Source organism: Emydura macquarii, unplaced genomic scaffold (assembly GCF_026122565.2).
Source record: "Emydura macquarii macquarii isolate MOO-44397 ecotype Brisbane River unplaced genomic scaffold, CSIRO-AGI_Emac_v2 contig_383, whole genome shotgun sequence".
Taxonomy (NCBI): Eukaryota; Metazoa; Chordata; order Testudines; family Chelidae; genus Emydura; species Emydura macquarii.
In genome coordinates this window covers 6739729-6883907 of record NW_027130520.1, presented here as the reverse complement: position 1 = coordinate 6883907, position 144179 = coordinate 6739729, and the positions used below count along the sequence as shown (strand labels likewise).

Here is a 144179-nt window from a genome sequence, read left to right as displayed (position 1 = left end):
GCGTGAATTAGCTCTAGTCTATAAAATGCTAGTGGAGGCAAGGCACAGAGTAACTTAACCTCAAATTAGCCGTTCACGGTAAACCCTACTCTTCCCCACCATGTTACCTCCACCAGCTACATTGAGGTAACACTGCCCTCTGCCTTGGCTCCACTAAGATTTTACTAGATGGCTAACCCGAGTTAGCTATATATCGTTTTTAAAAATAAATCACACTTTTTTTGCTAATAAAGACACTAGGAAAAGCCTAGAGAAAACATTTTGCTAAAAAACCCACTAGTGTTAGCCTGGAAATTCAAAGCTAAGGCTTTAACTTGAAGACAAAACATTAGAGAGTATGGAAATTCACACTTATAGTATGTCTGCATGGCGGAATTAATCTGAAACTTTTTATGCTCCTCAGGTAACTCGCAGTACACAATTTGCCCCAACAGTATACACATGGAACCTGTTCCATTTTCAATCAGCAGCATGTGAACACATGGTAGCAATTTGCTGCAAACTGAGGACCCAGTATTTTCAAGGGGTATCCCATAGTCCTTCCTTTTACTGCTGAGCAGAGAGCTCAGAGTCCTAAGGATTGGTTTCTCTATGAATTGTGGGAAGCCAGGTGGGTTCAAATTTTTTTTTAAATCCCATTTTTCCACTGTCTCTGTCCCATACCTCCTTACTGAGTGGGCTCAGGCCATTTTGAATTGCTGTCTGCCAGCCTGGCCCCTACAATGTTCCGCAGCACCATGATGACAAACCTGAACATGCAGAGACTACATGAGCATATTACAGCAGCCAAAGCACTGGGCTTCTCCCCTTGCACCAGTGAGCAGATGATGTGGGAGCAGGAGAATAATATATGGCCGCAGTAGGAAGAGGAGGAAAAACAGTATGATGCTGAGTTGTTGGAACAAGAGGACAAGTTCCTGGCTCACCTACACAACATTCAGCACCATTTCTGGTGTCTGGAAACCAGCATGGATTGATGAGAGAGGATCGTTCTGCAGACCTGGGATGACCAGCAGTGGCAAGAGAACTGCAGGATGGGAAGAGCTATCTTTTCTGAGATCTGTACAGAACTGAACCCAGAGTTGCAGCAACAGCATACCAACATGCGGTGTCCCATACCCGTGAAGAAAGTGGCCATCCCACAGTGTCACCAGTCTGTACCCAAGCAGTCCTCACATACAGCTTCCACTTCTCAGACAATCCCAGGTTAGCCAGCCTCTCAGCAGCACATAGAGACCCTGTCCTTGACAGTGTGGCCATTGCAGGTACTGTGGGAGTATGGAAAAAATAGTTGCTTATTGTTCGTATTCCAGACTGGCCATGATAGTCATATGTAGCTATATAAAAATGCTAATCTCCCTGAGATTCTTCCCAGTCTTGGGAGAATCCCTCAGATGGTAAATGATCTACATGGAAGGAGGTAGATGCTGGGCGCATTAAGATTTCTGTATGTGCTATTTGGGGGTGAGTGGAGTGGTTGAAATCCTGTTCCCATTTTTGTTTTGCATTTCTGTTTGCGCACTAGAGTGCTTTATGGTTTGAGGGGTTAAAGGGGAATTATGGCAGGGCATGGGGTGAGCTGGATCCCCTTTAGGTTCTCAATCTTATGCTGAGGTGGGTGACTAGGAAGTACAGAATGGTCTTGTTCAAAAAGGCAAGAGGCAGACCAGCAAGATACATTATGAAGTTTTTCACCAGGATAAGCCCCCTAAACATGTGCAGGAGTGGGAGGAGCTTGCAAACTAGACCGGGGAGTGGGCACATGGCAATCATGTGCAAAACAAAACAAATGGAGCAGTTCTTCAGTTCTGCTATATCTCCCCTGCGAACATTGAGGAAGTGCAGAGAAAAACAGACAGGGCCCTGTAATGATTGCCAGTTTGAATGCATGTTGCAGGGCATTTATATCTCAGCAGGGAGCAGTATTTGTTTACACCTTTACCCAGGCATGCAATATGAATTTGTATCTCATGTACACTATGAACACAAACTCCTTCTCCGATAACCACTGCCTCTGTAATCTGTTGACTTTTGCCCAAATGAATACTTTTGTTGTTCGAATCTGCTGGACGAGGTGATGGTGGTGTGGTTTAAGACTGCAGCTGCATTCTAATGGCAGCCCCCATTTTGAGACAGCAAAATGGGAGATGTTGTTGTGTATTTTGTGTCCTGCCTAGCTTGCCTTAGCTTGTATTCTGTGTCCTGCTTAGGTTGTTGCCATAGCAACAGAGTTAGTATATTATGGGATATCTCAGCCAGTTCTGGCTGGTCTTAGAGTAGTTGAATAAAACCCTGTCTATGTGTGCTTACATATCTCTGTTTTCCTGTCTGCTGGTTTCTCTCTGAATGCAAGTAACTTCCACGTATCCAAATATAACAAAGTGGCAATGAGGAACAACGGACCTGTGCTGCTACTGCCACCAGCAAGAAACAACAGTAAAACACAAGAAAAAACCTTTTGCTGTTCTGGGTGGCTGGCTGTTTGTGCTGATGGTGGAAACCGAAACTGAAACGGACAAGTTGGGAAGGGGGACGAAGCAGAAAAAGCCAGAGCAGTACTAGTGAAAGGAAATTACTAGTAATTGTGTGTGAAGGACCCCAACACACATGAATATAAGACACTAAAAGAAAAGAAAAAGAAAAAAAGGCAGCAATGGCTACACTCAGTGGTCCCGAGACATTTGGTGAAAATGTGGAGCAATGGAGCTCATATATTGAGCGTTCTGAGTTTTTTGTTGCAAATGAAACTGCAGCTGATAAGAAGGTGGTAACTTTCTTAAGTGTTGTGGGAGCTAAAACATTTAGCTCGCTGCACAGCTTAGTGCACTCTGAGAAACCAGGCACAAAATCTTACAGTAACATTGTGAAAATCCTGGAGGCACATTTTTCCAAAAAACCACTGGTAATTGAAGAGAGATTTAAGTTTCACAAAAGGAATCAAGAAGGTGAAACAATTGCCCAATATGCAGCAGCTCTTACGAAGCTTCCTGAGCACTGTGAATATAGTGATGTGTTAGATGACACCCTGCATAATAGGTTAGTGTGGTCTGCGCAGTGAAGCAATACAGAAGTGCCTATTGACTGAGGCCAAGCTCACCTTGCAGAAGGTCATTGAAATTGCAGTTTCTATGGAACTGACAGCAAAGGAAGCACAACTAAGTGCATCAACCAGAGTGCATAAGGTGTCACATGAACCTACCAACAAGACAGTGGGAAGCTGGGAATGTTACCACTATGGAAAGCCTGGTCACCATACATTGGAATGCTGGTGTAAAGATCTAGTGTGTCGCCAATGTGGCAAAAAGGGACACCTTGAGCGTGCCTGCAAACATAAGAAAGAAGAGTCAAACAGAACAGTAGAGATGTATTAAAGGCTGTCAACCAAGTTCTGTCAATATTCCATTTCTACACCCTACTGCTCAACTGTAGGGTTGCTGTATGGTCATATGGGCGTATGTTAAATGGGCTGTATGGTGCTGTATGGTGTTGCTGAATTCCTCAAATAATGGTTTAAAGACTTCAAAGTACAGAGACTCCACCAGCAAGTGACCAATGTCCCATGCTGCAGAGGAAGGTGGAAAAACCCCCAGGTCTCTGCCAATCTGTCCTGGGTGCTATTAAATGCTAAGTACTCTGAAAAGTCAGGCCCATGGTCTCAAATTGCAGATGTTACACTGACAGATGAGGTTTTTCCCATCACTGTAGTAAATCCAACGCCTTGAGAGGCAGAATTTAGGCTGACACAAAAATTTACTGTCAACCTAGTGGTTGACATCAACCTTTAGCGGAGCTTTAAGTCAGCCTCACTTTTTCACATCTCTGAAGAACGCAGCTAGGTCAACTTCAGTTTTAAGTGTAGACCAAGCTGGAGTGTCTCTCCTGTTTCCAGTACTCCCCTGCTGGTGCCTAGGCAGTATGGAGAAGAAAGCAAGCCGACTCAGAAACAGAGGAGTGAGGAACAGGAACTGTCTAGGGGGGAATGGGACAGGGTGGGATAGAAGAAGGGGACAGAGAAAAGGAGACACTGGAGAACAGGAAGGGGGAGGTGAGTGAGGACAAACAGAAGGGTCTGTAGCACACACTTGGGCATCCTCATCTTCAAAATTTGGAGTGGAACTCAAGATTCTTGTTACATTATTTCTCTATCAGCAAATATCTCTGAAAACCACTGGCAAAAGGTGGCAGTCAGAAATGTTCTTGTCCCTGCAATTATGATAGTCTTTAATTGCATAACCACATTTTTTCCACAGGGCCCATGCCTCACACACAGGATGTATCGTACTCAGAGTAATCAGGGTTGTGTAGTAAAGAATGCTGTTGTCTGTAAGACCCTTGCCTCATTTGTTGCAGAAGTTGGAAGGTATGTAGTGAATGGGGCAGGGAACCGCAGGATGAGAAAGGACAGTCTTGTATTTAAGGCAGTGAATGCTACTATGGAAATTGGATTCTATACCTGCCTCTTCCTGAGTCCCCAGGTGATGCTGGGTAAGTCACACAAACTGAATTTTCACAGCTAGCCTCTGTATTCCTCATTTTCTGGGTGCCCAACTTGAGACACCTTGAGCAGGTTTGCACAAGTGGTGAACACATAGTTACAACTGAAGTCAGTAGGAGCCATGCTTCAAATAGAGTGCTATTAAATCCTAAGTACTCTGAAAAGTCAGGACCATGGCTTCTCATATTGGGCATCCAAAATTTTTGCTTTTGTATCTTGGTGCCTAAATTCTCCATTTCTAAAATGGGGATAACAATGCCACTTCAATTCACTAGTATGTTTAATTAATATCTTACGTTTATGAAGTGCTTATGCTACAATGAGAACCATCAAAATACTCCTTGAGGAAATTATTAATTCTGCTCTCACTACAGAGTTTGGATAGTATGTAAGAAATGGGACCACATACTGAATGATGATAAATAGTTACTAGAGCTGGTCAACCTCACAATTTTCAGTTCATAAGAATTGAAATTTGGTTTCATTCCGCATTGGAACAAAACCAAATTTGCCAAAATTTCTCAGTGAATCAAAACATTTTTTTGGAAACACGGAATCATAATGTTTCCTACATGAAGCTAAATGAATTAATTTTTGCTGGAACATTTCCGACCAGCTGTAACAGCAACACATTCAGTGAGTACAGTCCCTCCTCCGTACTAAATGAGGCAAGAGTCCTATGGAAAAAATAGCATGTGATTATCTACTAAGACTGCATCAAAGTCTAGACAAGGGTAGCTGAATTAAGGCTGCATAGGCAACTTTAAGTTTGGCATTTCCTAATTTAAGTGCTTGACTGCAACTTTAGCACTCAAGATTTTTATACATAATATGCATATGCACACACTATCCTTTCATCACTAAACCTTTAATTTAGAGTTCAAGATTAAAAATAGCAAAAAAAAATTCACTACTATAATGCAAATTGTAAACATAACTGGATTTTATTTGTTTTATAACATCTGACTATCTTGTTTCTTCCAAATGTATTTGGAAACAAGGCTGTGCTTAAGTTGTCCGCTCTGTTGTAAAATAAAACCAGAAATCTTCACTCACTCTCAAATCTGGATTAAAGCAATTTAATTGACAAATCATCAATATTAACATGCAGTAATAGGTTATCACATTTACACTGTCTGAATACCCAGTTGCCTGGATTATAATTTCTCCATTGTAAAATTCAGTGTCTCCTCCCCATATCCCGCTACAATTAGAGTTAACAATTCTTTTGGTGGGTTAAGTCTCACCCTAGCAAAATCACTCTCAACATGTGACAGTAGAGACATGTGCAACTCTATTTAGGGCTCAAGATGACAGATGTTGGTGAAAGGAAATGAAAACAAGATTTAAAATCCTGGGCTTTTACTCTTTCCCCTGAAACTATGTAAAGAAGCTGGAGGGGGGGGAGTAGGAGAGAGAGAAATCTAACAAAGATAAGAAACAAGTAGTATATCCAAGACTACTGTGAAACAAATCGTTCTTAGCCTCAATATTTTAGGTATTTGTGCTATAAGAAACATAGCAGCACATTTAAGCACAGGTTTTCTTTACAGAGACCCATTACAGCACAGTTTTTCTTTACAGATAATCTGAAATTTTATTTAATTATTTTATCAACAGAATAAAAAAAACCAAGTCTATACAATTCTAAAAATGAAAAAATCCAAACTTCCTCTTTATAAACATTGTCCATTTTAGAAGGAGAAGCGGGCTAAGCATTGCCAGGAGTACTGTCTCACAGCCTTTCTAAACTGCATCCATGGTGTTTGTATTAGTTATTTCTTCCCATAATGAATTAATTTCTTATGTCTTGAAGATCTTGATGGTGGTTTGTGATAGGCTCCTAATGAAAAAGTTAAAGAACTGAGCTGCTTTTTATCATTCAAAAATGCCTAGATGTGGTATTAAGTCTTCAGTGCCTATTTCAGAAACAGAGCAGACTGTGATAGCAGCAATTCTGTGAAACAGTCTAACTTTACTCATCCTACAATCACAAATTTGAATTTTGATCAGTTAACTCAATAGGCTAATCATACAGAACAACTGGAGCAGAAACTGATGTCTTGCCTACACTAGAAAGGGTTTGCCAGTATAACTATGCACAGTTTATTCAGGTAAAGTTATTTTGCTGGTATAGTTTATACCAACCAGTCCCAGAAAGGACTTCTTGCCACTATAACTGCATCTACAAAGGGCTTTTGCTGGCATAGATATGTCAGTAAGGGGTGTCGTTTTTTCTCCACACACTCAACCAACATAGCTATGACAGCAAAACTTTTAAGTGTTTATCATTCTGTTGTATCAAATTCAGTCTTGGTAAAGTTCAGCAGTAAAACTGAAAGCCTCACTAATAGGAAAGCCAGCCCGCCTGGAACACACATTCTTGACCAGTAAAACTGAACTTCTGGAGAATAAAGCAAAAAACCATAATCTGAGGATTAAAAACTAATCTACTTTTAACTTTTTAAAACTAACTTCTGGCACTACTAAAATGTAATCCAAAGTAAAATTCACTTTATTTTGAACAGATTTATTAGGTACCAAGATAGCTGCAAAATAGTGTAGCAAAACCAGCCAATATTTATTCTCAGCTTTTAGACTGGAAGATATTATCAATAATCTGCTAGCATTAGGACATCACATAAAACTATTATATATCTTGAGCTGTAGTCCCATGCAAAGGGAAGAGAACTCCTCCTGCAGCAGGCATTTATGAACAGGAAGAATGAGGTAGGCTTGCTGTATCCTGCAAATCTTTTAACATGAAGCAGTAGACAACCATAAATCCAAAAGACAAAATGCTCCACACTTGGGTCTAGATCCACAAAAGGATTTAGGCACTTGAAGTGGCAGTTTGGTATTTAAATTCAACATTTAGGCACCACCAAGATCCAAAAAATCCCTGTTCAGCTGCCAAGGTTTCTGCCAGTACGCATGAGTAGAGCCACTTCAGTCCAGGTACCTAGCTCAAGCCTAAGCCTCAGTGAAATCCTCAAACTGGCCATTCCCCTGCCTCTCTCACCTGTAGAACCCAGTCTGGTTGGTGCTCAGTGTAACCTAACCCTACACAAAATGGGCAGGAGATGTCACCACCCTTTTTTTTTTTTTTTTATATATATATTTAAACACTAGTAGTTACAGCATTCAGCTGAGATGTGAAAGACCCAGGTTTAATTTCCCCATGCCTAATGTAGAAAAGGGATTTACACTTTGGTCTCCCTCTTTTCAAAGATGTACCCTAACCATTGGGTTATGGGATATTCTGTGGAGGCATCAGTCTCTCTTGTTAAAGCTGTTCTGCTGTGTATGAATAACTCAATATGCATTGGAACAGGGAGGAATATGCGTTTCCCGCATCCAGGGTGAGTGCTCTAACCAGTGGGCTAAAAGTTATGAGGAGGCATTACCACCTCTTCCGGTATTTCTTGAAAAAAAACAGCTGACGCACCTAAATCCAGGAGAGGGCTCATGTCTATGAATCTAGGTGGAAAGAGGTACCTAACTCACTCTGAGGGGCAAAGCTAAGGTCCCAATCCTTTCCTCACCATTTCCTTTTGGCTAGCTTAAGCAGCTCCCTGCTCAGTTTGCTGACTTTTGTGGAACCCTTTTTTAGAGACCTCTCTCTCCATGCATTATATTAAGGAGCCTGGATGCCTAATTCAGGGTTGTGGATTTCACTGAGTAGCAAAATGCTACAACTCCGAGTGCTGCAATGCCTAAGTCACCAGATCTAGCCCTAGGTGCATAAAGTTAGACACCTAAAAAAGTGGTTTATCTTTTAGTGCTGGGAGCTGCAGGTGTCTTTAAAAAAAAGAAAAATTAGACTGCCTCTTAAAGGGCCCAATGAGAGGCACTTAAATTTGCAGAAAAATTGCCTAAGGTTGTACATGAACACATTGGGACAAAGGGTACATCTGTGCTACAGCAGCACTGCTGTGGAGCTGCAACTATGAATTCTTCCATCCACCTAGCAGAATCTACATTGGAGCTTACATCACATTAACCACATGTTTCAGGGGTGTGAATTTTACATGGACCTAAGTTTTAGGTGTAGACCAGGCCAAAGGGAAAAGCTTGGGCTGTATGCCATTCAAACCCTTAAGAAAACTGGTAAGTAACATTAAGATTTCTATTCCCCAGTTAATTTAATTGGCCCTAAATTAATTCAACTCCCAGTATTAAAATCTCCTTGCTCCCCTCAACAAAAACTTGGAGGAACTGTTGGGTTGGAGCATACTGGGTGAACCCGTGGAATCTAGGTTGTTCAACTACATTACTTGGAATTGTGAAAAATCCACTCCTCTGAGCAACAGTTAAACTGGCTTAACCCTCACTTTAGACAGCGCTAGGTGGACAGGAGAATTCTCTCATGGACCTAGCTACCGTCTTTCAGGGAGGTAGGTTACCTATGCCAATGGGAGAAGCCCTCCCCCTGGCACAGGTAGCATCTTCACAGAAGTGCTACTGAGGTGCCGCTGCCGTGTTTTAAGTGTAGACAAGCCCTGGGCCCAGCCACAGAGAGGGTTCATGCTGCTCTGAGCAGATCTCATAGTAAAGCAGCACTTTCCAATCATCAGCAGACAACGGGCTGGCCACATAGCTCTAAATCTCTTCCACTTCCACCTGCTATTGTGGTCTAGCTGCTTTTGAACGCAGTTTATTTCCCACGCTATCAACTGCAGTAGTTACCACAGGGGCTGTTAACAGACAGAAGAGCAGAGGATACGGATTAGGGGTCTCTTTGCCTGCAACGCCCAACGTCCTCGCAAGGCTTCAACCCCCGCATAGCGCCACGGGAACACACGCAGGCGGCTGCTACCCAGCGCTATGACCCACCCTGGCTCGGACCGGCCAGGATCGGCTGCGGGCCGACATCACCGGCCAGACAGCGCCTTGTAGTGCAGGCCGCCGGGGAGCAGTGGCCGACAGAGCGCCCCCACCCCTCGCTGGCCTTCAGCCCACGGGGAGGCAGCACAGCCTGTGCCCGCTCCCCAGCGGGCCCAGAGCACGCAGGCTGCGGGCACACACAGGCAGCGCGCATCTGAACCGCGGGAGGCGGCAGCTCGGCGCAGGACGCAAAGCTCAGACAGACTCAGTCCACTACGCGCGCGCGAGGCCCCCCTTCCCGCCTAGGCGGCTCAGGGAGCAGCACCCCGGCCCTTCCCCCACAAGAAACTGGCCCCCTTAGGGGGGCGCGTGCGGGAAGGCGGGAGACAGGCTGAGGCAGCGCTGGGGCGGGGGACACGAGGCACAGCTCAGCCTACCCATCCAGAGGGGAAAGACGAGACAGCTGCGCTGACAGCGCCCCGTACACGCGCTCTCTAGGGCCTTCCGCCTCACGCCACATACGGTGAGAGATGACGCGATGCGACTTGAGCACGCGCGCGCACTCCGCGGCGCTAACTCCTGTCACAGCACGTGCGGCTGCGCTGTCAGTCAGTATCTTCCCCTGACCTCCCCTGCTGCCGGGGGGGGGAGGAGAAAACGGAGGAATGAGATTCTGTAGCGCATGCGCTCTCCTCTGTCTCTAGCACGATGCACGCGCTCTTTAGATCAATAGGCTCTGCAGCCTGCATGATTTGCAGCGGCGCATGCGCTTTATCTTTCATCAGCGTCGTCACAGATCTCTGTTGGGCATGCGCTCTCTAGCTCGTGCGCTCTCTTTTCACGTGTATGGACGTCCCACGCGCCCCCCCCCCAAACCACTGTTACGTAGCGCATGCGCTCCTGTCCACTTCCCCTTCCCCCTCCCTTTCTTCTACGAGTCTTGCGTTCAATCGCTCGAGAGCTCTCTCTCTCTTTGGCGCATGCGTCCTTTCGTGACTCGCCTTGCGCTCAGGCGCTGTGCGCGTCCCCTCCTTCCCCTGTAGTGGCGCCTGCGCGCTACGTGCGGTCGGTGCGTGGCGTGCGGTGCGGTGGGGGCGGGCGGGGGCGGGGCGGGTATATATAGTGCGCGGCCGGGGCGGCGGCCTCCCCCTTGTCCCCCGGCCGCTGTCGGTGGTGTGTGCGCAGTGTGTGTGCTCCGGTCCCCGGACACACCGGCCCGGCCCCGCCGCACCATTTATTACTAAAAAAATACTTAAAAAAAAAAACAAAAAAAATCCAAAAATCCTGAAAAACCCATAAAAATCCCCCCGAAACCGGCCGGTTTGATATAAAATAACCCGGTGAAGCGAAGCCCCGGACCCGGCACAGCCGAGAGGAGACACCGAGCGAGCCTGACCCCAGCCTAGACCAGAAGCAGCCGAGACCTCAGCCAGGGCCGGCCCCGAGCGAGCCGGGCCCTCACCGCCGAGAATCCGCCTCCCGGAGCCGTTAAGTTTCGAATCCTCCAATCGCCCCCACGGAACCCCGGAGCCGCCGCGGCTTCCTCGCGTCAGTGTGACCCCCTTCCCCTGCTGGAGACGGCGGTAGGATGAACCCCAGCGCCCCCAGCTACCCCATGGCCTCCCTGTACGTGGGGGACCTGCACCCCGACGTCACCGAGGCCATGCTCTACGAGAAGTTCAGCCCAGCCGGGCCCATTCTCTCCATCCGCGTCTGCCGCGACATGATCACCCGCAGGTCTCTGGGCTACGCCTATGTCAACTTCCAGCAGCCCGCCGACGGTGAGCGCTGGGGGGGGGGGAAGCGGGCAGTGGGGCTGCCCCACACCCTGGGTCAAAGAGGGTCTGTGCTAGGGGGAGTGCGCCTTCCTCGCAACACAGCAGCCGTGTCCCTCACCAGGGCTCAGCCCGCCTACCCCACCCCCTTGGGTGGTTGCTGGCGTGTTTCCCTTGCGGAGCCCTGACGTCCCTTTCTGCCTCCGGCCTCGCCCTGCGACAGGGTAGGGGTCTTCTCTGCTCCCAGTATTTTCCCAGTTAGGGGGGAGGAGGGGGAATACATGGGCACGAGCAAAACTTGGCGCGGTGCTTGGGGAACTTTGTGCGCTGGAGCCGCTGCTGCTGCTCGGTGACATGCGGCCCGGGGGCTGTGGCTGTGTCTGCGCCTCGTGGCGTGAGGGAGGCGCTTATTCGGGAACCGAAAGCAAATGTCGAACCCATAAAACTCGAGGGAAGGGCCTCGGCGCCCAGAGCCCTCCTGCCTCCGTGAGGAGCGCTCGGTACCGCGCCGAGCTGCGGCAGGCGGAGCCCAGCGGTCCGGCCGGTTCCGCTCATAGCTAGTTTCAGCCGAGCTGGAGCGACTCTCTGATTTCCAGAACCTGTGCTCCTGAAAGGATCGGTGGTCGTCAGGAAGGGTGTGACCAGGTATTTCTCTCGAGGTTAATACACTGACTACACTGGGGAACTGGTATTAAAGCCTGTTTGAAGGAAATACCACAATCATTAACACCTTGAATATCGCCCCGGAAGGAGTTGGGCGTGTAGGCATGATGTGGTTAAGAGGTAAAAGGAGGAAGTGTCAGGCCATTGCGAAATAACCCAGTACTCAGATATGAAGTCACATAAAGTCCATGGAAATGGATGGGCATAAACAAAAATAATTAAAGCATTATGGCAGGTTTGTCGAGCAAAATGTAGGGTCTTACTTTCCAAATAATGTACTGTTCAACATCTACAGTGTGTTTGTCATTTAGCAAGCTTGCTTTTGGTACTTCATTTGTCTGCAATAAATTCCTCAATATGTACTGTTGAATTATAAAAGCTTGCATTACAGTTTTGGTGCAGCTATAACTTAGCTTAAAGCAAGACAGAAACTATTTTTATGCAGGTCACAAATGACCTGTAAACAACTTCAGGGTTAAGGTTGGCATACAAGGCCTTTTTTTGGAACTGTAGTTCAAAGACCCAGTTCTGACCAATTTTAAATTGAATGACCTGTCTGATTATGAAATGTCATAATGGCTTTGATTAAAGCACAATTTGCCATATACCTACTATTATACCAGGTATAATCATGTGATGGATGTATTTTTAGAAATGTTAAGGAGTGTGCACCACTTGATTTCCCAACTTTTCAGGCATGTGGATTAACTGGATTTTTTTTAAATTAGTTTTCCTATGTATATGCTATGGGCCAGATTCCTGAGTCTGGTTTGCTGGGATCTATAAGTATTACATTAACTGTCTATATTTACTGGATGGTAGGTATGATCTTTTCAGCCTATTTAACAATTCTCTTACACTTTAGAGAGCTTTTATTTTAGTCAACTAATAGTTCAGAATGAGAGGATTTAAATGATTTTTTTAACATAAATTTGTCTGCTTTAAATTGACAAAGGCCCTTGTGTTGTGATCCAGACCGCTTTCACAAGGAAAAAAGGGTCAGGTTGGGACTGGATCAGTCAGAACTTTGATGTGATAACTTCAAAGTATGTGTTGTAAGTGCTTTAGGAAGTTGTAGGTGATTCCATATATGCCACTCTTCCTGATTTTGTGTTGAAACATGCCCTGGTATATTAAAAGGGTCGATCCTATCACTTTTGTCACATGATTGAATAGGTAATTTCATTGTGCTTATGTCTAAATTCTATCTGCAGTTTCATTTGGATAAGATGTTTTCTTAATACAGAGTTGTTCAACACCTGCTGTGTTTCACCCAGAGACAGTTGCATTTGTGAGATGGATAAAGATCCTTCCATATAGTTATGGTGACACTTAAGTTTGTAAATTACTTTGAGATCCTTTGGAATGAAAGGCTACATACACATAACTAAGTCTTTATTCAGACCTACACCTTTTTTTTCTGAAAATCTCTCCTTCAGATACAGAGTCTCATGCTGAAGTGATAGTTATGTCCCCTCCAAGTAGTAGAGGTAGTGTTCAAAATGCATCTAAATTGTATCTAGTGAATTAAACCTTGCAATATTTTTTAAATTTGACAAGCGTTGCAAATACCTTCAAAAGCAGAATTTCCAGAAGAATTTTGCAGATAATCATATAAAGGCCTGAAAACTTAATTGAGGCTGAAATACCATCCTTCACTCCCTCCTCATAACTAGTTTCAATATGAATTTTGAATTATCTGCCTTTTCTCAATCTAGGCTTAATTCTTAGCTGCACTTTCACATATCTTTTATTTGTTTTATTAACAACTATTAATAGCTAGTTAAGAAGTTTTTGAAATTCTTGTTTCACATACAGAGTACCAATAATCCAGGAAACTCAAAGCTCTTTTGAAACACTAAGTAAATCTGATGCCATCCTTGTGAGATATGCAAGTATCTTCACTTTATAGCTGTGATTTATCTGATGTGAAAGTAAGTCAGTGTCAGTCAGGATTAGAACATAGATAATTATGAGCAAATGTCTCAAACTTCTTTCAGAAGATTTCTAAATTAAATGTTCTGCAGCATTTTGTTTAGTCTACTAATATATATATTTCTCTATATATTTAGCACTACCATTCCTGTTTTTATAGACTATATTCCATGCAGATTCTATATAAAGTGACAAAGTGCAGTCACTTCTGAAGCTGGCTCCCAACTAAAATGGGAACTAATGACTCATTCAATAGACACTTAAGCAGAATCAGCAAAGGTATAACATGGGTGAACTCAGTAGGTGTGGCCATTTTGTAATAAGTTAACTATTGAATGTATTTGTCTTACAAACTGATGTGCAGCCCTTCATGGAAAAGAAGCTAAAATATATTGAATGCAGTCATTTTTACTAGAAAAAAATGTGAAAAAAGATCAGTCACTGCTTGGGATACCTAGTTTGATGTTAAAGTGTATTCAGTCCTCATTTTATACCAAGTGGCTATAATTTTACAGGTGGAAAAGGAATTAAATTTATTCTCTATACAAAGGTGTTTTTTAAAGAATTTCAGTGAATTCAATGCTCAGGAAAGGTGCCAAATTGGCAGCCCTAGAAACTGAAGACATCATCTGTTTAACTAGATCAGGTATGTCAAGGGCAACAGCAGTTGAAATTTTCTGTGCCGGCCTTGTCTACACGAGAAGGTTGTACAAACTTTTTAATTATGGTTATTAACTCACTGTAGTTAACATGTTTGTAAAAGGGTAGTATGGACACACCCTGGAACAAATGTTTGTGAATGTGTCCTGGAACAAATGTTTGGGGAGTGTCAAGACTATCCTTTATGAACAATTATAAACAAACACAAATCCTTGAGTGCTACTAGAAACAAATAATGAACTCATTTTTGGCTCCTCTTCTAAGACTACCAACAATGATTCTAATTATCTCCAGTTGTGGTACCAGGATATAGATGCCTATCCAGTGAGAATTTTACTGAAACCTCCAGTTCATTTCACTTGGCTACCAACTGGTTTGATGGTAACAAGTTCTGGTTTTTATTAGCCTGGGATGAGACTTCATTTCTCACTACTGATAACCCAAACTGTCCATTCTCCCCAACTCTGTTCTTAATTAAATATGTGTGCACATGGCATTAGCTTATTCAGTGGGAGAACAAATTTGTATCCAGTTTAACAATTTTAATGCAGTATTTTATGCAACCTATTATATTTTCTTCAGAAACAAATACTGTTCTCATTTTATTCTCCTTCCCACTTTATAATTAATTGATATTGTTATAGGGATAATGTCTGTTTGGAATAGCGTTTAAGTGGAACTGGTTTTCCAAACTATTTTGTACCTACTTACAGTATATATCTACTTACTTTCTGCAGAGCAATAATCTTTCAACACCAGACTGATGTGAAAATCTGAAAATAAAGTAGAAGTAAGAAGGGCATGTGCAGTATCAAAAGAGGCAGTGATCAGGGTGTAAAGATTTTCTGAGAGCTGTGGCATGCACTTGTTTGGATAGAAATAAGGTGGCAATTCAAAAATGTACAGAATATTAGTAATTTAGGCAGCATTCATCTTATTAGAAATAATAATTTTTAGTAGGTTTTGAAATTGGCAGTAAATTCTACAAGTCCATTATATGTTTATCCCTTCTTCCACGTCTTAGAAAAAATGGTTAATTGACCTGATTAATATTTTTGAAAGGCTGGCTTACTAATACAATATAGTATTTTGATTTTCTAATAACATTTTTCTGTTATCACTTAAGTGATTGAAAGTTTCCTTTTGTTTTGAAAGGACAGGCTCTAACTATTTTGCTTATAATTTGTCAACTCTGTTCTTTTCATAGAAGTCATGTTATCTTTGTGGATGACTGCAGCAGTAAAGCATGCTGTGAAAAGTATTATGGTGTTTAAGGGTTCTTAGGTTAGAAACATCATTCCATAGAGATGATGTTCTTTTCTTTTGAAAGTGAACAACATTTAAGTTCTGATAAATAATTTTTACAGCTTTTTATTTATATCAGAGATTTTATTGCTGCTTACATTGCATCACTTTGCTCTGAATGCAGATGGCAATTCAACAGGCTTACACTGCCATTAGGTGAGATTTCAGGCATCTACTGGGGCTCTGCTTTAACCCCCCTCCCCTCCAGATTTCTATAAAGAGATTAGCACTGAAAGAAGCTAGTCCAGGAGACCATAATTTGTTTGCCATAATTTAGTACCATCACTATCTCTTGCTTAAATATCTTCTTACTTTTTTCATACATGCCTGTGATTTTTAGTCATGTTACTGCTAGGAATTGCCATCCCATAGGCATGGAGGATTACTTTTAAAGATATAAATGTCAGATATAATGACATCAACAATCCCAAGCTGTCTTCCAAAAGGTTAGCTATGGTCCTCTACCAAATAAGCTACTCTACAAGAGTGGTTAAAAGCTAACTTACGTTATTTCATATTATATGCAGTGTTTTAGCTGTGTTGGTCCCAAGATATGGGAGAGACAAGATGGGTAGGTAATACCTTTTGTTGGATCGACTTCTTTTGGTGTGAGAGACAAGCTCTTGAGTTTACATACAGCTCTTCTTCAGGTCTGGGAGATGTAATATGTTTGTGTAAACTCTGTAAGCTTGTCTCTCTCACCAGCAGAAGTTGGTCCAATGAAAGATATTACCTATCCACCTTCTCTCCATTATCTATATTGCTGTTTTAATACTTGATATTTTATGCATCTTGTAAATTTTCTGAATTTTTCTTGATTTTTATCTGTAGAAACTGTATATGAAAATATATGGCAAACTGTTTCTTTAAATCCATTATTTAGAAGTACAAATAGAATTTCTGTGCTAATAATTTAAATGCTTGCCACATGTGCTGTTCGCTGTGTTCCCTTTTGTCTTTGAATATTTGCAAAGAATATAAACTCAGTTAAACGAATATCCTAGTCTTGCTTTTTCATCCTCATCCCTCCTGGATCCTTCTTCCACGCATAACACCATCATAGTAAACATGTTACTGTATTCAGGAACTAGACTTCGGTCAGGTTTACACAAGAAACATTTACTAGCATAGTAATGTTGATTAGAGGTACAATTTTTTTTTTTGCAGTTTCTTTATACCAGTAAAAGCCTGATGTAGGTAGATATAGTTGTATTGCCAAAAAAGTGCTTTTGTTTTTGTAACATATTTTACTCGGAACTGGTATCAGTTATATTGGCAAAAGCACTTTTTTGCTGGTACTGTATAAGTTATATCTGCACTAGGAGGGTTTGTTTGTGTAGGTATGCCTGCAGACCTTTTCTAGGGTAGAAAAGGTTGCCACTGATTGATACATTGTGATCCTTGCTGTTCCATACTGTATCCTGAGCACAGGGTCTCTATAGTGCTCACAGCTCTTGTTAGCCCAGGAATAGAGAAAATCCTACCACTTGGAAATCCAATCTTTATATTTTTCTTTTTGGTAAAATGGATTTTATTGTTTCTAATGTTCATTTAATATCCATACTTAATTTTTTGTTCAAAGATTTGTTATTCTAGTGATTGAGATTGGAGTATGAAGGTCATTATCAAAACATTTCTAGTCGCTAAAATTTTACCAAACATTAATTAACTTCAAGTAGAGTTAGCGTGTGGATAAAGATAAATGGTTTAATATTTCTCACTAACATTAGTGTCTCTTCCAGCTGAACGAGCTTTGGATACTATGAACTTTGATGTCATTAAAGGCAAGCCAGTGCGCATCATGTGGTCTCAGCGTGATCCATCTCTACGCAAAAGTGGTGTTGGAAACATCTTCATCAAGAACTTGGACAAATCTATTGATAATAAAGCTTTGTATGATACATTTTCTGCTTTTGGAAACATCCTCTCTTGTAAGGTGAGTAGAAAGTAACAAATGTGTACAGTGATTTAATAGTAGAAGCTACAAACCTATATTGGAGCTGTTTGACAAGTTGACATTTTTTTATTTTATAGGTGGTATGTGATGAAAATGGGTCAAAGGGCTATGGATTTGTACATTTTGAGACACAGGAAGCAGCAGAAAGAGCTATTGAAAAAATGAACGGTATGCTGCTTAATGACCGCAAAGTGTAAGTACATAAATACATATACTCTGGGGCTGTCAACAGATTGAAATTCAGCCTGATGTAGATTACTTCCTGAAGTTTATCTAGGAAAAGCAGATTTTTCTAAATATGTTGCTAATTTTAAAATGATTAAAAATGTAGTGCAGTATACTGTGATACTATTGATTACATATGCTGACAGTAAGAGGAATATGAAAAAAATTGACATCTTAAAATCTTGGAAGCTCAATTTGTGTGGTAAAACGTTGCAGCTAAGGTGTTTACAGTTGAATGTAGTAGAATTGGAAACTAAGGACTGTTACTTTTGATCAGATTAGAATAAGACTGACTCCATCAAGTATTCAGAACAATATTACTTATTTCCCACTGCAGGTATTATCCAAAACTGTGACATCAAAGCTCTTATTTGACCTCTGGATTCCTCTTTCCTAGTCTAGTGTAGGTTTGAAAGTGTTACACAAATGATTCTTAGGACATAGTATTAATGCCTCTTCTAAACCACTGTACTTCTAAAACTTAGCCTATGCAACACAAGCATGGCTATGTAACAGTCTTTTGGAGGGCAGGCTAAGGTCTGGTCTACACTGCAGAGTTTTGTTGACAAAACAGTGGAGATATACACACTGAAATGCTCCTCCCACTGATGCAAGTCCCCTGCTATGCTGACATCATAAAACCACCTGAATGAGAGGTGTAAGGCTTATGTCAGTGTAGTTAGGGCGATGCAGGGTCAGTGTAGACACTGTTCCTTACATCTGCTATTGGCTGCCATTCTTGTCAATTTCAGGGCTCCACTGGAGCTGTGAGATTGACAAGAAAAGGGGCAGCTAAAGGCCAACTGCTGAGCTGTGAAATTGACAAGGCTGCCCTGCTGTGGAGGGGGGGGAAGAGGGGAAAGAAGCCTGGGGCAGCTGGATCCCCCACACTGGCCCTCTTATGTCAGTGAAAGTGCTCCTGGTGAGGACGCACACCACTAACCCAAGGAAGGGGTACTGTGGACATCAGCCACCACAGTAATTAACTTATCTTTATAGTGTAGACAAGGCCTAAGAGTGGTAGAGGCTTGGGAAAATGTGCATAATAGAAAATCAACATTTTTTTTTTTCCTGTTATAGTCATTTATACATAGATGGGGAAGTGAAGCAGCAGCCAGGGAGAGTTCATGTCTTAGAGATCAGAGGTGCTGCTCTGTGAAAGATTACTATGGGTGGCTCTTCCAAGTAGTTTTATACCGTGATTTTAGCTGAATTGAGGTACTTAATAGGTGGTAGTGGTTTTTAACTATAGCTTCTGTTATATACACTTTTTTTAACTAGCCCAGTAGTTCCAGGAGGTTAATCACTAGTTTAAAAAACTGTAATTTAATTAACTTTATACTGATTAGTGCATCATAAAAGTTACATTTCCTTCAGGCTTTTATTTTAAGAAGAACCTTTTAAAATGGATTAACAATTTTTCCTGACTATCGAAATCTTCAGAGTACCTGGCAGCACCATCATTGAAGTCCCAATGTAGCTGTAAACCAGGTTAAAGCAATGTTGAGTAATTTTAGACCATATCGACTGGGACGTAGGTTTGCAAGCTGGGTAATTTTAAAATAGAATTGGAGAGACAAGAAGTCTGGTACAGAAATTGAATCGTTCATGTAGAAGCATTTGTGATTGTTCTAAAGTGGTTCTGTGGGCCAGCGAAGGCTGTGCTGAAAGCATATTCTTTCCCTGGTGATAGGAACTGACCTCAGCTTTTGGCATTGGCCAACTGAAAAGCAAGCCAGGTCCGTACCTCCTTACTAGTAAGGATGAATGCTACGATATGAGACTTCTGTGGATAAGAGGAAAGTTGGGGTTTTAGTGAGATGCCCTTGCCTAAAAGTCAGATGGGCTATGGAAACAATATTTGAAGACTACAAAAAGTTATTTCAGTGTTCCAAAAACCACTATGTAAGAGTTCCCTCACTGTCTGATTACTGATGTTGAAAAGTAAATTTTACTCTAATGAAAATTAGTCGTATCATGACTTTGACAAGATTGCTATCACAATTACTATGATAAAAGGGATTTAAATGTTTAAATAATAAAGAGAAGTGTTTCTTTTGTAAAGTTGTATCTTAAGTATTTTTTCTGTTGAATTTCATGCCTATCATTGACATCTTCAATACTATGTTTAAGAAATAACCCATGGTTGAATTTTGTCTGCCTGTGTACTGGTGTAGGTGATCTAAGAAAAACCTTATAACTGGATAGATTCATTTTAACCCAATAGTCACCTTGGTTTCCTGTAACTAGATTTGTTGGAAGGTTTAAATCCCGTAAAGAACGAGAAGCAGAACTCGGAGCTAGAGCAAAGGAGTTCACCAATGTTTATATCAAGAATTTTGGAGAAGACATGGATGATGAAAGACTTAAGGAACTCTTTGGCAAGTTTGGTAATGTCTTAATTTTCCACATTGTTTATATAAAAACTAATAGACAAACTTCAGTTAACACCTTTTAACATGAGGATTCAGGCCATTGTGTAGAGACAATTAAAATGCATGTAGTTAGTTGTCAGTTCAGTGTTCAGATCCAGAGAAGTGGTAAATTAATATCCACTAAAGAATTTCCATTATCCAGAGATAGCGCACATGAGAACCTGGCCATCAGAAATGTCCTTATCCAATTAAAAAACAGGAGGACGTTATATTTGAATAATACATATAAATAGTTTTAGGATCTTGGAGTTACAAATGAAATGAGGAAGTGAGCCTTTTAGATTTGATATGGCCATGGAACAGTGAACCTTTGAAAGACATTTGTAAATGATTGAAGTATTTGTTACATCTCCATTGCCAGGTAGAGTATACCTGTGCAGTCTTCCCTCTGTTGAGGGTCTTCCGCTGTTCCACACAATTGTTTCCTTGGTTTCTGAATTAAGGATGGAAATATAGAAAACTAAGCTACCAGCAATATCAGTGGCAAGATGTTAAGTTTAATCTTGCACCGCAATTTTGTTTAGAGCCTAAAATCTTTATTGGTGCTGTCATTCATGACCTAATTATTCATACTGTATGACATCATTATTGAAGCTAGGGATGTTAAAACTTTTGTAAGTGGTTTTTTCAAACATGTGAATACACCTGGCAAGGCATCGTCTACTTACTGACTTGGGTTAATATAGGCCATTTAGCAAATTATATGGAGGAAAGAGTCTAGTATACAAAATACTGAATTCCATTTCTGATTCATACGGCTCATTATGTACTGTGTTAACACCAGAGGTTACATGATGTAACTTGCTAATGTTTGTTTCAAGAAGTATTTCATAATTCATATATGCACTTGGTAACTAATGACCTTTTAGTTAGTATATGATGCCAGCTGTGTCATTTGGGAAAGGTGGAGTGAAGTGTACATTCCAGGCTCTGGAGGTCAGGTTGTTATAATGGGCATAGATTCTTCTGCTCATTCCCTCAAGCAGATCTTTTTTTGCCCCATCCCCTCAAACCTGTCTTTTGTAAGGTTTATAAAATGGCCAAATTTGGCTGTATTTTCATGGGGTAGGCAAAAGACACATCCTTGACAGAAAGGCCACTCCTGTGCCAAATTTAAGTCCTGCTTCAAAGCATGGGGGCACTAAAGCTTTTAAAAGAAAAAGTTCATCAAAATTTTTAATATGGGCAAAACAATGTATTTACCCCTAATCTTGTTTTCTGGAAAATTCTAGCTGAAAAAGTCCAGCCATTTTCCAGAAAAGTTGAGCCTGAGGCAAACAAAAAGCATGGAATCTTTCAGCCCAAATTGTTAGTTTGCCAAAGTTACAAGCAAATGAAAGCAGGGTCTTATAATGAGATGTAATAGGCAAACTTAATAGGTGGGACTACCAGCCCTGTCTATGTGTTTATACAATGGAAATAAAACATATTGAAATTTGTGATAAAATTCCAGGATTGTCAAGTTAAGATAAACTCATCAAGGAATGCCCCCTTTGTTTATGTAGAATTTTGCTGTCAACTTCAGTGAAGCACCCCAGGTGCCTGATGTTATTCTCCTAAATAGAAGTGACTTTTATTTCTCAGAGGTGCTGAGGTTCAGTTGACATCTGTAGGATTTGAAAGTGCTCAGTACTTGAGAAAATTAGGCTATTTTCATTTAAATACCAAAATGTAGAGTTAGGAGCCGAACTTGGGGCAACTAACAAAAGTTTTGGCCAAGAGTTCTTATAGAAAGTCAGCAAACTTGGGGCATCCTTCAGGGAAGGAATCTGCTGTACATTTAACAGCTGGAAAATTTCTGGACAATAGGCATTCTGTATAGCATAAGTGATATCACATGCCTTAGTTGGACACAGACTAATATAAATTAGATTGTAAACTCCTTGTTACAGGGACTGTCCAGCACCTAGCAAACCTGTGAGCATTGTAAACTGCTTAAAATTTTATAAAGTTTGTGTTGGAAAATGGATTTGTATGGAAAACCCACATCTTCAAGTAGTATGTAAGATCTCGTAGCATCATATGGTATTGAATAGAACAGATCAGTAGTTCTCTAGTTTTCTTAGGATTTAACTTCTTGCAGGTAATACTGAGATTTAACCACCAAACAGAAGGGGATATAGAATGTACATATAACACAAATATTGCATACTTTTTTCAGGGCCTGCCTTAAGTGTGAAAGTTATGACCGATGAGAGTGGAAAATCCAAAGGTTTTGGCTTTGTTAGCTTTGAAAGACATGAAGATGCCCAGAAAGTAAGTTTATACGTTTTTTTCTTTTAAATGCATCATTTTGGAATGCTAGTAATTTTGAGTCTTGAATACAAACTTCCTTTTTGCATCCTGTGGATTCTTCCAAATTTTTAAAGAATGTGAGGAAACAGGAGAGAAATCTGCTATTTTAATTGACTGATATACTGTTTTTTATTTGGGTTCATGTTTAGCAAACTTCTGCATTGGATGTTTTTAGAACATCATTTAAGTTTGCTGTTTCCCCCAGAAATATTCCTGGCCTAGAAATGATACAGTGGCCTTAAATAATTTAACATTTATATTGTAATAGTGTCTAGAGATCTCAGTGGGGTTTGGGCCTCGTGCTAGGCACTGTGGAAACTGTAAGTAACCCCTGCTCCAAAGAGTTTATAATCTGAATAACAGGATACAACAAGTGGCTATGACAAGTAGACAGGGAGAGTGCATTGTTTTTTTAAAATTACCAAGACTGGCAACTTTACACAGCAAAATTGCTTCCTGTATGTATTCAGCCATATCAGCTTGCTTTAATAACAGAATAAGGTTTGCGCTCTGTTTCTTCTTTTTGCATTGTAGAGCCAACACAGCTATAACAAGCAACATGAGGACTCTATTCCATCTTGTATACATGAACCATTCTTTAAACAATAATTGCTCTCACCTTTGTAAAACACATTGAAAGAATAGGGCATAATTTGGCCTATATAATATTTATTACTGTTGATTTGTAAAACAGAAAGAATGCTGCTTTGAGTGCAGGCTGACTTTGCAGGGCTGGAAGGTAGAAAGAGCATCTTAGTTTGTAAACTGAATACACGTGTATGGAAATCTAACAAGCATGGAACCATGTGATGCAACTTCTATTGGGAAAAGTAATTTTGTAACACTGGACATGAAATTGGGTATTAGTGTCTGTAACATGGTAGTATGCTATACAATTTTAAGTCTTTGGCACTGATAGTTTTGATGCATCAATTTACTGGCATTGGATACCATACGTCAGGGAAACAAATTAAGCATAAAATAAAAAATCAGAACAATGAATGGAGTTATCGTTTTCAAAAGTTTGTTTCCTCGGTTGTCACCAGCACAAGTGTGCATGCAACAGATTAGAATAAATCCCACCTCATAAATATATAAGTAACATTTAGGTTTGCACATTTTTAGTCTGAATGTACTTCAGATATCTGGTGTTCTATATATGTATTAAATTATTATGGGAAATGGTTTACCTAACTATATGTAATGCATTTGCACAATGGTAGACAAACTTCCAGTATATTAGGTAAATACACATTAAAAATAGCTTTCACTAATGGAGATACACAATTCATTAAACCAGTTTCTGTATTTTTAAATTAATAGACATAGACCAATGCTAAAGCTTTCACACTGAAGGGGATATACTGTAAATTGTAGATCTTTTTTTTTTTAAAGTGTTAAGTATTACCTAGGGCTAGAGTGCCCTTTCTAATTTTTGTGGTTATACATTCAAATTGTCCTATTTTTAAAATGTGTGAAAGACTCAGGACAAAAAAAAGGGAAATTGAGTATATGGATGGTGCTGTCAAATGCACAAAGTGAACAAAATTTGGGGAAAGTTTTTCTTAAATGTTTACATTACATTAATTTTCTGTGTTTAACAATTGTAAGTAAAATTCATATGTATGATTTTTGAATTTGTTCCTTTAATCCTCTTCTCTTTGCTTATGACTCAGGGTATGCCTATACTAGAAATTCTATAGTGGCACAGATGCGCTGCTCTAATTAGACACCTGACCCAACTCTCCAAGAGGTGGTGGCTAGGTTGACTGAAGAATTCTTCCATCAACCTAGTGATATCTACACCGGTGTGTAGATTGGCTTAACCATAACACACAGGGTGTGGAATTTTTCACAGCCTTGGGCAATGTAGTTAGGTCAACCCAACTTTAGTGTAGACCAGTGCTAAGTTAAACAGGGCTACTTCTATCCACTTCTGATTTTTCTTTAGTTCATATGCTGGACAGAAAATGCACTTAGTTATACATATCTTCTTATACTTTTAAATGCAATTTGATTCAAGAAGTTCTGGAAATGGCTTTATTTCAATTAACTATATTTTACATCTTTTTCTTGGGGTAGTAGGTGGGGAAAACATTTAGTTTTTATTGTTGGAAGCTTTCTATAATTTGTAATCTTAAACTGTATTAGCCAGTGGCTGAAAAAACATGTTGGGTTTAATATACTGTGAGCATTGGTAATCCTTTGTTTATTTATGAAGGCTGTGGATGAGATGAATGGAAAGGAGCTTAATGGAAAGCAAATTTATGTGGGCCGGGCTCAGAAAAAAGTGGAAAGACAAACTGAGCTCAAGCGCAAATTCGAACAAATGAAGCAGGACAGGATCACCAGATACCAGGTTACACTTCTAAATTGAATGAACAAGTTTATTTTATGATTAATCTTTTTAAATTAAGCAACTGTTTTTTCTAAAAGAGGTAGTTTTATTTTTTTAGGGTGTAAACCTTTATGTGAAAAATCTTGATGATGGGATTGATGATGAGCGTCTAAGAAAAGAATTCTCCCCATTTGGTACAATCACTAGTGCAAAGGTAAAGTTAGCATTTTAGACTTAATTTTTGCTTTGCAATATCCTGTGTGAAAGAAGGAAGGGGGGATGGTTTGTCACTGAAGAATTGACGGTGGCATTCAACTTTTTCTGAACGCTTTTCAACTGGCAATAGTAAGATGTGGAGATATGGCATAACCACCTATAAATCCAACCGTCATTAAATTTGACTGCTGGTTCTTACTAAAAACTTAATTCATACAGTTTTTAAAAGTGTATTCATGTTGTATTTTTGGATGCAAGTAATATGTAATAGCAGTTTTTAAAGTGCATGCATTATAGACTGGTCTGTGAAAAATGAGAGAAGTGAACACATGCAGTCGTTCATAAACATGAATGTGATGCACAAGAAGGCGATAGCTTTAATAGTAATAAGGTACTGCAGTCAATCACCCATAGAAAAAAGTACAGAAATCTGTATCTGGAATGGATGGATGCAGATAGTACTACCAAAAAATTGACATTTTTTCAATACAGTGGTTCATTCATACTGTTCCTCACTAATAGGCCTAAAGTGACTAGTGTTTCTAGAGGATCCAATAAGCCAGCTGTGAAAGAAAACCAATAAAAATAATCCTGTGCCATTTGCAGTCTTGGCACAGGAGCTGGCGGGTACATTGTATGCAGTACAACTGATCAAAAGGGCATTTTAATTATGTATTCCTCAGTTCAAAGCTGGAGCAGATGATTTGACTCTTAGAAAACTATAGGTTAGATTAAAATTTTGAGATGCTGCCTGTTTGCAGACAACTGGGTTGGATTCTTTTTCCCAGTAGAAGACAGCATTGACAGTTGGGTATATTATGTCTCAAAACTAAGCAGTGTACTTTATATACCTTCCACTTGCAGAAAGTGTAAACCATGATTCAGAAACCTGGAATTCAAGTCGTATCTGTACCAAATTGTGCATCCTGCTCCAGACTGATTTTAAAAGCTGTACCTTATTTTTATTGGCAGGTCATGATGGAAGGTGGCCGCAGCAAAGGGTTTGGGTTTGTATGCTTTTCTTCACCAGAAGAAGCAACCAAAGCTGTCACAGAAATGAATGGTAGAATTGTGGCCACTAAACCATTATATGTAGCTCTAGCCCAACGCAAAGAAGAGCGCCAGGCTCACCTCACCAACCAGTATATGCAGAGAATGGCAAGTGTGAGAGCAGTGCCTAATCCTGTAATCAACCCCTACCAACCAGCACCTCCTTCAGGTTACTTCATGGCAGCTATCCCACCGGTATGTGTAGAAATAAGTAATTTCATATTTTGCACCATGGATAGAATTGGTTTAGATTCAGCAGCAAATAGACGTATTCAAACATCTGTAATGTTAGTATGTTAAATTCATAAAAATGGGTTTTGGTGTTAAGTACTAAAGAGCCTGTGACAATGTCTAAATTTCTGGAAGGAGCAATAAATTAAATTCTGTAAATCAGGATTTTTCTCAGATACTTGAATTCGGAAAGTTTATAGAAGAAATTACTTAGAAATGCATGGTTTATGGATGGAGCAGATACAGCAAGATTAGAAAACAGCTGTCATTTTTATTTTCTTGACAGACTCAGAACCGTGCTGCATATTATCCAACTAGCCAACTTGCTCAACTCAGACCAAGTCCTCGCTGGACTGCTCAGGGTGCCAGACCTCATCGTAAGTAGTCTCCTTAACTTTCTAAATACATGGGCATTCAAGGAACACTTAGGTCTAGTAAAGGTTAACTATGTGGCACTAAAATAAAAATGTTTAATGGTCATTACATGTAATTGGTAGAAAGGTAATATGCCAATTTTGGCTCATGTTGCAGATGTTTGCCAGGAGACTTAATTTAAGGTTCTTAACTTCATAAATATAACTCATGAGAGAGATTTTTATAGTCCTGGGGCCGGTTTTGTTCAACATCTTCATTAATGATCTGGAGGATGGGGTAGATTGCACCCTCAGCAAGTTTGCGTATGACACTAAGCTGGGGGGAGTGGTAGATACCCTGGAAGGTAGGAATAGGATACAGAGTGACCTAAACAAACTGGAGGATTGGGCCAAAAGTAATCTAATGAGGTTCAACAAAGAAAAGTGCAGAGTCCTCCACTTAGGAAGGAAGAATCCCATGCACAGCTATAGACTGGGGACCGACGAGCTAGGCAGCAGCTCTGCAGAAAAGGACCTGGGGGTAACAGTGGATAAAAAGCTGGATATGAGTCAGCAGTGTGCCCTGGTTGTCAAGAAGGCTAATAGCATATTGGGCTGCATTAGGAGGGGCATTGCCAGCAGGTCACAGGAAGTGATTATTCCCCTCTATTCGGCATTGGTGAGGCCGCATTTAGAATATTGTGTCCAGTTTTGGGCACCCCCCACTACAAGAAGGATGTGGACAAGTTGGAGAGAGTACAGCGGAGGGCAACAAAAATGATTAGGGGGCTGGAGCACAGGACTTAATGAGGAGAGGCTGAGGGAACTGGGCTTGTTTAGTCTGCAAAAGAGAAGAATGAGGGGGGATTTGATAGCGGCCTTTAACTACCTGAAAGGGGGTTCCAGAGAGGATGGGGCTAGGCTGTTCTCATTGGTGGCAGATGACAGAACAAGGAGCAACGGTCTCAAGCTGCAGGGCGGGAGGTCTAGGTTGGACATTAGGAAAATGTTTTTCACTAGGAGGGTGGTGAAGCACTGGAATGGGTTACCTAGAGAGGTGGTGGAATCTCCATCTTTAGAGGTTTTTAAGCTGAGGCTTGACAAAGCCCTGGCTGGGATGATATAGCTGAGGTTAGTCCTGCTTTGAGCAGGGGGTTGGACTAGATGACCTCCTGAGGTCCCTTCCAACTCTAATATTCTATGATTCTATGAAACTTACCTACGTTTTATTTAGCAGTTGTCACAAATCATCATTGGGTTGAATTCCAGCCCCCCAAAAACTAGACTTCTGACTTCTCTTTCTACCCTTATCTGTAATATTAGTTATAATGTCATGCAAGGATGGCAAAGGGGGAAAAAAATATTACTGTCCTTTGTCACCATTCAGTATTGTTACATGATGCAACTTCAACACTCTTTGTTTTAAATGCAGCATTCCAGAACATGCCAGGCGCTATCCGCCCAGCGGCTCCCAGACCACCATTTAGTACCATGAGACCAGCTTCTTCACAGGTTCCAAGAGTCATGTCAACACAACGTGTTGGTAAGTTTCAGGTTTTTAAAATTGCTTGTTCCTACATAAGGCTGCACCAAAATCCACCTTCATTTAGATATAAATTCATTTATGGCCACGCTTCAGAGATTCTGCTAAAGCTGAATAATTTTTCAAATAGCTTTGTGAAACTGAATAGTGCAGAAGGAGGCACCACTTTGTTTCCTAATGTACTTGCCCCTGGCTGACTTGGAAGTTTCTTCTCACCACCTAATGACCAGCTAACATGTTGGCCCAACATGTATTAGGGAGATTGGAGAGGTTCCCCCTCCCCATAGCAGCAGCCATTTCTCTTTTGCTTATTGCTATATAACTATTTCACACTTTCTGCTATTTCCCTCCCATGTTAGATTGCTGTCCTCCTACTCCCTCACTATGATTTCTCTACCATCTACCCCTCAGCAATATCAAACCCTCTTCCTGTTTAGCAGTGTGCCCTGTCAAGACTGCACATTTCAGGCTGACCTAGTGTCTCTAGGGGAGGCTGCTTGTTAATTCTTCTCCCTCTTAACCTGTATTTTCCAATGTTTTTGAGAAAATGTTCATTGTATAGACCAACTTAACCCAGTAGATTAATAGTATCCATTAGGAGTTCTCAGCTTTTTCATACTGTGGGCCACATCTTAATGACACTGTATGGATGGCCTCACACTCCCTTTGTAATTGTTCCATTCTTGTGGTAACTATAGCAGTGGATTACGTGGAAGAATAATATTGAGAAAGCATTTATTTTTAGTTTTTAATGCATTGTTGCAGATGGGAACAAGGAGTGCCAGTATCACATGTACAGTAACTGTCTGCATATCAGCAGCAGGTTCTGGGGACCACAGTGGTATAAAGAAAAGAACATTCAGAATATATTAGACTGTTATATATTAGTAACAAATCTAATCATTTAAAGTAATTTTTAGAATAATTTAATTGGCAAAATGTTTTAAGTGAAAATGAGAATCACCTTTAATCATAATTGGGGTAGAATGAAATTCAAGTACACATTTTTAATCAAAAAGAGATGTTCTCTCCATGGTGCTTTTTTAATAGTGTTTAAAGAAAAGCAGGTAATTAGCAAAATAGTGAGGAACAGACACATGCTTTTGGTTTTGATCCACAGGTTGACCATTGGTGTTTTTATTTACTAATATTGCTGTAACCAAATATAATACAATACTAAAATTAGATATTCAGTACAGTCCTAATACTGCGTCCATTGATCAACTTGTACAAAATGTAAGCTTTAAGAAAGCTGAGTTAACATATAAATCATATTAACTTTTCCAGCTAATACATCAACACAGACAATGGGTCCTCGTCCTGCAGCAGCTGCTGCTGCGGCCACTCCTGTACGCACAGTTCCACAGTACAAGTATGCTGCAGGTGTTCGTAATCCTCAACAACATCTTAACACACAGCCACAGGTTGCTATGCAGCAGGTACGTATTCTTGGTTTTTGTAGCCAAGTGATGACTTCGTAGTGTAAACCTTTTTTTGCCTATTCTGTATCATAACTATAAAAGGTCTGCCTTCATCATTGGAGTCATTACAGCCACATAAATTGATGTTAAGGCTTTATTTTCACAAATCTAAAATATATTGGGAACAAAACTTTTCTATTGTCCTATTGCTTTTTTTTTTTTTTTTTTTTTTTTTTTGTTGTTAATTTTCTCACTTATGTGGTTGAGATTTTTTTTTGTACTTAAAAGTTTCTCCCCCCTTGTGCCAAAATTCACTTATCCAATTGTGGCCCCACGTTGCAAGCCTGGAGTTCAAAATAAATTTCAAGCATATTTGAGGACATGACCCTGTTCCACTTGTTTTGTATTACCCAAGTGCCTGATACATTCTGGGTTTGAGCTTTGCTTAATGTATAAATTAAGCTCACAAGGGATTGAGTCAACACTAGTGTGCTTTGTAGTATCACTCATCTTTTACCAGCCTTTTGATGAAAATGACTCAGCCATATTTTTTTCTAATAGTTATGACAAATATGCAGGCATAATTATGTTATGTTGTGGGGGTATAAAATGTTTGAATGCTCCAGAATTTAACTTTAAAGTACATTGTTTTATTAACTTGCAGCCAGCTGTCCATGTGCAAGGCCAGGAACCTTTGACTGCTTCCATGTTGGCTTCTGCCCCTCCACAAGAACAAAAGCAGATGTTAGGTATGTATATTTGATCCCACAACTAGTCAATTGTGAGATTAAATAGCTTTTTAAAATGTATGCTTCTAGTCAGTTGTAAAGGAGTATTTTGAATGTTACTTTTGCAGGATATATGGTTGAGTTCTTAAGATGAAAGTACTTGCCCCTTTTCACATTGTAGAGTTTGACATCTGACTATACCACTGCTAAGTATCTTTCAGCAGATGTAGAAGGGAGGCTTTACTATGTCATTTAACATGAATGACATACCAGACCACTTTAGGTTAGGATTAGGTAGTTGGTATTATTTCTGTTCCAGTACAGTATTTGTTTAATTTATCAATGTTTTGTTTACCTAATGCAAAAGCAAGAGTATGGTGAGAGCATGGGATGCGTAGCAGTGAGGTTGATAGTGCTGTAATTTAGGCGTTTAATGGACACTTTTTCGTCAACAGTTAACCTCTGAACCTTTGACATTGCCTTGCATAGACTCAATTGTTTACTTTAAAGACTCTAATTTTGTGTCTGAAATTCTAGTTCTGTACAGTCATATTTAGGAATTTTTATTTTTAGCATGCAAATGTGTAGATATTAATATTTATACTTTTAATAATTTTGAAGAATTTAGATACAAGTCCACAGATTGCTTAATAGATTTTAGTGCCTATGTTTAGCATTGTTACAGGCTAAATTAATTTTTAATTATATTGATCTCGTTAGCCATCTGTAGCATTTTAATGTTTTTCTAGGTGAACGGCTGTTTCCTCTTATTCAAGCCATGCACCCTACTCTGGCTGGTAAAATCACTGGTATGTTGTTGGAGATTGACAACTCTGAACTCCTTCATATGCTTGAGTCTCCTGAGTCTCTTCGTTCGAAGGTAGGTAGACTTAGCATCTAAGTCCTCCTTTTGATGTTACATGTGTATTCTGTGTGTAATTTAGCTACTATACTATCTTAAATTTACTGAAATTATAAAGTAAAACATTGTTTTTGACTGTTAACAATTATCTTATCCTATTAGGTTGATGAAGCTGTAGCTGTACTACAAGCCCACCAAGCTAAAGAGGCTGCGCAGAAAGCAGTTAACAATCCCACTGGGGTTCCAAGTGTTTAATATGTAAGTTTTCCTACAGAATTCATCCTTAATTTTTTCTCAACTGATCACGTTAATCTACTGTAATTTTATTGTGTGTATATTTAGTCAGGAATGTTGTAATATGACCTGCAGTGGCTAAAGGTGCTGTACTCCTAGAAATAAGTTTATAATTATAAGTCTATAAACCATTGTTAAATAGACTGTAATTAGAAAGATCTGGCAACAATTATTTGGAAAGAAGGGAATAAATTAAAGCTACATTTTAAAATAAAGTTTACCTATTGCTGGAGTTATTTAGATGCAGGACTTTACTAAAGTTTGTCCCTAACCTGATACCCTCTGTAAATAAACATGTGAGACTACTTGGAAAGGGCCTTTTTGTTCCTCAAACAAGAGGTATTTGCAGCTTTGTGAAGGTTACAATTCTGTCATAAATTACTCATATACTTTAGAAGTACTTCATAAACTTTCAGAATGAAAATAAAAAATTAATACCTAAATATAAAGGAAGCTGCAAGATTCTAATGTAAAGCCTTGAATAAAAGGAAACAAAGGGAAGCGGATCAGAATTGGAATTGTAAAAAGAAAACCCATGATTAGTGAGACGAAAAGATGCTGTCCATAATTGAAATATAATGTCCTCAGAAATGCAGTTCATTGAAGAATACATCATAAATTAGAACTTTAGAGGATAATTCAAACAATGTACATTAAGTAACAGATCATTTAGATTAGGATAGAAAGTCTTCAATGCTTTCTGATAATCAAGCTCTCAGTCAAGACCCTGATGGAAATATTTTAGAATTGGGACTGGTTTTAGCCGTTTTGAGTGGCCTGAGAAAGTCACAACCTCTGACAAATATAAATTGCCATCCATATCATTATTCAAAAATGGCAGCTTGAGAATTTTGGAGAGGTTTGATGAATATGTTCTTTAGGCTACACAAACTTGATTGGTTTTACATAATATGTGTGAGGTTTACCTGTAGGCGCTCTTCTCTTCACGCCTTTTCTGCAGTAGATATGGAGCTCAGCTATTTATGCTATAGTTTGTGTATAATTGCCAACAACTTAAAATAAAAATTGCCAGGAACAGCTGTCCAACTAGCTCTGTATATGAAATTCATTCTACACGGTTTTCCTTTACATTCTAGTTCATTTAATTTTTATACCACAGTTAAAAAGCATTAGCTGCTTAATTGGTCCTCTCCATGAGGTTGATGTATTTTGTCTCCATTTTACAGATGAGAAAAACTGAGGCAGAAATGTTAAATGTTAATGGGGAAGTGATGAGAGAAAGTTTAAAGCATTTGGTTTCATCATGATCTATTATTTTACAGGAGCAAGTACAAGAGCCGTATGCTAGTTTTAGTAAATTTTATCTAAACATGCAGTTGTATCCATCATTAGTTTGCCCCTGGATGAACTGGGGAAAATGTGCACACACTACTTGAAAAGAAGATGCGCTTTCAATTCTGATTTTGGCCCAATCTCCGTATGCAACACCCAAGAGAAAGGATAATTTGGTGCCATTTTTCAGGAAATTTACTAATTTAAATTAGATCTTCTTGGGGCTCTACTTGGGAAACCTGATCCTGCATCTCCACTATTAAAGGAGAATCGGATTTGATGTCCAGCAAATTACCATAATTAAACATTAATATGACTTGCGAAGATCCTTCACTATTAATGTCACAGCACTACTTACCACCATATGTGCAGATCTCTGCCTTCCCCAATCTTTTGCCCATATTGTGGTGATACTGCTTTTATGGCTCAATGACACATTACTACTTGGCATTGGAAAGAGTTATTAAATTAGATGTTCTCTATTGCTGTAATTAAGTGTCTGATAATAGTTCTCCCAGAATAAGGCAGTTTAGTCTCATGCTTAGAGTAGGGAGGACTTGGAATCAAACTATATTTATTTATATTACCATAACCCATAGACCAGGACCCATTGTGCTAGGCACTGTACAAAAATGAGTTCTAGGCTCCGCTCTCACTGACTAGCTATGATCTTTGGAAAAGGCACAACTTCTCTGTACTGTTTCCACATCTGTACATGAAGTTGTAATGTTTGTGAAAGTCTTTCAGATTCATTATATAGAAGATACGATGGAAGTGGAGAATATTAATGGAATTTATAGAAAGTATCCAAAAAAACTGCAAGATACTAATTTTTTTCACATCAAATCTAATAAAATTGTTCTTGTTTACAGAAAGATCCGGGACTGCAAACTAGAACTTCGCTTCACTGAAGAAAAAAAATTTAAACATGGAAAAACTATTAAATATTGAGAAAAAACATTGCAAAATATAAAATAAATAAAAAAAGGAAAGGAAACTTTGAAGTTTATGTACAGAGCAAATGCCAGGGCTAGCAAAACTAATGCTAGTCCTAGATTACCTATTGATTTAAAACAAAAAAAAAATAGTAAAATAAAAAATACAAATTAATGTTTTATAAACCCGGGGGAAAAGAATTTTCAGCACAGTACAGAAATTTAAAGCATTCCTTTCTTTAATTTTGTAATTCTTTACTGTGGAAAAGCTCAGAATATCACCACTGTTTTAGTTAACAGTGAGAATTGATAGCTGAGCAAAGAAACGTAATTTGGATTATAAAATTCTTGCTTTAATAAAAATTCCTTAAACACGGTTTTATTTTTAATACTCTTTCCTTTTTCTTGTCACGTTGGTATGCCTCAAACTACATGGTGGCATTCTAGAGTCTGAGTTGGAATCCCATTCACTATAATACCTTTATGCAGTTTCCAGATCAGATTAACCTACATTTAGCCACCTGTTGCTAATATTATAAACTCAAGTACTAAAACAAGTGAACTGAACCCAGCTAGATCCACCCCTTTTGGTTTTCAGTTCTTATTAGCATGCATTAGCATGTGTCTTCATCAACATATTTAACTATTCATAAATAAGATTTTGAATTGCTCATATTCTAGGGTGGTCTACAGGAAGTAATTTAATATATAGAACTCTTGAAATTGGGTCTCATTCCTTTGTTTATCAAGCCATTAGGTAGGGAGCACAGCAAAGGGCAATGTGGAAGGAAACATTCCATTTTGTGGAAGGAAACATGATCTTTATGCATTCTTTTCACTGGCTGTAAGAAAATTGATTTATTCTGAAGGAGTTTCATCCACCATAGCTGAAGCAAGCATTTGAACGTTGACCAGTCTAAAGAATGGAGATTCTCAAAAGTGTACCCCCAGGGATGTGGAAGAATTAATGGGGATTCTATAATTGACACCTGCAACTTTCTTCTGCCATTTGCCAATGAAGGATGTTTCAAGTCTACATTTTTAGTTTAAGAATAATCTGATAGAGGGGAAAAAATGGCAAAATTGCCAGTGGCAAGGCGGTATTAGCATTTGGATTGAATGCATATCAACTACAGGACATTGGTTTTTTAAGAAAGTACAAACCCATTTACTCACTTTTAAGTTGTTCATAACTTGTAGCTAATTCTCCTTTGAACCAAAATATTTATATAATGCTAAATGATCTTGAACACAAAAGTAAATTGTTAATTCTGAAGCTTGTTCTCAGTGTCTTTGGATAAAGCAACCTTTGATTCAAGTTCAGCTGCCTAACTTTTTTGTTTTTACCAAAGTGAACAAATCCTTTTTGTCAAAGGGCAACTTTTGGACTATTACAGCTAACTTTTCTGTAACTCACACTTTAATTAATATCGTAAAGTAATGCAGATTTTTTTTATGCATTTGATTCAGTCAGAGAGCCTGACAATTTAAGAATCTGAAGTCATCTGAGCCTAATCATTGTCCCTGATTACTGAATAATTTATTCACCTATATGTATTTCTAGAGTAGTTTACAACAGTGGCACATTATTAATGCTTTAAATGCAGGAGCAATAGAAATCCACAATGAAATAACAGAATAATTTGCTCATAACTTCCCATTCATAGGAAGTGATTTTAGCAATTTTTTTTGTCAGATGTGCAGGAGTGGTGTTTTTGGCAGGTAGATGGTGGATGTCTTGAACTCCTACTTCCCCTTTCAGAAACTCCTTAGTAGCAACTAGCAATCCCACTGCCCCAAACTGAAATTCTAAAACAGTTATCTGTTACAGTGGATGCTGAGACAAATTAAAAAACAAGTCCTGTCCATAATCTGTATGTGACCATTAATGGCCTACAACAGTCTAAATCTGTTTCTCCATGTAAAGATGGCTTCTTGATTCCTTCTCACTGTTTGTTTATAGGATGCCCTAAAACTAGGCATTTCACAGTACTTATTCCCTCTATTTGGTCTCTAAAATGAGTTTCTCCTTGATATAAAATTGAGGCCTAGGGCGAATAATGTGCAATGACAAAAAAATCAGCTTGCAAGTATTTCCTGAGGGTAGAATAGGAACTTCTGTTCATCTTTCCTTATAAGACGAGAGATGTTGAATGAAATTGAAAGGTGGCAAACTGCCTAGGGACAGATTATCCCATAACTGCCTACTACAGCATTTCTTGCACGTTCCAGTGAAGAACACTAAGGTCCTGCTGAATAAGGACTTGTGGGCTACGTCTATACTATAAACTTTAAGAGGGTGTTCTGTTCACCTGCTCATCTACATGTACTTATTGAGCTAACGAGAGTACAAATAATATAGCTATAGTAGCACAAGTAGTGATAGTGAAGGCACAGCTCACCTGGGCTGGGTACGTACGCCCTGAATTTACAAAAAAAAACTTTTTTGTTATAAAGTGAGCAATAGAGAAGTTAATTACTATAAATATATTTTACAATCCCTTAAAAATAGTGTGCTAGATGTGCTCTTTCAGCCTGATTTTTTAAATTCATTCTATCCTAAAATATGGCAAGTCTGCTATTCTGAAATAATTTAAAGTTCTGTTAAGGTCTTCTAAAACCTCCACATTAAAGAGAACTACCGTAATACATGCCAGACCCCTCATACCCCCAATCCAATTGAACACAAGAAATATATAGTCTTCTACAAAACCACGGGAATACGAGTCTCTGATTTATTCACAAACTATATAACACACTGACCAATGGGCCCCAAAGATTAGCAGTGCCTGGCTGGCCTGGCCCTCTTATCTCTTCACATTCTCCCCTGAAAATAACCAAACTTGGGCTATGACAAACTGGAAGTTAATTCGAGAACTCAGCCCTCTCCTGAGCTTGCAGCACCCAGATGTCCAATTTGGCATGACAGAAAGGAAATCTCTATTAAACTTCTCCCTTTTCTAGTTACAAAATTGATACATCTGAGGTGGTCTTACATTTTGAGTGGCAGCAGTGTTCTGGCCTTGTCTACACTACCACTTATGCTAGCAAAACTTTTGTCACTCGGGTATGGAAAACACACACCCCTGAGCGACATAACTTTTGCCTGCATAAGCACTTGTATAGCGGCATTCTGCTGACAGGAGAGTGCTTATGCAGGCAAAATTTATGTTGCTGTGGGGGGAGTGTTTTTCACACCCCTGACTGACACAAGTTTTGCCAGCATAAGTGCTAGTATAGACACAGCCTTACTGTTGAAGAGAACATAAGACCTGGAATAGCAGTTTTGTCACAGATTTCATTGAACGCAGAACTAGGCTGGACCCATTCTTAAAACAGTCCCTCTGAAGTCAAGGCTGAATAATGCTTTGTGGGATTGGGCCCTAAATTGAATGCAATCAGTATAGGTCAAACAATGTACATAAGGCAAACATGATTATGTGAGAGGCTGATGGTCAAACGTTGTCTGGTCCAGTAATAAATTACATGCAGTTAATATTTGGTGGATTTATCATTGAAAGGTCTTGTAGAAGAAATGTGCGGGCCTTTAGACCCCATTCTGTCCTATCTTAAAACCCTTTTTCTGTTTGAGATTCAAGATTAAGACAAAACAAAAGGATTTCTTTATAGCCTTTGCTATTTAGCAGGCCCTCTAGTCCCTCTTAATGCTTGGTTAACAAGCTCCTAGGTGCTATGGTAAAGCAAATAATGAAAATTAAGTACAGTATGTCAATTATAAAGTCAAGACAAGATTCTTTGACTTTATCAAAATACATTTTGGTAATTTTTCACAAATTCAGCTGAAATCAATGTTTCCATTAAACTGATTTTAAATCAAGATTTTTTTTTTGAATGGAAAATTTGACCAGCTCTACCTGAGAACTACAGGCCAACATGTACTGCTATCCCTGAGAAGATTATATAGTTTATTAGTGAGAATGACATATCCTGGGCTGTGTCATTGCTTCCAGTGTTTCCCACTGATTGCAGAAAGTAGTGGAAAACTCTAGGGCTCCTATCCTTATACTTATGGCACAATGATGCCAAATTCTGTGGTGGTAACCCCTGAATTCCTAAACCCCTGAACATTGGTTTTAACCTGCCACCATGAAATCTTTGTTCCTAGCCCCCCAAACCACACACACTGAGGTTCAGTCAAAGGCACTAATTGATATAAACTTTGTTGATTTTTCTACCATTGTTGTCAAGGATGGGGTTTTTTGTCATACTCTTCAGCGACCACAGATCCACTTTGCATCTCAGCTCCCATGATGTTGTCCAGGAGACCCAACTCAAAACTGCTTTCTCCCAACATCCCAGGAAAGAGAGAAGCTTGGAGCCAGCTTCTATAGTATATCTCCCCAGCTTTTCAGGTTTTGGCTGCTGCACTGTTCTCTAGAAAAACTAGTTGGCCAGACAACACTTCTGCTTCCTCTGGCTGGAAGTCAGACTCCACTTCTTGTTCCCCTGATGCCTGGCTCCAAAGAACAGTGCAAGGAGCATATGCTCTAATTAACTCCCCCTGAGGGGAGGTGAAGAGTGGGAAAGCAGCAGAGCAAAAGGCAGCTGCTGACAGGTGCCGACAGCACAGGATGAGAGAGAAAACAAAACGTTGACTGCAGCAAAATGGTAAATATTGTGGCAGGGATTCTGAATTCCATGGCACCGTGGGAAAATTTCAAGTTCTTCAAGTGTTTGCTCATGTCCATTCTTAAATTAGGTGTATGTGGCCTCATTCACCAATGCTGGAAACTTTCCCCCAGCGGTATCTGTAGGGCCAGCTCTGGTGACCCCTGCAGTGGTGCGCACTTGCGCTGATATATAGGCACCACCGGCCCCCCTCCCTCTCAGTTCCTTCTTACCACCTGTGACAGTGCTGGAACACTCCCTTGCTTCACAAGATCTTTCACTCAACCTATGTGTACATAGTTCTAGGTTTTTTCCTGTTAAATAAGCTTTTAGTGTTAAAGTAGATTTTAGTCAGTGTTTCAAGCCCTGAACTTTGTTTAAAAAGCCAATGCCAATCAGCAACCTGCACCAGAGCTGTTTCAAGTGCTTAGGAGAGGCCCACGTGGAAAAAGTGCAGAAGTTGTAAGGAATTCTGGCCTCTTGCCAAAAAGGACTGAGATATTTGGCTGAAGGCTATCGTGATGGAGTCAATGCCTAGAGTGGCATCGAAACCCAGCCAGTTGGACTCAGGCCTGAGCTCATCAACCTTGGTGCAGAGCACCCCGCTGGCACTGACGACATCTCAGCACCAACCAACATTCCTGGTGCCAAAAAGGAACTGAAAAAGGCGCAAGTGGAACGGGAGCATTCGCCAGTGCCAAAGAGGGACAAGAGCATGGCAGGAGACCAAGCAAGACCCGAGGCAGGCATCTGGTTCCAGAAAACTCCTGGAGAGTCAACCAACCACGTTCCAAGCCCTAACCCAGACCCACGGCCGACTCCTGGGAGTGGCAAAGGGCCACACCATCTGGCAGTCCCCACAACATCGGAGGCCTTCCAAGCCAGGAGGGCTCTCTTGGCTTTACTGGTGCTGCAGACACACTGAGAAGACAGACCCCTGTACCGGGACCAGATGTCATTGTTGTCATCCGCGGCGCCCTCAAGGGGGAAGCCGGAGTTGGACCCCCCCACAGCACTCCCTGACGCTGAGGCACCATTCCCTGGACCTTGAGTGCTCTCCAGACCCCCAGTACTGGCATGAAGAACAGCACCGTGAGCAATTGTTCTTGAGCCGCTGGTCTCCAGTTTCCCTGCACCAGGCTATGAAGGAAAGACACCGATCCCCGAAATGCTGTCAGTCCCCCGAGACCCGGCACCAACCTTCAGAGTACTGGCATAGATCCATGGCTTCATAGCCTCAGTCTCTGAGCCCATACAGGAAACTGAAGGCAAATTTGGCAGCCAGAATCCACAGTCTGAGGTCTCAATGAGAAGGGCATCTTGGCTCTAGTCCTCCGGCTTCTTGTTGGAGGTCCAGCAATCCATCCAGGGACCTCCCTTTCGATGGGACAGCCCTGTCTGCAGGCCAGACAGACCTCTGCATGGGCTGAAGGACTCCAGGGCCACATTGCACTCCTTGGGGCTGTATACTCTGTCGCCCACCAGGCAGCACTTCAAATCCCAACAGCTTCATAGATCCTGGAGCCAGCCTAAGGGAGACCCCTATAGAAAAAGACCCCGAGTATAAGAAGCGCCAGGGCCAATTTCCAGCTGCAGCCCGCCACTTGGGTTTGAGCCATTTCCAGCCAGGGGGAAAGCATTCCTTTTGAAGGTGCACCTGAGAATAGCCTACCAGCCATTTCCCAAGATCCAGACCACCTGTTGTTTTCTCACCGTCTTTCCCCCTTCCTCCCGGTGTGGACTACAATAACATCAGACCGCTAGGTCCTCAGTACAATAGCTCAGATATACCCTTCAGTTCACCTCGCTTCCACCTTCTCACACACCCTCCCCGTCCCTCTTCAGGGACCCCTCTCAAGAGCAACTTCTCGCCCAGGAGGTGCAAGCCCCCTTATGAATGGGAGCCGTGGAAATGGTTCCTCTGTAATGGAGGGGGACAGGTTTTTATTCCCAGTACTTTCTAATACAAAGGCAAAGGGAGACTTGAGGCTTATACTGGACCTGCGAGGCCAGAACAAGTAGCTCAAAAGAATAAAATTTTGGATGGTCTCCCTAGCCTCTATCATCCCCTCTCTGGATCCAGGCAACTGGTACCCTGCCCTCGATTTAAAGGATGTCTGCTTCTATATTTCCATCTTCCAGGGCCAAAGAAGATCCTGCGTTTCACAATCGGCAAACAACACTACCAGTTTACAGTACTTCCCTTTGGCCTGTCAACTGCACCCTGCATGTTCACCAAATGCATAGCAGTGGTTGTGGCTTACCTCAGATGGCGGGGTATACAGGTTTACTCTTACCTGGATGATTGGCTCATCAGGGGTCGATCAAGGATGCAGGTCCACCACAGCAGCGAGATTGTCCAGCTCACTTGCGAGGCGCTGGGCCTGTTGATAAACAGACAAAAGTCAACACTCGTCCCAGTCCAAAGGATAGAGTTCATAGGTACAGTTCTAGAATCCACGTGGGCAAGAGCGCTATTGCCAGAAGACAGGTTCCGGGCCCTGTCAGTGCTTATAGTCCAAATGTCAGCCCTACCCACTCCCTACAGTCAGAGTGTGCCTCTGGCTTCTGGGACACATGGAAGCCTGTATTTACGTGGTCCAACACACCAGGCTATGCCTCAGACTTCTGCAGATGTGGTTGGCGACAGTGTACTCACGATCCAGGCACCACCCAGACACAGTCCTTACAATCCCTCTACCGATACTCACTTCCCTTTCGTGGTGGACAATACCACATCATGTGCTCAGAAGAGTGCCTTTCGCAACCCTGTGGCCAATGCAGTCGTTTGTGTCAGATGCTTCAGATCTAGGGTGGGAGGCTCACCTGGGCACCATCCAGACCTGGGACATCTGGTCCGAGGATGAGCAGGCATCAATGTCCAGGAGCTCAGAACAATTTGATTGGCTTGCGAGGTGTTTTTACCCTGGCTATCCGGCAGGGTGGTACAGGTGTCAACAGACAACAGGGCCTCAATATACTATATAAACAGGTTGGGGCGGGGGGGGCAGATCCCCAGGCCCTTTGTCAAGAGGCCATACATCTATGGAACTTCTGCATAGCCCATGACATTCTCCTCGAGGCCGTAAACCTCCCAGGGGTCAGGAATACCTTAGCGGATCATCTCAGCAGGTCGTTTTTCTCTCCACAAGTGGTCCCTGCACAAGGAGGTGACCAAAGCAATCTTCTGGAGGTAGGGTACTCCCTGAGTAGACCTGTTTGCCAACAGGTGAAACAGGAAGTGTGAGCAATTCTGCTCCCTATAAGGTCTGGATGATGGCTCCTTGACCAACACCTTCCTGTTGCCATGGTTGGACAGTCTCACGTACGCCTTCCCACCGATACTACTAATCCACAAAGTCTTTGTAAAATTCAAGAAGGACAAGGCACTGGTCATTCTAATAGCACCAAAAAGGCCTTGCTAGCACTGGTTTGGGATGCTGCTCGATCTATCAGTAGCCCGCTCATGGGCACTTCTGTTGAGACTGGACCTTTTCTTTCAGGACCAGGGCTGGCTGCTTCACCCGGACCTGGCCTCTCTGCACCTGACGGCGTGGCTGCTCCATGACTAAGCTTGGAGGAACATTCCTCCATGACTAAGATTGGAGGAACTAAGCTTGGAGTCCAGCAGATCCTGCTGAGAAGCCGGAAGCCTTCCACCAGAATGGCTTACCTGGCCAATTGGAAATGCTTTACCTGCTGGGCAACCGCTCGCAGCCTCTCCCCATCTGAGGCACTCATCCAGGCCATCTTAGATTACTTACTCCATCTGAACAGGAAGGGTCTGGCCTTTCTCCTCCATCAAGGTGCACCTGGAGGCCATTTCAGCTTTTCATCATCATATACAGGGAAGAATGGTATTCTCACATGACATGACAACCAGATTCCTCAAGGGTTTACAGCATCTTTTTCCACCTATGTGGGACCCAATCCCGCAATGGGACCTCAACTTGGTCCTGTCCAGATTAACTGGACCACCTTTGGAACCTCTACACCCCCCCCCCCCCCCCCCCCCATATTCCCTTCTATACCTATCTTGGAAGGTGGCATTCCTGGTGGCCATTACATTGGCAAGGTGAGTTTTGGAAATTAAGGCCCTGACCTCCGAGTCCCTTTACATGGTCTTCCACAAGGACTAGGTTCAGCTACATCCTCATCCGGCTTTCCTGCCAAAGGTGATATCACATTTCCACGTCAATCAGATGATATTCCTTCCGGTCTTCTGTCTGAAGTCCCATAACTCTGCTGAGGAGAAGCAGAACTAAACCCTTCCACAGGTCTACTCAGCTCTTTGTCACTGTTGTTGAATAGATGAAAGGGCAGCTGGCATCACAGAGAATATCATCATGGATCACAACTTACATCCAGGCCTGCTATGAGCAGGTGGGGGTTGCTCATCTGGCTTTGCTCACGGTTCACTCAACGAGAGCACAGGCAGCTTCAGTGGCCTTCCTGACCCAGGACCTATCCAGGACATATGTAGGGTGGTAACCAGATCTTTGGTGCTCACCTTTACGGCCCACTATGCTATTACACAGCAGACTAGGGATGACGCTGGCTTTGATAGAGCTGTACTACAGTTAGCACATCTGTGAACTCCTGCCCGCCTTGATAAATACTGCTGGTAAGTCACCTAATTTGAGAATGGACATGAGCAAACACCTGAAGAAGAAAGAAGGGTTACTTAACCTTCGTAACTGTTGTTCTTCAAGATGTGTTGCTCATGTCCATTCCAGAACCCACCCTCCTTCCCCTCATATTGGAGTTCCGGCAAGAAGGAACTGAGAGGGAAGGGGACCAGCAGCAACTATACTGGCACATGTGCGTGCCACTTCAGGGGGCGCCAAAGGCAGCCCTACGGATACCACTAGGGGAAAAATTTCTGGCACCAGTGCATATGGTGTACATCCACCTAATTTGAGAATGGACATGAGCAACACATCTCAAAGAGCAACACTTACGAATGTAAGAAACCATTCTTTATCCAGCCACAGAATTGTGGAGTGTGTGGGGCTGTAACTAAGATAAATGAGGCAGGTCACTCCTCTCAGAGCTATTGGTTCTTGTTCTGTTCAGATGTAGGCAAATGGACACTGCATTGATTTACACTTGGTTCATGTACTTGATTTTTTTTCTGCAACCATAAGGGCTGCTAACTGTTTTCTAATGAAGGCTGAGAATCTGGAGCACATTTCTGCAACAAATTCCAGAGCCATGGAATCATCAAATACACAGCGGGCCATGACTAGAAGTTAATTGTCCCAAATCTGTCAAAGAGAGAGGAGCTGAATTTATTGCAGCAGTGGCCCCTTTGTCTTTTTACCAATCTTGTGGAAGCCCTGCATGGAAGGAGCTCCATAGGTTTAGGTGGTTGTAGAGCCAGGAAGAGCAGCTCTTATTGGCAAGAGTTAATGCTGATCATGCAGTATTATTCCTGTGGATTTCTAATCAGCATTGTCAAAACCCTTTTGGGGTATCGCTGTGACATTCCCTTCTGCAATCTGAATTGGTGTATAGCTATCACCCCAATCTCTCAGTCCAGTAGCCCATCTTGCACTTGCTCTGCTGTGTGAACTTCCACTCCTGGGTCAGTCCACACATAGTCTCCTGCAAGCAAGTGTCCCTCAACTCAGTGAGTGAGTGCTTCTGGCCAGCCACTCATGGGATTATGCAATAGAATGACCCCAGCGAACACCCTCAGTCCCAGATGCAGCTCTAGGAACTTCCATCTTGCAATGTTCAGTGCTGCCCACTGAATCTTGCAAGCTCATAATTTGTTCATCAATTTATCAAAGAAATTGATATGCACTAGCTCTGTCACTTTAAATGAAGTCTCTACACACGCTCAGACCACATGCACTGCTTTAGATAAAACAAACAAACACATGTATTAAGTACAGAAAGATTTTAAGTGATTATAAGTCAGAGGAATATAAATCAGATTTGATCTGGATGAAATAAAAGCAAAACACGTTCTAAACTAAGCTTAACACTTTCAGTAACCTTACAAAATCAGATAATGCTCACCACAGGCTGGCTGATCTCCTTCAGCCAGGCCCTCCCCCTGTGGACAGTCCTTCAGTTGCTTGATGTTGTTTGTAGGTGGAAGTGGAAGAGAGAGCTCCAGATTGCAAAACAACTCTTCTTTTAACATGTTCCTTTGCCCCCCTCTAGAGTCAGGTGACAGACAATGTCTGGCATGGCTTCCTCCACTTGAATCAATGAGCATCCCCTTATTGATGCTTAGACTAGTCTATTGTTCCTGGAATAACTGGGTTGTTTTATGCATGCCTTAATGAGGCGTGAACTACCTCTCTACTTTTGGAGGGTTTTGCTTAGATCTGCCTCAAACCATTAGACACATATTTGGGAATATTACATAGCTGAGCTTCATAACCATCCATATGACATTGCAACAAACATACTACTATAACAACAATGTTCAGTATGTCATGAGCATTCCAAAAACACCTTACAATGACATACTTTGCATTAAACAGTACACAGTTACACTATAAGGGTGAACATGAATGATACACAATCACACCATAAGGTGTACATTGTGACACACTGTGCCCCATCTCATAAGCCAGACATGGGTGGAGAGTCCATGGTAGGATGGCAGCATGGGTTCAGAGGAGCTCAAGGACTAATGGAGGAGGGATTTCTACAGACGTTCTCATACAGCTGTAAAATTTTCCCATGAAAGTAAGAATAGGAGTGGGTGATGATGGAGAGCCTCATTCCCCTCCTCCCCCTGACATCAGACTGCAAATCACCTCATTAAGCCTGCATGATCTGCAAAAACTCCACAAGAAGAGACTTGCAGAGTTTTCTAGGAGGTTCCTATAGTTCTCCTGTTGGTTTTCCAACTATGAAGGTGAACCCAGGTCCTTTTTAGCAGGAGCCTTTTGTGTGATGTTAATGAGGCATTTGACTGACGGAGCTAACAACAATATCCTGACGCTTTTTTCTACCTGGAAAATGAAGGGGAATGGTTCAGGCTGGAGGCTTGTGACCAGATGCACCCTTGTATTCATACCCTATATGCTAGTGTAATATTCTTTGTACAAAATATGCCTTAGGAGGTATCATTTGAAAATTAACTCACTGGTCAATAATATCATGGTGAAATGTGTGGAGCAACATTATGTGTAAAGTTATGAAATCCTTCCATATGATGTTAAAGGCACATGTTCAAACTCAGGTAGCCCCAATTAGGTAGAACTGGTCAAGCAGGTCTGTTTTAAACAAAGGTATGTGTGTTTATCTTGCATATAACCTGTAAATAGAGTCCTCAGACAGTGAGAGGGGAAAGAAAAGACAAAATCTGAATCTCAGCAAACATAGGGGGAGAAGGAACAGCATGGCATCTCTTACCCACCAGACTCCTTGCTCTCAGCCGGAAAGAACTGTGGGTAGAAGTCTCTCTCAGGAAAGTGCATTTCAAAGAGTGACAGCTATACAAGATGATAAATAACAGTCAGCATGGATTTGTCAAGAACAAACCATGTCAACCAACCTAATAGCTTTCTTTGACAGGGTAACAAGTCAGGGGGGGGGGGGGAACAGTAGACTTGGTATATCTTGACTTTAGTAAAGCTTTTGACACTCTTGCATGACCTCATAAACAAACTAGAGAAATACAACCTAGATGGAGGTACTATAAGATGGGTGCTTAACTGGTTAGAAAACTGTTCCCAGAGAGTAGTTATCAGTGGTTTATAGTCAAGCTGGAAGGGCATATCAGTGGGGACCTGCAGGGGTCTGTTGTGTTCAGTGTCTTCATCAATGATTTAGACAATGGCATAGAGAGTACACTTATAAAGTTTGCAGATGATACCAAGCTAGGAGAGGTTGCAAGTGCTTTGGAGGATGGGATTAAAATTCAAAATGATCTGGAGAAATGGTCTGAAGTAAATAGGATGAAATTCAATAAGGATAAATGCAAAGTACTCCACTTAGGAAGGAACAATCAGTTGCACACATACAAAATGGGAAATGACTGCCTAGGAAGGAGTACTGCGGAAAGGGATCAGGAGGTCATAGTAGATCAAAGCTAAATATGAGTCAACAGTGTAACATTGTTGCAAAAAAAGCAAACAACATTCTGGGATGTATTAGCAGGAGAGTTGTAAACAAGACACACAAAGTAATTCTTCAAGTGATGGTCCCTATGTGGATTCCATCGTGGGTGCAGCGCTGGAGTCGGAACTATTGAAAGCAGTGTCCATCAACCCACGTGCATGCCTCGCATTGCCCACATGGTGCGTCCGAGGTCTTGTGTCCACGCAGGTCAACGCCCTCTCAGTTTCCTCTTGCCACCACATGGCTAGAGTCAGAATATCTTCTCCTCCTCCTCAGATCTGCGTAGCAAGTAAACTTTCCCTTCTTTAGCAATTAGAATCATTAGTAATCGTTAATAATTAGTCTTAGCATAGTTTTAAAAAAAGTAATAGTTAAAAGTTTAAAGTTAGAGTTAGATAAATCTCCAAGTTTTTTCCCCATCCCATTTGTGTGGGGAAGTATGCCAAAACCAGTAGGGTTTAAGAACTGCGCCAGGTGCCCTCGGTCCTTCTCAGTAAGCAACAAGCATCAGAGCTTTTTATACTGCTTGGGGGAATCCCATATAGTTTCACGGTGCTCTATCTGCCACTTCTTCCTGTTGAGAACATGGGAGGCGAGGCAATTTAGACTTAGCTTCTTCCATAAGGAATTTTCAATGCATCCTCGTGCGCACCAGGAGGTGGCACTGGCGGACCCGCTAGAGTGCCCATCCGAATCAGTGACTCCAGTGCCACCAGCCGCACTGGTACCAGCAGAGCTATCGACACTGGCCAAAACACATAAGAAGAGACATGGCCATGGGCATTAAGAGTGGATCCCTGAGAGGGACCACCTCTAAACGCCGCGTTCCCTCCACAAGCCACGATCAGCCAAGTGAGAAATCGTGAGCGGATTCGATGGCTCCGGCACCCAAAAGGGCTAAGGAAGACAAGAAAATGAAGTACGTTGTCAGCCCGCCCACCTCTGAAGCCACTATGGACTACAGACCCTCAACAAGTCCTCTAGACCCAGTACCATGCACTCCAGACCGCCTATCATCGTTGACCCCCATGGCAGACCTCCTGCAACTTATGGAGGGCTCCACTTGTAAGGAGACTCAGGACGCCATATGGCCCCCGTCTCTGGCTGAGGAACCATTACTATTGCACCACTGACTGGTACAACCATACTTTACGGTTCCAACAGTAACACCAGCTCCACAGCCACAGCACGTCCCACAAGCTTGGCCGGCACCGCAGCCCGTGCAAGCTCCGTAACCTTCACCAGATCCGCATGCACCAATGGCACAGCCACTACTAGAACTATCAGAATCTGACTGGTCATCTGAACCAGAGCACCAACTCTCCCCAGGACACAGCCCACAAATGCCACCACAACAACAGTGGTTTAGATACCCACAGGGCCCGCATACAAGCTTCAACAGACCCCACTAGCAGGGATGGGATCCTTATTACAACCGGGTAACAACATCTCATCCCCCTTCAGTATATACTGCACCATCGGTATTCAAAGAACACATGGGCCACAGCACCGCCAGTACCACCAGGTCCATCAGGACCAATGGATCCACCATCCACCTATGGGAGCTTCATCGTTACCAGACGACGCCATCATTCCGCCATCTGCTTCTCCACTGGATGATCATGTACACTGTCAAGAGCTCCTTAAGACGCGTGGCAACAACCGTGAAACTGCCAACGGAAGATGTCAGGGAGTCACAGAGTGAATTCCTGGACATCCTTCAACAGACAGGCCACACCAGGCTAGTGTTACCAATTCACAAGGCCATTTTACAGCCTGCACAAGTACTCTGGCACACCCCAGCATTCTGTGCACCAACACTCAAATGTGCCGAATGCAGGTATCTGGTGCCAGCCAAAAACACCAATTTACTCTTCATGCACCCACCACCTAATTCACTGGTGGTCCAAGCTGCGGTGTAACGGGCCAGAAAATGACATCCGAGAACCACCCCTCCAGACTGGGCTGCAAAAAAATTAGACCTTGTCAGCTGCAAGGTATACTCCTCTGCTGGCCTTCAGTTCTGCATAGCCAGCTATCAGGCCATACTGGCAAAATATGACTTCAAGTCTTACTCTAGGCTAGCAAAATTCCAGACCTCGTTGCCAGAGAACAAACGTGAGCAGTTCCAGGCCTTATTCAATGAAGGAAAACCGGTCTCCAAAGTCTCCGTCCAGGCAGCAGTAGATGAAGCAGACACTGCAGCACAGTCCCTAGCATCAGGACTTATACTGAGATGAGACTCATGGCTACGGACCTCGAGGTTTCCAAAGGAAGTCCAAACGACCCTAGAAGATTTGCCGTTTGACAACCAAAAACTATTCAGTGACGACAGATGAGTCTCCACTCCTTGAAGGACTCCAGGGCCACATTTCGATCACTGGACCTTTATACTCCAGACCCTACAAGATTCCAACACAAGCAAGCATATCGGCCTTGATAGCAACCGAGACTCAATTATCAAACCTACCAACCCCTACCCTCCACAGCCACAGGAGCAGCAGCACCACCAACAGCGCTTACAACATCCTCACCACTTTCCAGCCACCATGCCTGCCACCTATACCCCACACCAATGTCCGAGGCAACAATTTTGACTCTCATCAACCTGACTTCAGCTCCCCCCCACATTCGATTCGGAGGCTGTCTTGTTCCCTTTTACGACAACTGGAGCAGGATTACTACTGACCAATGGGTGCTAGACATTGTACAACAAGGCTACTCATAATAATTCCACACCTTCCTGCCACAAGCCACCAAGGCAGATGCAAATCAAAGCCATCTCCTGCGCCTGGAGACTCTAGCACTGCTCCAAAAGGGGCCATAGAGCGAGTCCCCTACTGCTACAGGAACCATGGGTTCTACTCCCCGTACCGCCTCATCCCAAAGAAGCAGGAGATCTCAGACCCATTCTGGACTTACAGGTGCTCAACAAATTAATCTGCAAATTCCACTTTCAAATGGTAACAGTATCACAAATCACCCTCTTCCTTAATCATGGAGCCTGGTTTGCAGCTTTCTATATGAAAGACGCATATTTTCATGTGGATATCCACCCAGCCCACTGCAAATTCCTTCGCTTTCAAGTTGGGCAATCACACTATCAGTTCCGCGTTCTCCCCTTTGGGATAGCTACTGCACCATGGGTATTCACGAAAGTCTTTGCAGTCCTGGCAGCGTACATGCGATGATGGGGCCACTCCCTGTTTCCTTACCTGGATCCTTCCTGATGACTGATTACTAGTGGCATTGTCACGCGAATGCCTGCTAGTGATGACCTAAACCTTAAAATATCTGTTCACCGAACTCGGCATATGTATCAACAAGGACAAATCTACTCTCATTCCGACCAAAAACCTCACATTTATCAGAGCCATTCTGGATTCTCAAGTAGTATGGGTGTTTCTCCCCAGAGACCGCTACACCACCCTTACAAGCATCATTGCACGATTACAACACCATCCACGCACGCGTGTTCAGCTGTGTCTCTCTCTCCTTGGACACATGGCAGCATCTATATCGGTCACTCCGTATGCCTGATTTCACATGCGCTGCCTACAACATTGGTTACAGATAGTTTATGACCCGCAAAAGGACCACCTGGACAAATGGGTTTCCCTCCAGCCAAGAGTGCTAGCCTCTTTGGCATGGTGGCGAGACCCCTCCAAAGTTCTGGTGGGCATATCTTTCCACTAACACAAACCAGACACAATCCTCATAACAGACGCATCACTTGTGGGCCTGGGGGCTGTGGTTTCCCAGAGAGGCGAGGATTCATATCACCATTCTACAAATGAGTGGTTTGACCTGCCTGCCATGACCTCCTTCCTCTACTCCAGGGCAAACATGTTCAGCTCTTGACGGACAACATGTTGACAGTAGTCTATGTAAACAAACAAGAGGGGGCCAGATCCCTATCCCTATGCCAGGAAGCAATCTGCCTATGGAATTGGGCCTGCAACACAATATAACATTACAAACGACACACTTACCTGGGACAGACAATGTCCTTGCGGATTAACTGAGCCGCTCCTTCCATCAGTCCCACAAATGGGAACTCCATGACCCCATTCTCCTGTGTTATGTTAAATCCTTGGAAAGTACTTGTATTCAGAGAGAAATCAGCACGGAACATGGCGATGAAAAGCCTTTACTGAACTACACTAAAAACAGCCAGGACTGGCTGAGCTATCTCTGAGTAGTCTAACTCTATTGCTACGGCAACAAGCTAAGCTCTGTTGCTACGGCAACATAGGCAATAAGGCAAGACACAAAAGTTGCAACATATTCCTCCCCCCTTAATGAAAACTCCCATTTAACAAAACAATCACTGAACTAGGGAATAAGCCTCAGTTCCCAGCTAAACCTCAGGGATTATTCTGCCCCATAAATGGGTTTGCCCTAGCTAAAGATCCAGCCATTGAGGAGGCCTTGTCTGGTGTTCTTGCATCGGAAGGTGTTATTGGTGCAGGTCTAACAATGGGCTCAGGACTCGTAGCTTGAACAGGTGAGGATGTTGTATTTGCTTGAACAGGGGAGGGGGCTGTATCTGCTGCAGAGGTGGATGGAGAAGGGGAGTCAGGAATGAGTGACTCTTGACTCAATATCTCACCTGTAATGGTGAGGTCAGGCAGTTCAGTTGGAGATGTGTCCTTGGGACATATAAGACCTGGCAACAACTGAGCTACATGCTGCTGCCAAGTGAGGTCATCTGCAGTCTGGACAGTGTAGGAAACAGATCCTGTCTGGGCAATGACTGTAGCAGGAACACATTTGGCTCCAGAAGCAGAGTTCTGAACTAGGACAGGCAGTTCAGGACTAAAGGTTCGATCTTTTGCTGTGGACGTCTGATGACTTGGTTTTGCTGTTGACATTGCACAACTTGTTGTGCTTTGGCAGATTTCAGCTGATCAAAGCACAACTGTCGTCCCATTATTAGAAAGGCCGGAGACGCTTTGGTTGTAGCATGAGGTGTGTTTCTGTAGGATAGTAAGAAGGTGTCCAGAGGCTTTGGAATGGACGAATGTCCCTTTGCAGATCTTAAAGCTTCTTTCATGGTCTGCACAAACCTTTCAGCTAACACATTGGTGGATGGATGATATGGTGCTGAAGTGATGTGATGTATCCCATTTGCTTTCATAAAATTTTCAAACTTCTGAGATACGAACTGCAATTCGTTGTCGCTCACAAGTTGTTCTGGCAGACCAAAATGACTAAAGATTTCACGCAGTTTCTGGATAGTAGCTTTAGCAGTAGTGAACGGCATTAGACTTCTGGCTAGTAGACATCTACAACAACCAGGAACATGCTTCCTTCAAATGGGCTAGCAAAATCAACGTGAATTTGCTACCACAGGCTTTCAGGCCAGTCTCATGGGTGTAGGGGCGCCAACTGAGGCACGTTCCTCACACTTTGACATTAAGTACAAGCTCTTGCCTTCTCTTCAATGGCACTGTCCAGGTCAGGCCACCAAAAGTAGCTTCATGCAATTTCTTTCATGTGCACTATTCCACAGTGACCTGAATGTAGCTGTTCTAACATCTGTGATCTCAGTAGTGGTGGAATAATGACGCACATCCCCCACAACAAGCACCCAGAATGGATTGATAACTCCATCCTCCTGGACATGTAGGGAAGAAGGTTGGGCGAAACCTGGGAGTTCTGTAGAGATGTTCCATGCATCACTAGGTCCATAACTTGGGATAGTACTGGGTCAACGCGAGTTGCCTTCTTTACTTGAGTAGCAGTGATGGGTGTGTTCTCTACCTGTTCAAAGTAGAAGATTTCTTTCTGGCCAATATCTTGATGTTAAACTGGTAAAGGCAGCCTTGAGAGACCATCTGCATTGCAGTGCAGATTGGATTTCCCGATATCTGATCTCGTGTGTGCGCGCGGAAAGCAACAATGCCCATTGTTGCTTGTGACTAGCAACCAATGGTGGAATGCCTGTGTGTGGTCCAAAAATTGATGTTAGAGGTCGATGGTCAGTGAGAAGTGTGAACTTCTGTCCAAACAGGTACTGGTGAAATTTCCGAATTCCAAGAACAATTCCCACTGCTTCATGTTCGATTTGGGTTTAGTTAGTTTCTGCTTTGCTTAAGGTGCGTGAGACAAAAGCAATAGGTCTCTCCTCTCCCAAAGGCATAATATGTGACACGACCGCTCCCACTCCATAAGGGGAGGTATTGCAGGCCAACTGCAGAGGTAAGGATGGATCAAAATGCATCAGAACCTCTGAATTTAGCAATGCACGTTTAGCCTCGTTAAATGCAGCATCACAGGCTTCAGTCCATTCCAGACCTTATTCTAGCCAAGAGGTTCATGTAGTGGTTTTAGTAGTGTTGCTAACTGTGGAATAAACTTTCCATAATAGTTCAATAGCCCTAAAAAAAAAAAAAGCAAAGTTGGCTTAAGTTTTGAGGAGGTGGAGCTTCCACAATAGCCTTGACTTTTGCAGGAGCCTTACAAAGGCCAGTAGCATCTATGATACGTCCCAAATATTCAACAGAGGGCTGGAAGAATTCACATTTGTCTTTGTGGTCTCATGGGCCATACTCTTCCAGTCTTTGTAGGGCAGCCTCTAAGTTCTCAAGGTGATCCTCCTCATTCTTGCCAGTGACCAAGATGTCATCAAGATAGCACTGGACTCCTGGCAAGCCATTCAAGCGCTGGTTCATAGCCTTCTGGAACAAAGCTGGAGCAGACATTATTCTGAAGGGCAAGCGACAGTATCAGTACAGCCCTTTATGTGTCATGATAGTCAACAGCTCTTGGGACTTCTCATGGATGTGCATCTGTAAATACGTCTGATTCAGATCAATCTTGCTGAACTTTTGGCCACCAGCCAAGCCAGCGAAGAGGTCATCGATGCGGGGAAGAGGGTATTGCTCAACACCGGGTTAACAGTTACCTTAAAATCCCCACAAATCTGAATGGAGCCATCTTTCTTCAATACTGGAATGATTGGGGTTGCCCATTGGCTGTGGGTAACTGGTACTAGGACTTCATTTTTGACTAGGTGCTCCAGGTCCACTTCAACTTCTGGCCTGATGGCACATGGCACAGTTCTGGCTTTCAGACATTTTGGTTGGTTGTCAGGCTTAATGTTTAATTTCACAGTGATTCTCTTCAGACTTTCCAGATCCTCTCCAAAAACAGCAGCATGTTTCTTTAATACAGCTGTCAGATCTATTTCTTCTTTAGCCATCCTATGCACTTCTGCTCAGTTCAGCTGGATCTTCCTAAGCCATGACCTTCCCATTAAGACTGGGTAATTGCCTACCACCACAAACAGTGGCAATTTAGCAGTCTACCCACTGAGCACCACCTTGACAACAGTAGTGCCCAACATGGATACAGCTTCTCCAATGTACATCTTCAGAACAGTTTTTGTCGGATTAAGCAGGAGATGCTTTAGCTTCTTATACACAGTGTCTGAGACCAGTGAAACTGCTGTGCCAGTGTCCAGTTCCATGCGTACAGGTTTACTTTCCAACAGTGGGGTTACCCAGTATTCATGTGAGCCAACTGCCATGGACATGATATGGAGTGGCACTTCTTCTTCTGACTGGGTGCCACTTTGATCATCTTGAGTCTGCTCTACCGCGTGCAGATTTTCCTTTTTGGTCTGCCAGACACAGCAGGCTTCTTTTTCTCCAGTTTGCCTATTCTCTTTGACTCTTCTTTCTTTTGTTTGCAGGCATGCTCAATGTGTCCCTTTTTGCCACATTGTTGACACATTGGGTCTTTACACCAGAATTCCAATGCATGGCGACCCAGCTTTCCACAACGGTAACATTCCCGGATTCCCACTGTCTTGTGGGTAGTTTCTTGTGACACCTTATGCACTCTGGTTGATGCACTGAGCTGTTGGTCTTCCTTTGCAGTCAGCTCCAATTTCAATGGCCTTCTGCCAGGTGAGCAGGGCGTCTGTCAATAGGCACTTCTGTATTGCTTCTTTGTGCAGACAACACACTAACCTATCACGTATCACCTGTCATTTAAAACATCATTAAAATCAGAGTGCTTAGGAAGCTTCTTCAGAGCTGCTAAAAATTGTTTCACTTTCTTCTTGATTCCTTTTGTGGAACCTAAATCTCTTTGCAATTACCAGCGGTTTTGGAGAAAAATGTGCCTCCTGGTTTTCACAATGTCACTGTAAGATTTTTGTCTCTGGCTTATCAGGGTGCACTAGCTGCACAATAAAGTATAAGTTTTAGATCCAACAACACTTAAGAAAATGAGCACCTTCTTTGCATCTGTAATTTCATTTGCAATAACAAAAAGTTGAAAATGCTCAGTATATGAATTCTATTCCTCTAGTGTCTCATCAAAAGGTCCCAGGGGCCCCATAAGTGTAGCCATTGCTGCCCCTCTTTTTTTTTTTTTTTCTTTTCTTTCTTTTGTCTTTTAGTGTCTTTTATTCATGTGTGTTAGGGTCGTTCACACACAATTTCTGGTAATTTCCATTAACTAGCACTGCTTTTGTTCCTTCCCCATTCCCAGTCTGTCTGCTTCACTTTGGTCAGAACAAAGCACAGCCTATTTTAGTTTCAGTTTGAACCGTCGGTGTAAACAGGCCAACTCCCAAAACAGCAAAAAGTTTTTTTTCTTACATTGACTTTTACTTTTTTTGCTGGTGCAGCACACGTCGATCCCATCCTCCATCACCACTTTTGTTATGTTAAATCCTTGGAAAGTACTTGTATTCAGAGACAAATCAGCATGGAACACAGAGAGATGCAAACCCAGGACAAGTCTTTATTGAACTACACTAAAACCAGCCAGGACAGGCCGAGCTATCCCCTAATAGTCTAACTCTATTGCTATGGCAACAAGCTATACTCTGTTGCTATGGCATAAGGCAAGACAAAATACACAACATCCAGGATGTCTTCCCCCACATGGGACCTCTTTGCCTCGGCAATAAACAGAAAACTTCTCCTCTTCTGTTCCAGGGGGCTCCTTGGGAGGAGGGTCACAGGGAGACACCTTCCTCTGGTACACTTTTCTGCCTTTTCTGATCATCCCTCGAGTACTCAGCAAGCTGAAACAAGATCAAGCACACATACTCATAGCCCCGTCCAGGCCCAGACAACATTGGTACTCGGATCTACACCTGTCGATCCACCCTCCAATCCCTCGCCCCCTCCTTCCAAACGTGCTTACCCAACAGCACAGCCACATCCAGCACCCCAATCCAGCACTACTCCACCTCATAATTTGGTATTTGGATGGGGCTTGCAGGTAGACAATGCTTGCTCCTCCCCAGTGCAGCAGATGCTCACACATAGACACCATCCCATGACCAGGGTTTGTTATCAGGCCAAATGGCAACAGTTTACCCAATGGTCTTCAGACAATCATCACTCACTATCAACCATGAGTATTCCAACCGTACTGGACTATCTCCTCTACCTATGATGACTAGGGTTCACACATTCCTCCATAAAAGTTCACCTAGCAGCCATTAGTGCTTTCCTTCCACCTGTGGATGTCTCCTCTGTCTTTTGTCATCAAACCGTTGCTAGATTTATGAGAGGCATACTCAACTTGATTCTAACCATCAGTAACCCCATCCTGGCCAGGGACCTCAACGCTTTCAACAATTATAAGGCCACGCTTTGAACCCCTATCCTCCTGCTCCCTCACTTACCTATCTATGAAAATAATCTTTCTTGTGGCTATTACCTCAACTCGATGGGTTAGTGAACTAGCGGCCATGATGGCAGACCCGTTTTACCATCTTTCACAAGGACAAAGTCTCCCTGCAACTTCATCCCAAGTTTCTTCCTCAGCAGGTTATTCACCTTCCCATTTTCTACCCTAAACCTCACTCTTCCACCAGGGAGAGGAACCTACACTTCCTTGATGTCAGGCAGGTGCTAGCCTTCTACCTCCAACACACCCATCCCTTCAGGACTTCGCCAAAATTCTTTGTGGCAATAGCGGACCGCTGCAGGGGGCATGCTCTTTCTTCCCAATGTATCACTCACTGGATCATTCGCTTTATCGGGAATGCTACTCCCTCGCCAAGTCCAACTTCCACCTTGTGTCAAGGCGCACTCCACAAGAGCACAAGCGACTACAATGGCCTTCCTTGCCGACATTCCATGGCAGGCTATTTGCAAAGAAGCAACTTGGACTTCCATACATACGTTAACAGCTCATTACACTTTAGCTAATGCCACCTTCATCGATGTGCCAGTGGGCACTGCAGTACTATAACTCTGGCATCCATGGAGCCCTAGCCCCGCCTCCATACTGATTACCGCTAGCTACACTTCCCCTGATGGAATCCACATAGAGACCATCACTTGAAGAAGGGGCGGTTACTTACTGTAACTGATGGTTCTTCGAGATGCGTGATCCCTATCTGGATTTCAGTCCCACCCCCCGTCCCTTCTGTTTAGGTATTGATGCCTGATAGTAAGAGGAAATGGAGGGGGCACTGACCAGTGCGGACACACAAGACCTCAGATGCACCACGTGGACAAAGCAAAGCGTGCAAATGGATTGACACACTGCTTTCAACTGTTCTGGCTCCAGCATATGGTGCATATGCGCACCCATGATGGAATCCAGATAGGGACCACACATCTCAAAGAACCATCGGTTACAGTAAGTAACTACCCCTTCTGCTCGACTCCACACTGATTAGGCCTCAGCTGGAGTATTGTGTCCAGTTCTGGGCACCACATTTCAGAAAAGATGTGGGCAAACTGGAGAAAGTCCAGAGAAGAGCAACAAAAATGATTAAAGGTCTAGAAAACATGACCTATGAGAGAAGATTGAAAAAATTGGGTTTGTTTAGTCAGGAGAAGAGAAAATTGAGGGGAGACATAACAGTTTTCAAGTACATAAAAGGTTATTACAAGGAGGAGAGGGATAAATTGTTCTCATTAACCTCTGAGGATAGGACAAGAAACTATGGGCTTAAATTGCAACAAGGGCAGTTTATGTTGGACTTCCTAACTGTCAGGGTAGTTAAGCACCGGAATATATTGCCTAGGGAGATTATGGAATAGCCCTCATTGGAGATTTTTTAAGAACAGGTTAGACAAACACCTGTCAGGAATGGTCTAAATAATTCTTAGTCCTGCCATGAGTGCAGGTGACTGGACTAGAGGACCTCTTGAGGTCCCTTCCAGTCCTATGGTTCTATGAAAGTGAGGGGCAAAAACATCCCAAGTTATCTTTCCCTGTCCATCTTTCTCTTTTCACCTAATAAGACAAAATAAATCATGATTGGACCTTCAGAGCAGTTCTTGACTTGAAACTTTGTCAGCAATACTACTAAAAACCTAAGGTAAGAATCTCTTTGAACCAACTCTAGTTTAAGTTTAGAATGTGTTTTATCTTTATTTTTCTTGTAATCATTTCTGACTTTAATTCCTTGTTAATTATACTCACTTAACATCTCTCTCTTTTTGTAGTTAAACTTGTTTTATTCTTTAGTGTTGTGAACTGTGTGGGTAACTCCACTTTAGGTGGCAAGTTGTTGTATATTGTTCCCTTACAGGGACAATGGACCTAAAGTAGCTGAACTGTCTAGGCAAGGGTGGGAGATTCAGGACTGTGTGTGTGTTGCGGGTCACCCTGCAAGTAATAACCAAGGCTGGGTGAAGCCAGAATGGGGCTGGTGTTTGCTGACAGGCTGCTGGGATCACAGTTGCTGAGCCAATACTCTGGCCATACACAGACACTTCGGGTGTGACTTGCATGCTGGCAGGCCGTTTGTGAGTGCCCCAGGTGGGAACTACAGCAGCAAAGCACTGTGAGGCGTCCAAGTTTGCAGGGCTGGGGTGACACAGCTCCTCATTGGTCTGGACTGCACTCTGGAATGTCATAGGGCTTACTTCTGATGAGCCCACTGATGCTTACACCTAAACATAAAAAGTTATTTGAGAGAACCCAGGGTCGTTCTCCAGGAACAGCCTCTGATTTCAGTAAATCCACATCCCCTTTATACACTTCTTGAGGTGGAGTAGTTGGAATCTTGGCTGGGAAGGGCTGCTACAGCCTTCTTGTCAATGGAACTTGTCGAAAAGATTTATACTGGCTTCATCAGGAACAAGCTAGTTGCAGTTATTAGTTGTGAAGAGAGAATAATCTTGTGCCTAGATCCTCTGGTGACTGGCACTTCTCAGGCTTACTGTATTTGAAGACTAGCCTGAATTTTCACTTCAACAAAAGCTTTAGCTATAACTGTGAGAGAACAGGTAAAGAAGGGTGAGATGTGTGTTGTGTCTCCCCGAGAGCAAAGGTGGCTTAAAGCCATCTTTGCACTTTCCCATTTTCTCCCAAAATGGTTGGTGTCACTTAGGTAGAGCCCAAGGAGCTGCTTTTTGTTACAGCAGGACTTACACAGTTGTACACCACATAACCCAGAGCTGCCCCACAATCTCCAGTTCACTGTCTTACGGCCCCACTTCCTCCAGCCTCAGAATTGGCCCTAGATGTGCTCCCTATGCTGGTTCTTCTTCAGTGCTTGTGCTGGAAGAGTTCTCCCATGGCTGGCTAATGAGCTTTTTCAGCTTTCATACACTGTTGTAATAGGGTCTGGGGGGAAAGAGTAGGAGAATCCCTCCCAGTATCAGGGGAACACCCCTAACTGAAAGATTAATCATAGAAATGGAAGAATTTCCTATCTCATGTGAAGTACACTGAACTGCAGAGGTGGGTTTGTGAGAACTGATGGAGATAGAAGGGCCTGGCGGAACAAGTGTCTGTTAAAACCCCTGTACATCCAGATCCCATGAAATACTGGGACATGAGACTTTGGCACTATGTATGAGAATTACAGACCATAACTTGCATTTCCTCTAAAGATAAATAAAACCAAGTTTTTTTTATATTCCATGCAAAATCTTGATTGCTAGAGGCAGAATTCCCATTTGCCCAGGATCTTAGTCTAGGAAAATGATAGTGGCTCTCTTCCAACATCCAGTTATCCATGTCAGTCACTGACAATGTTCTCTTCCAGGCAATCAGCAACATTATTAGCCTAAAGGGCATTGTTTACTTATTGAAATGCAGATTGTATTTTGATGTGGCAGTCACAGTGCCTAGTTTGACGTAAGAGAGGGTACTTGTGATTATGCTACCTGAACCAGGGATACTAATTGATTAGATTTTGGAGGGGAAAATCTAATCTAGATCTCCAGCTAACTAGGGACATCTAAATAGATTTGCTTTTGTCATCTTTTCTCTCAATATCTGAGAGTGAAGTGAATTCAACAAATTGAAGAAATTCTTTAGTAAAATTTACTGGGAGATTATCTGGGTACTTCTGACATAGACGTTTGATACCTTCACTGACTTCGGAACTTTAAATGTTATGTGAAAAATTTGTCAGTACACTACAGGTTTTGACAATATTTTTGAAAGTCTCAATTTGATGTTCTAATGAACTCTTCAGTTTGTCGAAGATTCTGATGAAGGTGTTAACTCTTCTTTTCACTGAATCAGTGGGCAGTTGCATCGTCACATGTCTTCTGTCTCTTCTGGCATTTGGCTGACTTTTACTCAAGCTTAGCAGTCCCTGCAACCCTCTGAATTTCATACTCATCAAAACTATCCGCATTTGTTGAAGAACAGGTCCCAGACTCCTCATTAAGTTTACAGCAGTGGAAAGGTTAATTTGAGCACTTTGCAAGGTTAGACTGCACCTGCTGAAGGCTGAAGTATATCATTCCTGACCTCAGACAAAATACCAGTTTCCAAAGTGCACATTGCATCACTCAGATTCTTCACATCTTTTCTTGTTGCTGATTTTTCACATTCATCATCCTTGATGCTCTCTAGCGCTTCACGGATGTTGGGGTATCCCAGAACAACTGCATTCATAGCTTCAGTGTTGGCACTCCACCGTGTCACTTAGTGAGTGATTTGGGCACTGGCATCCCTTTGATAGTGAATCTCTAAGAATCATCCAACGACTGGTTGATGCAATATATGTCTGAGAACGTTCTTCCAATAAGCACAAGCTTCCAAAAACTGGTTTGCCATTTGGGTATCAATGCTGTCACTAACTTTCTTTGAGCATGATAGCTGCTAAATGACAATGTGTGCTGCTCACTCATTACGTGATTGGTAATGTATGCAGAACTTCTTCCAACCATTGAAGCTTTCACAGAACATTCCCCACTTTTTGGTATCAGAAAATAGGCAGCGATAAAAACAGTACACTTTCTCAGAAGGTGAATAGATGAGTCATTCTCACTTGCCATTCTGTTTGTTAGGCTTCACATATTCAAACACTGACTTGGTCAGATAATGATTCTGATTGGTGTACTCTCACTTTGTCAATGAAAAGTCAGCATCTAGATTCTGGCATTTCTGTGGGCCCTTCAGTCCAATATACAATGAGATCTTTAGAAGCCATGTCCCACTTGCCTGGATTGTTGGAGAAGGCTATTTTTGTATGACTGTCACTGGGAAAGCCTTCAGAGGAGTGAGGTGAGACTGCAGTTAGAGAAGTCACAGGAGGCTGCTCCTTTTCATCAGGTGCAGCAGGGTTCATTTGGGCTGGTATTCGCTTGGACTTCCTCACCACCAGAATTAGTAGGAGGAAAAAACGTTAGAGAAGCACTACATCTTGTCTCTGCTGTCTTTCTTTGGCCTCCTTCAATGTCTGCCATCCTCCTTTCTTTTACATGGTTTCTATTGTCCAGTGTAGGCTACTGTGTACAAAGTTCAGCATTGCTTGGGACCACAAACAATTACTTAGCCTACAAAGACAAAATCACAACCACCATAAATTGAATTCACAATCTTGATGGATTAATTTGTACAAAGCAATATCTAATGAGACAACATTTCTGATTACCCTGCTATTGTTGCTCGGCTGTTACTTCAATATGGAATGGAGGGCCTAAAGTAGGGTCTAAAAATAGGAAGGCCTGAGGCTATAGCCTTATTAGCATATGGGTTAATCCGGCCCTGCTTGGGAGTTTAAATGGTTCCATCAATTAATTCTAGTGACCAAACATTTAATTGGGCCAGTGGCTTTTGACTCTCTGTCATCCCAATTGTAAAATGTTTGCTGTGGTTAAAATGGAAGGTAGGAGAGGGCCGAGGGAATGAAATGCTAGAGGATTCAGCAAAATCAGCTTAGGCCTGAGTGGTTAGTGGAACTTTAGAGGATAAATATTTCCCTGTTTTCTGCTCTGGATCAGTTGAGCTAATGTAAGCCTTTGACACCCTGAGGGAGTGTAAGATAGAAGGAAGTGACTGCTGATTAAGCTGGCTAATAGCCTGAGGGAACAATGCCCTGCCTACTGAGTAAACTGACATTGCTGAGTGGGGGTTGTAGCAGAAATTTTAACAATGACACTTTAAAAGGATAATCTTGTAGAAAGCAGTAAAAAGAAATGTTAACTCTAAAATAAGAGAAACAAATGGTTTAGAAGATAACAAATCATAGCAATTCAGTGTCTGTTGTCTAGCCTGGGTGGTTATTTTCTAAACAGAAAAATGGGAAAAAACAGAGCTTGATCCTGCTCTCACTGAAGTCTCAATGAATGGGAGAACTCTACCTGACAGCAGAATTCCCCATCTTCCTCCCCCCAAACACACACATTCGTGGCTTTGTTCAGTGCTGGCTCATATTACTACCCCTGAGCATTTATACTGCTCTCATTCATAGATCTCAAAACACTTTACAAAGGTGGGAGAACATTATTTTTTCCATTGTACAGATGGGGGAAACGAAGCACACAGAGGTTAAAGGACTTGCCCAACTTGCACACCATGTGAAAGAACAAGGAATAGATCCAGGGCTCCTGACTCTGATACTCTAATCACAAGCCCATGCTGCCTCCCAGCTAAGAGAAAAACCCAATATTGCATAGGTTCACTTAGTTTTTCATGCTACCAAGACTCCATTGTGCTAGGTGCTGTACAGATACAGAAAAAGATAGTTTCTGTCCCAGGAGGCTTACAATTTAAGTGTAAGACAAGAGCTGACAGATGGTGGAATACAAGGACATGATGAGACAATATTGGTGATATGCAGTGGTATTTGTACACCAGCAGCCAAACCATTAAGTTTTTTTTTAGGCATCATGGTAAAGAAGAGTTTTGAGGAGGGATTTGAAGGATAATGAGGTAGCTTTGTGAATGTTTACAGAAAACGCCTCCCATGTGTGTAGGTTAGCATGGGAGAAAGAACAAAGGTGTTTGTTCTAAAATTTAACAAGTGGGCAGTGGAGGCTGGCATCATGAAGTGATCAAAGGCTACCACTGACAGCTCCATTGTGAATGAGAGATGATGGGTAGGGTAATTGTGTGACCCACTCTCTGGAGTGGCTTACAAGCTAGAATATCAAATTTGGGGCAGACTTAAGAAGCAGGGCACAAACACCCAACTGGTTGTGAATACTGTAATTAGATTTCACCAACCAAGTAACAAGTGTAAACTCCTCAGGCACTATACAGCCTTAAGTCACAGACAGTCCCCCAGGGCATTCCAATCTAGATTGCCACCCAAACAAGCTTGATTCTGTGATAGACCATCACTTTACACCAAATATCTGGTTACTCCCATTCCCAAAGGACCATTTACTTACCTCAGGTCAATTTGCACCTTAGATCTCACACCAAAAACAATGCTTCTAGCCAATCCTATAGTAAACTTACTAAATGTTTATTAACTAGGAAAATGAAATTATTTACAAGGTTAACAGATAAACATGCACACACTAATGAGCTGCTGTCTTAGGTTTTAGATGGTAACAGAGCTGCTGACTTATGCCAGCTCTATGTCCATTGGGGCTAACTCAGGTTAATCCTGGGGATCTTTTGCTTATGTTTAGGAATCTTTGTCCGTTAGAGTCCAAGCAAGATAAAAAGACCCCAATTTCTTCTGATCATGGATTTTTATCACCACCTCCCTAGAGTCCAAGCTGATGGACGAGCACTTCTGCATGTAATCTCTTTGTGGGTGGGTGGGGGGAGCAAACGATTAAGTTTTTGTTCCACAATGGCCCATTTGGAGTCAATAGATCTTCTTGATGGACAGGAGATAACATCTTCTGTAGGAATCCAGCATTTTGTATTAGGTGAAGACTTTTTTCCTGTTTGGTGAGTTACATAGTTTCGGAACAAGCATTTTACAGTTCTAAACCGAACACTTAACTATTACCTTATAGTGTGGGATACAGATATTATAAGTAGGGTAAATACATGCAGCATCCTACCAGCATTCCATAAAGTCTAAACACTAATATCTATTTTAACTATACTAACCCTCGGGTGAGCCAGATTGGTTTTCCAGTTGTGCATTTGTCAGTATTCAGTGAGGCCCGGGGCCTTGGCATGAGCTGGTACCTAGTCTATCTGCATCATAAAGTGCTTCCACCTCATTGGAATGAAGGGCCTTGACCATATTGAAATGAAGTGCTGCAGTAAGGTCATTTTTATATTTCCAAAATTAAATTGTTTCAAATTTTTTGTTTTGACTTTTCAGGATGATTGAATTGAAACATCAACATTTCTCACAGAAAAAAAAGTCCGAGTTTCGATTCTCAGGATAGGCTGTAGTGGCCCTTTGTAAAATTTATATTCATACTGAAGGCAATACTCCTTCCATTCCCTGCAATACATTAGGAAATAAAGGCCAATGGGGCTCTTAAGAGAGCTTCTTAATATGCCTCTCTATAGATAGCTATTCCCATATACTCACTTTTATAGTGTGGACCATCCTGGCGATGTGGCACTGGGGGTGAGCCCTGCCCTGATTTCCCCTCTCCCAAGGTATAAATCCAAGCAGACCTGCAGATATTAAAGAGTGCCCCTTTTGGAGGGTCTTGTTTATTAACAGACAAAGCAAACACAAATCCTAAACAAATCCTTCATCTTAGCTGCGAGCCAAAGTCACTCTTAGTTTATCTGATCCACCTGAGTCTACTGCTGGTTTTTCTCTAGGCCCTTTATCCACAGGATTCTCTCAAGGCAGGCCCCTTCCCCTTGAGTCAGGTCTCTTGCCACTACCTGGGTAGCCAAGGGTCCATGGAGATCTATCAACTGCAACTCTTCTCCAGGGCAGCACATAGTGGCAGGAAGCCAGTCTGCCAGGAACTATTTGGGAGATCCCTTTGCTGGAACCAGGCCTTCCTGGATGCCTGCCTTAGAATCATAGAATATTAGAGTTGGAAGGGACCTCAGGAGGTCTAGTCCAACCCCCTGCTCAGAGCAGGACTAACCTCAGCTAAATCATCCCAGACAGGGCTTTGTCAAGCCACAGCTTAAAAACCTCTAAAGATGGAGATTCCACCATCTCCCTAGGTAACCCATTCCAGTGCTTCACCACCCCCTAGTGAAAAACTTTTTCCTACTATCCAACCTAGACCTCCCCCACTGCAACTTGAGCTGCCTTCTGCCTCCCTTTAAGAATATTCTGTTTCTAGGAGTATACCTTCTAGGTTTCCTGCTCTGATGAGTTCTTCTGATCAGCTCTTCTCCTCAGGATCTTCCAGTCTTCTGGGCATACCTACCCTAACTAACCTCAGGTAACCTTTTTATGAGGTTCAGGTGCTTGTTTACCAATTAACCTTTCAGCAGCCAACTGGGGCAGTCACTTACCTCCAGGTGGGGTCTCAGAAGGCAGTGGCAGGCAGATTGGGCCCTGATTCCCCTTAAAGGGACCAGTCACGCGATGAAACTCACTTTATGCAGTTCATGACTTGTGGAAATGGCTAACGGAGTAGAGGCAAGCTTTCATAGGACAGCTGCCTCTTATCCTCCGTAAGCTGTAGTTTCTACTGATGAGGGAGATCGTATCCTAATGAAAATTGAATTGGCTGATTATACGTTCTTTAAAAATGGGTTCTGAGGCTGCAGGGTGCCACTGTAGTTAGAATACAGTCCATTCTTACTTATGCAGAAATAAAATAGCCAGTAAGAACAAAAGAAAGAATATTTCCCAGATAAGGAACCAGATGAAGGACTTCTTAGATTCCCCGGACAAAACACTTTGTTAACTTAAAATTAATGTAATCACTAAAAATCAAGAGAATCATCAATAAAGCCTATCTTTATTCATGTGCCTTAAGATCCAAACATCATAGCATGGAAATACAGCCTGAGACTCACCTCCACACCAATTCCTCTGCAACTTCCAGCATATGAACAATCATCGTACAAACAGCCATTTACACAAAATGACAGCTGGCCACAGCGGGTTAAGATATATCCTTTTATAGACTTGGGCACTCAAAGTGCATAATGTGATATTTACACATTTAAAAAACACAACAACAAAAACAACAACAAAAATCACCATGAGTCCAGAGTTAAAAAGTTAAGCTTTTGAGTATGATTTCAAGTAATTGGGGAGACAGCAGAGATGTACATACAGAGGGTGTAGGGAGAGAGAGCGTAGATGTGGAGGATCTGTTATTGTCATCTTCTATTCATAGCCTCAATATCAATTCATAGTTCCAACCTCAGGTTTCCTGAGAAGTTTTAACCCTACCTCAAGGCATGCCAGCTCTAATGAACCTTCTCACAAGGTTCACCAGAAGGACAAGCTGCTACAGTAGCTGGGGGCCTGGAGTGCCTTCTGTTATAACCTACTCCAGTCCCTTTTCTGGACTGTCACCAGTCTCTTGTAAGTGATCCCAACCTCTCAATCCTATGTGCTTCTAAGCCACCAGGTCAGGGCTCTGTTTAGTAATTGTTCTTAACTCTGGATCTCTGAGGCACATTCTCAGACTAAGATATCTTGTCTGAGCCCTTCCTTGGAACATAAGACTTTGCAGTCCAACCACCCCAGACTCTGGAACCAGTGCCTGAGACCTCCTGATCCTCCTTGTTGCTTACACATGCTACCTCCAAGTTCCAGTTCGTTGTGGGTGCTCTGGCTTCTAGTTTAACCCCTTTGAGGACAACATGCCAGGAAAGCAAAGAACACAGGTTTAGCAAAGGAATTCCCACAGTCACTCTACTCTTAAAAAGTACTAGAGAGTTACAGATCTTTGCAAAAAAATAAAAGTCCTGAAACTCTCCCATACTTAGGCCTTGTCTCCACTACAGAGATTTGTTGACGTAAGTTACACTGATGATCATAAACTGCTATAATTGCATTACTTGTGTTCATACAATGCTCCTTCTGTCAGCAGAGCACACCCACAGTTGGTGCTCTAGCATCGACAGTGAGAGCAGTGCACTGTGGGTAGTGATCCCACTGTGCAATTCACTACCTTCCATAGCAAGGAGTTGTGGGAAGGCGGAGAGGATTGCAGTGCATCATGGGTGTGGGCTCCACATCCCATGATACAGTGTTTTCTGTCCCATCATTCCATGGGCTTCCAACTACATTTTGCACCATTTTTCAATGGCCCCTGTTTACTGTGTGACAGCCATCTCTGCCTGAAAGGATGATTCCTTCACTGCTCTCTCATAACAGTGTTATGAACACAACTCGGCTGATCATGCAGTATATCATGAGCTCCAAATTTGAACAGGTATCTGTGCTGCCTGCCCTGCTGTGTACCATGGAAAGAAACAACACTAGGTCACTTTTGGCATTTATGGAACAGCTTGCCACGGTAGACCATTTGTTTTCCAAGCCCAGTACCAGAGCTGAGTGGTAGGAACGCATTGTGATGCATGTATGGGTTGATGAGCAGTGGCTGCAGAACTTTAGGATGCACAAATCTGCCTTCCTGGAACTGTGAAGAGCTTGCCCCAGCATTGCGGTGCAAGGACATCAAAATGAGAGCTGCCGTCGTAGTGGAGAAGCATGTGGTGATTGCTTTGTGAAAGCTGGCAACTCCAGACTGCTACCGGTCAGTTGCTAATCAATTTGGAATCAGGAAGTCCACCGTTTGAGCTGTGTTGTAGAAAGTGTGCTGGGTCATTAATCATATTATGCTACAAAGGACTGTGACTATGGGAGTGAAATAGTGGATGTTGAAATGCCCATAGTGATCCTGGGAGACCCAACGTACCCCTTACTCCCATGGCCCATAAAACCTTACATGGGAAACCTGGACAGCAGCAAGGAGTGTTTCAACAATAGGCTGAGCAGGTGCAGAATGACTGTTGAATGTGTGTTTAGCAGATTAAAAGCTTGCTGGTGCTGCCTTTATGGCAGATTAGACCTAAATGAGGAAAATATCCCCATGGTCATAGCAGCCTGCTGTGCGCAGCATAATATTTGTGAGGCTAAGGGTAAAAAAATTCCCCAGGAGAGGCGAATGGAGGCAGATTGTCAGGCAGCTGATTTTGAGCAGCCAGATACCAGGGCTATTAGAGGGGCACAACAGGGGACTATTTGAATCAGTGAGGCTTTGAGGCACCATTTTGACAATGAGCACCAGTAATGTATCTTTCTATAAAGCATTCTGCTATGCTTTGTTAACTTGCTGCTTCTACAATAGGCTGAGCAGATGCAGAATGACCGTTGAATGTGCGTTCAGCAGATTAAAAGATTGCTGGCACTGCCTGTATGGCAGATTACTTAAATGAGGAAAATATCTCCATGGTCATAGCAGCCTGCTATGTGCTGCATAATATTTGTGAGGCTAAGGGTAAAAAGTTTTCCCAGGAGAGGAGCATGGAGGCAGATCGCCTGGCAACTGATTTTGAGCAGCCAGATACCAGGGTTTTTAGAGGGGCACAATTTCATCACTTTTATCATCTGCTCCTGGCCCACTAAAATTCACTTGTGTGTGTGTGAGTGAGTGAGAGAGAGAGAGAGAGAGAGTCAGTTAGTCAGTCAGTAAAAGTTCCCCTGAAGGTCACATCTGCAGAAGCACAAGAAATAATAAATAGAAGCACAATTGTTACTGCACTCACAGCATCAAATCATTATAGTAAAATACACCTCTTTCTCACTGTCCCCTGGCAAGTGCACAGCTTGGCAAATGCCATAAACATAGTGAGTTCAGCCTGTGGGGGGTGGGCATTCAAGATGGGGCACAGGGTGTTGGTGGCTTTTTAAGGGGATCACTGCAAACGATTTTCCACACGCAGGGGTTATTTGAAGACGATATCTCACTCGTGAGGGTAAGCAAGGATGCAAGAGTGAATCTCCTGCATGTGTGCGTCTTCAGACCAGGTCCATGTATTGCTCACCGGTTTGCCGCTTTGGTTCTTGCACAAGTGATTTCTGATTGGTATGGGAAAATTTCCTACAACAGGGGAAGGAACAAAGCAGCTCTGCCAAGGAACCTTCGGCAGAGGATTGGTGAGTACCTCCAGGAAAGTTTCCTAGAGATCTCTCTGGAGAATTTCCATGAAAACTCAGTGTGCATTAACACACTGTGTTGCCCCACTGTGTAGCTGCACAGGGAAATGGGAAGCACACACAAACACAGCAATTCTTGTACATTTCTATCCCTCCCACCAGAAAAAAAGAAGACAGCTGTACCTTATCTATCAGACCAGCATCAACTCAAAAAGATCACTTACCAGAACTCCCCTCTCCTGGAGGGCTGGGACTGGCTTGAACCTTCTGCAGTCAAGAAGAGATCCCGGCTCCATGCGGCACCGAATGACCCTGTCCCCTGCTCCACCTCCTCCAACTTGACCTTCTTGTCGATGACCTCTTCCTTAGGGTTGAGTCCGATTTCTGCTGTCTCTGGTCCTGCTGAAGTATCCATGGAGCTCTTGGCAGTAGAGGGGGCTCACCACTGAGGATGACTTCCAGCTCCTTATAGAAGCAGCATGTCTTTGACGCAGCACCAGAGCGACAGTTTGACTCCATTGCCTTCTGGTACGCCTGCCTCAGCTCCTTTATCTTCACACAACACTGATGCATATCCCATTTGTAGACCTTATCCAACATGCCATGAGAAATCAGACCATAGGTATCAAGTTCGTATGGCTGGAGTGGAGCTGGGACTGCACAGCCTCCTCTCCTCACAGGTCCAGCAGATCCAACAAGTCTGGTGTGCTCCAAGTGGAAGAGCATTTGCTGCATGGAGCTGCCATGGTCAGCTGGAAAGATGCAATGTGAGCTCTCCATGCCAAACAAACAAAGTGGAATTTCAAAAATTCCTGGTCCTTTAAATGGGGAGGGGTAGATGCCTATGTACCTGGGTGCAGGGCAGCGGAATTCGAACTGCTGACAAGATCAGTCAGGAGGGGCATTATGAGACACCTCCTGGAGGCCATTTATGGCAACATAACCAAGTACAGTGTCTACACTGACACTTTGTCGATCTAACTTTGTCACAAAAAGCTCTACGCCGCTCGTTGAGGTGGTTTTATTTTGTTGACAAAGCCGGAGAGCTATGTTGGTGGGAGGAGCATTGCAGTATGTACACCTCCACTGTTTTGTCGACAAAAGTCAGCTTTTGTTGACAAAACTCTGTAATGTAGACCAGGCCTTAGACTGGTGTCTTGTCAGCAATTCAGGCTAGGCAGAGTTCCTGTTGCCTTCTTCCTCTCTTGTCTATTCTGCTTCCCTGTGGCAGTTGGTGCCCTCCCCAGCATTCCTCTTTAAATACAGTCTCTGTCCCTTTGTCCATGGGCCTGGCTCAGAAGCTTGGCCTCCCAGCCCTCCAGGCTCCTGTGTGGAGAGTCCATTGTTCCATGGGGATGGGCCAGCAGTTCATACATAAAGTTAATAGCCCTAAATTACTCTGTGATGTTTTCTCAGCCATAGTCATTCAACTAGGTGTCAAACACCTTTCCTGGGCAGCGTAGCTGACTGGGATAGATGATCATAATAACCTTTGCCTTGGGCAGGGCTAAACAGGAGTTCAGCACATAGCACAAATGGAGTATAAAATGGAGCACACCATTTGGCCAGACATATCCCATTCTGTCAAACCTTCATCTGTAAGCCTCCCCCATCCTGTCTCTTTCTACCATAACAAGGGGGCAACCAGGAGAGGGAGAGACTTTGCAGCTAGAAGTGCCACAACTTCTCCCTCTAACAGAACTCCTGTGGTTTGCCAGAGCAGATGCTGGAATTATTATTGTTTGTGCAGGATATTACCATGACACTCATTTAACAATAACTTCCTTTATTAAATCCAAAGACTGAATGGTATTTATACAAGTGCTCTAAACATCCCTAAAAAGCCTAAATAATAAGCAATTTACTACATCCAAACAGTAACAAAATATGTATAAGCATTTGATCAAGACACTTACAGACAGGCTAAGCTCAGGGGTGTTTAGAGCCATATTTCTAACTTGGTCAGGCAGGTATTAGCAATGAACCCTTTAAAAGTTTACTTTTTAATGTGTTAACAAACAAGTGATGTCACTACCAATTACTGAACCTTAGCTAAGGCCAGATGAAGGAGTTTCTTACATAGTCAATTATTTATTGCACCTGGTACCCAATTAACCATGTTTTATTTCTGTTACTTTAGCCCAAACCTTAAATATGATAACACTGGTATTTTGAAGGGTCCCTACAAGTTTCACACAACAACTCTTTTCTCATGATTTAATTCTTTCCGATTCCATGCTTTGGGCCTATTGCTCATGCTAATATCCCAACTCAAGAGAGTTACCATACCTCTGGGTTTTCCCAGACATTGCCTCTTTTTTTGAACCTCCTTTTTCTGTCTGGGCAGATTTTTAAAAGAACAGGTAATGCCTAGGGTTTTTTGTAAAGCAGACAAGTTGCAGCTGATTGGTCCATTCCCCTGAAAGCCACAGAAGCTGGATCCCACCCACCCAGGCCCTGGCTTCCAGTCCTGAGGATGGGGTCCCACAGGGAGGTGCTAAGTGATGGCTGTCGCTGCATCCTGAGCTTGCAGCAGGTCTGCCTCCATGACAGGGAGTGACACTGCCCCCCCCCCCACTTCCAGTGAGTACCCCTGCCAGCTCCCCTCCCTCCCTCCCCCCACCTCCAGTGAGTACCCCCAACTATACCCTCTCCTCCCCTCTGGCAGTGTCCTCTTTTGGGGAACCTGAAATATGGTAACTCTAATTTAAAACCATAGTTCACCCTAATCTAATGCATGTATATTTTCCGACACCAGAGCACATCAATCAGAGTAGAAGCAGAGCTGGAGAAAGTAAAAACCTGATTCCAGAGCCTGGTGCACGGAGATTCCTTTGGCTTCCCTACACCCCAGCTCTCTCCCCCATGCCTCCTGGGAGTATGGGGTGAATGGACACAGGGGTTTGTGGAGACAACGGAGATAGGAATATGTGCAGGGGGGCCTTGGGCTGGAGGTGAGACACCCAGTGTCTTCAAAGAGTGCACTTTAAAAGCGTCCCATAGTGCTGCTGCCTCATCTCTGCAGCATTCCAGGGCAGCAGTGCCATGGGGAGACACTAAAGACTGGTTGAGGTTACAAAGTTAGGCCACTGTAAGTCACCTTGCAGTGACCTATTTGTGGATATGCTTACACTCAAACTTGTCTCAGACCGTTACGGTGGCGCAGTAAAACCACCTCCCAAATGGCATGGAGCCATGTTGGACCTACAGAGGCTGATGCAGTGCAAGAGCAGACACTGCGTGACCTATGTTGACCCTAACAGTTCCCCCAGCTGCTGTCCCATGATGCCCAATAGCCTCAGCTTCTGTAATATTGTAACTGCTTGGATACTTCAGAAGTTGTCAGACTTCAGAGGTTGTCAGTTATTTGATTGAAGATGAAGAAACTAAACAAATCAAATGATCAATAGATATTACAAAATGTTAGGTTATTCTTTCCACTGGAGTTCATCAGTTAATTCTGCTTCTGCAAAAGTTGTACCAACCTCATTTGCTTCAGTAGTTTGTTTCCCCACCACCCCATTTAACAACTCCCGCTCTTCCTAAATGAAATATTTGTTCCATTTATGAAGATCCTCTGGTGAAGCTTGAGTATTGGGTAAGGCTTCGGAGTGATACACCACAGCTGCAGGACAGGGTACTCGTTCAGTGCCATCAGAAGTGCTGCTTAAAGATCCATGCACCAGCCTTGGAATCCGTACCATCATCCACATTGCATGGGCCAAGTTAAATCAAACCCCTCCCTATGTGCCAGGCGCATATTGGTAGCTGGGGGTGTTTGAAAGCTTGGGCAGCTTAAGTACCTGTTTCCATGAATGCTTCATCATCATGAGCCTGATCCCAGGCAGCACAGAAAAGCCACGTGGCTGGAGCTACCCAACAGCTAGAAGGGCAGGATGAAAACTCCCAGAGAAGGAACCCAGCCTCCAGCAGCCCTGCACATGCTTCTGTCCCTGTTGTTATCGGTCACACCCGTGGCCTTGCTCAGGATCTGGGGCAATGAGGAGGACAGCGCAGGAAATGGCACCAATGATGGGGACTCCCAGGGGACTTAAATAAAATCCATGCACTGCAGCTGGGCGGCGGGGGCAGAGGAGCTGAAGTTGTAGCAGCAGCTGGATTGTGCTTCCCGGGCACTCCAGCCTGCCCACCCTGGGAGAGCGGGAGCAGGAGCAGGGCAGGCGGCCGCCCCGGTTTGTGCGGGCAGGCAGGCAGGGAGGGCGCCCCCACACTGCAACCTGGCGGCGGGGGGGGGCGCCAGCTCCTCCCTCCACCACCCGCCGGGATGAGTGGCTGCCCCCCGCCCCTAGGAGGGAGGAGACTCAGACATCCCCGCCTGCTCCGCTCGCTCTCACGTGGGGAAACAAATGCCGCTGCGCTGCCCCCTGCCTGCTCCTGTTGCCCGGCGAGGCGGAGCGGGGCTGACGCCATGAAGATGCATTTCAGCATCCCCATCTCCGAGCAGCTGCTGGAGAAGTTCGGGGGCCGCTACGTGGTTGAGTAACTCTGGGGGGCCCGGCCGCCGGCTCCCGGGCAGCATTATTATGGCCGTGGGCGGAGGGGAGCTGCGGGGGGCTGTGCGGGGAGGAGCTGGGGGAGCAAGAGGGCGGTGTGTCGTGTCTGTGCAGGGACAGGAGCTGATGCCCCTTGGGTGTATTTTCAGCTGTACTCTGTGTACCTAGACGGCTTCCTCTTCTGCAAGGTGCGCTACAGCCAGCTACACCACTGGAACGAGCAGGTGAGAGACGCCAACCCAACTCCCTTCTCGCTCTCCCCTGCCAGCTCCAGCTGGGGGAGCTTCCTTCCAGGGGCCAGCAAATGCTCCAGTGAAATGCCGAGAGACAAGCTGGGCGGTGGGAGGTACCTTTTCTGTGAAAGAGACAAGCTTTCCAACCTACACAGAGCCCTTCTTCACCGCCTTGAAGTGAAGGCAAGCTGAGATCCCTTCATGCTGCCTGTGCAGGGTAGTGATTTTTTTCTTGGGTGGTACCCTAAGTGGGGTGGTGGTGGTGGTGGTGGGGAGCTAAATAAAGGTCTGGGCTCTGTGGAGTGAGTGTGTTGTCGTATTTGTTGTTGCACACATTTCTAAGGCACCCGGCACCCGAGGGTGTGACAAACTTTAAAGCAAATCACAGAGAAATAGTGAGAGGAGGGTGTCGGGAAATACAACATGCTGGGAATTTATATTCGAGTCAAGGAAGAGCTATTATTTAATTTTAATTTGAGGTGGTAGAGGTGGTGTTTTCTGGCTTTGTATCCCCCATTTCCCTTACTGTGTGAGCAGAGGTAATAGGAAGTGTGAATGGAGGTGATTACAAGTCTAATTGCCTGTTTGGTAAACTCCCCACCTCCTGTAAACAGTTTATTTAATTCTTTCTTCTACTTTTCTAATTATTCTCATGGCATTTCTTTGGCTTTTGTTGTGCATACCAGGCGTGCCAGTCTGAGCCATGTGCAAAAGATGGGCTGTCTTTTCTCCTCTTTCTTTGCCAAGTAATTTCCATTTTTTCCATAAGACCTTAAACCTCCACAAGGGAGTATTTCCTTATTGATACCTGGCAACATCTGAAAGCTATGAAAAGGGGAACTGAGTAATGATCCTGTGCTCAATGTTCAGGGGAACAGGGTTTCACACTGTTATTTTTAGTATCACTGACTGCAAGAAGTTTCCTTTGATTTTAGGACATCTACTGCAGCATTCCTGTGAGTCATAAATAACACTGGAGCCTCTCTTAGCCCCTGTCCATGCTGGAGTTTAAATCATGGGGTAGTTTCCCCCCCCTCCCCCCAAACTGTTCTTGCTTGGAAGGTACTAACATTGTTTTGAGTTCGAGTATGTAGGCTCTAATAATGTATGCTGTGGCTGAGGTCCTGCTGGTAACACACCTATGGACCGTGTGAGTTATAGTGGTAGGAAAGACGATCTTGTGACTAAGGCATTAGACTGAGATGAAGGAGGCCAGTTTCTGGCTTGGCTACAGAAATCTTGTGATCATGGGCAGGTCAGTTAATCTGCCTTCTCTCTCAGTAACATGTCTGTAACATGGAGATAATTACTTCCCTGCCTCACTGGGTTGGTGTGAAGATAAAATCCCCACTAATGATAGTAGGGGCCCTTAGATAGGAGAATGGTGAAAGCCATATAAATACCTAGACAAGTTTATCACATAATTTTCAGGTAACAGTAGGTGTTATGGATAATTACATTACAAGCTGTTTTGTACTATCTTCATAATGTAAACATGTAGACAAATCAGCCTGTTGGTTCTGATTAGGGTATTTTTCTGGATCACCCATTCTCTGATCCAATAATAGTGAAGGAGTATTATGGGAGGGCGTAATGAGAGATTTATGTTTATATGTTGGCTGAGCAGTGGAAGACTTGTATCAAATAGCTGAATTATTTCCACCTGTCTTACATTTTCACAAGTGAGATGTCCAGATCACTTATGTTTAATAGCATCCTAGGGAAGCCACTCTGCTTAACGCTTCTAACAGTCAACTGGCAATATCACTAGAAAATGTTCTGCAAAGGCCAGTCTAGTGCTGGTGATCGGTGAACTGGATAATCTATGACCGAAGTTCTCACACTGTAGTCTGTGGAAACCTTCAAGTTAACATCATGCTGGTTCCCTCCTTTCCAGCTGCTATATTGCATGAAGACAGCTGCAAATACAGTACTTCCATAGTGGCCCTTTTCTGTGTAGGTGATCAGTGCTGTGGAGACGGGGATGTTATGCAATTATGAAGGAGCAGGGAGGTGATCCTCATTATTGAGAATGGGATGTGATGTCCATGAGACAATCTTTGTGCTAGTTGTCATACTACAATGATTCATGCTGTGACAAAGTTTGAGAGACTGTTAGGTCTCTTCCATCTCTAAATACTATAACCCTGATCCTGCAAGCTGCTCTGCATTGGCAGACCTCTGCTTCTGCACAGAGTGACCATTGCCTCCTGTGACCCACTGCTAAGAACAGCTTGCAAGATCAGAGTCTGTTATTACTTTTTCACTCTCCCCACTTAATGTGTAAATTTCTCAATGCTATAGAATGGAACCTCTCAGCATGGGGTAACACTGACATTGCAATCATCTTAAAAGCAGTGTCATTTATTGAAAATGCAACTGATTTGAGAACCAGCATGTTTGTAGATTACTCCTGGGGGAGTTCTGCACCAAAAAAATAAAAATTAGGTCCACAATTTTTTGAAATTCTGCAAATTTTATTTGTCAATAAGTAAATGTGACCTCTCTTGCGGCTTCACTTTGCTTCCCCGTCAGAAAGTAATTTTTCTGCAGGGAAGCAAAGAAATCTGGGGGGGACATGAAGTGGCACAGAATTCCCCCAGGAGTAATAGATACTGTAATAGAACAACTTGACATTGAAGTTTGTTTTCAATAAATGAGTTTTTATTTATCACTGGAATTGTGTCTGTTCTTTAGTGTCAGGAACGGCATTTATTCAGGAAGTACGCCTTTGAGGAATTCCACTTCTGTGTCTTTTATGTGAAACTGAATATTTTAAACGTTAGAAATCATAGTTACTTTTATTGAATGGATGTATATGAAACTGAGAACTTAAAACACAATTTTTTCATTTCCTTTTATTTTTTATTTCAATAGATGTAACCCAATACATATCTTTAGCTAGTCCCAATAAGTCTTCCTTTAATGTCCAGCTTAAGTAGTAATTTCTGAGAACAAGAAGGCAGAATTTTGTTTGGATACAGTTTCACAAAATTTTAAAATCTTTAATTTCATCTGGCTGTTTTCTGTCTTATCTGGATTTCATGAGTCCAAGTTTAAGCCATGTCTGTATTTTGAGCAGATCTTCTCTGCATGTCCAAATTTTCAAGCTTGAATGTTCTCAAGTGAAGCGCCTAAAGTGATATTTAAACACCTGTATAAGTGGCCAGATTTTTTTTTTCCAGGGTTGGTGAGCATTTGTAACTCAGATAGACTTCAGTAAGAATTGGGAGTACTTAGAATTTCTGAAAGTCAGATCATATAGATCTTGATTCTGCAACTTGTTCGTCAAGCACTTGTGGTCAGTGGGGTTCTGCGTGGGTGCAAGAATTTGCATGCGTTGATTTAATTGCAGGATTGAGGACTTATTTAAGTACGATGCTCCAAGATACTCAAGCTTGGAAAATTTGGCCTGTAAGCTTTAAAATGTCAGCCTGTGTCTCTAGGGGATTCGCTAATAAGCTGTATAGCCAGAAGAACAGTTTGTTTTTCAGACTTGCTGGTGCTTATCCAATACCCAAACTGGGGATTTGATGAGCTCTAGCTCACTTCCCCCGGTTCCCCCCATGTCTTGAAGAGGCTTTTCTGTTATGAACATTTGTCACATACATTTTCTCTCTGTAAAATAAGTTTTGATGCCTCCATTCGTTCTTAGATTCATTCTTGTTTTTGCTCTTTATTCCGTGAGAGCCACATTGAAACAAAGCAGGTTTGGGGGAGACTGGATGACTCCAAAGATTGGTAGTGGGCTACGGAATCTTTTATAGGTCACCAGTTCAAATCCAGCTCTGGTGGTAACCCTCAAAGGTTGTTACTATCTGACTAGTTATTTCAATCTTCAGTCCCAGAGGACACCTGTCCACATGACAAAAAGCATTGCCACAGTTAGTAATTTTGTTGGTCACCTTGGCAGAGAGGCCAAGATCTGAATGAGCCTGAAGAATGAATTATGTCTTACCCTCCCTGGAACAGAATATGGAGGGCAGTGAAGGTTGCAGAGCTGAGGCGTGTGTTCAGTCACTAAACAGAAAACTTGATTTCTAGGGCTGTCACTCATTGCCTTTCACCAGCAGAAAACACACATGCTTGTGCTGGCTGAAGGAGAGTCGGGTGTGGCTGCATCTGTAGTCTCAGGGGTGCTCTTTAAATAGACAATTGAACAGTTACTGTCTATTGCTCTGTGCCACTGTATCACTAAAACAACTGGATTATTTCAAAACTACTCATTCTTTCTCTTTGTCTTATTTACTGTCAAAGTTCCTCTAATTCTGTAAGCAGGAACACATGACTCTAGTCCATCCTCTGCCATCATCACTGGGCTAATTGCCTCTCACCCTTCTGGGTCTCTTTAAGGGCACTTCCTCTCAGGTCTTGGGCATTTAATAGTTACCTGTCTCAGGTTGTAATTATGCAATTCTCCAACTCTCAAGCCAGTACTTAGCTGCAGTCCCCTGTGATCATCTCATCAGGTCTGACGTACGCTCAGCCCTGCAGTTCTGTCCCTCCAGGAGCTATTCCAGGAACTGACAGTAATGTCCAGGAACCAAACAGTCTTATTAGAGCAAAGTGTTTTTTATTTAGAACAAAAACATTTTCAGAGAAAAGAGATTTTAAAAGAGTAAACCAGTCTATACACATGTTTGTCTTTCCCCAAGGCTTACCATTCCCTGGATCTGGGAATGTCTAACTCCTTCAGACTCCTTCTGTGGAGTTTCTCTCTGTGTCAGCGTGTCTCCTGGCAGCTTCTGAAAATTGACACTCCCTCTCCCGCCGCGCCCTCCCCCCCCCTCCCCCCGAAGGGCTTTTTAATCATTTAGTGCAGGATGGATAAAAGCTGATTTAAAACAAAACAAAACTGGATTTTTTTCAAATTTGATTTAAAAAAAAATAAACCGGCTTAAAATTGACAATTATAAGTTGAGGCCTAAATATAATATACTAAAATAATTTGAATTAAATAAAAGAAAATTCAAGCACTACATGTTTGCTACTGAAGTTTTAAACTAAGTTAAACCACTGATCTGGTCGCTTGCTAATCACCTGGAAGCAAAGCTTGTTGAAGTGCTAAAGCAGGTTTTAGAGAGACAAGGTGGGTGAGGTAATATCTGTTATTGGACCAATAACAGATAAGAGAAAGACAAGGTGGGTGAGGTAATATCTGTTATTGGTCCAATAACAGATATTACCTCACCCACCTTGTCTTTCTCTTATCTTAGAACTGACATGGTTACAACAACACTGCATAAACCAGCTTTTGACAGCAGTAGCCTTTTCTTCAGGGGCAAAGAGCCTATTTTCTTCATTTCAGTTTATTCAATTAATTCAGTTCAATGACTTGTTCATTCAAAGTTGGCAAACCAACTGGGAGTTGAAAAGGCAGGAAAACTTGTTCTTCACTTCCAATCCGTGACTAGAAACTATGGATGAGAGGATAAGGTTTATTAGTTCCAACATTTTAAAGGACATGGTCACCAGAAACAATCAGTTCTATACACTAACTGCAGAGAATATGTCCATTGTTAAATAAATCTGTTAGTTTTAAATGCAAATCATTTTTTGATAAATTTTCTTTCTTATGATGTACTCAGCACATTTAAGGTACTTTTATTTAACTAACAAAGACCACTTTAAAATGCTGGGTTTTGTGCATTTTAATTGAATTCCAAATTTTCATCCAAATGCAGCTTGACACAAATCGCAAGTAAAAAAGTTAATCATCTAGTCAGTAAGAAGTGCCATTTTCGCCATTTTCTAACGTAATAAAAATATAAAAAATAAGAATCTGAAAAAATGTTAAGCCATGTAATTGCTTAAATGAATGTATATACACATAATAAATCCTCATGGTATAGTAAAAAGTTGTACCAAATCATATCAACCAGTGAGTCTTTCTTTCGGAAAATAATTAAAAACTACAAATTCAAAAGATAGAAATCAAGGATTTAAATCAAGGCTTTGTACTTGCTGATTTAAATCATGATTAAAATCAGTTATTTAAATTTAATTGAATCAATCCTGTTAATGTTCTTTAGATCTTTGTTCCTGGCATTGGTAGAACAGTTGTAACTTTGGCCGGGGGCCTGGAAGTATGCCATTGTCCTGGAACTGCTTCCCCAATATTTGGGAGGAAGTTGCTTATCTATAGTTACCGTGTTGCTTCCCTGCTTGTTTTTCCCCCTAGTAAGTTAAAACAGTACGTTCATACGGGAAAGCTTTATAATCCAGTGTTCAATAACCTCTCCTCACTGACCATATCATAGTGTTCATAAAATTATTACACCTTGGTATACTTACTGCATAATGTCTCCACATCTGCCACAGTAAACATTCATGCTTCTGGTCATAATTCAGGTGCCAAATGGCATGGGTCAGAAAGAAACTTCCTGTATGGGCGTACTGTCGCATAATTGTTCACTACAGCTTTTCTTGAACTTTCCTCTGAAGCATCTAGTTCTGGGCACTGTCAGAGACATGATACTGGGTTAGTTGGACTGCTGGTCTGATCCAGTGCAGCAGTTCCTAAATATTGTGTTACCCCATCTCTAGAAAAGCCTCTCCTCAGATTGTCTCAGTCTCTAGTTCATTTTTGCCTATGACACCAAGCCTCACTTTTTCCCCCCTGTTTGTGCATCTTTCCATAGTACATCATTTGCAGTAATGGACATACTTGCATCTTTACCAGTTTCAAATTTCCTTTCCCTTCTGCCTGTAATGGCTGTTGTATTCTGCTCTGCAAAGTGGTCCTTGAATGTCTTCTCTCAAATGATTACCAAAAACTTTAAAAGGGAAGGTGCCATGTAAATATTGATTGTGTTTTTAATGTAAAGCAGTAACCACACTAACCCAAAAAAGTCTGATTTGAGGAACTTAGGCTGACAGTTAATGTCTACTAATATTATCCTGTATCCTTCATTCAATTATCTGAGCCTTAGGAAAAATAGGCTCTGCTATACAAGTATGGGAGAGAGACTGAACCTAACTTTTTGTTTTGAAAAGGAAAACTTTATTGCAAATTGTTTGGAAAGCTTAAAATAGCTGATGGATTTCATTATAAGGAAACACTTCTATCTTGATAGGGGTTATGATTGCTAAATTCTCTTCGCTTTCCATCTTAACAAATTAATTTTTGACTTGGGTGACTATCAAGAAGCAGATCAAAATAGTATGCTGCTTGTCCCTTTCTAAACAAATATTAGAATAACTCGCCTATGACAACCTGAAAATTACATTATAAAGCTGTGAGGAAAAAGCCTCTAAGTGTCATAGTTGTCAGATTGTTGATTTGATGATTTATTTCCAGGCACTAAATGAACCAAGAGAGACTTCAGATTAATTGTTACCATTTCAGAAGACAAAAGCATAATGCTGATTGATTCCAAAACACTGTACCAGCCTTCACTGAGTCAGTCTGGGAACATCTGTGATTTTCATGAACAGTTGTTGGGGGAATAATTCTAAAAATCAATTAATCACAAAAATAATTAGGCATAAAGCATTTAATGATTACAATACCTTTGTTTTTCAACTTTGTGTAGCCACTTGTGTAGCAGATTAATTTAGGCATCTACATATACAAATATTTTTATTAGCATATGAAACATGTTTAAATACACTTTAAAATCGGGGACCCCTTTCTGTACACTTCTTCCCGACTGACTAAAAGTACAACCCCCTTAATCCCTCCTTATGGACAGTTTGATACCTTTCTAACTCCTTTTAGTAATGCTGCTCTCACAGGATTTCTAATCTGGAAATAATCTCAAATGCCTTTGGTTTTCACTCATATAGTGGAACCTGGCTCTGGCTGAAATAATTTGTTTAGACAGCATGGATGGGGCTAAACACTTCCTTTAAAACACACCCACATGATTAAACTAATTCCAGCCCTTTACCCTTGAAATTAACGATGGTTTTCCATGGAGGAGAAGCATTTATGTGGGTGGATGGAAAAGAAACAATACTCACTACTTTGTATGTCTTGGGCCAAATTTCACTCCCGTGGATGGAGGGTTTCACCATTAGGTGTATTCCAAAAGATTGTGTTGTAGCTGTGTTGATCCCAGGATACTAGAGAGACAAGAAGGCGGGTGAGGTAATATCTTTTATTCAACTACATTCTGTTGGTGAAAGTGACAAGCTCTTGAGCTATACAGAGCTCTTCTTCAGGTCTGGGAAAGATACTTAGAGGGTATGTCTACATTGCAAAAAAAGACCAGTGGCATGGCCACGGCTCACCTGGGTCAACTGAGTTGGGCTTGGAATGCAGTATCTTGGGCTGAGAACCTCTACCTCGTGGGGTCTCAGAGTGCAGTCTCCAGCCCGAGCCCAAACATCTACACTGCAATTTTTAGCCCCGGACCCTGAGGTCTGCTAGCCCAAGTCAGCTGACCGGGGCTCTGAGACTCTGTGTTATGGGTTTTTTATTGCAGTATAGACATGCCTGGAGTGTTGCAGCTAAACACAAGGTGGAACAGATTGTTTATAATGAGGAGTTAACTGTGTTGTAAAAGAACATTCAAGGTGAACTGGGCAGTTAACACCTCTGCAGTCATAGTTCTGAAGGAGGGTTTGTGGGTTACAGATTGTTATAATCCAGTGTCTTTACTGAGTGCTAGACACTAAAAATCATGGAAAGTTACAAATTTAAGCTCCCAGGCTCATCTTTTGAAGGTGCTATGCAGTTTTCCTTTGAGGATGAGGACTGAGGGGTCAGATATGGAGTGATCATGTGGGGAAAATTGTTCACCAACAGGTGATGGGGTGTGGGTTTTTTTTTTTTTTTTTTCTCATCACTTTTCTGAGTGAGTTCATTTGGGAATGTAGTGATTGTCTCACTTCACCCACATAGTTATTGGGGTATCTAGTGCACTGGATGAGGTACGCCAGATGTTGATAGGCATGTGTAAGACCCAGGGATTTTGAAAGGTTACCATCATAGCAGGGTCTGGTGCATCTTTGATCTGCTCGGTCCTACTCTGTGGGGGACTTACTTCTGATGATGAGTTTGGTGAAGTTCGGGGAGTGTTTGAAGGCCAGAAGAGGGGGTTCAGGAAAAATTTCTTTCAAGATAGGGTCCTCAGCAAGTATGGGTTGTAGTTGGTTGGTGATACTCCATATGGGTTCCAGTGTGGGGTGGTAGGTGACAGCTGGGGTGTGTGATCGGAGGGGTTTTTCTTTCTGTATTGAAGAAGGTTCTCTCAGGTATGTGGGTGTCCTGTTCCACCAACTCAAAGTGGCCCCAGACCCTGCCATGGCACTGCCCTGATGATCACCCCCCCTCCCCCCCAGCACGTTACAAGGTCCCTGGGTCCTACCCATGCCTATAGCAACATGGGGTGTGCCTCATCCAGTGCACTAAATGTTCCAAAAAAACTCATGTGGGTGAAGCCAGACAATCACTAAATTTCTGAATGAACTTGCACAGAAAAATGATAAACGACAAAAACACTCCCCATCACCTGTGGGTGAACGTCTCACAAAGCAGTCACTCCATATCTGACCTCTCAATCCTTGTCCTCAAAGGAAACCTGCACAACACCTTCAAAAGAGGAGCCTGAGAGCTTAAATTCATAACTTTATTAGACACTAAAAATCAGGGAGTCAACAAAGATAGTGGATTCATGGATCATTACAACAATCTGTAACCCACTAACCCTCCTTTGTCCTATGACTGCCAAGGTGTTAACTGCCCACTTCACTTTGAATGCGCTCTTACAACATGTTAACTCCTTCTGTTAAACCAGTGATACTCAGACTGAGGTTCGTGAGCTGTAAGTGGCTCTTCAATACATGTGATTTTAAAATCACAGTGTTTTAAATTATTAACCACTCAGGATCCTTTTACTGTGTTATTAACCAATTGTAATTGAAAAAAAGAATACATTTTGTTGAGAATTATAATAAAAATAGTAAATGAAACAATAAATTCACACTACTGAGGCTTTTTTGGGTAATGGTGTTCGCTAATTTGGTTCTGGAACACTGAGGTCTGAGTATCACTGTGCTAAACAATCTGTTCAAGCTTGTATTTAGCTGCAACACTGAGTGCCTTTCCCAGACCTGAAGAAGAGCTCAGAGAGACCAGGTGGGTGATGTGGAATCAAAGAAATAAGCATTACATTTATTAATAGAATGCTTGGCCTGAAACTGGTCATGGAAGGCCTGGCCTGAAGTTGTAGCCTGAAACTGAAATAGAAGCCCCAGGCTAAACCATTAACAGAATGCCTCAACTGAAATTAGGATAAAGATGTTAAAGTCACACAAGAGGTCTCTGAACTACATCCGAGAGGCAAGTCTCTGTTATGAGCCTTAAGCCTTATTGAAGTCTGAACAGACTTCAACTGTTTTGATAAGTACCAGTTCCTGCCCCCCTTTGTCTTAGTGGCCCCATAGAGACTTACTCCATACAAATTAGCATTTGAACAAGTATTGTGTCACCACCCATCTTCAAGTGTTAGCCAGGGTCCCTGAAAACCTGATTGTATAATCAAGTGACTCATTGGGCGTTCCTGTGAGGGCATCTGGTGTGCCCCACTGTGCATTGTGATTGTCTTTTCTGTTAAGTATAAATTGTTAATCAAATTCCACTATACGATCAACATGTAAATGAACCTAAGCAACCCCTATATAAGTCTTTTGTATCTGTTAGCCAGTTGAAGTACATTTGCCCAGCATCCAGACATGCTGCTTGACTTCCCTATAGCCACCTGGGTTTTCCCTATGGCTATAGTATTCCCCATAGCTATGGTTATGTGATTGTGTGTGTCACAATTAAAGCTGCACCTGATCCAACTCTAAAATGTAGCAGTGTGATTCTTTTCCACGACAGTGAGGTAATATATTTTATTAGACCAGAGCTTGTCTGTTACACCAACAGAAGTTGGTCCAATAAAAGATATTACCTCACCCACCTTATCTCTCTACAAGGGTGGACAGCTTTAAACACTGGTTGGGCCTTCATAGGAGCTCTGCTAGTGGAAGCAGACATGGAGAGAGATTCATTCTTCAGTTCTCTCAGTCAGCCTGGCTTTGCCCACTTTGGGATGTATTAAGGCTCTGAGGTCCCCAGCAGAGCAAGGCTGCAAACAGATTGTGCTTCTGGCCCCTTTGGAGATCTGGAGCCCATGTTGTGCAGGAGATGAGTCTGGCCCCCAGATGAGTCTACCAGGTAGAGCCTTATAATTGTCTCTTTGCATTTAAAACTTAACTCCATCTTTTGGGCCGGTGAATATTGAAAACAACCAAGTTTCCAATAGTGTTGGACTGAAACTTAATGCCTGCAGACTGATAGCTCTCTCTGCTGAAATTAAATCCCTGCCCCCTCCACCGCCCAAGTGTGTGTGTGTAAACTGTTATGGAAATTTTCTATAGTTCTTAAAAGTCTGAAAAAGTGGGATACTCAGGTTGAGAGTAACTTCTCTTCCTCCCCCCCCCCCCCCCAAAAAAAAAATCCTTCAGACAAACATAGCCTAACTTTGAAAAATAAAATTTACCAAGCAGTCAGCTCCAAGCAGGGTGGATTGATTTTAAATCAAGGCGATCCCTTGATTTAAATTATGATTTAAGACACCAAGGGAAAATCATTGATTTAAATCAAGTTTCCCACTAATATTTCTTCACATTTCTTAAACAATGGTGCAAATCTGATCACTAAAACATGTTAAATGACAACTCAGTACAGCATTTTACAACATCTAGGAGGGTATCCTTTGTGTAACTTTTTAGATAATTTGATTTTTGTTAATTTAGGAAATAGTACATAATACTCATTACCTGTGTCAAGCTGTAGCTGCATCAGCAGTACATTAGGAATGGCAAGAACTAAATCAATCACACACACACACACAATAGCACATATTTTATTAAACTAAATCTTAAATGTTACATAAATGTTTCACATTGCAGCAGTCTCCTGAGTTGCCGGCTGACAGCAAAAAAGAGTTTAATTTTCAAATTTTATTAACTCTTAACAGACAAGTCATCACAACCCTAAATGTATGCTGTCCTTAAAATTTCTACAACTAGCTTCTTTTAAGACAGCATCTTAACTAACTCCTCTGCCTTGCTTGGCCCAGCTCTACCACCAGTCCACCACATAAGCACAGAGCAACAACAATCCTGTCCAGCCTGTGTCTTTCTTTGCACACGTGACTTTAGTTTGCTGAGAAACTGAAACTGAAAGCCCAGAACTTTCAAGAAGCAAGAACTGGTAGGTAGGCAGGACAGACTAGAGCCATTAATTTTTGAGACTGTAAGTGTAGGTTTAGCATGTTTGTGATGAGATTTAATTGTAACTTGTTTTTTAAACAAGAGAAATTTAGTATTTTATTGATGTTAAATCTTTTTTTTTTTTTTAATTAGAAAACATCGACAGTGAGAGCAGTGTACTGGGCCAGCTATTCTACTGTGCAACTTGCAACCTTGTGCCTTTAGGAGTTGTGGGAATGCAGAGAGGATCGCAGTGCATCATGGGTGTGGGCTCGACACCCCATGATGCAGTGATTTCTGTCCTGCCATTCCATGGGTTTCCAACAGCGTTTCATGGCATTTTTCAAAAGCCCCAGTTTCCTAAGCGCCTGCCATCTCTATCTGAAAGGATGGATCCTGCACTGCTCTCCACTGTTGTCTGTGTTCTGACTGCATCACGGCTGGTCATACAGTATATCATGAGCTCCCAATCGGAACTGAAGTCTGAGGTGCCTGATCTGCTGTATGCCATGCAAACAAATAACGTCGGATTACGATTTGCATTCACAAAGCATCTGCACAGGGTGCACTGCTGCTTTTGGGCGCATGAGACAAGCACTGAGTGGTGGGATCGCATCGTTCTGCAGGTCTGGGATGACGAACAGTGGCTGCAGAACTTTCGAATGCGCAAAGCCACCTTCATGGAACTCTGCAAAGCTCACCCTTGCCCTGCGGCACAAGGAAACCAGTATGAGAGCTGCCCTCTCGATGGAGAAGCGCGTGGTGATTGTCATGTGGAAGGTGGCAACTCCAGACTGCTACCGGTCAGTTACTAATTGGTTTGGAGTCGGGAAGTCCACCATTGGCACTGCGGTGTCACAAATGTGCAGGGCCATTAATCACATTCTGCTATGAAGGACTGTGGGTCTTGGAAATATGCATGAAATAGTGGGTGACTTCGCAGCGATGGGATTTCCTAACTGTGGCAGGGCGATAGGTGGCGCACACATCCCAATTTTGGCCCAGATCAACTTGCAGCAGAATACATCAATAAAAAGGTATACTTCTCTATGGTACTGCAGGCGCTTGTAGATCACCGTGGGCGTTTCAGTGACATCAGTGCTGGTTTGTCAGGGAAGGTGCATGATGCACACATCTTCAGGAACACTGACCTGTACTAAAAGCGCAAGCAGGGACTTTCTTTCAAGATCAAAAGATTCCAATGGGGGATGTTGAATTGTCTATAATGATCCTGGGAAACCCAGCCTACCCTTTACTGCCATGGCTCAGGAAGCCTTATACGGGCAACCTAGGCAGCAGCAAGAAGCGCTTCAATAACAGGTTGAGCAGGTGCTGAATGACCGTTGAATGTATGTTTGGCAGATTAAAAGCTTGCTGGTGATGCCTTTATGGCAGGTTAGATCTAAATGACGAAAATATTCCCAGGGTTACAGTTACCTGCTGTGTGCTCCATAATATTTGTGAGGCTAAGGGTGAAAAGTTCCCCTCCTGGGTGGAGCGCAGAGACGGATTGCCTTACAGCTGAATATGAACAACCAGATCTCAGGGTTATTAGAGGGGCTCAACAGGGAACCATTTGAATCAGGAAGGCCTTGAGGAACTATTTTGACAATGAGCACCAATAAAGTGTCTTTGGAAACAGCACAGTGCCATGCTATGACTGCTATGCAGCTTGCACTGTGTATCAATGTGAAGTGAAATCACTCTATGCAAGAGACAAAGATTGCTTATTCTTCGCAGAGGATGTCTTTATTAAATAACAATCATTCACAACACACATGAAAAGCTAGGCTGGAGATGAGAAAGCAGTGAGGGGCAGTGTGAACTATGACATCTGGGTGTAAGTCCAGCTATCATTCTTGAAACTGTCTGAAGGGTTGGAATGAACGGGGTACCGAGAAGGGCCAGGAGTTGGTAGGAATGTGTGGGTGGAGTTTGAGGAGGGCATGGAAAGCCGTTCAGGCTGCAAGGGAGGGCAACCATGCATGAATTCAGTCTGCAGCGTTATGAGTGACTGTAGCACCTCTGTTTGCTCCTCCATGGCTTGTATCATGCACTCGTGACATGCTATCTTTTGCTCCTCATTTTCCTTCCTCTCCTGCTTATCAATTTTCTGACTTTCGGACACTGTGTGTCTCCATGCCCTTTTTTCTTATTTTTTCTGCCTCAGGACTGGAAGAGTTCTTGGAACATCTCCTCTTTGCTTCTCCATCGTCATTTTCTTATCAGCCTCAGGTGCTTGGCAAGTGTAGAGGGATTTCCTCAAGGGCACATCTGTAGAAGCACAGTAAACAATGAAAAGAAGCATTATTGTGAGTGCAAAAACAGCATTGATGCATGATGGTAAAATATACCTCTTTCTCACTGTCCCCTGGCAAGTACACAGCTTGATAATCAGCCAGGGCATGGTGAGTTTTGCTAGGGGAAGGGCATTCAAGCTGGGGAAAAGGTTCTGGATGGTTGTTTGGGGTATTGATGCAGGTAGATAGGGACAAAATTTCAAATTATGCCGCCATTTTCCACAGACGGGGACCATAGAAACCAATATCTGACTCCTGAGAATAAGCAGGGATGCTAGGGTGCATCTCCTCCATGTGAGCAGCTTCAAACTGGGTCCCTCTGCTGCTTGCCTGGGTGCCACTTGGTCCCTGCACAAATGATTGCCAATCGGCGCAGGAAAGTTTCCTTCAACCGGGGAAGAAACAAAGCAGCTTGGGAGTGGATAGGCAAGTACCTCCAGGAAAGTTACCTAGAGATCTCTCTGGAGGATTCCCATGATTTCTTGGTGTGCACTTAATATACTTTCTGTTGTACTGCCTAGCTGAACAGAGGAATGGGAAGCACATGCAAACACAGCCACTCATGTGCATTTCTATCCCTTCAACCACTTGTATAATGCAACAAAGCAAAGGACAGCTCATGTAACCGAGCAGCATCAGCTCAAAAAAATCACTTACTGGAGCTCCTCTCTCCTGCACTCCAGAGCTGGAGGGCTGGGACTGGCTCGAACCCTCCAGGGTCGGGAAGAGGTCCTGGCTCCTCGTGTCAGCAAATGACCTGGTCCCCTGCACCACGTCATTTTTCAGCTTGGCCTCCTTGTCCATGACTTCTTTGTCAGGGTTGAGTCCAGTGTCCCCTGGCCCCAGGCCTGCAGAGGTATCCAGGGGTCTTTTGGTGGTGGAGGTGGGGTCGCCGCTGAGAATGGCTTCCAGCTCCTTATAGAAGCAGCAAGTCTTTTGCTCTGCACCAGAGCGACGCTTTGACTCCTTAGCTTTTTGGTACCCCTGCCGCAGCTCCTTGATTTTTCTCATGGCATTGCAGCGTGTCGCGTTCATAGCCCTTCTCTGCCATTAACCGAGAAATTTGACCATAAGTATCCAAGTTCCTTCGGCTGGAGCAGAGCTGGGACTGCGCAGCCTCCTCTCCCCAAATGCCGATCAGATCCAGAAGCTCTGGTGTGCTCCAAGCAGGAGAGCATTTGGTGTGTGGAGCTGCCATGGTCGGCTACGAAGATGAGATGTGAGCTTTTCACGCTGACCAAGCAGGAAGTAGAATTTCAAAAATTCCTGGAACTTTAAAGGGGGAAGGGGTGGATGGCTTCAGGACAGTGGTGTTAAAGCTGATGGCCAAAGTGGTCAGGAGGGGCCTTGTGGGACACTTCCTGGAGGCCATTTACCACAACATAACCAAGCGCGATGTCTACACTGATGCTTTGTCGCTAAAAGTTTGTCGCAAAAAGCTCTACGCCTCTCGTTGAGGTGGTTTTATTTTGTCGCAAATCAGGGGAGTTGGGTCGGTGAGGTGGCAGGGAGATTGCAGTGTGTACACCACCACTATTTTGGTGCAAAAAGCTGACTTTGGTCAACAAAAGTCTCTAGTGTAGACCAGGCCTTAGAGGATTATATTTCCTGTGTCTTCCCCCACTTTCAATCTAAACTGAGGTTAGTCCTGCTTTGAGCAGGGGTTTGGACTAGATGACCTCCTGAGGTCCCTTCCAACTCTATGATTCCTAAACTGCAAGGAAACTGGTATTGTGTTGGGTGGCAAATATAGAAACGGAGTCCTGAGGTAACTCTGCCTGAATAATGTAGTTTTAAAAACAAACCTCAGTCAATCGACTGTTCTATGCTGTTGTGTCAGAACAAGGTTCAAATTCCTGTTGAGCTTGGTCGCAGACTGAGTAGAAAGTGCTAAAGAAGCAACATGCTCTTTTAAGTCTTGCTGTCCACCATTTGACCAAGCTGAAAATCAAATATGGCAAGAGCCAATAGGAAGTGTAAAGTGTCTCCAAATACTTCTCAACTCTATATAGAGTCTGTAATATGTTAAAGAAATACAGTGATGCAAGAGGATTATGGCATGGCTAAGCTCCCTTTCTTTGCTTTTGCAAATGAAAATCAAGGATAAACGTCAGTGGTTCCCAAAAGAGTGATCATTCAGTGTTACGAATAATTCTTGGTATAGATAGTTTGGAAGGCAAATACTGTTGACAAAGACAGCTGTAACCCATAGCATTTGTCTATAGAGTAGTACATAAGCCTTAATGAAGTAGACATGCTGAGATCCTTCTGACTTGGAATTGAGAAACTGCTTCCAAGCTGCTAATCAGATTGTGTAAAACTAAAAATAAGACAAAAAGCAGCATGCTTTGCATTGAGACAATGACTCCTCTGTGTGGCTCAGAAGAAAGTTGTATTGTTGACTGCATTGTTTGGCATTGAAGGAGCTGTATGTCTTGAATACATTTAGAGGTTGAGAGAGCTGTCTGTAGCCTTGGGGTAAAGTGAATGGACGTACCCACTCTCCATAGCAGATCACAACCGACCTGGGGAATATGGTAATATGGTGAGGTCCACAGAAGTCCTGAGCAGATCTTCACTAACCATAAGCATTATTTAACTGCCATTATAGCTAAGACGGATCTTTGGGAGTACAGTGCCTGCTTTCCCTCCGAAGTTTTACCTTGCAATGACCAAGTCCATGGCTGATGAGAGGAGGTTTCAACTTGAGCAATATCTACAGAGTGGTATGGAGTCTCTGCTTTAACTATGTGGTTGGGTTTTAAACTCATGTGGCTTAAACAGTTGGATATGTTTATGGATTCTGCATGTCATGATTTGAAGATGTTGGTGGGGCTGGGGGGCGGAATACCTTGAATGTTGGGACTAAACTACTTGTGACCTGATCCTGCAATCCTAGCATGCCAAATACTTCCATTGACTTCAGAGTGAAAAGTCTTTGGGCAGGTCCTTTTTCAAATTTCACATCTCTCCTCCTCCTCTTGCCTTTAGATTGGCCTCAGTTTTTCTAGAACTAAGTACATTTGGTTTTTTTCTCAGATTTCCAAGTAGAGACTTGTGCAAATTGTAACAAGACACATGAAGGTTTATAGGAAAACTATATCCTGAAGTGCAGAGCATTATCTATGGACTCTGCAGGTACAATATGTTGTGCATGAACTTCACAGAAGCCAATAAATTAAAAGGTAACCATTTGAACTACAAGACATAGGAAGCCCTTAGACATTTTGTGGCCTCTGATGTAATATAGGCTTTGTGACCAAGGCTTTCAAAAAAAAATCAGGCTAATCTCTTAAATAAATAACCTCACTTCCAGAATTGTTGAGCACCCAGCAGCTCCTGATAATGTCAGTGGGAGTTGCTGGGTGCCTGGCACTTCAGAAAATATGGTAATTTATTCAGGCGCATAACTTTAGGCTCTTATATTAAATCGTGGGGGAAATCCTAGCCCCGTTGAAGTCAATGGCAAAATTTCCATTGATGTCAGTGAAGCCAGGATTACACCGTGGAGATGTGTACGTAATGCAGTACACGCCTTCAACTGTGTGAGACTTGGTAGTGATTTGAGCACCATCCAATAAAAAGCAAACTTTGTTTAAATCAAAGGATGTCTAAAGTACTCATTGACAGCTTTACCAGTAGTCTTTTCATATTTAAAACTTAGAGGGGTGTCGCAGATATCTTACTTTCAGACGTTTTTCTTTACCTCTTCAACTAACTTTGATTTACCCTTGTTTTTCAGTAACTGCAGATCCAAGTATTACAAACAGTGATGTCTTCATCAGTTTTTTTAGAAAATTACAGCAGGTAAATTTTGAATGTTTCAGCAACACTATTATCTGCTTGGGACAATTGAACTTGTGTGCTTCAGCTTCTCTGCACAAAGGTTTCATTTGCTCTTACTGTGTGTGCTTCATATGCTCATAATATTGACCTCCTTTGTAAAGCACTTTGAGATCTACTGATGAAAAGGGCTATGTAAGAGCAGGGTGTTCTCATCTTGTCTACATGCTAAATCTCTATACAAACTCACCATAAAAAGAATTGTTTGCTTTGTTTAAATTTATGTCCTAGTGGGATATCTGATGAATTTTTTTCCCCTAAATAACCCCCAGAAAAGTCTTTTGTTGAAAGCTCAATGAAAGGATTATACACATTCTTGGGTTTTGCAAGCGTAGATGTTTTTTGGTTGTGTCAGTACTTTAGGGCGATAAGTGTATTGATGACTGCTGTGAAAATGTCAGCTTCTCTTATCTTGTAACACTGGTGACAGGGCAGTTTGGCATGTATATGGAGTGTTGCAACCTGAGCTGCTTTCAAAATCCATTTTTATTTGCTCTATCGTGTGGGGGGGCAGGGAGGCAGGGCAATATCAAGTATAATAAGCACAAAAATCCCCACTGCATTGCAGCTTCAACCATAACATTGCAGTAAATGCACACTCAGGAAACTTATGACTCCCAAAGTAACTTTTCTCCCCCTGACACAGTCTTTGTGGATGTGTAATACTTTGCAATGTGTCTATAGTGTTAATTTTATGTTCAACGTGGCTCTTACATGCTGGAGTGAACAGCTCTTTCAGAAAGGACTGGTTTTTCTTTTTTTGTCTATGGAAAGTACCTACCCATTGTGTGACTGTAATCCTAATAGTTATTAGAAATTCCTGAGAGAAAGTTATGCTTGAAATAATTTCATAATGTAATGTTTAACTTTGTAACTTTATTGTTCTTGTTTCGTGTTTACTGTGAGTTTTAGAGCTAGCAAGACTATAGGCAACTGGGCAAAGAAGCATTCCACACAAACGCTACAAAGCACAGACTTATTCTTTCACAATAAAAACGTGGTATATTTACTATCTCTTTAATTCAGACCAGGAAATGTTCTTGAGTCAGTGAGCAAAGCAGCACTCTGTACTTGAGGGTTTAGAGATTTATTTAGGGAGGGACGTAGCATCTTAAGCTCTGATCCAGAGCCCTTTAAAGTCAAGAGAATGACTCCTGTTGATTCCCATGGGGTCTGGATCAGACCCATAAAGACTGCTAAAGAGAGTAAATCCCTCATGGGTCCCTTTATCTTCTCATTATCCCAGTCCACTATTAATTTCTGATAGAAAATACTTACTATCAGAGCTCTGATGGAAAAACTTCCCCACTACGTTGTCTTAATTGGTGGAGTGGTGCACCGGATTTGGAATGACATGTTCCTACATGTCTATTGCAAGTGTTGAAACTTGTTCTCTGCGTGGTGGATGTGAATTTCTTCTTTGGCTTGGGGCACATCTGATGGGGGCATGTTTCTAATTACGATTGTACAGGCAAATATATTCAGTAAGGTATGCAGTGAGATACCCTGAACACCACGTAGTCAGTTGCTTCCTGCATTTCATGGTAGACTGACATAAATCCTAAAAGTTTAATACAAGGTCAGTATATCCTCACAACACAAAATCAGGAGAACTTTCTGTTCCACTTTGGAATGACATTTTTCTTGTGCTGTGTTTTTAAGTTTCCTGCCTGGCAAAGGTATTAGTTCCACAGCTTTTTTGTTTACAACTTCATCTTGTAATAGTTAGACTTACACAAAGTGATTTCTTCATGATACACATAGCAATAGTGCTGGGTATGTCCTTTCATTATTGAGAAGAGTTGGATTCTGGGACAGACCAGAAAGCTGTGTGAATGACAAAAGTCCATTCTCTGTTATTACCTGTGCTTAAGTGCCTTTCATTGGTGTAACTAAAGGCTTACAGACATGGACTTAGCTTTTAAAGAATCTTGCTTAACAAGCTGGCTTTGGTGGAAATGCTGCAAATGTTTAATAGCACAATCAACGTCTTTGTAAAAATTAGTAGCCAGCTCCACTGTTCATCCCTGCTCAACATCTTGGGAGAAAGGCAGTGGTGGTATCTTCTCCTGCCCTACTCTGGGCACAGGTGTGTGTGGGGGGGTGAATTTCCCCCACACCTCATTTGGTGCAGCTGGCCTGTGCCCCTTTGGTAAATGAAGAACAGAGTCAGTTCTTACACACTGAACATCATGGGGAAACATGCAGAGTGTGTTAGGGGTTGTCATTGTACCAGATAAACAGCATTCTTTAGTGTAAGTAAATGGATTAAGGTATCTCTAAAAGAACAGGTTAAAAGTTCCTTGAGTACTTGATGGAACCAATAGATCAAAGTAGTGTCTGGTAACAGATAAAGCAGCATTCCTGTCGTGCTTTTTCAGAGGATTCTCATGAAGCATTGTTTTCCTTCTAGGAGCAAATCCAAGGCCAAGGAGTGTGTGTTATAAAGGATCCGTAGCCTCAGTCTGTCAGGAGTACAGGATAGGCAATGGTGCAGTGTAGCTGAAGCGTCTCCAAACAATATCAAGAATCTTCTTGGCTGTTCTGACAAGGGCACATATTTGGCCACATTCTCAGCATATGCCCTGTCTTTGAGAATGTAAACTCTCTGCTTTTGCAAACACTTGCATTCTTATTTGTAATCTTTTATCACTTGTGCAAACAAGCAATGGAATGGACACATGCGCACGCAGGTGACTGGGTTTGCTAGCATTAGCTTGAGTGTTTGTGCATATTCATGCACGCTAACAGAGGGCAGGTTCAGGCTCCTTTTGAAGATTTGGCCCTTGTCTAGAAATGCTATACTTTTCTAAACCAAAGAGAATTGGGATCCATGTTCACTTCGATATTTTTATCAGTGATCTAAACAGTGATATAAAAATCTCTGACGGTGAAGTTTGCAAATGATGCAAAGATGGGTATAAATATTGTAAAAGTAAGTAAAGAGGAGGAGAGGTTACAGTTAGTGATCTGAATCACCTGGTTAAATTGTCACAATCCAACAAAATAATTTTTAATACAGCCCAATGCAGGGTAATACATCTGGAAACAATGAATGCGTGGTATGTCTACTGGATGGGAGACTGTTCTGGAAAGCAGTGACTCAGAGAAGGATTTAGGGGTTGTGGTAGATAATCGCCTCAACATGAGCATTCAGTGATGCAGTGGCAAAATGAGCTAATGCAATCCATGGAAATATATAAAAGGGGGACTATCCGGTAGAAGGAGGGAAGTGATCATGCCTCTGTACACAACATTGTAAGACCACTACTAGAATACTGTGTCCAGTACTGGTGCCCACACTTCAAACTTTCTCCAGTATTTCCACATCCTTGTTGAAGATTGGAGGTCCATGATCCAGGGGCTGGAAGACAAGCCTTACAATGTGAGGCTTAAGGAGCTCAGCTTAGCAAAAACAAAGGTTGAGAGGTGACTTGATCACAATGTATAGGTACTTACGTATGGAAAAAAGATCTCGTAGTGTGGCGAGAGGTGGATTTCAGTAGTGTTGTTGGACATGGCAGGATTCAATGGCTGAAGTTAGGCAAATTCAGCATTGAATTAAGCCATCCCTTCCTAGAGTGAAGATAATTAAACATCAGAACTGTTTACCAGGGGAGGTAGTGTATTCACCACTCTTTACTGTGAGATCTTTCTAAAAGTCATTCTTTAATCCCAATTTTGGGAGAAATTCTATGGCCCACAGCAGGAGGGGGATTATTTGGGATGGTCGTGGTTCTCCCTTCCAGCCTGGGAATATCCCTGCTTCATCCCCTTCCTTTCCGCCATGGGGAGGACAGGATTGTGAGCATTGCCCTCAGTATGCTCATAACACTCACAGCTCTGCATTAAGACGACTATAAACAAATCTCATGCTTCAGAGTTTGTCAGTCACTTTAGGGGTCAGGAAGGATTTTTTTCTTCCCCTGGATGCACAATTGGCCAGATGTATTCTGGATTTTATTTTTTGCCTTCCTGTGAAGCATCAGATATCTCCAGCTGTGGCCACTAAGACATTGGACAGGAAGGACCAATGCTTTGAAGTGATACAGAGAATCCTCTTTCTTAGAGGCTTGGCTGGCATGCTTTGCTCCCAGTGTGTGGGATTAAATTGATCGCTAGATTTGGAGTTGAAAAGGAATTTTCCTCCTAAATTAGATTATCAGGGATCTTGGAAAGCGGGTTGCCTTCCTTTGCAATGTGGTTTGCCTGCTAGGATCAGCTGGGCAATCTCATCTCATCAGTTCCCTGCCATAGCTGGGGTCTAGGTGGCATCTTGTTCTCTCTTCTCTGCCTACAGCACACAACAATTGAGTCTCCTGAGAACTGAAATACTTAAATTTAACTAAAGTCATTGGGATTAATATAGGAACAAATTAACCCCAAATTCCCTTAGTACTTGTACTGCTATCCAGAGGGAATATGTTTCACAGTGCTATTTCCTTCTTTTGCTTTAACATAAATAGGTTTTTTGTGCAGACTGTAGTTAGCTGAAGATGGATATGACACACACATAAGACGTTACATTAATGTATGGAGTTTTGGGTTTTGACCTTTCTTGAGTTCAGGTGGTCTGAGTTGTTTTTACCTGAAAGCTTTTAAGATACAGGTGAACTTGGGCGGGGGGGGGGGGGCGAAAAGCAGCACTCTGTTGTAGCAAAATTATAAAAATTTACTATGACAAATGTTAAAGATAAGGAAACTGTGATCTTGTTACAGCAATATTGTAAAATGAAACAATTGCCTAAGTTTAGTGGAGACAGATGGGTGTGGACTTAAGGGAGCAAACAAAGAAACTAAGTATTATGCAGTTCCAGAGTGACTCAATGTGGTCATTCCAGTTGGGGTTGGTTTTCTCCAATTTTTTTTTTTTTTTCTATCTTTGTACTTACCTCATACCTTTCAGCAGATACCCAAATTAACCTGTCCACTGGTGCATTATTTGGTCCTTAATAAAAATTCAGGATAAATAACTGACTTAGTGGCTCGTCCTCCAGTAAATGCTAATGTTATAATTGATACATGGCAGCAAGCTGAAATGGTTGTGCCCAGGCCCCCTGGCTTTTGCAGCAGATACAGGTAAATTTAAGTTCACTAACTCGGTTTAATACTGTCTAGCTCTTTAAGATCTACAGAAGAAAAACTCTCTAAAAGAGCCCTACAAAAGGTGGTATTTGTCTTCATTTTACAGATGGGGAAACAGAGGCACAGGGGTGATGTGATCTATGCAGGTCACCCTGCAGCCTGCTCCCAGATTTATTACCAAACCTCAAGTCTCCTGACTTAGTTCACAGCACTTCCCACCAGTCTATGCTGTTGAAACAGATAATGCATCCCATACACTCGCTATCCCTTGAGGTTTTTTGGTTTTTTTTAATACCAAATACATCTTAGTTGATGCTACCCTTAAATTTACAGTGTGTGGCTAATTTTTGCACTGGAGATATAAGAGCTGAACTAAGGATGGGGAGGAAGCTGGAGGTCAACAGCTGGGCTGGGGAGAGTTGGTATTGCTGACCTTCCAGAAGGTGGGCAATAATGTGTACGGTCTGGAGGTAGCTGAAACGTCTGACCCAAGAGGGGATGCCTCTTCTCTTTCCCACATGGCCAGGTGCCTGGGGGTGAGAGCCTGTGCTTTGCCGCTGAGAGGCATAGAACCAAACTCTCCATCCAGGGCCAAGGTAGCTTTAGGCCACCTCTTCACCCTCCTGATCCTGGGTCATTGTAGGGGCTGGGGTGGCCATTAATGGCTGTCTAACATCGCTGGCTATGCTGAGCCTGTTCGGAGTCGCGGGCTATGGCCCACCCCCTGCAGGCCCCTCAGCCTGCCTATGCTAAGGCTTGTGAGGGGTTACAGCTTCCATAGTGTCTTCGCTGCTTTGGGGGATTCTCCCTCAGCCAGAACCAGGGCTTCAGGAGCCCCTTTGCACTGCTCCTGCCCATTGACCTGGTGTAAAGGGGCGGGAGCAGGGGTGAGAGTCTTGCCCTTTGTGCAGTGATGGGTCCCTAAATTCCTAAGCCTCGTCACCACTGGAACACTTAGGTGATGGCAACCCCATAACGCATTTGCCACCCATACGTACACAGAAATGCTTCCAGCATGTGAGCAGTCAGAGCTGTGACCTCAAAGCTGGGTTACTTAGAGTGAGGCAAGGCTGGGTCCAAAGCAGGTGCTATCACAATTGGGGGCAAATGCTTTGAGCAGCCGCTACAGAGCTGGTGCTGCTGAGCATAAGAGCTGATCTGCTGACTTTTCCAGCCAATCAGGCAGCCTACTACAGCCGGCTGTGCTCGTTAGGTTGCCTGAAGACTGTCTGTGCTGCAAGCCCTGATTCCTGACACCACGTGCTCTGTATCACTCTGTCCTCTTCTTTACGATCATTCCTACAATCTGTGTGTCACTTGCAAACAGTGGTGATTTTGATTTCTTCAAGGTCATTGATAAGGATATTAAATAGTATAGGCACATTAATTAAATGATACAAGCAAGGTTATCCTTGCCCTTATGTAAATACATTTACCTCTCCACGGCACTCCAGCAACTACACATCACTCTACCTATTCCCCGGAGGATTCTCCCCCTCCTTTCCAGGGCCCCACTGCATTATGGGACATGAGACTGAGCTGCATGGCAGAATCAAGATCACTCCTATCACTGGTCCCCGGAGAGAAACGAGAGAGAGAGAAAGAAAAACCATTTGTCCAGTGACAAAACAAAGCACAAGAAGAAACAGAAGAACAGAAAAAAGGTAAAAATAAAACTTAGGGCTAGTCTACACTTAAAACGTACAATGGCACAGCTGTACTGGTACAGCTGTGCTGCTGTAAGAGTGCTTGTGTAGCTGTGTTAAGTTGGCGGGAGAGAGAACTCTTGCACCAACATAATAAAGCCATCTAAACGAGTGGCGGTAGCTGTGTTGACAGGAGAGTGTCTCCCGCCAGCATAGTGCTGTCCACACAAGCACTTATGCTGGTATAATTTGTCGCTAAGAGGGGTGGTTTTTTTTCACACCCCCAAATGACAAAAGTTTTGCCGGAATAAGTGCTACTGTAGACCAGGCCTTACAAAAACCCACTGGAAACTTGAATGAAAATAACTAAAAATCTTTATCTCCTCAAGCACCATCACCCAACGGAAGTGCGACTCTGCATAATGATGCAGCAGCAGCATGTGAGGAGAGCCTGGTGACTCTCCTGTGCCATTGGTGTTGGTAGTATTGGTGTTGGTAGTATGAGGTTGTAGCAGGGCACAGTCCTGGCCCCTCACATTGCACGCAGTGCTCTTCATGCACTTCAGAACCAGTCTAGACAGCCGATGGACAAAACAGAGGAATGTACAGGTGCAAATAGATCTGCACAAGCTGCTGGCAGGTGTGGTGGGAGTTCTGCAGCAATTCACAGGCCTGGCAAAGCTTGCGGAGAATGCTGTGTGTGTGGATGCAGTGCTCACTGTGGATCCAAAACAGGATGCCTAGTGTGGATGCTTTACACCATTGTAACTTGCTCGGGTGCAATCCCACTTATTCAACTGGGAAGGATACATTTTCTAATGTAGATAAAGCTTTAGTGGTCCACCATAGCAACTGTTGGCATCCAAAACATCTACTCTGCATCCATCAGCAACAGATGAGCACATTCGCTGAATGATTCCTCTCACACGACCAGTAGTGAAATAGTTAACAATGCCAGTGCTTAACTGAATCATAATGGCCACAACTTAACATCCCATTGAGATGAATGGGGCAGTTCATCCTCTGTTAGCAGACTCTGAAAGACAACATTGCCTGGTTTTGCATTTGTTTTGCACTGTGGAGGTTTTCTTCTCTACTACAGAGCTAGAAGCTTAAATTATCTTTTTAATTTACAGCTTTTTTGTTACTCCACTCTGCAGATCTGGATTTATTCTGCAGCTGTGGAATTGCAGTAGGTGTAGAGCTCTGATTATAATACACATGAGTATAGGGATTGAAATTGGGCACAGGAACATAGCAGTTGTGTGTTCCTGGAGCCTTCCTGAATAGGGGAACCAGCTGAATAGCCTTTCTGTTTTTTGTCATCCTTTTGGTTGGTTTACCTCTCCTCTCCACTAAGCCTGGAGCCTCCTTTTGCTTTCCACTGGCATGAGCATGCCTGGTGTTTTCACCATGCAGATTTTCTACTCTCCAGGTGAACTCCATGGGTGTCCTGAACCAATGGCCAAGACAGCTTTGGAACCCTGAGCTACTGCTGGTTTTATGCCTATGCCGTAGCATGCTGAGAGCATCCTGGGTCTTTTATTTATCTTATGTTTTGACATTATTCTCCTCCTCCAGCAGTTCTTGTTTAAAAAATATTTTAGTATGATATATTGGCAGTGTTTCAACATGAAAAATGAGCTTCAGAAGAAAAAATTATATGGGTACAGAATCTCTCTCTCTATATATATCTATATATCTCTATAATAGATTATATATAATCTTAAAAACAGGTAGCTCTCCAAAGGGTGAATCTTGCCTTGTAGATGGCTAGTTCTTGTCTGAGCAAGTGGTTTTCAAGCTGGCCTAGTAAAGGAATGACCTATATAGGAATGTTTCCCTTTGCAACCCAGTTTGCTGGCTATTCACATACTTTCTCTCTTCCTATTACTTGCATAAACTAAATGGCTGTAGTATGAACTTCCTTAAAATTGCACACACAAGTACATCAGTGCAAGCATGTCTTTTAGGGGTCTAGTCTATGCCGTGGAAAGCCACCGTGTTGTGGTACCCAAGTACAACACAGTTGACCTAAATGTGCTTACAATCCAGTTTAATCTTATAGTGTAGATAACACTGAACAGTGTTTTAACCATGCTCTGGACCTTATCAGGTCTTCAGCATTGCTTGGGAGCATGGTTCAGTTCTGTCTACACTACAGGACCAAGCTGTGTGTTAATCAAATCAGGCACTGCTGTTTTGTAACTGGATCCCACAATGTGGTTGTGGTGTTAATACGTAGCCAACTGATTTTAGCTACACTTGTGGTTCGATATTAAAAATGTTTGAGATAAATAACCACGCTCAAGCAATTACTATCTAAAAACAAATTAATACAGTATAAAAGGAGACACATACCCTGCTTCCAGGAAGCAATTCTTACCTCATCTTACCTAATAGGTGTGATTTGGAAATGTGCATTTAAACTCGCTATATTTATAGTATGGTTTTACAAGTTACAAAACTCTATACATCACTAAAATCCAGCACACCACTTTGTAACAGTTCCTAAACTTGACATTTTGTTCTGTACTTTTCTTATCTCTGTTTTGGATATTACATTTCAAACCAGTTGCCCGTGAAGGTCCCTGTACTAGGACATAGAACAAATGTATCTTGACTTTTGACAGATTTCATATCAGCTAGAGACAATGTTGACTTCAGCTTTGCAAAGTATTATGGAATATTTAGCATAGGGGAACAGAACTGAGGGAAGAGCTGAATACATTCAGTTAACATAACCGCACATCACTTAAATATAATGTATATTGTGTTAACACCGTGCCCATAATACACATTAATGTAGTGTGTACTACGTCTAACACATGTATAGGCGAACAGGTTGCTTTACACAATGTAGGCAGGATCTTAAACTGGAGAGTGGTCTCCCATCCATTTAATTAATCCACCATCAACGAGCGGCAGCAGCTATGTCAGCGGGAGAAGCTCTCCAGTCGACATAGCGCTGGCCACGCCGGCGCTTAGATCGGCATAAGTGAGCGATATAACTTTTGTCGACTTAAGCTGTAGTATAAGCCATAGCCAAAACTTGCAGTCTGCCTTTATCCATCATCGGCTGAAGGCCCCAAATTCCAGAGAGATGCTGCAGCCTTGAAGGAAGCCAAAAGAGCCTTCCCTTTCTTGGCAAAATCATCCTGGAAATAGGGTCACCTCAGAAGGAAAATGATTTGCAACACTACATTTCTGGAATTTCTTCTAAACCAGAGAGTCTCAACCTATTTACCATTGTGGGCCTCAGATGCAGCTCTACATGTGTTATGTGGGCCTCATCCATACTATGTCTCCTGTATGGCCCTGAGGTTGTCACATGGGCTGCAGCTGTCTGCTGATTGGGCCATAAGCGGCCCGTGGATTGAGACCCATTGTTCTAAACGCACAGGGCCTGTTTTGCACTATAAAGCTGAAATCCAGGGGTAGGAATCCAGTCAATACAGTTCTTTCCCCCTTCCCTCCTACAGACCCTTGGGCCATGTCAAAACTACGGGCGCTACAGTGGCACAACTACATTGCTGCATGTATACTACTGTAGCATTGCAGAAGGGGTTTTTCTGTCTGTGTAAGTAATCCACCTTGCTGAACAGCAGCAGTAGCTAGGTTGATAGAAAAATTCTTCTGTTCACCTAGCTGCACCTATGCTGGGGGTTAGATTGGCTTAACTATGGCTCTTAAGGTGTGAACTTTTCACTCCCGATGTAATTGAGTAGATCTAAATGTAAAGCATAGACTAGGCCTTGGTCATGCTGTAGGGTGTCTCCCCATAATCCAGTTCTTTTCTCTCAGGTAAATAGGGAAGTAGAGCGCCAGCATCTTCAGCCGGGCTCTAATAAGGAGGGCAGCAATAAAACACATTCATATTTCACTTTAACAGGATACATTTAAGATCCAGACACAGAGAGCTTCTCTGGATGTTTACCTGGCTGATGGAAGGAATGTTAGGCTTGATATCCAGACATCGGACACTGCTGAAAGAATACTAGAGGTAATGGTTTCTAAATGGGATACTGCTGAAACTGTTAAATTTAAGGACAAGTGTGTGAAGAGCTGAGATGCTTTTCTTCATATTTTAGCAGGACATGGGCAAAAATGCCTTCGATACCTGAAGAAAACATAGACTTGACATTTATTACTAATTCTGTAGATAAGTTTCTTAAAGTTTTTATATTCATCAGCATTTTTTCTCTACCCCTAACTTCACCCACTCAATATCCCTGCAGCTCTTTCAATCTCCAAAGGCAGCTGTTTTGGCCATGTGTACAGGAGGCCTCTACTCATCTTAGATGAATAGGTGTGTTGTGTGGAGGGGAGGTTGTTTGTTTTCTATTTTAAAAAAGATTGTTTTAATATAGGTCAGGCCAGATCTGTTTAAACATTGTACTGCCAGCCAGTATGGCCAGAGACAGTGTTCTAGATTTGGCTTAAACATAGTTTAAGGCTGTTGGTATGCTGTGACCCCTGCTGTTATTACCATAGCACATAGGAGTTCTAGTTATGGATCTGGACCCCATTGTGCTTGGTGCTGTACAGACACAGAACAAAAGGAAGGTTCCTGCTCCAAGGAGCTTACAGTAGAAGTAGCTCAGAATCTTCGTGTCCTGCTGACTGATGCCCCTTTTTTCCCTTGTGCTTCTTCTTTCTATCTGCCTGTTGTTGTCTGTAGTCAGAAGGTAGACTCTTTAGTCTGGGACTGTCTTTGTTTGTTCAGTGCCTAGCACTGTGGGGCTGGAAGTCTAGATATTGTCACTACAAATAATAAATAGTTACTAGTTTGGTCTTGCACCCACTAACAGCCAAACTCTGTCTAAACAGACGAGGATCTGAACTATGTTGTAACATCCTTTTTTTTTAAATTCGAAGATGACTATAGGCCTGTTGTAAATAGGGGGGCTTGAATTGCTAGCTTGTAATATTTTTTCTCTTCTTGGTAACAGAAGCCAAGTTGAGCAGCTGCTTTGCCTTGTGTAAAGATTTCTCTCACTTTGATTTCTTTGCATTAACAGCTAGATCTTCTTCGAGTGCTTGCTCATGTCCATTCCATTGTAGATGTGTGCACGCCTCCGTGCATGGTTACCGGAACTTTTTTCCCTTTAGCAGTACCCGTAGAGCCGTCTCTGGCACCCCCTGGAGCCCCATGCACTTGCCACAGTATATGAAGCTCTGCCAGCCCTACGCTCCCTCAGTTCCTTCTTTCTGCCTGTGACGGTTGCTGGAACTGCTTTGACTTGAATCGCAAGTGCTCAGTCCCTTTTGTTCTCTTTACTCTTGTGTTATTTGTCTTAGTTAGGTAGATTAGAGCTTAAGTGTTGTTAATAGTGGAAGTTAGTCACTTAGGATAGTCCTGGCTGGGACATGCCCCAGTCACCGGGCTTCAAATCGTGTGCCTTCTGTGGGAAGGCCTTTCCGCTGAGTGACCCCCATGATAGTTGCCTAAAGTGCTTGGGGGAAATTCATCCTGAGGACAAATGCAAGATTTGTAAGGCTTTCAGACCTCGGACTCCAAAGGACAGAGAAATCCGTTTGAAAGCCTTACTGATGGAGGCAGCACTCAGACCAGCCTCTGAACCAACCTGTTCTACTTGGTACCGAGTGTGGCATCAGTGCAGATCGCGCCATCGGCACCAGCTGTGCCCCGGCATCAGACTTCTTCATTGCCATCGAGGAAGAAGCAGTGTAGACAGCGCACAGAGCGGGGACACTCCCCTCCACCGTCCAAAAAAGCCAGGTCGAGCACGGGGCCGCACCGAGGTCAGACAGTGGAGACTCGCTCACCACCGCTGGAGCCTGTCTCCAACCAGAGAGGCACTTGCCAGTGCTGTTGACACTGGAGGTGTTTCAGGCGGCGAGGCCCTTGTTGGCCCAGCCTCTGCCCAGAGAGAAGGGGCCAGTGTCACAGGGGAAGCCCGCGTTGGGACCCCCTTGTTGGCTCAGGTGATCCCCGGAGTGGGGAGGAAGATCTCCAACAGCCTGGTTGCCCTGAGTGGAGAGGTTGATGCGGCACTGCTCCCGCAGAAGTCGCTCCAGGTCGCGGTTGCCGGAACACCCCACTTCGGCAGGACACTGAGTGAAGTCGCCCTCCCGGCACTGGTCACAATCCCCGGCACCGGGCGAGGTTCATCCCAGGAGGTGACGCCTATCGGGGTTGCCTGCAGGAAGCCGCTCCCCAGATGGAAGTTAGCACCACTCCTGCTCCCCGGCACCAAGGAGTTCGCCCACATTGGTGCGGCACAGAACCTGGTTGCTGGAGCCTGACTCTGCACCGAGAGGGAAGCAGCACTGTAAGTCATCGGTGCCCAGGCACCGCTCTGGGCGTTCTTGCTCCTAGTCGGAGCATGGTTCCCTGTGTTGGTACCAGTCGTGGCACCGGCACGGGTCTTGTCATTGTCACGATTGATGATGCCAAGGGGCCATTCTCCAGAGTGCTGGAGCACCCACAGATCGGGTTGTCATTCCCCTGACACTTGGCACCATACAATAGGAGCCTCCAAGGCAGCCCCACCATGGTCGTCAGACAGTGAATCGGTGTCCTCTCAAGAGGACGCCACCGGATGAGTCGGTGCGGTCAGCATAAGATGCCGGAGCACCCTTCGGCTCAGGCGGTCCCAGGATGGCATCAAGGGCAATGGCCACCCCCATGGCCGTATTGGGGACCATGGGGGTTACCTCTCGGGCCAGATCCGCAGTCCTTCAGGGGTGAAATCTGCACCCCAGGCGCCGGAGAGGGACCATCGTTTGGCCTTTGACAAGTCGGACCCCAAGGAATGGACCTTGATGGAGGTCCCTCATCAGCGGGAAGGGATGCCACCACCCACTGCGCCCTTCCAGTCGTCCTACTCTTCCCCAGATGAGGTGGTCATGCAGGGACACTCAGCGCCCCTGGATGATTTCAGGACACATCAGGAGCTTCTGAAGAGGATGGCTTCCAACTTTGGGTTGGAGGCGGAGGAGCTGAAGGAGGCATCGGACAGCCTCTTTAATGTCCTGGCTGCGGCTGTCCCAGCCTGGGTTGCCCTCCCTGTGCATGAAGGTGTGTTGAAAATAGTGAAGGTCCTGTGGCAGACCCCTTCATCAGTGGCCCCAACCTCTAAAGAGGCTGAGAAAAAATATTGTCCTGGCCAAAGGTTTCGAGTACCTTTTCACCCACTCCTCTCTGGGTACCCTGGTGGTGGATGCAGCCAACCAGCGAGACCAGGAGAGACAGCCAGGCTCCACACCAAGAAACACAGACAACAAGAAATTGGACCAGTTTGGGAGAAAAGTTTATTTGACGGCAAGCCTGCAGTTTCGAATTGCCAATCAGCAGGCTCTCCTGGGCAGGTATAACTTCAGTCTCTGGGACTCGTTAAAGCACTTCGTAGACACTCTGCCCCAGGACCAGGCGCTGGATTTTAGCACCATCCTGGAGGAGGGTATCTCAGTGGCCAGGGCAGCGCTGCAGGTATCTTTGGATGCAGCAGACTCGGTGGGTAGAGCCATGGTCTCTGCCATCTGCATGTGCAGGTGCTCATGGCTGCAATCTTCTGGTCTGTCCCAGGAGGTCCAACAGTTCATCCAGGACCTCCCCTTCGATGGGTCGGTCTTGTTCTCGGACCAGATGGATGCAAAGTTGCATAGTCTGAAAGACTCGAGGGCAACGCTCTGCTCTTTGGGTCTTTATATGCCCCAGACCTCTAGACGCCACCCGTCCTTACAGCCAGCAACAGCAGAGGTACCAGCCGCAGCGGTTCATGCCCTATAGACAGAGGGACAGAAATAAGGGGTTTAGGAGACGTCCACCAACACCAGGGTCCTCCTCAGCCCCCCAGCAAGGGTCATCTAGGCGATCCAGTAATCAAAGGAGGTCATTTTGAAGGTGCGCTCAAGGGTGGCATCCCAGCCTGTTCCTTGGATCTCACCCATCCCTTCTTGAACTGCCTAGCTCCCTCTCAGTCCGAATGGGCCACGGTCACTTCGGATTGCTGGGTCCTTGGCATAGTTTTGGCAGGCTATGCCCTCCAGTTTGTTTCTCTACCTCTTCCACCCAACAACCCTCCCTCCCTGTCCCTCTTCAGGGACCCCTCTCACAAGCAATTCCTCATGCAGGAGGTAGAAACCCTTCTCAGCTTGGGGCCATAGAAAGGGTTCAACTGGACATGAGGTGAAAAGGGTTTTACTCGAGGTACTTTCTCATCCTCAAAGCGAAAGGGAGTCTAAGATCCATACTAGACCTGTGTCGTCTCAACAAATATCTCAAGAGGCTGAAATTTTGCCTGGTCTCACTTGCCTCCATCATTCCCTCCCTGGATCTAGGAGACTGGAGTCTGCCCTCGACCTAAAGGATGCATACTTCCACATTTCTATCTTCCCTAGCCACAGGCGTTCCCTTTGTTTCATGGTAGCTGGCTCCCACTACCAGTTTGCAGCGCTCCCCTTTGGTCTTTCCTCAGCCCTGAGGGTGTTTACAAAATGTATGGCAGTGGTGGCAGCGCACCTGAGGCATAAAGGCATCCAAATATTCCCCTACCTGGACGACTGGCTAATCAGGGGCAGGTCCAGGGCCGAGGTCCAGAGCAGTGTAGACATGCACCATTTGCTGCGGGTGGGGTCTGCTAATAAACTAGCAGAAGTCTACATTAACCCCGGTACAGCGAATAGAGTTCATCGGGGCAGTCCTGGACACTTCCCAAGCCAGAACTTTCCTGCCTCAGCTACGCTTCGAGGCGATGTCTGCCATCATCGCTCGCCTGCACCTCTGCCCTATGACAATAGGCAGGCACTGTCTGCAGCTGTTAGGCCACATGGCGGCCTGACTTACATAGTGAGGCTGGATCATCTAAGACTCAGGCCAATTAAGTCATGGCTGGCCTCGGTTTATGCCCCGGGTAGACATCCCTGGACCAGGTGGTCACAGTTCCCCCTCACATCCTGGTCGCACTAGACTGGCGGCAGAGCCCCCGGGCAGTGTTGAGGGGTGTGCCGTTGTAAGAGCTAGTCCCCTCGGTCACCCGGATATCCAACATCTTGGACTTAGGGTGGGGGGCCCCATATTAGCACCAACCTCGGCATTACAGGGCATCTGATCGTGGGAGGAGAGGTGCATACATATTAATGTGAGAGAGTTACAGGCTATTTGACTAGCATGTGGAGTGTTCCTCCACTTTATTGCGGGCAAGGTGGTGCGGGTACTGACAGACAGTACAGCAGCCACGTATTACATCGACAGGCGGGGGGGAGCCCATTCCTCAGCCCTCTGCAGGGAAGCCATTTGTCTATAGGACCTGGTGGTGAAGCACAATTTTCACATAATAGCCTCTCACCTCCCAGGAGTGAGGAACAACCAGGCGGACCGTCTCAGCCGGTTGTTCTTACCCCACCATGATTGGTTGCTGCATCCAGGTGTGGTTTCTATGATTTTCCAACTGCGGAGCTCTACCCAGGTGGATCTGTTCACATCAGCATGGAACAAGAAACGCCCACAGTTCTGTTCCCTCTGTGGACTGGAGACCGGGTCACTCTCCAACACCTTCCTCCTGCAGTGGTTGGGGAGCTTCATGTACGTGTTTCCACCCATCCCTCTCCTTCACAAAATCCTGCTGAAAATCAAGAGGGACGGGGCGGACCTTATCTTAATTGCCCGGGCCGGGCCATGCCAGCACTGGTTCAGCATGCTTCTGGACTGTTGATCGCCCCCCCGCTGGAGCTTCCAAGATGGCACGATCTCCTGTCCCAGGATCACGGTCACTTACTGGACCTGGACTCCCTACACTTCACGGTGTGGAGGCTCCGTGGCTGAGTGCAGACGAGCGAGCCTGTTTGGTGCCAGTTCAGCAAATCCTGCTTGGTAGCAGGAAACCTTCCATGCAGGTCATATATTGGGCTAAATGGAAACGGTTTACATGTTGGGCAGAAGTCCTAGGGGATTTCGCTGGGATTGTCGCCAATACAGGTGATTCTGGAATACCTGTTGCAACCAAAGCTCCAGGGGCTAGGCTTGCCCTCCCTGAAGGTCCACCAGCCTTTGGAGGGGAGATCAGTTTTCTCTCACCCTATGACAATTAGGTTCCTGAAAGGAGTGGAGAGGCTTTATCCACGGGTCCATGACCCAGTATCTCCCTGGGATCTCAACCGTGTCCTCTTGTGGCTCACGGGGGGGCCCCCCTTCGAGCTCCTGGCTACGTGCCCTTTACAGCTGCTGTCTTGGAAGGTGTCCTTCCTGGTGGCCATTACCTCGGCAAGGAGAGTCTCCGAGATTAGGGCGCTGACCTCAGAGCCTCCTTATACTGTGTTCTATAAAGATACAGTTCAGTTGTGGCCACACCCAGCTTTCCTGCCTAAGGTGGTTTCCTAATTTCCCAAGACATTTTTCTCTCCGTGCTTTTTCCCAAATTGCATGGTTCGGAGGAGGAGAGAAGGTGGCACATGCTAGATGTTAGGCGGGCACTAGTATTCTACATCGAGCGCACAGGACCATTCCGGAGGACTTACTTGTTTCCACCCAGCACATCTCATCATGATAACTTCCTGCATCAAGTTCTGCTATGAGCAGGCGAAGGTGCCGCTTCCGGGGATAATTACAGTCCACTCAATCAGAGCTCAAACGTCATCTACAGCCTTCCTAATGAGAGTGCCTGTGCAAGACAGCTGCAGGGCTGCCACCTGGTCGTCTGTACACGCCTTCACATTCCACCACGCCATCGTCCAGCAGGCGCAGGACAACGCAGGCTTCAGCGGAGCAGTGCTACAGGCAGCTCATCTGTAACTCCAGCCCACCTCCAAGGTATTGCTTATGAGTCACCTACAATGGAATGGACATGAGCAAGCACTCGAAGAAAAGACGGTTACTTACCTTGTAACTGTTGTTCTTCGAGATGTGTTGCTCATGTCCATTCCATGACCCACCCCCCGTCCCCGCTGTCAGAGTTGGCGGCAAGAAGGAACTGAGGGGGCATAGGGCCAGCAGCACCTCATATACCACGGCATGTGCGCGGGACTCCAGGGGGCGCCTGAGCCCGCCCTACAAGTACGGCTAAAGGGAAAAAAGTTCCGGTAACTGTGCACGCAGGCGTGCACACACCTACAATGGAATGGACATGAGCAACACATCTTGAAGAACAACAGTTACAAGGTAAGTAACTGTGTTTTTTGCCCAGTGGTGCAGCCTGGCCACACAACATAGTTCTAGCAGTTCTGCAACATGTGAAATGAATTCCACGCACCTTCCTTCACCCCTTTCCCCCGCCCCTTTCGAACTGCATCATGTTCAAGTTTGTTAAGCCTCTTTCTAACTTTGAAGCTCTTTGCTGATTAATTGCCAAAGAAAGGAATTGCAGAACAAGAAAATCAGTTAATCCAAAAAGCACATATACTTCAGATTTATATCAGCATTACAGTAGCTTCCTTCTTTGTCCCTGGAATCTTAAATCCCATCTCTCCATAAAAATATCTTGCTACCTAAGCCCTCATGCATATTGTTCTGATACCCTTGTTTTATCCTCTCTAAGGGCCAGATCCTCTTCAAATCAATGCCACTGTCTGCAATTGTACTTTTGGTACACTTCACAGTAAAGTGCCATGTACACTGTGTATGGCACCATAAGCAAACAGTGATGATTCTGATAATTCATTGGCACGGTAAATGTTGCCTGTTCTCTGGTCCCTTTTAACGTGGGGACAGGCTTGGGGGTGTGTTTGAGCAGTCCTAAGTGTAGATGTCTCATCACCCTGGTAGCTTCCCAATTACTAGTGTACACTCCACAAAGGTTTGGAATAATGTATACGGGGTATGCCTTGATCCAAGAATTAGAAAATTAAGCTCAGTACCGACTGAATGTTTTCACATTTGGTATCGCTATGAAGTGTGTTTAATGGAAGTAGGGGTTCTCTCTCCGAGTAATTGCTCATATCCATTCCAATATAGGTGTATGCACACCCCGTGCACAGATTCCCGGAACTTTTTTTTCCTTAGCACTCCCCGTAGGGTCGGCTCAGGTGCCCCCTGGAGTGCCGTGCTAATGCCACGGTACATAGGGCGCTGCTAACCTTGCGGCCCCTCAGTTCCTTCTTTCCGCCTGTGTTGGTTGCTGGAACGTCTGCCTCTTGCATATCGCAAGTAGCCTCCCTTAGTACTTAGAGTGTTCTTTGTTACAGTTGATTACCATAGATTAGTGGTAAGTTAGATAAGTTAAGTAATAAGTTAGCAGCCCTCAGGGGCTATAGCTGAGCCATGCCTGGCTCCACTGGCTTTAAAGCCTGCACCGTGTGTGCTAAACTTTTTGCTGTAAGTGACCCTCACGATCTCTGCCTCTGGTGCCTCGGGGAGCAGCATAGACGTGAGAAATGCAAGATCTGTAAGGCCTTCAAACCGCAGACCCAAAAAGTACGGGACGCCAGGCTAAAGGCCATCCTGATGGAGTCCGCGCTCCGCCCGGACTCTGAGCCATTGCGTTCGCTGGCGGCACCGAGCGTCTCCTCGGTGTGGAGCGCTCCACCGGCACTGACCCCGGCACCGAAACCTACGGTGCCGAAGAAGAAGCGGACCGAGGCCATGCATATGGACTCCTCCCTGCGACTGGTACAGCAGGGAGCAGCACAGGAGATGCCCTAGCCACGTGCCGTGGAGGTTACTCCGGCACCGGCATCTCCTCGCAGGGAGCCTCCCCCAACTCCTGGGGGTGGGGGAGCGCCCCTGCAAGGGCCGTCGACGCCGGAGGCTTTCGCGGCGGCACGCACCCTCATGGGCCTGTCCACGCCTCCGTCCCCCTCTCGGCTGAGGGCTCCGGGACCGGTGTCTCGGGGTAAACCCGCGCTGGGTAACCCCGGTGGGTGGCGGAGACAGGAGTCGAAGTCTCCCCCCAGATGGTCGAGGAGGGTAGAGAGTGCGGCTCCTCCGCCTTGTGCAGGGGTCGCAGCCTACAGAGCCTCGCTTGGCACCGATCCATGACGCCTAGGCTCCGCCGCCAACTCCAGCACCATCAGCACTGGCACTGCTGGTGTGGACACAGCTTGCTCTGACTGAGTCGTCAAGCTCCTCGGCACCGAGGGTGGTGGAGAGGCAACGTTGTTCCAGCTCCGCCTCGTGCAGGGGTCGCAGCTCCAGCTCTGGTACTTCGGTACAGAGCCTCGCTTGGCACCGATCCATGACGCTGGTGCAGATCACGGTGCCGGTAACCCATCAAGCGCCTCGGCACCGGTTGCTTCGGAACCAGTACTTTGGCTCCGCCGCCAACTCCAGCACCATCGGCACTGGCACTGCTGGTGTGGACACAGCTTGCCTTGGCACCGCCTGAGCCGGCACCGACCGCCTCGGCACCGAGGAGGCGATCGCGCTCCGACTCATCATCGCGGAGATACAGGCGACGCCGCTCGAACTCCCGAGGTGGAAAACGTCACCGAAAGAGTTCGAGGCGTGGGAGGAGGTCATCTGGCTCCTTCAGTAGTCTGTCCCCCCCCCGGCGGCACCGAAGAAAATTCTGCTTGTCCTTGTTGAATAAAGATGTTGAACATCGGCATCGCTGGTCGTCGTCTTCATCGTCCCGGGGCCGTTCACCTCCCCGGTACCACAAGCGGCGGTCCAATGGCTCTGGGTCCCAGACTCGCCAGCCGAGCACAATGCAGCAGGTGCAGATGCTGGCACCGGCGTGGCCTCAAGGCCCCTAGCAGTGGCCATACTGGGGGCCCTGGGGTGCCCAGATAGGCCAAGGGACCACTTCCGTTCATTCCTCGGTGGCCCAACCAGTACCTCCACCACCGACCCACCCGGAACAGGGTCACCCCTCGGAGGAGGGGTCAGACCCGGAGGAAGGCCCCTCCACAGGGCCCCTGCTGCAGTCGTCGTCCTCGTCCCCTGATGTGGCGGCTGGACCTGTTCGGTCTCCTGGAACAGGAAATGGCTGAGGTTCTACTCATTGCGGGGTCGCGAACCGGGCTCCCTCTCCGACATGTTCCTGCTAGACTGGAAGGGGACCCTTATGTATGCGTTTCCTCCCATTCATCTGCTGCCCAAAATCCTCTTGAAGATCAAGAGGGACAGAGCAGACATCATACTGATTGAGCCAGCTTGGCCGAGGCAGCACTGGTACAGCATGCTGCTCGACCTGTCCATCGACATGCCCGATCCCACTCCCGGGGCTCTACGACCTGCTCTCCCAGGACCAGGGCCACCTGTTACATCCGGACCTGGAATCCCTACACCTGACAGCATGGAGATTCTCTGGTTGACAGAAGGAGAGAGAGCTTGCTGCATACAGGTCCAGCACGTTCTGCTCGGTAGCAGGAAACCTTCCACTCAAATGGTATACTGAGCCAAGTGGAAACGTTTTACCTGTTGGGCGGAGTCCCGGGGTATCCCACCGACTTGTTCACCCATACAGGCGATTCTGGAGTACCTGCTCCAGCTGAAGCTCCAGGGTCTGGCACTGGCCTCCCTCAGGGTACACCTGGCGGCCATCTGGGCCTTCCACCAGCCGATGGAAGGCAGATCCCTGTTCTTCCACCCTATGTCAGTTAGATTTCTTAAAGGGGTAGAGAGGCCATACCCGCAGGTCCGTGACCTGGTGCCTCCCTGGGATTTGAACCTAGTCCTCACCATGTTGACAGGACCCCCCCTTCGAGCCCATGGCTACATGCCTGTTGCTCATCCTCTCTTGGAAGGTAGCCTTCCTGGTGGCCACTACATCGGCTAGGAGGGTCTCTGAAATTAGGGCCTTGACCTCGGAGCCCCCCTATACTGTCTTCTACAAGGACAAAGTACAGCTGAGACCCCACATGGCCTTCCTGCCTAAGGTGGTGTCCCAGTTTCATTATAACCAAGATATCTTCCTTCCCGTGTTCTTTCCGAAACCACACGGGATGGAGGAGGAGCGGAGATGGCACTTGCTGGATGTCAGACGAGCCCTGGCCTATTACATCGAACGGACCAAGCCGTTCCAGAAGTCAACACAGCTGTTCGTGACAGTGGTGGATCGGATGAAAGGCTCACCTGTCTCCACCCAGGACATCTCCACATGGATCACCACCTGTATTAGGGCCTGCTACGAGCGGGCGAAGGTGCCCCTTCCAGGAGCTGTGACAGCGCACTCAACCAGGGACCAGGCCTCATCCGCGGCCTTCCTGGAACGAGTGCCCCTGCAGGATATCTGCAAAGCAGCCACCTGGTCGTCGGTTCACACCTTCATGTCCCACTACGCCATCGTGCAGCAGGCGAGAGAGGACGCGGGCGTCGGCAGAGCCGTGCTCTCGAGGGCAACTCACCGTTGACTCCTACCCGCCTCCAAGGTATGGCTATTTAATCACCTGTATTGGAATGGATATGAGCAATCACTCGAAGAGAGAAAACGTGGTTACTTACCAGTAACTGTTGTTCTTCGAGATGTGTTGCTCATATCCATTCCACACCCACCCTCCGTCCCCACTGTCGGAGTCGGCAGAAAGAAGGGACTGAGGGGCCACAGGGTTGGTGGCGCCCTATGTACCGCGGCATGAGCGCAGCACTCCAGGGGGCGCCTGAGCCGACCCTACGGGGAGTGCTAAGGGAAAAAAGTTCCAGGAATCCGTGCACGGGGTGCACATACACCTATATTGGAATGGATATGAGCAACACATCTCGAAGAACAACAGTTACTGGTAAGTAACCTTGTTTTTCAGTTGCATCAAAGTGAGATGCTGCACTAAGTTACAAGTAGTTTCTGACACCCTCTAGTACCACCTTGCAATTTCACATAGCAGGTAATGGGGGCTTTGGTTCAAGGGCATATAGGGTGAATGTTAATGAGGTTCGGAGTTTTGTTTTTTATTGCCTGGGCCTCTGAAAATTTCTTCCTGTTATACGTGGAGAAGTGTCTAGTGCTCTGGGGGGGGCGGAGGACAAGTGATTTTATGCTCCAGCTTTTTCTCAACTGACTGTTTGAGAAGTAAAGATATGAGAGAACCCCTTATACATACACACTCTGCACACTGGAAGTGTTTGTAGAACTGGTACCTTCTAGAGGGAGTCTGAAAACTTGTATTTCTACCTTGTGTTCAGACAAATAAGTCCTGCTTCTCCCACTGTGATTCTTATGCCACATCACACATCCAGCAACTGAACTATGGAGAAATCATTTTCCTGGTGAAAACTTTTCTATCTCCTTGCCTCTCCAGAGTTGCATTTAAGTGACTTCCTGATCAAGTGTGCTGTTCATAAGTAAAAGAGGCACCTTTTTTACTCTTTTCCCTGCGAATCCAGGAGGTTCTGTGGCACCCACTGAGTGTAAGAATGATGGGGGTAGGGTTTGGCTGCTTTAAGTTAAGTTTGATTTCCCTTGCCTGAAGCAGCAAATAGGCAGAATGGAATGTTCTCAGCTCCTCTTCCAGCCTACCCAGCCCATTCCTCTCCCTATCCCAGTCCATCCTCGACACAACTCCTGCACTGAGGTTGGGGGCGGGCAGGGCTAGCACAAGGCTGTTCCTACACTCTTTGCCAGTGGGACTGGGGGCATTTGACCCCTTAAGGCCCCTTCATGCCACCAGAATGATGTAAAGGGGCCACAGCAAAACACAATCTGCTTCTGAGACTCAAGCTGGATAGGTCTTTCTTTCTCAGCATTGCCAGTAGCAAGACTGTGCAGGGGTGAAATTTAGCTCTTAACAGCTGCTTCTGCCTAGAGGGATAAAGGAACTGTTTAAAAAACAATTTTAAGCTGCATTAATGGCCAGTGATGAGACCTTGTGTAAATTCATGTTCGGATGCATAGGTGACCTCCTTTTCCGTTGTTTGTTTTTAAGGTTGTCTCATACAAGATGGGGCTGTCAAGAGAATTAATAGGATATTTTAGCTTATTTTTAATTCAAGATCACAGCAATGGAGTTCTCTCTGGTAAGCCATGTGCAGTATTTGTAACATAATGCACCCCGAGATGGGTCATTGCCAACGGAGACTGAAGCATTCCCTTTGGGCAATGGTACTCTAGTGGACTGAACCCCAGGCCTGGGATTCAGATCAGAGGTGAAATCCTGGCCCCATTGAACTAAATGGTGAAACTCCCATTGACTTCAGTGGGATCAGGATTTCATCTCTGAATTCGGTTCCTGACTCTGTTACTGATTCTGTGTGACCTTGGGCAAGTCACTTAATCTCTCTCTGCCTCAGTTCTCCAATCTGCAAAAAGGTGATGATGATGATACTCTCCTGAAAGTATTTTTCAGGTCCATAGGCAAAAAGATGCTGTAGAAGTACCTTTTACGGTGATCTAGATTTTAAAATAAATAAATGTATATTTGATTAATGCTGAAAGATTTTTGGCCATTAGGGTCATGACAGGTATTCAATCTCTTGACATGCAACTATCACTTGCTGCTAAACCTTATATGTATGGTTATTTTAGAGAAATGATCAATATCTCAACTAGGTCTTTCTTTTATGGAGGTGGGAAGATGAATGTGATGCTGAGTGTGTGGAATCCCCAGCTTTGACTACATGACTAGTACCTGAAAGTTTGCGATCACATGGGTGTAGCAGTTGGACCAAGTAACCCGCCATCTATACGTTCGCCCTCATACAACCAGTGAAATTGTTCATGCAAATTAGCTATAGGGCAGGGGTTGCTATTGGTTGTTACCTCTGATATTACAATGGTTTAGGACTCTTGGCACACAGTATGAGCTCCCTGAAATAGATGATGTTTTAGAAAGTCATATTCAAAATTACTAAATATAAAAATATTTGTTGTGTATATATTTTTTTGTTAATGGTGATAGAAGTTTTATTAGAAGAGAAATGGGAGCTGCCCCTTCAAGGATGGCACGGGGCACACTTAATGAGCTACTGCAGTGGCTAGTGTGTTCAGAATTTGTGCTGCTTCTGCTGCAAGAGGAGGTTTGTTGTAGCAGGGCACTGCGGAGGTCTGTCTGCAAGAAGCTCCCAAAGCAAAAGCTTTGTATTCCTAGAATAAACAGTGTTCACATGGAAAAGCTGAGTCTTGTGATTAAATGTAACAATGGTGTAACAATGGCATGGACACATGCCTTGCTGTCTCCCAAGTGTAATTTATAAAGTCAAAGTCACTGAGAACTTTAAAAATTGAACAGTAACAGACCACAGATACCAATCTGTTGATATCCTGAACAAAAAAGAGCTCTCAGCCATGCTAGTAGCTGTTTCCATTGCTTCACACAGACTCAGCAGACATTCTAAGCTTCAGTGCAAGACACAGCCAGGGGACAATCCTGGAGTCTTACACTTAACTATATATCTTGATAAAACACATCTTACCTATATGTATTTGTTTACATCCTCTTTGCCAGATTCACAAACAAACTTACCTCTGAATTGTGGTGGTGTATAAAAATGCATAGCATATTGGAATAGATTTTCCACAAATTGTCCTTTTATTTAGTTTAAAACTTTATAAAAATGGATATATTGAGTTCTTTAAGTATGTGTACAAAACTGCTCACAAACATGCATACCCAAACACATCAATCAGTGATGGATGGTGATAAACCTGACAAGTTGCAGCATAGCCCACAGAGTCAAACCGCCTTAAGGAGACACGTAAATACTCTCATGCTTAAAGTTAGGCACATATTTAAGTATGTTGCCGAATTGTGGACAAAGCATAGGAGTAAGCACTTGCAGGATTAGGCATTTAATTTTATGTGTGGAAAACTTATTCATGAAAGCAGTCACCTCTAGTGTGATTTGTATTCCTTATTGCACCTTAGTGATGTGTGTTGTCTTGTTTCATTCAAACAACGAATAATTTAGTGTCAGTCCTATTAGTGTACATCCAAGCCACAAAACATTTATTTTGTCTCCCATATTTAAGATAGCCCTAACTGCTCAGTGTTGTTTTGAGATTTATACTAAATTAAATCTCCTTTCCTGGATTTCTCAGTTTAATACCCCTTACCGCCACTCATTGCATTAATATAAAGCAGAATAAAGAGCACTCTAATATATTGCTCCTTAAAGATTAGGTAAAGGGGGGAGTGTCAAACAACATGACTGTTACGTAACTTTTTATCACTTATTTTTGTGATGTCCTCTTTCTTCTACATAATATTGTCATGGAATACTGACTGAAATATTAAAATAGCTGTTCTACTTCAGTGGGGTTTCAACTAATCAAGCTTATTTGTCTCTTCTTTTTTCCCTCCTGCCTCCCTCAGTAGTGAAAAAAGTGGCAGAATTTGAACTTCCCTACGTAAGTCTTCAGAGTATGAAAGAGTCATACTGTAAGATTGGGATCAGAAAATGGTGAGCTGGTCGATAAAGAGAAATTAGAAAGATGCATTCAAATTATAAATGTGCTAGGGAAGCGAATCCTCACACCTTAAATTCTGTGCATTTGGCCTGAGAGCCTAACACATAAAGCTGAATTTTTTTAAAGGCATGTAGTGGTTCCTAATTGCCAGTCTTTGAACCTCTCCGTGTAATGTTGGAACTGACCAGTTTATATGATCCTGTACAGTTTTACATTTACACATTGCGGTATTGATGGGCTGTCCATTACTTCAGTCAGTCAATTACTCTTGAACACTTTCAAAATGTATAGCTAGAAGTGTGGTTTGTGCTTGGGTTTTTGTTTTTTTTGGTTTTTTTGTTTTTTTTGCCAAAGCCACCAATAAAGGAAACCTTTTATGTTTGTTTTCTTTGCTTTTGTTAATTTTTGTTAGTATGCAGCATATAAAAACATTATCTCCTAAAAGACAAACACAGGTTCTGAGCTGCAAGTTGCAGTGTGTACTGGAGGGGGGGGGGGGCAATTGTTTGGGGCGAATTTTCTTTAAAGATCTCATTGCTAAATGTTAGCTCACAAAAGACCTGAATTATAGCAGTGCCACTATGTTTGTGTCTGTCACGTAGCTATATAAAAACATTTTTCAGACACTTGTAACATGTCAATTTTAAATTTCATTGGATTGAAGCTTGGCATACATAAATCTCTCTGTAAATTCTCCAGTTTAAAAGGGTTTGTCTACATGAGTGGCAGAATATACCAGTACAATTACACTGTTGTACCTTCTTGCGTGGATACTCTTATTCCAGTATGAGTGCCTTTTTGTGGTTTAGCTTACACTACTTCCAAGTACACATAATCTAATAATAATAATAAGTTGCAGCAGTATAACTGTACTGTTCTTCTTTGAGTGATTCCTCATGTCCATTCCATTGTAGGTGAGTGCACGCCACCGTGTACGGTTCCCGGAACTTTTTTCCCCTTTGCAGATCCCGTAAGGCCAGCTCTGGTGCCCCCTGGAATCCTGCGCACATGCCGCGGTATATGAGGCACTGCTGGCCCTACGCCCCCTCAGTTCCTTCTTTCCGCCTGTAATGGTTGTTGGAACTAGCCTTGCTCTCAGCAAGTTCAATTCCCCTTCTTTGAATTGTTGTTATTCTAAGTAGTTTAGTTAGATTTTCAGTAGCTGTTAAATGATTGTTAAGTGTAGTTAGATAAGCAAGTCCCTGCGGGGACTTAAAACGGCTGGGCTATGCCCCGGTCGCTGGGATTCAAGCCATGTGCCTCCTGCGGGAAGGCCTTCCCGCTTCGTGACCCCCACGATCAGTGCCTTAAGTGCTTGGGGGAAGCGCACAGGAAAAAAAAAAAAAAGTAAGATCTGCAGGGCTTTTAAACCGAGGACTCAGAATGACCGAGAGATCCGGTTAAAAGCCCTGCTCATGGAGGCAGTGCTCTGCCCGGCATCTGAGCCGGCCCACTCCACCTCGGCACCGAGCGTGACTGAGCAACATCACCAGTGCTGAAGAGGAAGAAGCAGCGCATGGAGTGCGCACACTCCCCTGTGCCGTTGGTAGAGGCAGAATTGAGTACAGAGATGCACTGAACCTGGCCTGTCAAGGTGCCTGCATCTCCGTGCAGGGAGCCTCCCCCAGCTCCTGGGAGCGGGAGAGTGCCCCTGCCAATGCCGTCAACACCGGAGGCTTTTCAGGCGGCAAGAGCCTTGTTGGCCTTGCCTACACCACCTCTGACCCCCTCTGCTGAGGGAGAAGGGGCCGGTGTCCCGCGGCAAACCTGCATTGGGTCCCCCCGAAGGGCAGTGGAGATCACAGGTATGGGGAGGAAGATCTCCCGCCAGACGGCCACTGGGGATAGAGTGAGGACGCTCCCCCAGCAGTCACTCCAGGTCGGTGTCTTTGAGCCAGCCTGCTTCAACTCGGGGCGAGGACTCTCCCTCTCAGCGCCGACATCAGTCACTGACACCAGAAGCAGAGCATGCCAAGAGGCAGCACCAGTCAAGATCTGCCAGGCAGCGCTCGGACAGCTCCCAGTCCAGATCCCCGGCACCGAGGAGTTTGCCCACACTGAGGCAGCGCAGAACCCCGTCGCCATCGGAGGACCCGGCACTGCACAGTCCACGATACGGAACCCGGTCACCAGAGTCCGGCTCGGCACCGCGGTGTTCGGAGCGGTGCCAGTCTCATCACCAAAGGGCAAGCAGCACAGTAAGTCATCGGTACTGAGACGACGCTCCAGTACTTCGAGCTCTTTGGAGCGCACTTCCGCTTGCCGGCTCTGCTTGCGGCGACAGAGGCGATCCTCGTTGTCCTCCAGGTAGGAGATGTCGAGAGGGCGATCCTCGACACAGAAGGGCACCCGGGACCAAGGACGTGCACGGCACCACCGCTCCAGTGGCTCGGGGTCTCCCAGGGGGACAGTCGTTGGGAGAGCCAACGCCCCCACAGAGCATGTCAGCTTGGCTTTATTGGGCCCCATGGGGTATCTAGATGGGGCCGAGGCCCCAATCCATCCTGTCATCGGGGGTGCAGTCTGTGCCTCCGGTACAGGAGAAGGCCCATAGACACCACTCCTCAGACGAGGAGTCGGACCCCATGGAGGGACCCTCTACGGGTGTATCCCTTCAGTAGGCAGGGGCACATCCGCAGGACGCACTGCAGCAGTCCTATTCCTCCTCCCTGGATGAGGCAGTCTCCTGGGACAACTCGGCGCCACTGGAGGATTTCAGGGCACACCAGGAGCTGCTCAAGAGGGTGGCCTCCAACTTGGAGCTAGAAGTGAAGGAGTTAGAAGAGGCCGATGATACCCTCTTCAATGTGCTGGCGGCAGCTGCCCCAGCGAGAGTGGCCCTACCAGTCCACGAAAGGATCCTCAAAATTGTAAAGGCCCTGTGGCAAACCCCTTCCTCAGTCACCCCTACGTCAAAGGTGGCCGAGAAAAAGTATTATGTCCCGGCCAAAGGGTTCGAGTATCTGTTCACTCACCTGGCTCCGGGAACCCTCGTGGTATACGCGGACAGCCAGCGGGACAGGCAAGGTCAGCCAGGTTCCACTCCCAAGAACAAGGACAACAAAAAGCTGGGTTTGTTTGGGAGAGAGATTTATTCCATGGCAGCCCTGCAGTTCAGGATTGCCAACCATCAGGCCCTTCTGGGGAGAGAGAATTTTAATTTGTGGGACTCCCTCAGGCGGTTTGTTGAGGCCCTGCCCCAGGACCAGGCCTCAGACTTCACCACCATCCTGGATGAAGGAATCACAGTGCTAGGGCAGCGCTCCCAACATCCAGTGACACTGCTGACTCGGTAGGTAGGGCCATAGCTTCTGCCATTTCCATGAGAAGGTGCTCATGGCTGCAATCCTCAGGCCTGCCCTAGGAGGTGCAGCAATCAATTCAGCACCTCCCCTTTGATGGGTCGGCCCTATTCTCCGACCAGACCGATGCAAAGCTGCACAGTCTGAAGGACTCCAAGGCCATGCTTCGCTCCCTGGGACTGTACACGCCCCAGGCTTCCAGGCGGCAGTCACAGCCCCAGGCGCAGCAGCAGCCAAGGCCTCTGCCTAGGCCCTTTCAACCCTATAAAAATAAGGACAGAAATAGGGGGTTTAGAAGGAGGAATCAGCCCCCCAGCTCGTTCTCAGCCCCTCAGCAGGGGCCTCCCAGGGGGTCAGGCAATCGTAGGAGGCAGTTTTGATGGTGCGCCTGAGGGTGGCACCCCTACTGCTCTCCTGGATCTGCCCCACCCCTTCCTAAACAGGTTAAGGCCTTTCTATCCCAAATGGGCAAAGATCATGTCAGACCATTGGGTCCTTGGGATAGTCTCAGGGGGCTATGCCATACAGTTTACATCTACCCCCACCACCAACCCTCCCCCTACGTCCCTCTTCAGGGACCCCTCTCACGAGCAACTCCTCTTGCAGGAGGTGGACGCCCTCCTCAACATAGGAGTGATGGAAATAGTTCCTCAAGGCAGAAGGAGGAAGGGGTTTTATCTGAAGTACTTCCTTATCCCCAAGGCGCAGAGGGGTCTGAGACCCATATTAGACCTGCGTCGTCTAAACAAATATGTCAAACGACTCACTTTTCGCATGGTTTCCCTAGCCTCCATAATCCCTTCCCTGGATCCAGGAGACTGGTATGCCACCCTCTATCAGCCACAGGTGTTTCCTCCGTTTCACGGTGGCTGGCTCCCACTACCAATTTACAGCCCTGCCCTTTGGCCTGTCTGCGGCTCCAAGGGTGTTTACCAAGTACATGGCAGTAGTGGCTGCCCACCTGAGATGAAAGGGTGTGCAAATATTTCCTTACCTGGATGATTGGCTGATCAGGGGCAGGTCCAGGTCCCAAGTGCAGGAGAACGTGACCCTCACTTGCTCACGTGCAGCAGGCTGGGACTGCTCATAAACAACCAGAAGTCCACACTAACCCTAGTGCAATGCATAGAATTCATTGGGGCCACCCTGGACGCTTCCCAGGCCAGATCCTTCCTGCCTCAGCCACATTTCGAGGGGATGGTGTCTATCATCTCCCAGCTGCACTGATGCCCCATGACAACAGTCAGGCACTGCCTACAGCTGTTAGGCCACATAACAGCCTGCACGTATGTAGTGAGACTAGCTCACCTGAGGCTCAGACCACTTCAGACGTGGTTGGCCTTGGTACATGGGCCGAGCAGACACCCACTGCATTGGGTGGTCACAGTTCCCCCCCCCCCCCTTCTCCCGTATTAACCTCCATAGACTGGTGGAGGTCTCCCAGGGCAGTGTTGAAGTGTGTTCCATTCAGGGTACTGGTCCCGTCAGTCACCCTAATCTCCAGTGCCTCGGATGTGGGATGGGGAGCCCACATGATCCCCAACCTGAGCACTCAGGGGCTCTGATCAGGGGAGGAGAGGTGCCTGCACATCAACGTGAAGGAGCTGAGGTCCATTCGCCTAGTGTGCAGGGTGTTCCTCCGATTGACTGACAGGCAGAGTGATGTAGGTGCTGACGGACAACACTGCAGCTATGTTTTACATAAACAGGCAGGGGGGAGCGCACTCCTCGGCTCTCTTGAAGGAAGCTATCCATCTGTGGAACTTTGCCATGAAGCACGATTTCCACTTGACTGCCTCTCACCTCCTGGGAGTGAGGAAGGTGAGGCGGATCGCCTCAGCAGGTTGTTCCTACCCCACCACGACTGGTTGTTGCACCTGGATGTCATGACTACGATCTTCCAGAAGCGGGGTGTTCCCCAACTGGACCTATTCATGTTGGCCTGGAACACAAAGTGCCCGAGGTTCTGCTCGCTCCGAGGTCGTGAGATTGGCCCTTTCGATCGCACTGCCCCTGGAGCTCCCAAGACAGCACGACCTTCTTTCCCAGGACCATGGTCACCTGTTGCACCCGGACCTGGACTCCCTGCACCTCACAGCCTGGAGGCTCTGTGGCTGACAAAGGGAGAGAGAGCTTGAGAGAGTCCAATAAGTCCTGCTTTGCAGCAGAAAACCTTCAACACAGGTCGAGTATCGGGCTAAGTGGAGGCAGTTTACCTGTTGGGCGGAGTCCCATGGTATTCCGCCCAGCCTCTCACCTATACAGGCAATCCTGGAGTACCTGCTCCAGCTAAAGCTTCAGGGTCTGGCGCTGGCCTTGCTGAAGGTTCACCTGGCGGCCATTTCGGCCTTCCACCAGTCGCTGGAGAGGAGATCCTGTTTTCCCATCCCATGTCGGTCAGGTTCTTCAAGGGGGCGGAGCGGCTTTATCCGCAGGTCCATGACCCGGAGCCTCCTTGGGAACTCAACCTGGTCCTCTCGAGACTCACTGAGGCCCCCCTTTGAACCCATGGCTTCATGCCCTTTGCTCATGCTTTCATGGAAGGTAGCCTTCCTGGTGTCTGGTGTCCATTAAGGTGCAGTCAGCCACATCCAGGAGGGTCTCTGAGATTAGAGATTAGGAGAGGAGATGGCATTCACTGGACGTGAGACGAGCCCAGACCTTCTACATCAATCGTATAAAGCGGTTCCGGAAATCGATGCAGCTCTTCGTTGCAGTGGCGGACCGGATGAAAGGCTCACCTGTCTCCACCCACTGCATCTCCTTGTGGATTACATCATGCATCATGTTCTGCTACGAGCAGGCGAGGGTGCTGCTTCCGGGAACCATCACAGCGCACTCAACCAGAGCTCAAGCCTCGTCTACAGCCTTCCTGGAGAGAGTTCCCCTGCAGGACATCTGCAAAGCTGCCGCCTGGTTGTCATTGCATACTTTCATGTCCCACTACGCCATCGTCCAGTGGGCGAGAGAGGACGTGGGATTCGGCAGAGCAGTGCTGAGGGCAGCTCATCGGTAACTCCTACCCACCTCCAAGGTATTGTTTGTTAGTCCCCTATAGGGGAATGGACATGAGCAAGCACTCGAAGAAAACATGGTTACTTACCAGTAATTGGTGTTCTTTGAGATGTGTTGCTCATATCCATTCCACAACCCACCCCCCCATCCCCACTGCCGGAGCTGGCAGAAAGAAGGGACTGAGGGGGCATAGGGCCGGCAGCCTCATATACCACGGCATATGCACGGGACTCAAGGAGGCACCAGAGCCAACCTTACGGGATCTGCTAAGGGGAAAAAAGTTCTGGGAGCCTGCACACACCTATAGTGGAATGGACATGAGCAACACATCTCAAAGAACATCAGTTACTGGTAAGTAACCTTGTTGTATAGTTCTGCCACCATTTTCCCTATGTAAGTAAGCTCTAAGTTTTAGACGCATGCAAGAGATACTTGATGGTTTGTTTGTTTTTTTAAACGCTTGGATTGTAAATTAATTGTAGTTTTCCATGTTGTTGTAATAAAAGCAGATGAGCAATTTAATTTATTTCTATACCACAGTCTATTGGCTACAATGCTGTAAAGAGTGATTTTTTTTTTTTTTTTTTACATATTTCATGGATGTATAATTTCAATGGTCTGACATATTACTGTCTCTTTATTACTTTGTGAATAGTGGGATCTCTGTGTATCTATTACTGTAGGATTGTACTCCCAAGTCATATTTTTACCGAATGGAAATGCTAATTGTTGTGCTTAGAACTGTAACTTTTAATTTTTCTGCATTTGGCAGGTATATGGATCCCTCTCTTGATAAAATGCTAATGGACTGTAGAACTTCAGTGAATTTACTTTATATGCAGGTAACAAAAGAAGAAAATTTCTGATGCTTCTAAAAGCTAATTCCCAAAATGAGTCTCCCATTTTAATAATGTAAGAACTTTGTTTTAAATAGTGAAGGTTATCTAAATATTAAGTATGGACAAGTACTTCTATCTTGCTGTATTTTTTTTTTTTTTTTTTAAAGATAAAAACAAAAGAAATGAGTATGGATACACTTATTCTGTGACAATTGTCATGTACAAATGACACTGTCTAACTTGCTTTTTCTGTTTAGTGTAATTCATTATTCCATTCATAAAGGTGGTGTACCTATACCCTGGTCCAATTGCATCTCATGACAATAGATGTCAGCGCTATTATGTGCTGGTGATGTTAAGGCTGAGACTGCACTTGCATATTAAACATTTGCACTACTTCCATTACTTCCCATTTTCTCCAAAAAAAAAAAAAAAAAAAAACCAACAACAACAAAAAACACCACCACCTTTTGGAGATTAAAATGTCTCCTGCTAGCCTCTGCCCAGAGGCTAATTATTTTGGAAGGCTTCATAAAACTCCCCTAGGCTTTTTCTGATTTATCTGAAAGCAGAAAAAAATAAATATCCATAATAATAACTTTTACACTCCTTTCTATACTGAGAATTCAGCTCAAATGGCTTCAAACCTGGCATGTGCATAGTCTTAAGCAATCTCTGTTAGCAAACTTCATGGTTGCAATTCACTCTTAGTGAAACTCCACCTATGATAGCAATGGTGGAAGATGTAGTGTAGATAGTGTTCCAATGTCCTTAGTGCTACTGTATGTTGTGCTGTGAGATCCTTCAGCTCCATGATTGCCATTTTTGCTTGCTCATTTTATTTTTAAAATTGGTAGTTGTGACCCATCATTCCATTTGTTGTTACATTTTCTCTGCATACTGGAGCTGATACATGTTCTGCATAAGCAAATCAGCAGGTTGACAGAGTAACAATAGGATACCGCATTTCACAGCTAGAGGTCCGGGGCTTGCAGAGGTATGTTGGGCAACACTGAACATTGGAAACTGCTTTGGTGCAGGGACTAAGGGTTAAGTAGACTAAACGTTGTGTACCTGTCCAAAAATCTGAGAGCATGTTTTAAAAGATGTTGGGATATCTTTTTTTCTTTCTTTCTCCCCCTCTCTCCCCAGTAAAGGGCAGATTGAAAAATTTTTGTTTGTTTTTTGTTTGTTTGTTCAAATTTACTAACTTTTCTAAATAAGGCACTACAGGAAATTGAGAAGAATTGGGTCAAACCGACAGACGGACAGATGCAGAAACTGAAATTGCTACAAAAAGCCGCAAACAAAATGAAGGTAAAGTGATATTTTAAAATGTTATAAACCTATTGAGAGAGTATATTTCAGGATGAAGACCTTAAGGCTGCAGCCACATATATTTAGTGTGGTTTTTCCTCTGAAAAGTGATTCTAAAAATGGCATCATAAGGTTCCATATTTACCTTCTTGCTCAGTAACTTTCAGACCCATTTTACAGATGGGGAAATTAAGATACAGAAACTAGAGTTGGATGAATAATGGATTTTTTGGTTCTCTGCAATTCCAAAACATTGAAGAAAAATATTTTGGGGTGAAACACTAAATTCACTCCAAAACAAAATGTTTAGATTAAGAGCTTTATTAAACACTTTTAAAGTTTAATAAAAGTGAAGAAAATTTCTAAACATAAAGTTGTTCTGAAGCAAAAAAAATCAAAGTTTCATTTAAAAATGTCAGAAGAAAACATTTCTATTGTTTCAGATTTTGGGGAAGAAGGGGGTGATGGTGTTTGAGTGAAACAATTTTGGTGAATTTTACACTAATTCACAAGATGACTTGGTGTACATTTTTTTAACAAAAAATTTTAGATGAAAAACTGTTCCCAGCTCTATAGATGACTAAAGGCCACAGTGAATTGGTAGAGCTGGCATTAGAAATCAGTTCTTGGTTCCTTGTGCCTTGCTCAGTTACTAGCTCACCTCTGCCTCTGTACAGAAGATCATGTAGGACACTATTTTTCATAACTTTCTGATTCTGTGTTTCTGATGCAGTTTCTAGAGCTGGTTCAGGAAGTGCAGCATTATGGGTACATACAGCTTGATCCCTGCACATGTGACTATCCAGAAGTAGGCTGTTCTGTTGCTGTTCATGTGGGAAATAATGAGATTAGCTGCTGCATAAAGTTGCCTGGTAATCAGATCAAAGAGGTCAGCTTCAAGATCAACAGGGTGAGGTGCTGGCAGGTCACATTTCTAGTAAGTACCTTGTTGACATTGCACCTCCCCAAATATTTAAATACGTTTAATGCAAAATTACTTTTTTTCTGTACGAGGTTAAGGCTGTCGGGTAGCTGGTCACAGCTCCCTGATTCTCAGTCACCTTTGCCCCAGTGTACGTCCCTTCAGCTGCATTCCCTTACACTAGAAGATGGCATCAGACAGGAGTTGGCATATGAGGTAGCAGAGCCATCTCAGTCACCTTTATGTTATTGGAGATTTCGCCCTTTGCAGGCAGACTCCTACAGTACAAATCTCCAACTGCTCCAAATCCACTTTTGCCCTGTTAACCACACAAACTGATCCTGGCTGACTGGAGAGTCCAGCCCTGATTCTGAGTTAATGCCTCTCTGCACCAGTTTCTTCTCTTCCTCTTACTTTTCAGGGTGCTGTTACGCAGCTAAAAGACCAAGGACATGAGCAGACCCTAGAGCTCAGATTTGAGTACAATGATTCGGACTCCTGGAGATGGATCGTCTTTTACACAAAACAGGTTAGCTTCAGGGCAGTAAAGAAAAAGGCTTCTGGTGAAATGTAGGTTGCTAGCCAATGGAGCTGGAATTTACTCTGTAATGCTAATGTGTGATTTCTATAACTGGACAACTGCTGTGTCTGTGCCAAATCAGTCTAAGAACAGACTTACATGGGAGCTCAAATACTTCTCCCCAGAGAGGGTGGAGATTGGCAAGAAAAATTGCCACGCACTGGGCTGCAAGCCTGGCATGGTATGTGGAGGTGCTAGTTTTCTTTATTTACTAGCCCAGTGGGTATTCACAAATTTTAATGCATTGGAAATGCTTAACGACTAGACCCTGTTTTCCACGTGGTAAATGATGCACATAAATGTTATACTCAAGTATATGTTAAATAAAAAAACAGGTTCATGGTGCATATAAATCTATAACAGCATACTATTGTAGTAGTAGTAATAATAATAACAACAATAATAAATAAATAAAATCCCTCTTTCCACAGTACTTCAATAGGCGTTTCAGTGTCCCCCCTCACCCATCAGATTTCTGGCTGCTGTTTAAAGAAAAAGGTATTCAGAAAGAGAAGTAGCCAATATACAGTTATGCACTGGAGCTGGATATGAAAGAACCCAGATTTTAGGGGAGGTTGAATCTGGAGGTCTTGCCATAGCCCCACCCCTAGTACTTAGCTTTTTAAAAGAGCTAACAAGTGAATGTGTAGAGCCCTGCGTGGATACAAATATGTGGATACTCATCTGGAGAATAAACTTCTATCCAACCCGCAATCCGCCCTCCCTCTTTTAGATGTATCCACATCCCCACCGCCAATCAGCAGTCTGCAGCCTGTGCCTGACAGCTGATCAGCTGTTCCAGTGGTGCCAGGAGCTGGCAGCTGTTCCAGCCCTGCCACATAGGTCCCAGCGGTCCCGGAAAATCAGTCCATGACCTCCATGATCATCCAATCCACTGGACAAGTAGCACAATCTCCATTAGCCCCGGGGCCAACTCTCTGCAGTCAGGTGCATCCCTGGGACTCGCTGAGCTTGCAGGAAATTGCCTGGCTCTGGAGCCCTCATCGCTGGGCCTCCTAGCTTCCTGCCTGCCTCACACCTGGGCCCAGCAGTTCCAGACCCACAGGGCACACCTGGCAGCACTCGCCAGGCTCCCCCTCCCTCCCCGGCCGTGGAGCCTCACGTGGCACAGGGCCCAGCAGGGATGCTCCATGGTAACCCACCCCAGGGGGTGCTGCCACCGGACAAACTGGGGGTCCTTAGGCAGCCCTCAGGTCAAGAGCAGCAGCTGGGAACTGGGGGAAGGACCCAGAAGCAGCCTACGGACCCCCAGCTCGCCTAGCACAGCACCACCTGGCCTGGTCCCTCACCATGTGCGGCTTCTCCAGGCTCCATTTGGGCTCGTCAGGCCCCGCCAAGGGGATGGAGAGTGATCATTGTGCCGCCAGCTGGGCCAAGAAGCCCACTCCTCCATTCATTACCACCCCAACCTGCCTGCAGTGCCCAGGGGGGCTCACCCAGAGCATGTTGCCAGACCCGTTTGGGACCAGCTGGGGGGGTTGTTGTCCTTCCCCCAGTTCCCAGCCACTGCTCCTGGCTCCCTTAACCCAGGGACCACCCCAGGGCACATCACCATGGTGCACATGGCCAGCAAGCACTGCCAGGGGCACTTTGCAGGTTCATAGCTGCCGGGCTCAGGTGCGAGACCGGCAGGAGGCTGGGGGGCCTGGCGAGGAAGGCTCCAGAGCCAAGTGGTTCCCCACAGACTCAGCCAGTCCCAGGAAGGTACCTGGCTGCAGGGAGCTGGCCCCAGGGCTAGCAGAGGTTGCCCTGCTCATCCAGGAGGGAGCCTCAGGAGCGGGGGCCCGAGTGGGAGCAGGACCTGGGGCAGAGCAGGGATGGAGCATGGGTGGAGCCTCAGGGAAGGGGGCCGAGCAGGAGCGGGGTCTGGGGTGGAGCATGGGCGGAGAGGCGGGGTGGGAGCTTCTGGCAGCTGGTCTTTCTTAGCCTCCCCCAGCCTGTTATACCCGCCGCCCGTGGTCACCCCCATTTTCACAAGCCAAGAAGCTTTCCACTTTGGTTGCTGTTATGGGAAGAAAGCAGACAAACTGAAATTCCCTCATTAATTCTCCTGCTGAACCTGTTACCTAGAGCTGCCCCTAGACTCCAGCGAAAAGGAAAACTGCATCCGTTTCCTCAAAAGTGGGAGGAGGAAAACATTAGCCTGGAAAGGTGCTGGGAGGACCCGAGGGCTTGAGCCAAAGCCCAATGAAGTCAATGGAAAGTCCCATGGGCTTTGCATAAGGCCCCAGTAGAACTGGTAGTGCTGCCATGCCCATGCTTTCAGTCCACACTAGCACTGTGAGTAACCCTGCAGCGTGCAATGGTGGTGAGACTGGCTCCAAGCAATTGCAATAAACTGTCAACACTTGTGTATTGTTGCAACAATTTTTGTGTATAGACACAAGGGGATTTGAATTTGGGAGGTGCTGAGCACCTGCTGCTCCCAAAACTTCAGTGGAAGTAAATGGGTTCTCAGCACTTCTGGAACTCGGCTCTGAGGTGTGTTAGAAGTATGGGAGGTACTTGTGTCGGTACTGACGATACCAAATTAACTTGCCTAAGCCAGCCTTGAATGTAGTTCAGCTGATGTAGAGCCACAAAGTGGGGGCAGTTATAAGAGAATAACTTGCTGTACAGCAGTGGTTCTCAAACTTATTTGATCGCGTCCCCCTTCTTTGTGTTTGTAGTCGTTTATGCCCCCCACTCCAGCCACACAAGCACATATACCAGTATGTGCGGCAGTGATGCTTCACCTGAATCAGTTTTGTCTTTGTTTTTCACTTGGGTTTTTTCCTGTTGCACGAATGAGCCAATGATCCAGTATAATAAGAGCAAAAGCAAAACTGTGATTGTGGGCCATGCTTACCATTAAATGTGCATACTGCTTCATAGCTAATGAATTAATGTACAGATGGCAATGGCTTTGTATAATGCTATGCAAACTTAACAGAAATCTCAAAATGTACAGTGCCATCTGAGAACCTGATATGTCTGGAGGAATCAGCTTTGCTAATTATTCATTGCTGTGGGTAAAATGTGCACAGTGAGTTTTTTCCTCCAAATCTTCTCATGCCCCCCCCAGAATATATTCTGTGCCCCCACCAGGGGGACCTGCCCCCCAGTTTGAGAACTTCTGCTGCACAGAACCCACAATAAAGACTCCAACACTAAACTTTCCAAGTGGTGATGTCAGGGTTTAGTCACAGTAAGATTGGATTATAACTACTTGCAACTAATTTGGTGAGCACAAATATTTTAAGCACATGGTAAAATTAACCAAATTAGGCAAGTAATAGTTCAGCAGTCACCAGGAAAAGGAGGGGAGAGGAAATAGGGTTGAGTAAATCTATTTTTTAACAAAAGAAACTAGAATATATTCTGTTTATCTATTTTAGGCATTTTTACTGAGTAGTTGCTTTAAAAAGATAATATCAGAACAGCTGATGAAGACAACCAAAGGAGACAGAGAAATGGTGAGCAAAGCTGTCTATCTGCATCTCTTGATGCCCAAGTATATGGCTGCTTGCCAGTGATTCTCACTTGTCTGTGGTAAGGAATTTTTATGGGAGTGAATTTCCCATTGCTGCTACCATCAGTTCAGCTGCATCAGTGGTGTCACTGGTGTAGAAAAGGCTCTTTCAGCTTCCAGTATTTTTACCCTCTAGCTTTTAACTTTTATCTCGTATGACAAAGCGCACACATCTTATAGCTCTTATATGTCTGCCCTAACTTTCTGTAATCGGGTCCTGTCTGAATTTTTGTTTTCTACTAAGACATTTTGTTCACCATGTTTGCTGTGATCAGTGTGAAATTTTGACACAGACAGTGTTTTTTAAAGAGAGAAATTTAGTAAACTTAAAAAGTGAAAAAAAGGCTAATAGTCAGAAAGTTCCCTGTTGTCCTTGAATGTCTTCTTAAATTTAAACTTTTATAGGCGTTGGAATTAGTTATATGGGAAATCACCAAACACCAATTTACCCAGAAATTCCTTTATTAAATCTAAAGGCCAAATGGTACTTTATGCAGTTGCTCTAAATGTGCCTAAAAAGTCTAACATAAGCAATTTACTACATCCAAACAGTAACAAAACATTTATAAAAATTTGATCAAGATACTTTCAAATGGGCTAAACCAGTGGGTACTTAAACCTATATTTGTAGGCTCCAACCGTGGTCAGGCAGGTACTGGCAATGAACCCTTTAAGAGTTTACTTTTTATATCCTTTAACAAACAAGTGATGTCATTGCTAAAAAAAACAATTTGAGACAATTCACCCTTATTTCAAGTCTTAATCTAGATAAGATCTAGCGCCACCTTTCTTATCTTATCTTCTCCCCCACGCTCCTTGCGTACCAACAGAACAATGGGAAGGTATATGTTTGTTGGGTTTTTTTTTTTTTTTTTTTGTTTGTTTGGGTTTTTTAAACAACTCCTTTTTTGTCTTGTTATTGCAGCTCTTTATTTTATTAGTTGTGTTTGGAACCATACATTCTTTCCACACTCCCGGTAATACTACTTATAATTCTCACAGCCTTTTTACTTGATGATTGGGGCCTTCTTTCAACACACACACATGTATCTTAACCAAATTTAGAATAACTTTAATTTTATACTTGTCCCACAATAGGCATTTCTATAGTGGTCTTAGCTATTGTGACTGAGTGCTAAATGTCAATACCTTTGACATCCTGATATTTGTCAGAATTATAGAATATTATAGATATTTAAGAAGCGAAAGAAAGAATGCATGTGGGCTGCCAGATTAGTACTTGGATTATGATGTCACCATGCTCCTTAAAATGAACAGAAAGGCAACAAATGACTTCTATGTTCTCTCTCAAGCAATTAATAAGTAAAAATTGGCTAAATGGAGATGGAGCCCAATTTGAATTTTGAAACTGATTTAATCTTTAAGTCCTAAATTAATTGTAGCAGTTAACATTTTAGGTGCTGCGATGATGGCTAATTTTCAGCTGCTGCTGCTGCTACTACTTTGACTTTGAAGTGAATTAAGGAAGTGTAAATAAATTAACTGATGCTCTGCTCCTGCTCCCATTGGGTTCATTAGAAACTGGGCCAGGCCCAGTGTGGTTTGTTTGTATACTTGCTTTCTTTGAGCTTACTGTATTTTAAATTTTATTACTCTGCTTAGGAGATTGAGATACCTGAATCCCTGAAGAATAAGAAATCCAGCATCCAACAAAGTCAGGTCAGTGCATGAGCGTGACATACTGGAGTACAATCCAGACTGTGACCAGGTCTACACAATAGACTTGCACAGTATCAGTAGAACTGCGTCACTCAGAGTTGTAAAAAATCCATACCCTTGAGTGACATTGTTATATCGACCTAACCCTCCATGTAGACAGCACTATGTCGATGGGAGGGCTTCTCCTATTGACACAACTACCGCCTTTTGGGGAGGTGGATTTACTACACCAACGGGACAAGCTCTCCTGTTGGCATAGGAGCGTCAGTGCTACAGCAGCGCAGCTGCAGCGCTGTATGTGAAGACAAGCCCTGAGTAGCTGTGTCGTCCTTGCCATGCAACCTCTGGTGCCCTTTATAGTGCCTTGCTGCTGTAGTCTCCAACTTGGATTGCTCACAAACAGACTCCCGCATGTCACTCCCAGCTATGTCTGTGTGTGTGTGCTGCAGCCAGCCAGCCCCTTGGCTCATACCAGCCTTAGGTATGCTGCAGGGTAACTCCAACACACCCCCAGTCCAAGATCTCAACCTCCCAGATGTATGTCACTGGGTTAGATAAAACAGTAAAACAAATTTATTAACTACAAAGAGCTAGATTTTAAGTGAGTATAAGTAGTAATGCATGAAAGTCAGAAATGGTGCCAAGAAAAATAAGGATAAAATGCTTACTGGTGCCTAATTTAACAAACTATATTAGATTCAAGCAAAGTTTGCCACCATTTCCATCTGGGAGCAGGTTATGGTCCATCAGCCTTGTTTATACCTGGCTGAGGCGTCAGCTAGCCCTTTGTCTCTGAGGAACTGGTTTGGCCACTCTCCAGACTTCTCTGGAAAACATAAGCTGAGACCATGACTAAAAGTATAACCTTGTATATAATGCTACTATGTGCATTTTGTCATGGTATTCGTGATCAGCAAGTTGAGTTTTTAAATGATACCTCACAAGGCATACCTTGTACAAACATTATTAGTGTGTAGGGTGTGAACACGGGTATATTCTGTCACAGTGAGAAATTGTGTAACAAACATAATTGCAAACAGCTTTGCTTGTTAATGTTGTTTGAGCAGACCATGGGATTCTTTACTTGGGCAGACTCCCATTGAGTTCAGTGGGAATTTAATTGAGTAAGGGTCAGAGCGGGGCAAATACTTGGCAGCAGTGGGGGAAATTTGAATCTTGTTTAAATAAAAATGCAAATTTGCTTTGATGGGTTTAATGGCACCCCACTCTCTACCCCTGTTTTATTTGCTTTTTGCAAATATTTTCATGAGTGGAAATGTTGTTTGCAAGAATGTTTGTGGAGAGCAAAAGGTCGCACTTGCCTATGAATGTGTACCCATGTGCAAATATTTGTGTGAGTTATATACTCATGAGTATATACTCATGAGGATTATTTGTGAAGCTTTCTTGAAATCTTTCTACTTGATTGGGAGTTATCCAATCGGAGAACAGAAACAATACTATGTGAACAATCACACAGAGCATATAACAAATTACAAGTAGCAATTGCTCAAAGCATCATTCATGGCTAATATTCATGAGCACCTATTGACTAAAATATGTTCACTTAAACCAATAGTTGAATAAGATCCAAGTATATAAATTGAAAGGTAATAATTCTAAACCTAATAAAAAGTATTTTATACACAATGCAAAGTTAACCTGTGGAACTCATTGCCACATGATATCAAGACCAAGAGTTTAACAAAACTCAGAGAAAAATAGATGTATAAGGGCTATAAACCCTCAGGCATCAGGGCATAAACCAACCACTAAGTGTGCTGAAATTAGGAAGAAATTTTCCTCCATGTGCAAATTATTCAATAATTGTAATTTATGGACTTTCTTGCCCCTTTCCTCTGAGGTATCTGGTACTGGGCAATGTTGGAGACAGGCTACTGGTCTAGATGGACCACTAACTTGCTCCAGTATTGCAATTCATATGTAAAAATCCACATCTGTTTGCAGATAACTTCTAAATGGAAAAAGGAAACTAAACTTACTGAATAGATTGTTCACTGTCAATAGCTGACCCTGACACTTGTAATAATTGAGAAAGCACTCTAGGATTTGAGTCAATAGCCTCTTCTGGTGCATCATTGAAAGTGGGAGTTTTTTCTCTTTCTCAGTTGTGTAGAATGGTTGATTTTAGGGACATCTCTTCTGATTCTAGCATTTCTCATACAACCTACTTTATTAGCATTGTTGATATTTAGGGTGACGTTCACTCCAGTACAGAGGCCCACACAAGACCCTATACAAAGATTTAAATGAGGCTTAGGAGGTGTATATGATCTTGGGGGCTTTCTGGATTGTAGTGAATTTCACCCATAGTAAATTCTTAAAAAAAGTTAATTTATGCTAGATCAAAGTGCTTGCTTGAACTGATTTTTATCGACAATATTAGCCCTTTTATTGGATCTTTACATGAAATGTTGGTACCTTTCTGTCTAGACTTCAAAATTCTTTTCCTAAGCTAAAGACCAATAATGGGTTAGATCTTCAGTCTTTGTCATATCTGGTTTTAAGACACCAGACTGTACAGAATACTAACTTTGAAAATTAATTTTAACAACCTGAGGGAGGGGGGAGTTGGTTGCTGGACAGCCAGTCTGTGGAATGCTGTTAAGTTTTCAAAAATGCAGACAATAAAGATTTCACTTGATTCAATCTTATTGAGTTGAACATGTTAAAATCTCCTACCCGAATGTTAAGGTTCTTGAGGCTTCCCTACTCCATCCCCCTTGTTGAAGTGTTTATATCCCTGGGTAAGATGCTTGAAAAACTATGCATAAAAATTTAGTGTTTGAAATTTCTCAAGGAGAGAGTAGAGAGAGAGTTACTTGGGCTGCCTCTGTTTGTTTACTTTCACCACTACCATCTTGATCAAAGACCTTGCTGATCTTCCTTCTAGCCCAGGAGGGATGGATGTTTAATGTACTATTCTCCTAGTTTCTACCCAAAGGAATCTCTAGAGAACGATGCCAGGTATTTCTTGCCTTTTCATGGGAACAAGAAATCTGAACTTGATTTTTCTTGCCACCCCGTGGATGCTACTATGAGACCACCAAGATAGTCCATATAAATTATCCAGTACAGCTATAAAAATTAATAGAAAGATCAAGAATTATCTGTTGGATGAAAATAAAAACAATAGTTGATAGGCAGTTGATAGGAAGTCCATAAGTACATTGAGGCCATGTTATGAAATGTTCCAACATCTAGACAATTTAAAATGACTGAATCTTTGAGGAATCTCTGAACAAGGGAACTGAGGCAACTAATGCGATACTTCTAGGTGAAGCTATAAACAGAATTTTGTACAGATAATTTAGTGAAAATTAGGATTGCCATAATTTGACATACTTTTTTATACATTGCTTTAAGCAACTTATTTCATGTATAACTCAAGATTTCAACTGTTTGCAAGACACACAAAAGAAAAACTTATGCTTTTAAATTCTCCAGATACAAATAATAATCTACAAATACATGTCACTTTAGTGTAAAGGCAGGCCCACGTTAAATGCAAACTTGGGCACTACAGAAATTGGGTGACATTGTAGTAGGAGAGTTTTGGAAGAGGTCTGTTCTCCCAACTAAAAACTTAGAACAGTGATGGCTCTTTGAAGATAGACGAGCAGAATGCAATGCATCCATTCACAATTTTTTGACATAAATAATTACTTTATGTAAGCCCAGTCCTGCAAACACTTGCCCACATGTCTAACTTTAAGCATGTGACTATTCTTACTGACTTCAATGGGACTGCTCTCATACTAAAGTTAAGCATAGGCATGTAAGTATTTGCTGGATTGGGCTATTGTGCAGGCATAACACCAATAAAAAGCATTGAAATAAACATTACTGTGAGTGAGTTTCCTGCTCCAGTAAGCAACTGTCTGTCTCCTAAATACTGACCTAGAAATGCCATCCACTGCATCAATAAAATAGGATAATGTCTGTTAAACTTTTTCTTAGTTGCATTAATGTTCATACTTCTCTCTGAATGTCTGTTGAGTTTCTTGATGACTGTGATTTGTGTGCTCTTACTGTATTTTAACTGTGTGTTTGTTTCTCTGCAGACAGCTCACTCTGGTTTTATACCAAGAAAAAGGATTTTGGTTAGACCAAATGAAGAGGACAGTGTATTTGAGAAGATAAGAGAGGAAGATCTGTGATCAATTCATTAGATGCTGTGGTCTTTTTCTTTTGAGATGAACTGCCTATAAAAATATGTTGCAAAGTCTCAATTATATTAAAATAGTCGTCGGTTTAACAATACTTTATACATTTTTCTAATTCCTTGACAATTGACATTCTTGATCTTGTAGTTTTAAAGATCCAGATAACTACTCCCTGGAGTTAGAACTTGCTACAAATTTGAAGACAAATTGAGGACAGGGAAACATAAAAATATCTTATTTCTTGTATGTGTGTATTTTTTTTATAACTGAAATTAGAAGTCTTTTAAATAGAAAAGTCTACTGAAATGCTAAAGCTGGAGAATTTTATTTTACATTAAAATACAAGGTTTAAATTTAGTTCTGAAGGGTGGTGGTTTAAATATTGTGACAGTGATTGATTGAGTGCAGCTAGAGTATTGCCATCTCTGGATTATCTGGGAAGTTCACCCATTTCCCTTGTACACATTGCTTGCAGTAGTCATTTATGCTCTTCCTTATCCAGGGCAGACTGCTACAATGGCTGCATGCTCCTAACTGAGCTTCCCTTGATCCTGAGCTGGAGACTGCAACAGTTGCAGAATGCACCTGTTAATGTACTTCCTAGCAACAGAGTGAGGGACTCAGTTATGTCTATTAACCCACACAGTGGAATCTACATTGGCTGCCGGTATACCTAAGACTATATTTAATGGTCTGAGGGCTTGTCTACATGGGGAAATTACTGCAAAATAGCAAGGGTGCGAATTTAACGCACAATAGCTATTTTTCACTTGCTAGTCCGTGTTTCTTTCCCTGTATAGAGAGGCTCTTAAAATTCATATATATGAAGTCCTTCAAAATATAATCTCTAAAATCATGAGGCCATGTTTAGTAGTTATGGTGAGGTTGTTCTTGGTCCCTAATTTCACCTAGGACTAAGATACAGGGAGAACTTTCTCAGGAGAGGCACCCCGGCTTGTAAGAACTACTTCTGAGAGGGAGGTTCCTTGGCTGCCTATAGGGCAGATTGCAAACCTTGCGACTTTCACGGGGCCAGTCTTTGACCAGTTTTTGAACCCCATATTTTGTACGAGCTGGTGGGTTGGACTACTCTGAGGGCTGTCAGGAATCCTGTGCCAGCTTGCAGGGTTCTGACAATGTGAAGATGGGCTGGATGATTTTTCTGATCATGTGTTGTGTTTGTGTGTGCTTTGTTGTATGGTGTGCCGATACCTTGTGACAGACACCCTATAAAAGTATTAGACAAAAATGCAGCACACTGTGAGGTTTAAAGGTGATTTGCAAAATTTAAAGAATACCTTTCTGGAAGATGCTGAATGCCCCAGAGGGCCCTATCCTGCCAGTATGCTGCATGGGCTTGCCTGCGATTTCAGTGGGAGCGCTTGCAGGATTGGTTGCAAAGAGCAAAAGAGGCATTTCAGGATGTTAGTACTTAAACTTACTCAGTATAGACCGGTATGCAATCTCCTTAATACAATAAGGGAAATGTGACTTTTTAAAATGTCGTTACACTTTTTTATACACACAAAGCTGCTGGGGTTTTTTTTGTTTGTTTTTTAAAAGCCAACTGTTTCTCTTCTATAGGCAGCGTGCAAGCTCTAGCCTTGGTCTGTATGACAGACTAGCAGAAAACATGCTTCATTGATGTCATGTTGGGCAGAAGCTAGCAATCATAGGAGAAAAGTGTCTGGACTGAATGAACCTGCAGAAAGAAAGGTGTGGAGGCATGTTTGGTAATAGGACAAGGTGCCTCTTAAAACTGTTTAGTGGATGTGTGACCTGCTGGCTGAACAACCGTATGTAAATGAACCTTTCATATGAACAATGTATTTAGCTGAATAGTGGAAAGTTTAAAGAGAAATAGAGAAGGTGGAATTTGACCTACCTCCTCCCTTTAAAAGAAAGGTATAGGTGAAAGTGATCTGAGAAAGGAGCTGAGTTGTATCTGTGGCCTTAGGCATCATTGCTTAACCAATCATTCCCACTTTTATTGATGAAGAAATATTTCCCTGCCTCCCAGAGATATTGTGGGGACTTATTAAAGACTCAGTCAACTTAAATCACACTTTTGTCTGAGATTTTTACCTACTTTCACAATGTAAGCTGGTGGGCCAGTGCCCCAGACAGTATACTGAATAAAGCTCCCCATAGTGCAGAATTTCAAACCTTTTCTTCAGGGTTTTCTTTATTCATCAAACCACAATTCAGTGTCAGCTCAAAACAAATCTATAGTAGACTATCGTTCCTTCCTGAAATCCAAAAACTGGTGCCTGGCCTTTCCTAAACCTCTCCCCATTAAGGCTTCTACGCCTGCTCCCTGCTGGGATCTCATACCACCCCATTTGCACGAATAGTGCAGAGATTCCCCCCTCTTTTATAGAAAACACTGCCTTTGAGCTGTCATGTGACCATCTGGCTGACAGAGTTGGTCAGCAAGAGCCTTCAAACAGGGTAGTGTCACACGCATACACCCCAGGATCAATGCAGTTAATGGTACTATACCTGACAGAACAGAGGGAAAATATTCCCCATTTTCCAACTTCGGTTTGTATGTAGTCTCCGTTACCCTAAGCACCATTGTAGTAATCTTCGTACAAAATATGCCTTGTGAAGTATCATTGAAAAACTACTAACTCACCGGTCAATAACATGGTTAAATGTATATAGCAAGATTATATGTAAAGTTATGAAATCCCCCTGTATCATATTAGCACATGTTCAAAACTACACAGCCCTGCCCAGGCAGAAGTTGTGAAATAGGTCTATCCTGAATGAAGAAATGTGTGTTTGCTTACCTCAATTTATTATAAGTAACACACAGGCGCCTTGAGACAGCAGGGAGAGGAGATGGCAGGACACAAAGCAAATTTGCATTTTGGCAAACTCACATGAGAAGAGCATAGAGCCTCCTTCACTACCAGACTCCATGTTGTCTTCTTTACTGTTTCAATGAACTTTGCTTTGAGGGGTAGCCCTCAGAAGAATTCACTTCAAAAGTTAACAGGACTATAAAATAAAGATGGTTGTAGTCTTGTCAGTTCCAGGAGAGACTAGCTGGGTGAAGTATCTTTTATTGGACCAACTTCTGTTGGTGAGTATCACATCTTGTATTTCACTATGACATTAAGTTTCTTACACTGAGCTCGTCTTTGAGTGTAAGCTTGTCTCTCTCACCATTAGACGTTGGTCCAATAAAAGATACTACCTCAACCACCTTGTCTCTATAAAAGCTTGGGGGTCTCTTCTAGCTTGCCAAGTTTTAGCTACTGAAAAGCAATTTATTATTTCTCTCGTAACCATTTCTGACTAATATCTGATGCTGGAATACACTCAATCCTATCAGCTTCTGTTAATACTTTTTTTTTTTTTTTTTTTAAATGTAGGGCTGTTTAAACAGAACTGTTGGTAACTCCCATTGAAGTAGCAAACTGTTTGAATATTGACCCTTTACATGGGCAACAGACCTCTAATATCTGAACTCTCCAGGGGAGGGCTGGACAGTGCAGAATGTGTCTTGGGGAAAATTTGGGACAGAGGATGTTGGGATGACCCTGCAAGTGGTAACCAAGGCTGGTGAAAGCCAGAGTGTGACTGTTGTATTGCTAACAGGATGCTGGGGCCAGGGCTGCTGGACCAAGGTTTCAAGCTGTACACAGACACTCAGTGTTACCCTAAAACTCGGACCCACTAGGCCCTATGCTGGCTTGGGTATACTAACAATACAATTCCAGCCTTATTTCATAAGCAGGTAATTACTGTGGTCCGCCCTAGAGAATTTAAGGGTTTACTAGGGGGTTCTCATTTACAATTGCTGAGAGAGTCCCTAGGCCTGCTTGCCTTAGTTTTACCCTTGAGAGGACACAGATCCAGCCCTCTGCTCAAAGAATTGACACTCAAACAGCAAAATTATTCAAAAACAAATGTCTCTTTATTAACTCATTATAATAGTTAAGTTTTAAATTGAAAGTGAGAGTAACACAGAAGTGCTTTTTACAGTACAGAATATTAAACCAGACAGTAAGAATTCTAAAAATTGCAATACCACATTCACAACACCCTATGGTATGGTGGCATAGTATAACATATATAAAGTAACAGCATATAGGTATGAATCCTTAGCACACTGCAATGTTCAGAGTTTATTACAATGTGGCAGGTATCACATGTATACAGTAACATTACAATAATATTCTTAACTACTTCTGTAAACTAACATTCTATGAGCGTTGATCAGGCAGTCATAGAATGGGTGGGGTGATCACTCAAGCTGCAGGCATCCAGCTTTATTTCCAATCATTCTCATACAAGTCCTACTTACTCCTCCTAGAGCTTTCCCTCTGCTTCATCTAAGGTCCTTCTGCTCTGTCCAGTGGACCTTTATTGCCGCGGCTGCAGCTTCTTAGGAGATCCAGGTCGTCTTCTCTTTCCCCATCACCCAACACACCAATCCTGTCAGTTCTCTACCTTATATGCAGTTTTTCTGACCTTTAGAGATCCTTGCTGATTGGCTGCTTTCCCAATGTCAACCAACACCTCTGTCTCACCAATGGGTGAGATCATGTTGAGCCAATCAGTTGCCTACTATGCTAGTCAGGCTCGGACTTCCCCCTGCTCCTCTTACCTAGCAATATCATCTTTAACCAATCAGTATCTGGTATGCTAATGTGTTTACTCCAAACTTGACTCCACCCTCTCACTTACTGACCCCTCCCCTTCAAGTATCAGGAGTGAACTTTATCTTACCCCATCCTGCCTTCTTACTATTGGTCAGCTTCTCAATGCTTCCATTTTCCTTCCTACTCCCTTGCTACCTGATGACATCATCAATCACCATTTTGATTTCTACTTAAACTTAATCTAAACTATCAATTACTACTTATCAGAATCCTTAAACTTAAAACTAACTATATTACTATTCATGGCCAATCATTATAATACAATCACCACTTTTATTCCCCTGATGAAAGCAGATAAAATCTTTGCCAATTTTTCTCCTTGTTCTCCTGCATTTTCCAGCTGTATGGTTGTATTATCAAAGGCTGTTTCTGGTGCTGAACATTTTATATGAATTAAAGCAGCTTAAAAATCTCTGATATCATCAGAGGGGGGGCCTGCATGCTGTTTGTGAGCAGCCAAGGTGGGGATCTACAACAGCAAAGCATTGTGAGGCATCCAAGGTTGCAGGGCCGTTGGTGTCACAAACCCTAATTGGTCTGTATTGCACACTAGAGCTTCACTTTCACACAACAACAAGGGGAAAAGACTGTTTAAACTAGGAAATTGTCCCTGTAAAATCACAAAATTTGGTAGTGATTTAGGAACAAGGCAGTGTTTCACAAATGAAGCGGATGTTGATCTAGTCGGTTTTTAAAAATGGGTTAACGGTTTGAAGTGCTTTACAACACTAGGTTCTCAACTTTGAAGTCTGATCTGTTTCAATATCTACAACTTGTGCTTTTTTTAGAAAGAAACATCACTGTTTTTAGGAAATTCAGGTAGCTCAACACTTACAAATAACTGGACAGTAGAAATTACTGTACCCATGATGAAAACAAATTAGCTGACAAACTCCAATAGGGAAAAATTTCAGTCAGTGGTATAAATGATCAGCAACAATTACTTAACTTCTATTAATGGCTTGAAATGTTTTTTTAACATTTAAACTTTTCAGCAGTATCTAATACTAAACTAAAAGCGCAGGCCTACAATCAACAGTACAGTAATGCTAATAACTGCAATAGTCACCTTTTGCATAAGCTGTTGATGATATACTTATCTTCATTAATAATACCCATTATACACTGCTTTAATATAACTTAAATTACCTGTAGTCCATTATTGTCTTAATAGTAACAGCTGCTACTTTTAAAACTGTAGGTGATGGGAAATCACTTGAATGTCAAAAAATGCTAGTAACGAATATGAAATATTGTTGGAATTAGGCTTTAACCATCAAGAATTAGATCAGAACCTCTGCTGTTTGGTAAAAGTCTTTAATTATCATCTTCATATCCCAGCTTCCTTTGAGAGCAACCTTTAAGTACAAGCAATTGCTTGGAGCCCAACAGTTAACTAGGATAAAAGAGTCTTTATTGTCCCAGCAAAGCCAAATTTCCATCTGCCCCTCAGTAAATGGGACCAGCAGGAAGGTAGATCCAGCGTGGCTTCCCACTGGCACCAGCCCTCCACTATGAACAAAAATACAAATTTTAGGTCATTCTCAAAATGGTCCAAGTATTTCACTTATGTCTGATGTTCTTTGGTACCTGTCACATCATAAGGCCAACCACGGTAGACTGACAGTAAACATTTAGAAATGTGTTACTTTTAGCATGTGGGCCTATAATGAATTCCAAATAGGGCAGAATACACTTTAACTGCTCTATGCTGTAGAGGAAAGCATTTCAAAAGTGTTACATCTTGCTGTGAGGCCCCAGCCATATGTTTGTAGACCAGCCTAACCTGTAGATACACACTTTTATAAAAGGAAAGCTGACTGTAAGATGAATGCAAAAGACGTCACTAGATCTGTGACAGTAAGAGGAATTGCATAACAGGTGCCTATGAAATAGTCTGAACAAATAGTTACCCCATTGTAAAGAATCTGATCAGAAAGTTTTGTGAAGAAAATAAAAAAAATGCAATGTGAAGAATTCAAAACAAAATGAAGATCAGACTAAGTGTATATATAAGATATTATAACCAATTCTCTGTAAAGGAGGAGAATCTGTGATGATACAAAGAGAGATAGTAACATCACTGGCAATTGTTCTCATGCATGAAACTTATCTGGAGTAGATGGTGTTTTCTTTAGGGTGCAGGAAACTTGCACAGCCTCTATCTATGCTGCACCTGTCCTGAACATAGTGAAGACTTATAGCTCCAGGGCTGTCTGTGCGGCACCTTAGCCAGCACTAATTTTTTTCAAATGGCATGAGAGTAACTTCTTTTTAAATGACAGAAAATTACATTCTTAAGATCACTGTTTTAA

At 43.8% G+C, this 144179-nt stretch overlaps 2 protein-coding genes and 1 long non-coding RNA gene across 6 annotated transcripts; 2 read left to right on the top strand and 1 right to left on the bottom strand.

Annotated features, from left to right (window-relative positions):
* The first annotated feature begins 10456 nt into the window (after positions 1–10456).
* PABPC1 (poly(A) binding protein cytoplasmic 1) lies at positions 10457–34213 on the top strand. 2 transcript variants are annotated; one of them, XM_067537312.1, is made up of 15 exons: positions 10457–11103; positions 17403–17596; positions 17695–17810; positions 20093–20223; positions 22439–22533; positions 24794–24931; positions 25029–25124; positions 26099–26371; positions 26694–26784; positions 28193–28303; positions 29591–29742; positions 30389–30473; positions 31202–31332; positions 31477–31572; positions 33774–34213. In XM_067537312.1, the coding sequence occupies exons 1-14, from the start codon at positions 10911–10913 to the stop codon at positions 31567–31569; spliced, it is 1899 nt and encodes a 632-aa protein (XP_067393413.1). In that variant the 5' UTR covers positions 10457–10910; the 3' UTR covers positions 31570–31572; positions 33774–34213. The 2 variants fall into 2 exon arrangements, with proteins under 2 accessions (XP_067393413.1, XP_067393406.1); XM_067537305.1 differs by having other exon boundaries at positions 20093–20232.
* A 24446-nt stretch (positions 34214–58659) lies between these two features.
* LOC137145277 (uncharacterized) lies at positions 58660–64323 on the bottom strand. Its single transcript, XR_010917625.1, has 2 exons — positions 64240–64323; positions 58660–61285 (listed from the first exon to the last, which is right to left on the bottom strand). It is a non-coding gene; the product is annotated as an uncharacterized lncRNA (long non-coding RNA).
* An 8667-nt stretch (positions 64324–72990) lies between these two features.
* Positions 72991–137285, top strand: SNX31 (sorting nexin 31). Of its 3 annotated transcripts, XR_010917622.1 has the most exons (15): positions 72991–73243; positions 73412–73486; positions 90614–90728; positions 91745–91809; positions 102469–102579; positions 115335–115425; positions 117720–117807; positions 124904–124973; positions 126195–126287; positions 127021–127224; positions 127631–127738; positions 128221–128287; positions 131188–131265; positions 132945–133001; positions 137087–137167. XR_010917622.1 is itself a non-coding variant. In XM_067535994.1 (14 exons), the coding sequence occupies exons 1-14, from the start codon at positions 73178–73180 to the stop codon at positions 137180–137182; spliced, it is 1317 nt and encodes a 438-aa protein (XP_067392095.1). In that variant the 5' UTR covers positions 73048–73177; the 3' UTR covers positions 137183–137285. The 3 variants fall into 3 exon arrangements, 2 of the variants coding, with proteins under 2 accessions (XP_067392095.1, XP_067392107.1); XM_067535994.1 differs by lacking the exon at positions 128221–128287 and having other exon boundaries at positions 73048–73243; positions 137087–137285; XM_067536006.1 differs by lacking the exons at positions 72991–73243; positions 73412–73486; positions 128221–128287 and adding an exon at positions 73650–73712 and having other exon boundaries at positions 137087–137285.
* Positions 137286–144179: the final 6894 nt, after the last annotated feature.

What these genes read in the sequence shown, in the direction of transcription:
- PABPC1 (XM_067537305.1), top strand. Translation starts at nt 10,911, where the DNA reads ATGAACCCCAGCGCCCCCAGCTACCCCATGGCCTCCCTGTACGTGGGG. An exon ending in GTACAATCACTAGTGCAAAG is followed by an intron (nt 25,125 to 26,098) that starts GTAAAGTTAGCA and finishes TTTTATTGGCAG; the next exon opens with GTCATGATGGAAGGTGGCCG. An exon ending in CACAGGTTGCTATGCAGCAG is followed by an intron (nt 29,743 to 30,388) that starts GTACGTATTCTT and finishes ATTAACTTGCAG; the next exon opens with CCAGCTGTCCATGTGCAAGG.
- SNX31 (XM_067535994.1), top strand. Translation starts at nt 73,178, where the DNA reads ATGAAGATGCATTTCAGCATCCCCATCTCCGAGCAGCTGCTGGAGAAG. An exon ending in TGAGCAATATCTACAGAGTG is followed by an intron (nt 90,729 to 91,744) that starts GTATGGAGTCTC and finishes CTTGTTTTTCAG; the next exon opens with TAACTGCAGATCCAAGTATT. An exon ending in AAGATTGGGATCAGAAAATG is followed by an intron (nt 117,808 to 124,903) that starts GTGAGCTGGTCG and finishes TGCATTTGGCAG; the next exon opens with GTATATGGATCCCTCTCTTG.